Below are 139,618 nucleotides of genomic sequence, written 5' to 3' on the forward strand. Positions count from 1 at the left end.
CATTTGAACATTTCACCGTTCACTCCAAGCACTCTCTTCCGTTCCCTCCAGGCTCTTTCTTCTCCATACATTTGCACATTCCCCCGTTCACTCCAAGCTCTTTCTTCCGTTCCGTCCAGGCCCTTTCTCATCCGTACATTCGCACATTCCCCCGTTCGCTTAAAGCTCTCTTTTCCATTCCCTACAGGCTCTTTCTCCTCCATGGATTCGCTCATTCCCCTTTCACTCCAAACTCTCTCTTCCGTTCCCTCAAGGCTCTTTCTTCTCAGTACATTCGCACATTCCCTTGTTCGCTCCAAGCTCTCTCTTCTGTTCCCTCCAGGCTCTTTCTCGGCCGTGCATTTGCAGATTCCCCTGTTTGCTCCAAGCTCTTCAGTTCCCTCGAGGCTCTTTTTACACTGTGCATTCGCACATTCCGCCTTTCAATCCAAGCTCTCTCTTCCGTTCCCTCCAGGCTCTTTCTCCTCCGTACATTCACACATTACCCCGTTCGCTTCAAGCTCTCTTTTCCTTTCCCTCCAGGCTCTTTCTCCTCCATGGATTCGCTCATTCCCCTTTCACTCCAAGCTCTCTCTTCCGTTCCCTCTAGGCTCTTTCTCCTCCGTAAATTCACACATTCCCCTGTTCGCTCCAAGCTCTTCTGTTCTCTCTAGGCTCTTTCTCCATGCATTTGCACATTCCTCCATTTACTTCAAGCTCTCTCTTCCGTTCCCTCTAGGCTCTTACTTCTCCGTGCATTTGCACATTCCCCTCTTCGCTCCAAGCTCTTCCATTTCCTCCAGGCTCTTTCTCATCCGTACATTTGCACATTCCCCCGTTCGCTCCAAGCTCTCTCTTCCGTTCCCTCAAGGCTCTTTCTTCTCCGTGCATTTGCACATTCCCCTGTTCGATCCAAGCTCTCTCTTCTGTTCCCTCTAGGCTCTTTCTTCTCCGTACATTCGCACATTCCCCCGTTCACTCCAAGCTCTTTCTTCCATTCCCTCAAGGCTCTTTCTTCTCCGTGCATTTGCACATTCCCCTGTTCGCTTCAAGCTCTCTCTTCCATTCCCTCCAGGCTCTTTCTCCTCCATACATTCGCACATTCCCCCGTTCAATTCAAGCTCTCTCTTGCGTTCCCTCCAGGCTCTTTTTCTTGTGTGCATTCGCACATTCCCCCGTTCGCTTCAAGCTCTCTCTTCCGTTCCCTCCAGGCTCTTTTTCTTGTGTGCATTCGCACATTCCCCCGTTCACTCCAAGCTCTCTCTTCCGTTCCCTCAAGGCTCTTTCTTCTCCGTACATTCGCACATTCCCTTGTTCGCTCCAAGCTCTCTCTTCTGTTCCATCCAGCCTCTTTCTCCTCCGTACATTCGCACATTCCACCGTTCGCTTGAAGCTCTCTCTTCCGTTATCTCCAGGCTCTTTCTCCTCCGTACATTCGCACATTCCCCCGTTCGCTCCAAGCTATCTCTTCCATTCCCTCCAGGCTCTTTCTCCTCCATGAATTCGCTCATTCCCTTTTCGCTCCAAGCTCTCTTTTCCATTCCCTCCAGGCTCTTTCTCCTCCATACATTTGAACATTTCACCGTTCACTCCAAGCACTCTCTTCCGCTCCCTCCAGGCTCTTTCTCATCCGTTCATTCGCACATATCCCCGTTCGCATCAAGCTCTCTCTTCCGTTCCCTCCAGGCTCTTTCTCCTCCATGCATTCGCACATTCCCCTGTTCACTCCAAGCTCTCCCGTTCTCTCCAGGCTCTTTCTCCTCCTTACATTTGCACACTCCCCTTTCACTCCAAGCTCTTCCATTCCCTCCAGGCTCTTTCTCCTTCGTACATTCGTACATTCCCCCGTTCGCTTCAAGCTCTCTCTTCTGTTCCCTCCAGGCTCCTTCTCCCTGTATTAAGACATTCCCCCATTCGCTCCAAGATCTCTCTTCCGTTCCCTCCAGGCTCTTTCTCCTCCAGGCATTTGCACATTCCCCTGTTCGCTCCAAGCTCTTCCATTCCCTCCAGGCTCTTTCTCCTCCATACATTTGTACATTTCACCGTTCACTCCAAGCACTCTCTTCTGTTCCCTCCAGGCTCTTTCTCCTCCGTACATTCGCACATTCCCCCGTTCGCTTGAAGGTCTCTCTTCCGTTCTCTTCAGGCTCTTTCTCCTCCGTACATTCGCACATTCCCTTTTCGCTCCAAGCTCTCTCTTCCGTTCTCTCCAGGCTCTTTTTCCTCCATACATTTGAACATTTCACCGTTCACTCCAAGCACTCTCTTCCGTTCCCTCCAGGCTCTTTCTTCTCCATACATTTGCACATTCCCCCGTTCACTCCAAGCTCTTTCTTCCGTTCCGTCCAGTCCCTTTCTCATCCGTACATTCGCACATTCCCCCGTTCGCTTAAAGCTCTCTTTTCCATTCCCTCCAGGCTCTTTCTCCTCCATGGATTCGCTCATTCCCCTTTCACTCCAAGCTCTCTCTTCTGTTCCCTCCAGGCTCTTTCTCTTCCATACATTTGTACATTTCACGGTTCACAACAAGCACTCTCTTTCGTTCTCCCCAGGCTCTTTCTCCTCCTTACATTTGCACACTCCCCTTTCACTCCAAGCTCTTCCATTCCCTCCAGGCTCTTTCTCCTTCGTACATTCGTACATTCCCCCGTTCGCTTCAAGCTCTCTCTTCTGTTCCCTCCAGGCTCCTTCTCCCTGTATTAAGACATTCCCCCATTCGCTCCAAGATCTCTCTTCTGTTCCCTCCAGGCTCTTTCTCCTCCATGCATTTGCACATTCCCCTGTTCGCTCCAAGCTCTCTTTTCCTTTCCCTCCAGGCTCTTTCTCCTCCATGGATTCGCTCATTCCCCTTTCACTCCAAGCTCTCTCTTCTGTTCCCTCCAGGCTCTTTCTCTTCCATACATTTGTACATTTCACGGTTCACAACAAGCACTCTCTTCCTTTGCCTCCAGGCACTTTCTCCTCTGTACATTCGCACATTCCCCCGTTCGCTCCAAGCTCTCCCTTCCGTTTTCTCCAGGCTCTTTCTCCTCCGTGCATTCGCACATTCCCCTTTTCGCTCCAAGCTCTTCCGTTCTCTCCAGGCTCTTTCTACTCTGTACATTCGCACATTCCCCTGTTCGCTCCACGCTCTTCTATTCGCTCCAGTCTCTACCTCCTCCGTACATTCGCACATTCCCCCGTTCGCTCCAAGCTCTCTCTTCTGTTCCCTTCAGGCTTTTTCTCCTCCGTACATTTGCACATTCCCCCGTTCACTCCAAGCTCTCTCTTCTGTTCCCTCCAGGCTTTTCCTGCTCCATGCATTCGCACATTTCCCTGTTCGCTCCAAGCTCTTCCGTTCTCTCTAGGCTCTTTCTCCATGCATTTGCACATTCCCCCATTCATTTCAAGCTCAATCTTCCCTTCCCTCTTGGCTCTTTCTCTTCTGTGCAATCGAAAATTCCCCTATTCGCTCCAGGTTGTTAAGTTCTCTCCAGGCTCTTTCTCCTCCGTACATTTGCATATTCCTCTGTTCACTCCAAGCTCTCTCTTCCATTCCCTCCAGGCTCTTTCTCCTCCATGGATTCGCTCATTCCCCTTTCGCTCCAAGCTGTCTCTTCCGTTCCCTCCAGGCTCTTTCTCCTCAATGCATTCAAACATTCCCCTGTTCGCTCCAAGCTCTTCTGTTCTCTCTAGGCTCTTTCTCCATGCATTTGCACATTCCTCCGTTCACTTCAAGCTCTCTCTTCCGTTCCCTCTAGGCTCTTTATCTTCCGTAAATTCACACATTCCCCTGTACGCTCCAAGCTCTTCTGTTCTCTCTAGGCTCTTTCTCCATGCATTTGCACATTCCTCCATTTACTTCAAGCTCTCTCTTCCGTTCCCTCTAGGCTCTTTCTTCTCCGTGCATTTGCACATTCCCCTCTTCGCTCCAAGCTCTTCCATTTCCTCCAGGCTCTTTCTCATCCGTACATTTGCACATTCCCCCGTTCGCTCCAAGCTCTCTCTTCCGTTCCCTCAAGGCTCTTTCTTCTCTGTGCATTTGCACATTCCCCTGTTCGATCCAAGCTCTCTCTTCCGTTCCCTCTAGGCTCTTTCTTCTCCGTACATTCGCACATTCCCCCGTTCACTCCAAGCTCTTTCTTCCATTCCCTCCAGGCTCTTTCTCCTCCGTACATTCGCACATTCCCCTGTTCGCTCCAAGCTCTTCAGTTCTCTCCAGGCTCTATCTCCTCTGTACATTCGCACATTCCCCTGTTCGCTCCACGCTCTTCTATTCGCTCCAGTCTCTACCTCCTCCGTACATTCGCACATTCCCCCGTTCGCTCCAAGCTCTCTCTTCTGTTCCCTTCAGGCTTTTTCTCATCCGTACATTCGCACATTCCCCTTTCGCTCCAAGCTCTCTCTTCCGTTCCCTCCAGGCTCTTTTTCCTCCATACATTTGAACATTTCACCGTTCACTCCAAGCACTCTCTTCCGTTCCCTCCAGGCTCTTTCTTCTCCATACATTTGCACATTCCCCCGTTCACTCCAAGCTCTTTCTTCCGTTCCGTCCAGGCCCTTTCTCATCCGTACATTCGCACATTCCCCCGTTCGCTTAAAGCTCTCTTTTCCATTCCCTACAGGCTCTTTCTCCTCCATGGATTCGCTCATTCCCCTTTCACTCCAAACTCTCTCTTCCGTTCCCTCAAGGCTCTTTCTTCTCAGTACATTCGCACATTCCCTTGTTCGCTCCAAGCTCTCTCTTCTGTTCCCTCCAGGCTCTTTCTCCTCCATGGATTCGCTCATTCCCCTTTCACTCCAAGTTCTCTCTTCTGTTCCCTCCAGGCTCTTTCTCTTCCATACATTTGTACATTTCACGGTTCACAACAAGCACTCTCTTCCGTTGCCTCCAGGCACTTTCTCCTCTGTACATTCGCACATTCCCCCGTTCGCTCCAAGCTCTCCCTTCCGTTTTCTCCAGGCTCTTTCTCCTCCGTGCATTCGCACATTCCCCTTTTCGCTCCAAGCTCTTCCGTTCTCTCCAGGCTCTTTCTACTCTGTACATTCGCACATTCCCCTGTTCGCTCCACGCTCTTCTATTCGCTCCAGTCTCTACCTCCTCCGTACATTCGCACATTCCCCCGTTCGCTCCAAGCTCTCTCTTCTGTTCCCTTCAGGCTTTTTCTCCTCCGTACATTTGCACATTCCCCCGTTCACTCCAAGCTCTCTCTTCTGTTCCCTCCAGGCTTTTCCTGCTCCATGCATTCGCACATTTCCCTGTTCGCTCCAAGCTCTTCCGTTCTCTCTAGGCTCTTTCTCCATGCATTTGCACATTCCCCCATTCATTTCAAGCTCAATCTTCCCTTCCCTCTAGGCTCTTTCTCTTCTGTGCAATCGAAAATTCCCCTATTCGTTCCAGGTTGTTAAGTTCTCTCCAGGCTCTTTCTCCTCCGTACATTTGCATATTCCTCTGTTCACTCCAAGCTCTCTCTTCCATTCCCTCCAGGCTCTTTCTCCTCCATGGATTCGCTCATTCCCCTTTCGCTCCAAGCTGTCTCTTCCGTTCCCTCCAGGCTCTTTCTCCTCAATGCATTCAAACATTCCCCTGTTCGCTCCAAGCTCTTCTGTTCTCTCTAGGCTCTTTCTCCATGCATTTGCACATTCCTCCGTTCACTTCAAGCTCTCTCTTCCGTTCCCTCTAGGCTCTTTATCTTCCGTAAATTCACACATTCCCCTGTACGCTCCAAGCTCTTCTGTTCTCTCTAGGCTCTTTCTCCATGCATTTGCACATTCCTCCATTTACTTCAAGCTCTCTCTTCCGTTCCCTCTAGGCTCTTTCTTCTCCGTGCATTTGCACATTCCCCTCTTCGCTCCAAGCTCTTCCATTTCCTCCAGGCTCTTTCTCATCCGTACATTTGCACATTCCCCCGTTCGCTCCAAGCTCTCTCTTCCGTTCCCTCAAGGCTCTTTCTTCTCTGTGCATTTGCACATTCCCCTGTTCGATCCAAGCTCTCTCTTCCGTTCCCTCTAGGCTCTTTCTTCTCCGTACATTCGCACATTCCCCCGTTCACTCCAAGCTCTTTCTTCCATTCCCTCCAGGCTCTTTCTCCTCCGTACATTCGCACATTCCCCTGTTCTCTCCAAGCTCTTCAGTTCTCTCCAGGCTCTATCTCCTCTGTACATTCGCACATTCCCCTGTTCGCTCCACGCTCTTCTATTCGCTCCAGTCTCTACCTCCTCCGTACATTCGCACATTCCCCCGTTCGCTCCAAGCTCTCTCTTCTGTTCCCTTCAGGCTTTTTCTCATCCGTACATTCGCACATTCCCCTTTCGCTCCAAGCTCTCTCTTCCGTTCCCTCCAGGCTCTTTTTCCTCCATACATTTGAACATTTCACCGTTCACTCCAAGCACTCTCTTCCGTTCCCTCCAGGCTCTTTCTTCTCCATACATTTGCACATTCCCCCGTTCACTCCAAGCTCTTTCTTCCATTCCGTCCAGGCCCTTTCTCATCCGTACATTCGCACATTCCCCCGTTCGCTTAAAGCTCTCTTTTCCATTCCCTACAGGCTCTTTCTCCACCATGGATTCGCTCATTCCCCTTTCACTCCAAACTCTCTCTTCCGTTCCCTCAAGGCTCTTTCTTCTCAGTACATTCGCACATTCCCTTGTTCGCTCCAAGCTCTCTCTTCTGTTCCCTCCAGGCTCTTTCTCGGCCGTGCATTTGCAGATTCCCCTGTTTGCTCCAAGCTCTTCAGTTCCCTCGAGGCTCTTTTTACACTGTGCATTCGCACATTCCGCCTTTCAATCCAAGCTCTCTCTTCCGTTCCCTCCAGGCTCTTTCTCCTCCGTACATTCACACATTACCCCGTTCGCTTCAAGCTCTCTTTTCCTTTCCCTCCAGGCTCTTTCTCCTCCATGGATTCGCACATTCCCCTTTCACTCCAAGTTCTCTCTTCTGTTCCCTCCAGGCTCTTTCTCTTCCATACATTTGTACATTTCACGGTTCACAACAAGCACTCTCTTCCGTTGCCTCCAGGCACTTTCTCCTCTGTACATTCGCACATTCCCCCGTTCGCTCCAAGCTCTCCCTTCCGTTTTCTCCAGGCTCTTTCTCCTCCGTGCATTCGCACATTCCCCTTTTCGCTCCAAGCTCTTCCGTTCTCTCCAGGCTCTTTCTACTCTGTACATTCGCACATTCCCCTGTTCGCTCCACGCTCTTCTATTCGCTCCAGTCTCTACCTCCTCCGTACATTCGCACATTCCCCCGTTCGCTCCAAGCTCTCTCTTCTGTTCCCTTCAGGCTTTTTCTCCTCCGTACATTTGCACATTCCCCCGTTCACTCCAAGCTCTCTCTTCTGTTCCCTCCAGGCTTTTCCTGCTCCATGCATTCGCACATTTCCCTGTTCGCTCCAAGCTCTTCCGTTCTCTCTAGGCTCTTTCTCCATGCATTTGCACATTCCCCCGTTCATTTCAAGCTCAATCTTCCGTTCCCTCTAGGCTCTTTCTCTTCTGTGCAATCGAAAATTCCCCTATTCGCTCCAGGTTGTTAAGTTCTCTCCAGGCTCTTTCTCCTCCGTACATTTGCATATTCCTCTGTTCACTCCAAGCTCTCTCTTCCATTCCCTCCAGGCTCTTTCTCCTCCATGGATTCGCTCATTCCCCTTTCGCTCCAAGCTGTCTCTTCCGTTCCCTCCAGGCTCTTTCTCCTCAATGCATTCAAACATTCCCCTGTTCGCTCCAAGCTCTTCTGTTCTCTCTAGGCTCTTTCTCCATGCATATGCACATTCCTCCGTTCACTTCAAGCTCTCTCTTCCGTTCCCTCTAGGCTCTTTATCTTCCGTAAATTCACACATTCCCCTGTTCGCTCCAAGCTCTTCTGTTCTCTCTAGGCTCTTTCTCCATGCATTTGCACATTCCTCCATTTACTTCAAGCTCTCTCTTCCGTTCCCTCTAGGCTCTTTCTTCTCCGTGCATTTGCACATTCCCCTCTTCGCTCCAAGCTCTTCCATTTCCTCCAGGCTCTTTCTCATCCGTACATTTGCACATTCCCCCGTTCGCTCCAAGCTCTCTCTTCCGTTCCCTCAAGGCTCTTTCTTCTCCGTGCATTTGCACATTCCCCTGTTCGATCCAAGCTCTCTCTTCCGTTCCCTCTAGGCTCTTTCTTCTCCGTACATTCGCACATTCCCCCGTTCACTCCAAGCTCTTTCTTCCATTCCCTCCAGGCTCTTTCTCCTCCGTACATTCGCACATTCCCCTGTTCGCTCCAAGCTCTTCAGTTCTCTCCAGGCTCTATCTCCTCCGTACATTCGCACATTCCCCTGTTCGCTCCACGCTCTTCTATTCGCTCCAGTCTCTACCTCCTCCGTACATTCGCACATTCCCCCGTTCGCTCCAAGCTCTCTCTTCTGTTCCCTTCAGGCTTTTTCTCCTCCGTACATTTGCACATTCCTCCGTTCACTTCAAGCTCTCTCTTCCGTTCCCTCTAGGCTCTTTCTCCTCCGTACATTCGCACATTCCCCCGTTCGCTCTAAGCTTTTCCATTCCCTCCAGGCTCATTCTCCTCCATGAATTTGCACATTCCCCCGTTTGCTCCAAGCTCTCTCTTCCGTTCCCTCCAGGGTCTTTCTCCTCCGTGCATTCGCACATTCCCCTGTTCGCTCCAAGCTCTTCAGTTCTCTCCAGGCTCTATCTCCTCCGTACATTCGCACATTCCCCTGTTCGCTCCACGCTCTTCTATTCGCTCCAGTCTCTACCTCCTCCGTACATTCGCACATTCCCCTGTTCACTCCAAGCTCTCTCTTCTGTTCCCTCCAGGCTTTTCCTGCTCCATGCATTAGCACATTTCCCTGTTCGCTCCAAGCTCTTCCGTTCTCTCTAGGCTCTTTCTCCATGCATTTGCACATTCCCCCGTTCATTTCAAGCTCAATCTTCCGTTCCCTCTAGGCTCTTCTGTGCAATCGCAAATTCCCCTATTCGCTCCAGGCTGTTAAGTTCTCTCCAGGCTCTTTCTCCTCCGTACATTTGCATATTCCTCTGTTCACTCCAAGCTCTCTCTTCCATTCCCTCCAGGCTCTTCCTCCTCAATGCATTCACACATTCCCCTGTTCGCTCCAAGCTCTTCTGTTCTCTCTAGGCTCTTTCTCCATGCATTTGCACATTCCTCCGTTCACTTCAAGCTCTCTCTTCCGTTCCCTCTTGGCTCTTTCTCCTCCGTAAATTCACACATTCCCCTGTTCGCTCCAAGCTCTTCTGTTCTCTCTAGGCTCTTTCTCCATGCATTTGCACATTCCTCCATTTACTTCAAGCTCTCTCTTCCGTTCCCTCTAGGCTCTTACTTCTCCGTGCATTTGCACATTCCCCTCTTCGCTCCAAGCTCTTCCATTTCCTCCAGGCTCTTTCTCATCCGTACATTTGCACATTCCCCCGTTCGCTCCAAGCTCTCTCTTCCGTTCCCTCCAGGCTCTTTCTCCTCCATGCATTCACACATTCCCCTGTTCGCTCCAAGCTCTTCTGTTCTCTCTAGGCTCTTTCTCCATGCATTTGCACATTCCTCCATTTACTTCAAGCTCTCTCTTCCGTTCCCTCTAGGCTCTTTCTTCTCCGTGCATTTGCACATTCCCCTCTTCGCTCCAAGCTCTTCCATTCCCTCCAGGCTCTTTCTCCTCCATGAATTTGCACATTCCCCCATTCGCTCCAAGCTCTCTCTTCCGTTTCCTCCAGGGTCTTTCTCCTCCGTGCATTCGCACATTCCCCTGTTCGCTCCAAGCTCTTCAGTTCTTTCCAGGCTCTATGTCCTCCGTACATTCGCACATTCCCCCGTTCGCTCCAAGCTCTCTCTTCTGTTCCCTTCAGGCTTTTTCTCCTCCGTACATTTGCACATTCCCCCGTTCGCTCCAAGCTCTCTCTTCTGTTCCCTCCAGGCTTTTCCTGCTCCATGTATTCGCACATTTCCCTGTTCGCTCCAAGCTCTTCCGTTCTCTCTAGGCTCTTTCTCCATGCATTTGCACATTCCCCTGTTCATTTCAAGCTCAATCTTCCGTTCCCTCTAGGCTCTTTCTCTTCTGTGCAATCGAAAATTCCCCTATTCGCTCCAGGTTGTTAAGTTCTCTCCAGGCTCTTTCTCCTCCGTACATTTGCATATTCCTCTGTTCACTCCAAGCTCTCTCTTCCATTCCCTCCAGGCTCTTTCTCCTCCATGAATTTGCACATTCCCCCGTTCGCTCCAAGCTCTCTCGTCCGTTCCCTCCAGGCTCTTCCTCCTCCGTACATTTGCGCATTCCCCCGTTCGGTCCAAGCTCTCTCTTCCGTTCCCTCTAGGCTCTTTCTTCTCCGTGCATTTGCACATTCCCCTCTTCGCTCCAAGCTCTTCTGTTCTCTCTAGGCTCTTTCTCCATGCATTTGCACAATCCTCCATTTACTTCAAGCTCTCTCTTCCGTTCCCTCTAGGCTCTTTCTTCTCTGTGCATTTGCACATTCCCCTCTTCGCTCCAAGCTCTTCCATTCCCTCCAGGCTCTTTCTCCTCCATGAATTTGCACATTCCCCCATTCGCTCCAAGCTCTCTCTTCCGTTTCCTCCAGGGTGTTTCTCCTCCGTGCATTTGCACATTCCCCTTTTTGATCCAAGCTCTCTCTTCTGTTCCCTCCAGGCTCTTTCTCCTCCGTGGATTAGCTCATTCTTCTTTCACTCCAAGCTCTCTCTTCTGTTCCCTCCAAACTCTTTCTCCTCCGTACATTCGCACATTCCTCTGTTCGCTTCAAGCTCTCTCTTCCATTCCCTCCAGGCTCTTTCTCCTTTGTGCATTCACACATTCACCTGTTCGCTCCAAGCTCTTCTGTTCTCTCTAGGCTCTTTCTCCATTCATTTGCACAATCCTCTGTTCGCTAAAAGCTCTCTCTTCCATTCCCTCCAGGCTCTTTCTCCTCCGTACATTCGCACATTCCCCCATTCGCTCCAAGCTCTCTCTTCCGTTCCCTCCAGGCTCTTTCTCCGCCTTGTATTCACACATTCCCCCGTTCAGTGCAAACTCTCTCTTCCGTTCCCTCAAGGCTCTTTCTTCTCCGTACATTCGCACATTACCTTGTTCACTCCAAGCTCTCTCTTCTGTTCCCTCCAGGCTCTTTCTCGGCCGTGCATTTGCAGATTCCCCTGTTAGCTCCAAGCTCTTCAGTTCCCTCGAGGCTCTTTTTACACTGTGCATTCGCACATTCCCCCTTTCAATCGAAGCTCTCTCTTCCGTTCCCTCCAGGCTCTTTCTCCTCCATACATTTGTACATTTCACCGTTCACTCCAAGCACTCTCTTCTGTTCCCTCCAGGCTCTTTCTCCTCCGTACATTCGCACATTCCCCTGTTCACTCCAAGCTCTCCCGTTCTCTCCAGGCTCTTTCTCCTCCTTACATTTGCACACTCCCCTTTCACTCCAAGCTCTTCCATTCCCTCCAGGCTCTTTCTCCTTCGTACATTCGTACATTCCCCCGTTCGCTTCAAGCTCTCTCTTCTGTTGCCCCCAGGCTCCTTCTCCCTGTATTAAGACATTCCCCCATTCGCTCCAGGATCTCTCTTCCGTTCCCTCCAGGCTCTTTCTCCTCCGTGCATTTGCACATTCCCCTGTTTGCTCCAAGCTCTTCCATTCCCTCCAGGCTCTTTCTCCTCCATACACTTGTACATTTCACCGTTCACTCCAAGCACTCTCTTCTGTTCCCTACAGGCTCTTTCTCCTCCGTACATTCGCACATTCCCCCGTTCGCTTGAAGCTCTCTCTTCCGTTCTCTCCAGGCTCTTTCTCCTCCATCCATTCGCACAGTCCCCTGTTCGCTCCAAGCTCTCTCTTCCATTCCCTCCAGGCTCTTTCTCCTCCATGAATTAGCTCATTCCCCTTTCGCTCCAAGCTCTCTCTTCCGTTCCCTCCAGGCTCTTTTTCCTCCATACATTTGAACATTTCACCGTTCACTCCAAGCACTCTCTTCCGTTCCCTCCAGGCTCTTTCTCCTCCGTGCATTTGCACATTCCCCTGTTCACTCCAAGCTCTTCCATTCCCTCCAGGCTCTTTCTCCTTCGTACATTCATACATTCCCCCATTCGTTTCAAGATCTCTCTTCCGTTCCCTCCAGGCTCTTTCTCTTTTGTGCATTCGCACATTCCCCCGTTCACTCCAAGCTCTCTCTTCCGTTCTTTCCAGGCTCTTTCTCCTCCGTGCATTCGCACATTCCCTTGTTCGCTCCAAGCTCTCTCTTCTGTTCCCTCCAGGCTTTTTCTCCTCCATGCATTCGCACATTCCCCTGTTCGCAACAAGCTCTTCTGTTCTCTATAGGCTCTTTCTCCATGCATTTGCACATTCCCCCATTCAGTTCAAGCTCTCTCTTCCGTTCCCTCCAGGCTCTTTCTCCGCCTTGTATTCGCACATTCCCCCTTTCGCTGCAAACTCTCTCTTCCATTCTCTCCAGGCTCTTTCTCCTCCGTACATTTGCACATTCCCCCATTCGCTCCAAGCTTCTCTCTTCCAATTCCTCCAGGCTCTTTCTACTCCATACATTTGCACATTCCACCATTCACTCCAAGCTCTCTCTTCCGTTCCCTCCAGGCTCTTTCTCCTCCATACATTTGCACATTCCCCTGTTCGCTCCAAGCTCTTCCATTCCCTCCAGGCTCTTTCTCCTCTGCACATTCGCACAATCCCCTGTTCGCTCCAAGCTCTTCCATTCCCTCCAGGCTCTTTCTCGATGCATTTGCACATTCCCCCGTTCATTTCAAGCTCAATCTTCCATTCCCTCTAGGCTCTTCTGTGCAATCGCAAATTCCCCTATTCGCTCCAGGCTGTTAAGTTCTCTCCAGGCTCTTTCTCCTCCCTACATTTGCATATTCCTCTGTTCACTCCAAGCTCTCTCTTCCATTCCCTCCAGGCTCTTTCTCCTCCATGGATTCGCTCATTCCCCTTTCACTCCAAGCTGTCTCTTCCGTTCCCAGCAGGCTCTTTCTCCTCAATGCATTCACACATTCCCCTCTTCGCTACAAGCTCTTCTGTTCTCTCTAGGCTCTTTTTCCATGCATTTGCACATTCCTCCATTCACTTCAAGCTCTCTCTTCCATTCCCTCCAGGCTCTTTCTCCTCCATGGATTCGCTCATTCCCCTGTTCGCTCCAAGCTCTTCTGTTCTCTCTAGGCTCTTTCTCCATGCATTTGCACATTCCTCCGTTCACTTCAAGCTCTCTCTTCCGTTCCCTCAAGGCTCTTTCTCCTCCGTACATTCGCACATTCCCCCGTTCGCTCCAAGCTTTTCCATTCCCTCCAGGCTCATTCTCCTCCATGAATTTGCACATTCCCCCGTTTGCTCCAAGCTCTCTCTTCCGTTCCCTCCAGGGTCTTTCTCCTCCGTGCATTCGCACATTCCCCTGTTTGCTCCAAGCTCTTCAGTTCTCTCCAGGCTCTATCTCCTCTGTACATTCGCACATTCCCCTGTTCGCTCCATGCTCTTCTATTCGCTCCAGTCTCTACCTCCTCCGTACATTCGCACATTCCCCCGTTCGCTCCAAGCTCTCTCTTCTGTTCCCTTCAGGCTTTTTCTCCTCCATACATTTGCACATTCCCCCGTTCACTCCAAGCTCTCTCTTCTGTTCCCTCCAGGCTTTTCCTGCTCCATGCATTCGCACATTTCCCTGTTCGCTCCAAGCTCTTCCGTTCTCTCTAGGCTCTTTCTCCATGCATTTGCACATTCCCCTGTTCATTTCAAGCTCAATCTTCCGTTCCCTCTAGGCTCTTTCTCTTCTGTGCAATCGCAAATTCCCCTATTCGCTCTAGGTTGTTAAGTTCTCTCCAGGCTCTTTCTCCTCCGTACATTTGCATATTCCTCTGTTCACTCCAAGCTCTCTCTTCCATTCCCTCCAGGCTCTTTCTCCTCCATGGATTCGCTCATTCCCCTTTCACTCCAAGCTGTCTCTTCCGTTCCCTCCAGGCTCTTTCTCCTCAATGCATTCAAACATTCCCCTGTTCGCTCCAAGCTTTTCTGTTCTCTCTAGGCTCTTTCTCCATGCATTTGCACATTCCTCCGTTCACTTCAAGCTCTCTCTTCCGTTCCCTCTAGGCTCTTTATCTTCCGTAAATTCACACATTCCCCTGTTCGCTCCAAGCTCTTCTGTTCTCTCTAGGCTCTTTCTCCATGCATTTGCACATTCCTCCATTTACTTCAAGCTCTCTCTTCCGTTCCCTCTAGGCTCTTTCTTCTCCGTGCATTTGCACATTCCCCTCTTCGCTCCAAGCTCTTCCATTTCCTCCAGGCTCTTTCTCATCCGTACATTTGCACATTCCCCCGTTCGCTCCAAGCTCTCTCTTCCGTTCCCTCAAGGCTCTTTCTTCTCCGTGCATTTGCACATTCCCCTGTTCGATCCAAGCTCTCTCTTCCGTTCCCTCAAGGCTCTTTCTTCTCCGTACATTCGCACATTCCCCCGTTCACTCCAAGCTCTTTCTTCCATTCCCTCCAGGCTCTTTCTCCTCCGTACATTCGCACATTCCCCTGTTCGCTCCAAGCTCTTCAGTTCTCTCCAGGCTCTATCTCCTCCGTACATTCGCACATTCCCCTGTTCGCTCCACGCTCTTCTATTCGCTCCAGTCTCTACCTCCTCCGTACATTCGCACATTCCCCCATTCGCTCCAAGCTCTCTCTTCTGTTCCCTTCAGGCTTTTTCTGCTCCGTACATTTGCACATTCCCCCGTTCACTCCAAGCTCTCTCTTCTGTTCCCTCCAGGCTTTTCCTGCTCCATGCATTCGCACATTTCCCTGTTCGCTCCAAGCTCTTCCGTTCTCTCTAGGCTCTTTCTCCATGCATTTGCACATTCCCCCGTTCATTTCAAGCTCAATCTTCTGTTCCCTCTAGGCTCTTCTGTGCAATCGCAAATTCCCCTATTCGCTCCAGGCTGTTAAGTTCTCTCCAGGCTCTTTCTCCTCCGTACATTTGCATATTCCTCTGTTCACTCCAAGCTCTCTCTTCCATTCCCTCCAGGCTCTTTCTCCTCCATGGATTCGCTCATTCCCCTTTCACTCCAAGCTGTCTCTTCCGTTCCCTCCAGGCTCTTTCTCCTCAATGCATTCACACATTCCCCTGTTCGCTCCAAGCTCTTCTGTTCTCTCTAGGCTCTTTCTCCATGCATTTGCACAATCCTCCATTTACTTCAAGCTCTCTCTTCCGTTCCCTCTAGGCTCTTTCTCCTCCGTAAATTCACACATTCCCCTGTTCGCTCCAAGCTCTTCTGTTCTCTCTAGGCTCTTTCTCCATGCATTTGCACATTCCTCCATTTACTTCAAGCTCTCTCTTCCGTTCCCTCTAGGCTCTTTATCTTCCGTAAATTCACACATTCCCCTGTTCGCTCCAAGCTCTTCTGTTCTCTCTAGGCTCTTTCTCCATGCATTTGCACATTCCTCCATTTACTTCAAGCTCTCTCTTCCGTTCCCTCTAGGCTCTTTCTTCTCCGTGCATTTGCACATTCCCCTCTTCGCTCCAAGCTCTTCCATTTCCTCCAGGCTCTTTCTCATCCGTACATTTGCACATTCCCCCGTTCGCTCCAAGCTCTCTCTTCCGTTCCCTCAAGGCTCTTTCTTCTCCGTGCATTTGCACATTCCCCTGTTCGATCCAAGCTCTCTCTTCCGTTCCCTCTAGGCTCTTTCTTCTCCGTACATTCGCGCATTCCCCCGTTCACTCCAAGCTCTTTCTTCCATTCCCTCCAGGCTCTTTCTCCTCCGTACATTCGCACATTCCCCTGTTCGCTCCAAGCTCTTCAGTTCTCTCCAGGCTCTATCTCCTCCGTACATTCGCACATTCCCCTGTTCGCTCCACGCTCTTCTATTCGCTCCAGTCTCTACCTCCTCCGTACATTCGCTCATTCCCCTTTCGCTTCAAGCTCTCTCTTCCGTTCCCTCTAGGCTCTTTCTTCTCCGTACATTCGCACATTCCCCCGTTCACTCCAAGCTCTTTCTTCCATTCCCTCAAGGCTCTTTCTTCTCCGTGCATTTGCACATTCCCCTGTTCGCTTCAAGCTCTCTCTTCCATTCCCTCCAGGCTCTTTCTCCTCCATACATTCGCACATTCCCCCGTTCACTTCAAGCTCTCTCTTGCGTTCCCTCCAGGCTCTTTTTCTTGTGTGCATTCGCACATTCCCCCGTTCGCTTCAAGCTCTCTCTTCCGTTCCCTCCAGGCTGTTTTTCTTCTGTGCATTCGCACATTCCCCCGTTCGCTCCAAGCTCTCTCGTCCGTTCCCTCTAGGCTCTTTATCTTCCGTAAATTCACACATTCCCCTGTTCGCTCCAAGCTCTTCTGTTCTCTCTAGGCTCTTTCTCCATGCATTTGCACATTCCCCTGTTCATTTCAAGCTCAATCTTCCGTTCCCTCTAGGCTCTTTCTCTTCTGTGCAATCGAAAATTCCCCTATTCGCTCCAGGTTGTTAAGTTCTCTCCAGGCTCTTTCTCCTCCGTACATTTGCATATTCCTCTGTTCACTCCAAGCTCTCTCTTCCATTCCCTCCAGGCTCTTTCTCCTCCATGAATTTGCACATTCCCCCGTTCGCTCCAAGCTCTCTCGTCCGTTCTCTCCAGGCTCTTCCTCCTCCGTACATTTGCGCATTCCCCCGTTCGCTCCAAGCTCTCTCTTCCGTTCCCTCTAGGCTCTTTCTTCTCCGTGCAATTGCACATTCCCCTCTTCGCTCCAAGCTCTTCTGTTCTCTCTAGGCTCTTTCTCCATGCATTTGTACAATCCTCCATTTACTTCAAGCTCTCTCTTCCGTTCCCTCTAGGCTCTTTCTTCTCCGTGCATTTGCACATTCCCCCGTTCACTCCAAGCTCTTTCTTCCATTCCCTCAAGGCTCTTTCTCCTCCATGAATTTGCACATTCCCCCGTTCGCTCCAAGCTCTCTCTTCCGTTTCCTCCAGGGTGTTTCTCCTCCGTGCATTTGCACATTCCCCTTTTTGATCCAAGCTCTCTCTTCCGTTCCCTCCAGGCTCTTTCTCCTCCGTGGATTAGCTCATTCTTCTTTCACTCCAAGCTCTCTCTTCTGTTCCCTCCAAACTCTTTCTCCTCCGTATATTCGCACATTCCTCTGTTCGCTTCAAGCTCTCTCTTCCGTTCCCTCCAGGCTCTTTCTCCTCCGTGCATTCACAAATTCACCTGTTCGCTCCAAGCTCTTCTGTTCTCTCTAGGCTCTTTCTCCATTCATTTGCACATTCCCCTGTTCACTTCAAGCCCTCTCTTCTGTTCCCTCCAGGGTCTTTCTCCTCCGTGCATTCGCACATTCCCCTGTTCGCTCCAAGCTCTTCAGTTCTCTCCAGGCTCTATGTCCTCCGTACATTCGCACATTCCCCCGTTCGCTCCAAGCTCTCTCTTCTGTACCCTTCAGGCTCTTTCTTCTCCGTACATTTGCACATTCCCCCGTTCGCTCCAAGCTCTCTCTTCCGTTCCCTCAAGGCTCTTTCTTCTCCGTGCATTTGCACATTCCCCTGTTCGCTTCAAGCTCTCTCTTCCATTCCCTCCAGGCTCTTTCTCCTCCGTGGATTCGCTCATTCTTCTTTCACTCCAAGCTCTCTCTTCCGTTCCCTCCAGGCTCTTTCTCCTCCATACATTCGCACATTCCCCCGTTCGCTTCAAGCTCTCTCTTCCGTTCCCTCCAGGCTCTTTTTCTTGTGTGCATTCGCACATTCCCCCGTTCGCTCCAAGCTCTCTCTTCCGTTCCCTCCAGGGTCTTTCTCCTCCGTGCATTCGCTCATTCCCCTGTTCGCTCCAAGCTCTCTCTTCCGTTCCCTCCAGGCTTTTCCTGCTCCATGCATTCGCACATTCCCCCGTTCGCTCCAAGCTCTCTCTTCCGTTCCCTCCAGGCTCTTTCTCCTCCATGCATTCACACAATCCCCTGTTCGCTCCAAGCTCTTCTGTTCTCTCTAGGCTCTTTCTCCATGCATTTGCACATTCCTCCATTTACTTCAAGCTCTCTCTTCCGTTCCCTCTAGGCTCTTTCTTCTCCGTGCATTTGCACATTCCCCTCTTCGCTCCATGCTCTTCCATTCCCTCCAGGCTCTTTCTCCTCTATGAATTTGCACATTCCCCCTTCGCTCCAAGCTCTCTCTTCCGTTTCCTCCAGGGTCTTTCTCCTCCGTGCATTCGCACATTCCCCTGTTCGCTCCAAGCTCTTCAGTTCTCTCCAGGCTCTATGTCCTCCGTACATTCGCACATTCCCCCGTTCGCTCCAAGCTCTCTCTTCTGTTCCCTCCAGGCTTTTCCTGCTCCATGTATTCGCACATTTCCCTGTTCGCTCCAAGCTCTTCCGTTCTCTCTAGGCTCTTTCTCCATGCATTTGCACATTCCCCCGTTCATTTCAAGCTCAATCTTCCGTTCCCTCTAGGCTCTTTCTCTTCTGTGCAATCGAAAATTCCCCTATTCGCTCCAGGTTGTTAAGTTCTCTCCAGGCTCTTTCTCCTCCGTACATTTGCATATTCCTCTGTTCACTCCAAGCTCTCTCTTCCATTCCCTCCAGGCTCTTTCTCCTCCATGAATTTGCACATTCCCCCGTTCGCTCCAAGCTCTCTCGTCCGTTCCCTCCAGGCTCTTCCTCCTCCGTACATTTGCGCATTCCCCCGTTCGCTCCAAGCTCTCTCTTCTGTTCCCTCCAGGCTCTTTCTCCTCCATGAATTTGCACATTCCCCCGTTCGCTCCAAGCTCTTCTGTTCTCTCTAGGCTCTTTCTCCATGCATTTGCACATTCCTCCATTTACTTCAAGCTCTCTCTTCTGTTCCCTCTAGGCTCTTTCTTCTCCGTGCATTTGCACATTCCCCTCTTCGCTCCAAGCTCTTCTGTTCTCTCTAGGCTCTTTCTCCATGCATTTGCACATTCCTCCATTTACTTCAAGCTCTCTCTTCCGTTCCCTCTAGGCTCTTTCTTCTCTGTGCATTTGCACATTCCCCTCTTCGCTCCAAGCTCTTCCATTCCCTCCAGGCTCTTTCTCCTCCATGAATTTGCACATTCCCCCGTTTGCTCCAAGCTCTCTCTTCCGTTCCCTCCAGGCTCTTTCTCCTCCGTGGATTAGCTCATTCTTCTTTCACTCCAAGCTCTCTCTTCTGTTCCCTCCAAACTCTTTCTCCTCCGTACATTCACACATTCACCTGTTCGCTCCAAGCTCTTCTGTTCTCTTTTGGCTCTTTCTCCATTCATTTGCACATTCCCCTGTTCACTTCAAGCCCTCTCTTCTGTTCCCTCCAGGCTCTTTCTCCTCCCTACATTCGCACATTCCCCTTTTCGCTCCAAGCTCTTCCGTTCCCTCTAGGCTCTTTCTTCTCCGTACATTCGCACATTCCCCCGTTCACTCCAAGCTCTTTCTTCCATTCCCTCCATGCTCTTTCTTCTCCGTACATTTGCACATTCCCCCGTTCGCTCCAAGCTCTCTCTTCCGTTCCCTCAAGGCTCTTTCTTCTCCGTGCATTTGCACATTCCCCTGTTCGCTTCAAGCTCTCTCTTCCATTCCCTCCAGGTTCTTTCTCCTCCGTGGATTCGCTCATTCTTCTTTCACTCCAAGCTCTCTCTTCCGTTCCCTCCAGGCTCTTTCTCCTCCCTACATTCGCACATTCCCCTTTTCGCTCCAAGCTCTTCCGTTCCCTCTAGGCTCTTTCTTCTCCGTACATTCGCACATTCCCCCGTTCACTCCAAGCTCTCTCTTCCATTCCCTCCAGGCTCTTTCTCCTCCATACATTCGCACATTCCCCCGTTCGCTTCAAGCTCTCTCTTCCGTTCCCTCCAGGCTCTTTTTCTTGTGTGCATTCGCACATTCCCCCGTTCGCTCCAAGCTCTCTCTTCCGTTCCCTCCAGGGTCTTTCTCCTCCGTGCATTCGCACATTCCCCTGTTCGCTCCAAGCTCTCTCTTCCGTTCCCTCCAGGCTTTTCCTGCTCCATGCATTCGCACATTCCCCCGTTAGCTCCAAGCTCTCTCTTCCGTTCCCTCCAGGCTCTTTCTCCTCCATGCATTCCAACAATCCCCTGTTCGCTCCAAGCTCTTCTGTTATCTCTAGGCTCTTTCTCCATGCATTTGCACATTCCTCCATTTAGTTCAAGCTCTCTCTTCCGTTCCCTCTAGGCTCTTTCTTCTCCGTGCATTTGCACATTCCCCTCTTCGCTCCATGCTCTTCCATTCCCTCCAGGCTCTTTCTCCTCTATGAATTTGCACATTCCCCCTTCGCTCCAAGCTCTCTCTTCCGTTTCCTCCAGGGTCTTTCTCCTCCGTGCATTCGCACATTCCCCTGTTCGCTCCAAGCTCTTCAGTTCTCTCCAGGCTCTATGTCCTCCGTACATTCGCACATTCCCCCGTTCGCTCCAAGCTCTCTCTTCTGTTCCCTCCAGGCTTTTCCTGCTCCATGTATTCGCACATTTCCCTGTTCGCTCCAAGCTCTTCCGTTCTCTCTAGGCTCTTTCTCCATGCATTTGCACATTCCCCCGTTCATTTCAAGCTCAATCTTCCGTTCCCTCTAGGCTCTTTCTCTTCTGTGCAATCGAAAATTCCCCTATTCGCTCCAGGTTGTTAAGTTCTCTCCAGGCTCTTTCTCCTCCGTACATTTGCATATTCCTCTGTTCACTCCAAGCTCTCTCTTCCATTCCCTCCAGGCTCTTTCTCCTCCATGAATTTGCACATTCCCCCGTTCGCTCCAAGCTCTCTCGTCCGTTCCCTCCAGGCTCTTCCTCCTCCGTACATTTGCACATTCCCCCGTTCGCTCCAAGCTCTCTCTTCCGTTCCCTCCAGGCTCTTTCTCCTCCATGAATTTGCACATTCCCCCGTTCGCTCCAAGCTCTTCTGTTCTCTCTAGGCTCTTTCTCCATGCATTTGCACATTCCTCCATTTACTTCAAGCTCTCTCTTCTGTTCCCTCTAGGCTCTTTCTTCTCCGTGCATTTGCACATTCCCCTCTTCGCTCCAAGCTCTTCTGTTCTCTCTAGGCTCTTTCTCCATGCATTTGCACATTCCTCCATTTACTTCAAGCTCTCTCTTCCATTCCCTCTAGGCTCTTTCTTCTCTGTGCATTTGCACATTCCCCTCTTCGCTCCAAGCTCTTCCATTCCCTCCAGGCTCTATGTCCTCCGTACATTCGCACATTCCCCCGTTCGCTCCAAGCTCTCTCTTCTGTTCCCTCCAGGCTTTTCCTGCTCCATGTATTCGCACATTTCCCTGTTCGCTCCAAGCTCTTCCGTTCTCTCTAGGCTCTTTCTCCATGCATTTGCACATTCCCCCGTTCATTTCAAGCTCAATCTTCCGTTCCCTCTAGGCTCTTTCTCTTCTGTGCAATCGAAAATTCCCCTATTCGCTCCAGGTTGTTAAGTTCTCTCCAGGCTCTTTCTCCTCCGTACATTTGCATATTCCTCTGTTCACTCCAAGCTCTCTCTTCCATTCCCTCCAGGCTCTTTCTCCTCCATGAATTTGCACATTCCCCCGTTCCCTCCAAGCTCTCTCGTCCGTTCCCTCCAGGCTCTTCCTCCTCCGTACATTTGCGCATTCCCCCGTTCGCTCCAAGCTCTCTCTTCCGTTCCCTCCAGGCTCTTTCTCCTCCATGAATTTGCACATTCCCCCGTTCGCTCCAAGCTCTTCTGTTCTCTCTAGGCTCTTTCTCCATGCATTTGCACATTCCTCCATTTACTTCAAGCTCTCTCTTCTGTTCCCTCTAGGCTCTTTCTTCTCCGTGCATTTGCACATTCCCCTCTTCGCTCCAAGCTCTTCTGTTCTCTCTAGGCTCTTTCTCCATGCATTTGCACATTCCTCCATTTACTTCAAGCTCTCTCTTCCGTTCCCTCTAGGCTCTTTCTTCTCTGTGCATTTGCACATTCCCCTCTTCGCTCCAAGCTCTTCCATTCCCTCCAGGCTCTTTCTCCTCCATGAATTTGCACATTCCCCCGTTCGCTCCAAGCTCTCTCTTCCGTTTCCTCCAGGGTCTTTCTCCTCCGTACATTTGCACATTCCCCTTTTCGATCCAAGCTCTCTCTTCTGTTCCCTCCAGGCTCTTTCTCCTCCGTGGATTAGCTCATTCTTCTTTCACTCCAAGCTCTCTCTTCTGTTCCCTCCAAACTCTTTCTCCTCCGTACATTCACACATTCACCTGTTCGCTCCAAGCTCTTCTGTTCTCTTTTGGCTCTTTCTCCATTCATTTGCACATTCCCCTGTTCACTTCAAGCCCTCTCTTCTGTTCCCTCCAGGCTCTTTCTCCTCCCTACATTCGCACATTCCCCTTTTCGCTCCAAGCTCTTCCGTTCCCTCTAGGCTCTTTCTTCTCCGTACATTCGCACATTCCCCCGTTCACTCCAAGCTCTTTCTTCCATTCCCTCCATGCTCTTTCTTCTCCGTACATTTGCACATTCCCCCGTTCGCTCCAAGCTCTCTCTTCCGTTCCCTCAAGGCTCTTTCTTCTCCGTGCATTTGCACATTCCCCTGTTCGCTTCAAGCTCTCTCTTCCATTCCCTCCAGGTTCTTTCTCCTCCGTGGATTCGCTCATTCTTCTTTCACTCCAAGCTCTCTCTTCCGTTCCCTCCAGGCTCTTTCTCCTCCCTACATTCGCACATTCCCCTTTTCGCTCCAAGCTCTTCCGTTCCCTCTAGGCTCTTTCTTCTCCGTACATTCGCACATTCCCCCGTTCACTCCAAGCTCTCTCTTCCATTCCCTCCAGGCTCTTTCTCCTCCATACATTCGCACATTCCCCCGTTCGCTTCAAGCTCTCTCTTCCGTTCCCTCCAGGCTCTTTTTCTTGTGTGCATTCGCACATTCCCCCGTTCGCTCCAAGCTCTCTCTTCCGTTCCCTCCAGGGTCTTTCTCCTCTGTGCATTCGCACATTCCCCTGTTCGCTCCAAGCTCTCTCTTCCGTTCCCTCCAGGCTTTTCCTGCTCCATGCATTCGCACATTCCCCCGTTAGCTCCAAGCTCTCTCTTCCGTTCCCTCCAGGCTCTTTCTCCTCCATGCATTCACACAATCCCCTGTTCGCTCCAAGCTCTTCTGTTCTCTCTAGGCTCTTTCTCCATGCATTTGCACATTCCTCCATTTACTTCAAGCTCTCTCTTCCGTTCCCTCTAGGCTCTTTCTCCTCCATGAATTTGCACATTCCCCCGTTCGCTCCAAGCTCTCTCGTCCGTTCCCTCCAGGCTCTTCCTCCTCCGTACATTTGCGCATTCCCCGTTCGCTCCAAGCTCTCTCTTCCGTTCCCTCCAGGCTCTTTCTCCTCCATGAATTTGCACATTCCCCCGTTCGCTCCAAGCTCTTCTGTTCTCTCTAGGCTCTTTCTCCATGCATTTGCACATTCCTCCATTTACTTCAAGCTCTCTCTTCTGTTCCCTCTAGGCTCTTTCTTCTCCGTGCATTTGCACATTCCCCTCTTCGCTCCAAGCTCTTCTGTTCTCTCTAGGCTCTTTCTCCATGCATTTGCACATTCCTCCATTTACTTCAAGCTCTCTCTTCCGTTCCCTCTAGGCTCTTTCTTCTCTGTGCATTTGCACATTCCCCTCTTCGCTCCAAGCTCTTCCATTCCCTCCAGGCTCTTTCTCCTCCATGAATTTGCACATTCCCCCGTTCGCTCCAAGCTCTCTCTTCCGTTTCCTCCAGGGTCTTTCTCCTCCGTACATTTGCACATTCCCCTTTTCGATCCAAGCTCTCTCTTCTGTTCCCTCCAGGCTCTTTCTCCTCCGTGGATTAGCTCATTCTTCTTTCACTCCAAGCTCTCTCTTCTGTTCCCTCCAAACTCTTTCTCCTCCGTACATTCACACATTCACCTGTTCGCTCCAAGCTCTTCTGTTCTCTTTTGGCTCTTTCTCCATTCATTTGCACATTCCCCTGTTCACTTCAAGCCCTCTCTTCTGTTCCCTCCAGGCTCTTTCTCCTCCCTACATTCGCACATTCCCCTTTTCGCTCCAAGCTCTTCCGTTCCCTCCAGGCTCTATGTCCTCCGTACATTCGCACATTCCCCCGTTCACTCCAAGCTCTTTCTTCCATTCCCTCCATGCTCTTTCTTCTCCGTACATTTGCACATTCCCCCGTTCGCTCCAAGCTCTCTCTTCCGTTCCCTCAAGGCTCTTTCTTCTCCGTGCATTTGCACATTCCCCTGTTCGCTTCAAGCTCTCTCTTCCATTCCCTCCAGGTTATTTCTCCTCCGTGGATTCGCTCATTCTTCTTTCACTCCAAGCTCTCTCTTCCGTTCCCTCCAGGCTCTTTCTCCTCCCTACATTCGCACATTCCCCTTTTCGCTCCAAGCTCTTCCGTTCCCTCTAGGCTCTTTCTTCTCCGTACATTCGCACATTCCCCCGTTCACTCCAAGCTCTCTCTTCCATTCCCTCCAGGCTCTTTCTCCTCCATACATTCGCACATTCCCCCGTTCGCTTCAAGCTCTCTCTTCCGTTCCCTCCAGGCTCTTTTTCTTGTGTGCATTCGCACATTCCCCCGTTCGCTCCAAGCTCTCTCTTCCGTTCCCTCCAGGGTCTTTCTCCTCCGTGCATTCGCTCATTCCCCTGTTCGCTCCAAGCTCTCTCTTCCGTTCCCTCCAGGCTTTTCCTGCTCCATGCATTCGCACATTCCCCCGTTAGCTCCAAGCTCTCTCTTCCGTTCCCTCCAGGCTCTTTCTCCTCCATGCATTCACACAATCCCCTGTTCGCTCCAAGCTCTTCTGTTCTCTCTAGGCTCTTTCTCCATGCATTTGCACATTCCTCCATTTACTTCAAGCTCTCTCTTCCGTTCCCTCTAGGCTCTTTCTTCTCCGTGCATTTGCACATTCCCCTCTTCGCTCCATGCTCTTCCATTCCCTCCAGGCTCTTTCTCCTCTATGAATTTGCACATTCCCCCTTCGCTCCAAGCTCTCTCTTCCGTTTCCTCCAGGGTCTTTCTCCTCCGTGCATTCGCACATTCCCCTGTTCGCTCCAAGCTCTTCAGTTCTCTCCAGGCTCTATGTCCTCCGTACATTCGCACATTCCCCCGTTCGCTCCAAGCTCTCTCTTCTGTTCCCTCCAGGCTTTTCCTGCTCCATGTATTCGCACATTTCCCTGTTCGCTCCAAGCTCTTCCGTTCTCTCTAGGCTCTTTCTCCATGCATTTGCACATTCCCCCGTTCATTTCAAGCTCAATCTTCCGTTCCCTCTAGGCTCTTTCTCTTCTGTGCAATCGAAAATTCCCCTATTCGCTCCAGGTTGTTAAGTTCTCTCCAGGCTCTTTCTCCTCCGTACATTTGCATATTCCTCTGTTCACTCCAAGCTCTCTCTTCCATTCCCTCCAGGCTCTTTCTCCTCCATGAATTTGCACATTCCCCCGTTCGCTCCAAGCTCTCTCGTCCGTTCCCTCCAGGCTCTTCCTCCTCCGTACATTTGCGCATTCCCCCGTTCGCTCCAAGCTCTCTCTTCCGTTCCCTCCAGGCTCTTTCTCCTCCATGAATTTGCACATTCCCCCGTTCGCTCCAAGCTCTTCTGTTCTCTCTAGGCTCTTTCTCCATGCATTTGCACATTCCTCCATTTACTTCAAGCTCTCTCTTCTGTTCCCTCTAGGCTCTTTCTTCTCCGTGCATTTGCACATTCCCCTCTTCGCTCCAAGCTCTTCTGTTCTCTCTAGGCTCTTTCTCCATGCATTTGCACATTCCTCCATTTACTTCAAGCTCTCTCTTCCGTTCCCTCTAGGCTCTTTCTTCTCTGTGCATTTGCACATTCCCCTCTTCGCTCCAAGCTCTTCCATTCCCTCCAGGCTCTTTCTCCTCCATGAATTTGCACATTCCCCCGTTCGCTCCAAGCTCTCTCTTCCGTTTCCTCCAGGGTCTTTCTCCTCCGTACATTTGCACATTCCCCTTTTCGATCCAAGCTCTCTCTTCTGTTCCCTCCAGGCTCTTTCTCCTCCGTGGATTAGCTCATTCTTCTTTCACTCCAAGCTCTCTCTTCTGTTCCCTCCAAACTCTTTCTCCTCCGTACATTCACACATTCACCTGTTCGCTCCAAGCTCTTCTGTTCTCTTTTGGCTCTTTCTCCATTCATTTGCACATTCCCCTGTTCACTTCAAGCCCTCTCTTCTGTTCCCTCCAGGCTCTTTCTCCTCCCTACATTCGCACATTCCCCTTTTCGCTCCAAGCTCTTCCGTTCCCTCTAGGCTCTTTCTTCTCCGTACATTCGCACATTCCCCCGTTCACTCCAAGCTCTTTCTTCCATTCCCTCCATGCTCTTTCTTCTCCGTACATTTGCACATTCCCCCGTTCGCTCCAAGCTCTCTCTTCCGTTCCCTCAAGGCTCTTTCTTCTCCGTGCATTTGCACATTCCCCTGTTCGCTTCAAGCTCTCTCTTCCATTCCCTCCAGGTTCTTTCTCCTCCGTGGATTCGCTCATTCTTCTTTCACTCCAAGCTCTCTCTTCTGTTCCCTCCAGGCTCTTTCTCCTCCCTACATTCGCACATTCCCCTTTTCGCTCCAAGCTCTTCCGTTCCCTCTAGGCTCTTTCTTCTCCGTACATTCGCACATTCCCCCGTTCACTCCAAGCTCTCTCTTCCATTCCCTCCAGGCTCTTTCTCCTCCATACATTCGCACATTCCCCCGTTCGCTTCAAGCTCTCTCTTCCGTTCCCTCCAGGCTCTTTTTCTTGTGTGCATTCGCACATTCCCCCGTTCGCTCCAAGCTCTCTCTTCCGTTCCCTCCAGGGTCTTTCTCCTCCGTGCATTCGCACATTCCCCTGTTCGCTCCAAGCTCTCTCTTCCGTTCCCTCCAGGCTTTTCCTGCTCCATGCATTCGCACATTCCCCCGTTAGCTCCAAGCTCTCTCTTCCGTTCCCTCCAGGCTCTTTCTCCTCCATGCATTCACACAATCCCCTGTTCGCTCCAAGCTCTTCTGTTCTCTCTAGGCTCTTTCTCCATGCATTTGCACATTCCTCCATTTACTTCAAGCTCTCTCTTCCGTTCCCTCTAGGCTCTTTCTTCTCCGTGCATTTGCACATTCCCCTCTTCGCTCCATGCTCTTCCATTCCCTCCAAGCTCTTTCTCCTCTATGAATTTGCACATTCCCCCTTCGCTCCAAGCTCTCTCTTCCGTTTCCTCCAGGGTCTTTCTCCTCCGTGCATTCGCACATTCCCCTGTTCGCTCCAAGCTCTTCAGTTCTCTCCAGGCTCTATGTCCTCTGTACATTCGCACATTCCCCCGTTCGCTCCAAGCTCTCTCTTCTGTTCCCTCCAGGCTTTTCCTGCTCCATGTATTCGCACATTTCCCTGTTCGCTCCAAGCTCTTCCGTTCTCTCTAGGCTCTTTCTCCATGCATTTGCACATTCCCCCGTTCATTTCAAGCTCAATCTTCCGTTCCCTCTAGGCTCTTTCTCTTCTGTGCAATCGAAAATTCCCCTATTCGCTCCAGGTTGTTAAGTTCTCTCCAGGCTCTTTCTCCTCCGTACATTTGCATATTCCTCTGTTCACTCCAAGCTCTCTCTTCCATTCCCTCCAGGCTCTTTCTCCTCCATGAATTTGCACATTCCCCCGTTCGCTCCAAGCTCTCTCGTCCGTTCCCTCCAGGCTCTTCCTCCTCCGTACATTTGCGCATTCCCCCGTTCGCTCCAAGCTCTCTCTTCCGTTCCCTCCAGGCTCTTTCTCCTCCATGAATTTGCACATTCCCCCGTTCGCTCCAAGCTCTTCTGTTCTCTCTAGGCTCTTTCTCCATGCATTTGCACATTCCTCCATTTACTTCAAGCTCTCTCTTCTGTTCCCTCTAGGCTCTTTCTTCTCCGTGCATTTGCACATTTCCCTCTTCGCTCCAAGCTCTTCTGTTCTCTCTAGGCTCTTTCTCCATGCATTTGCACATTCCTCCATTTACTTCAAGCTCTCTCTTCCATTCCCTCTAGGCTCTTTCTTCTCTGTGCATTTGCACATTCCCCTCTTCGCTCCAAGCTCTCTCTTCCGTTTCCTCCAGGGTCTTTCTCCTCCGTACATTTGCACATTCCCCTTTTCGATCCAAGCTCTCTCTTCTGTTCCCTCCAGGCTCTTTCTCCTCCGTGGATTAGCTCATTCTTCTTTCACTCCAAGCTCTCTCTTCTGTTCCCTCCAAACTCTTTCTCTTCCGTACATTCACACATTCACCTGTTCGCTCCAAGCTCTTCTGTTCTCTCTTGGCTCTTTCTCCATTCATTTGCACATTCCCCTGTTCAGTTCAAGCCCTCTCTTCTGTTCCCTCCAGGCTCTTTCTCCTCCCTACATTCGCACATTCCCCTTTTCGCTCCAAGCTCTTCTGTTCCCTCTAGGCTCTTTCTTCTCCGTACATTCGCACATTCCACCGTTCACTCCAAGCTCTTTCTTCTGTTCCCTCCAGGCTTTTCCTGCTCCATGTATTCGCACATTTCCCTGTTCGCTCCAAGCTCTTCCGTTCTCTCTAGGCTCTTTCTCCATGCATTTGCACATTCCCCCGTTCATTTCAAGCTCAATCTTCCGTTCCCTCTAGGCTCTTTCTCTTCTGTGCAATCGAAAATTCCCCTATTCGCTCCAGGTTGTTAAGTTCTCTCCAGGCTCTTTCTCCTCCGTACATTTGCATATTCCTCTGTTCACTCCAAGCTCTCTCTTCCATTCCCTCCAGGCTCTTTCTCCTCCATGAATTTGCACATTCCCCCGTTCGCTCCAAGCTCTCTCGTCCGTTCCCTCCAGGCTCTTCCTCCTCCGTACATTTGCGCATTCCCCCGTTCGCTCCAAGCTCTCTCTTCCGTTCCCTCCAGGCTCTTTCTCCTCCATGAATTTGCACATTCCCCCGTTCGCTCCAAGCTCTTCTGTTCTCTCTAGGCTCTTTCTCCATGCATTTGCACATTCCTCCATTTACTTCAAGCTCTCTCTTCTGTTCCCTCTAGGCTCTTTCTTCTCCGTGCATTTGCACATTTCCCTCTTCGCTCCAAGCTCTTCTGTTCTCTCTAGGCTCTTTCTCCATGCATTTGCACATTCCTCCATTTACTTCAAGCTCTCTCTTCCATTCCCTCTAGGCTCTTTCTTCTCTGTGCATTTGCACATTCCCCTCTTCGCTCCAAGCTCTCTCTTCCGTTTCCTCCAGGGTCTTTCTCCTCCGTACATTTGCACATTCCCCTTTTCGATCCAAGCTCTCTCTTCTGTTCCCTCCAGGCTCTTTCTCCTCCGTGGATTAGCTCATTCTTCTTTCACTCCAAGCTCTCTCTTCTGTTCCCTCCAAACTCTTTCTCTTCCGTACATTCACACATTCACCTGTTCGCTCCAAGCTCTTCTGTTCTCTCTTGGCTCTTTCTCCATTCATTTGCACATTCCCCTGTTCAGTTCAAGCCCTCTCTTCTGTTCCCTCCAGGCTCTTTCTCCTCCCTACATTCGCACATTCCCCTTTTCGCTCCAAGCTCTTCTGTTCCCTCTAGGCTCTTTCTTCTCCGTACATTCGCACATTCCACCGTTCACTCCAAGCTCTTTCTTCCATTCCCTCCATGCTCTTTCTTCTCCGTACATTTGCACATTCCCCCGTTCGCTCCAAGCTCTCTCTTCCGTTCCCTCAAGGCTCTTTCTTCTCCGTGCATTTGCACATTCCCCTGTTCGCTTCAAGCTCTCTCTTCCATTCCCTCCAGGTTCTTTCTCCTCCGTGGATTCTCTCATTCTTCTTTCACTCCAAGCTCTCTCTTCCGTTCCCTCCAGGCTCTTTCTCCTCCATACATTCGCACATTCCCCCGTTCGCTTCAAGCTCTCCCTTCCGTTCCCTCCAGGCTCTTTTTCTTGTGTGCATTCGCACATTCCCCCATTCGCTCCAAGCTCTCTCTTCCGTTCCCTCCAGGGTCTTTCTCCTCCGTGCATTCGCACATTCCCCTGTTCGCTCCAAGCTCTCTCTTCCGTTCCCTCCAGGCTTTTCCTGCTCCATGCATTCGCACATTCCCCCGTTCGCTCCAAGCTCTCTCTTCCGTTCCCTCCAGGCTCTTTCTCCTCCATGCATTCACACATTCCCCTGTTCGCTCCAAGCTCTTCTGTTCTCTCTAGGCTCTTTCTCCATGCATTTGCACATTCCTCCATTTACTTCAAGCTCTCTCTTCCGTTCCCTCTAGGCTCTTTCTTCTCCGTGCATTTGCACATTCCCCTCTTCGCTCCAAGCTCTTCCATTCCCTCCAGGCTCTTTCTCCTCCATGAATTTGCACATTCCCCCGTTCGCTCCAAGCTCTCTCTTCCGTTTCCTCCAGGGTCTTTCTCCTCCGTGCATTCGCACATTCCCCTGTTCGCTCCAAGCTCTTCAGTTCTCTCCAGGCTCTATGTCCTCCGTACATTCGCACATTCCCCCGTTCGCTCCAAGCTCTCTCTTCTGTTCCCTCCAGGCTTTTCCTGCTCCATGTATTCGCACATTTCCCTGTTCGCTCCAAGCTCTTCCGTTCTCTCTAGGCTCTTTCTCCATGCATTTGCACATTCCCCCGTTCATTTCAAGCTCTCTCTTCCGTTCCCTCCAGGCTTTTCCTGCTCCATGCATTCGCACATTCCCCCGTTCGCTCCAAGCTCTCTCTTCCGTTCCCTCCAGGCTCTTTCTCCTCCATGCATTCACACATTCACCTGTTCGCTCCAAGCTCTTCTGTTCTCTCTTGGCTCTTTCTCCATTCATTTGCACATTCCCCTGTTCACTTCAAGCCCTCTCTTCTGTTCCCTCCAGGCTCTTTCTCCTCCCTACATTCGCACATTCCCCTTTTCGCTCCAAGCTCTTCTGTTCCCTCTAGGCTCTTTCTTCTCCGTACATTCGCACATTCCCCCGTTCACTCCAAGCTCTTTCTTCCATTCCCTCCATGCTCTTTCTTCTCCGTACATTTGCACATTCCCCCGTTCGCTCCAAGCTCTCTCTTCCGTTCCCTCAAGGCTCTTTCTTCTCCGTGCATTTGCACATTCCCCTGTTCGCTTCAAGCTCTCTCTTCCATTCCCTCCAGGTTCTTTCTCCTCCGTGGATTCTCTCATTCTTCTTTCACACCAAGCTCTCTCTTCCGTTCCCTCCAGGCTCTTTCTCCTCCATACATTCGCACATTCCCCCGTTCGCTTCAAGCTCTCCCTTCCGTTCCCTCCAGGCTCTTTTTCTTGTGTGCATTCGCACATTCCCCCATTCGCTCCAAGCTCTCTCTTCCGTTCCCTCCAGGGTCTTTCTCCTCCGTGCATTCGCACATTCCCCTGTTCGCTCCAAGCTCTCTCTTCCGTTCCCTCCAGGCTCTTTCTCCTCCATGCATTCACACATTCCCCTGTTCGCTCCAAGCTCTTCTGTTCTCTCTAGGCTCTTTCTCCATGCATTTGCACATTCCTCCATTTACTTCAAGCTCTCTCTTCCGTTCCCTCTAGGCTCTTTCTTCTCCGTGCATTTGCACATTCCCCTCTTCGCTCCAAGCTCTTCCATTCCCTCCAGGCTCTTTCTCCTCCATGAATTTGCACATTCCCCCGTTCGCTCCAAGCTCTCTCTTCCGTTTCCTCCAGGGTCTTTCTCCTCCGTGCATTCGCACATTCCCCTGTTCGCTCCAAGCTCTTCAGTTCTCTCCAGGCTCTATGTCCTCCGTACATTCGCACATTCCCCCGTTCGCTCCAAGCTCTCTCTTCTGTTCCCTCCAGGCTTTTCCTGCTCCATGTATTCGCACATTTCCCTGTTCGCTCCAAGCTCTTCCGTTCTCTCTAGGCTCTTTCTCCATGCATTTGCACATTCCCCCGTTCATTTCAAGCTCTCTCTTCCGTTCCCTCCAGGCTTTTCCTGCTCCATGCATTCGCACATTCCCCCGTTCGCTCCAAGCTCTCTCTTCCGTTCCCTCCAGGCTCTTTCTCCTCCATGCATTCACACATTCACCTGTTCGCTCCAAGCTCTTCTGTTCTCTCTTGGCTCTTTCTCCATTCATTTGCACATTCCCCTGTTCACTTCAAGCCCTCTCTTCTGTTCCCTCCAGGCTCTTTCTCCTCCCTACATTCGCACATTCCCCTTTTCGCTCCAAGCTCTTCTGTTCCCTCTAGGCTCTTTCTTCTCCGTACATTCGCACATTCCCCCGTTCACTCCAAGCTCTTTCTTCCATTCCCTCCATGCTCTTTCTTCTCCGTACATTTGCACATTCCCCCGTTCGCTCCAAGCTCTCTCTTCCGTTCCCTCCAGGCTCTTTCTCCTCCATGAATTTGCACATTCCCCCGTTCGCTCCAAGCTCTTCTGTTCTCTCTAGGCTCTTTCTCCATGCATTTGCACATTCCTCCATTTACTTCAAGCTCTCTCTTCTGTTCCCTCTAGGCTCTTTCTTCTCCGTGCATTTGCACATTTCCCTCTTCGCTCCAAGCTCTTCTGTTCTCTCTAGGCTCTTTCTCCATGCATTTGCACATTCCTCCATTTACTTCAAGCTCTCTCTTCCATTCCCTCTAGGCTCTTTCTTCTCTGTGCATTTGCACATTCCCCTCTTCGCTCCAAGCTCTCTCTTCCGTTTCCTCCAGGGTCTTTCTCCTCCGTACATTTGCACATTCCCCTTTTCGATCCAAGCTCTCTCTTCTGTTCCCTCCAGGCTCTTTCTCCTCCGTGGATTAGCTCATTCTTCTTTCACTCCAAGCTCTCTCTTCTGTTCCCTCCAAACTCTTTCTCTTCCGTACATTCACACATTCACCTGTTCGCTCCAAGCTCTTCTGTTCTCTCTTGGCTCTTTCTCCATTCATTTGCACATTCCCCTGTTCAGTTCAAGCCCTCTCTTCTGTTCCCTCCAGGCTCTTTCTCCTCCCTACATTCGCACATTCCCCTTTTCGCTCCAAGCTCTTCTGTTCCCTCTAGGCTCTTTCTTCTCCGTACATTCGCACATTCCACCGTTCACTCCAAGCTCTTTCTTCTGTTCCCTCCAGGCTTTTCCTGCTCCATGTATTCGCACATTTCCCTGTTCGCTCCAAGCTCTTCCGTTCTCTCTAGGCTCTTTCTCCATGCATTTGCACATTCCCCCGTTCATTTCAAGCTCAATCTTCCGTTCCCTCTAGGCTCTTTCTCTTCTGTGCAATCGAAAATTCCCCTATTCGCTCCAGGTTGTTAAGTTCTCTCCAGGCTCTTTCTCCTCCGTACATTTGCATATTCCTCTGTTCACTCCAAGCTCTCTCTTCCATTCCCTCCAGGCTCTTTCTCCTCCATGAATTTGCACATTCCCCCGTTCGCTCCAAGCTCTCTCGTCCGTTCCCTCCAGGCTCTTCCTCCTCCGTACATTTGCGCATTCCCCCGTTCGCTCCAAGCTCTCTCTTCCGTTCCCTCCAGGCTCTTTCTCCTCCATGAATTTGCACATTCCCCCGTTCGCTCCAAGCTCTTCTGTTCTCTCTAGGCTCTTTCTCCATGCATTTGCACATTCCTCCATTTACTTCAAGCTCTCTCTTCTGTTCCCTCTAGGCTCTTTCTTCTCCGTGCATTTGCACATTTCCCTCTTCGCTCCAAGCTCTTCTGTTCTCTCTAGGCTCTTTCTCCATGCATTTGCACATTCCTCCATTTACTTCAAGCTCTCTCTTCCATTCCCTCTAGGCTCTTTCTTCTCTGTGCATTTGCACATTCCCCTCTTCGCTCCAAGCTCTCTCTTCCGTTTCCTCCAGGGTCTTTCTCCTCCGTACATTTGCACATTCCCCTTTTCGATCCAAGCTCTCTCTTCTGTTCCCTCCAGGCTCTTTCTCCTCCGTGGATTAGCTCATTCTTCTTTCACTCCAAGCTCTCTCTTCTGTTCCCTCCAAACTCTTTCTCTTCCGTACATTCACACATTCACCTGTTCGCTCCAAGCTCTTCTGTTCTCTCTTGGCTCTTTCTCCATTCATTTGCACATTCCCCTGTTCAGTTCAAGCCCTCTCTTCTGTTCCCTCCAGGCTCTTTCTCCTCCCTACATTCGCACATTCCCCTTTTCGCTCCAAGCTCTTCTGTTCCCTCTAGGCTCTTTCTTCTCCGTACATTCGCACATTCCACCGTTCACTCCAAGCTCTTTCTTCCATTCCCTCCATGCTCTTTCTTCTCCGTACATTTGCACATTCCCCCGTTCGCTCCAAGCTCTCTCTTCCGTTCCCTCAAGGCTCTTTCTTCTCCGTGCATTTGCACATTCCCCTGTTCGCTTCAAGCTCTCTCTTCCATTCCCTCCAGGTTCTTTCTCCTCCGTGGATTCTCTCATTCTTCTTTCACTCCAAGCTCTCTCTTCCGTTCCCTCCAGGCTCTTTCTCCTCCATACATTCGCACATTCCCCCGTTCGCTTCAAGCTCTCCCTTCCGTTCCCTCCAGGCTCTTTTTCTTGTGTGCATTCGCACATTCCCCCATTCGCTCCAAGCTCTCTCTTCCGTTCCCTCCAGGGTCTTTCTCCTCCGTGCATTCGCACATTCCCCTGTTCGCTCCAAGCTCTCTCTTCCGTTCCCTCCAGGCTTTTCCTGCTCCATGCATTCGCACATTCCCCCGTTCGCTCCAAGCTCTCTCTTCCGTTCCCTCCAGGCTCTTTCTCCTCCATGCATTCACACATTCCCCTGTTCGCTCCAAGCTCTTCTGTTCTCTCTAGGCTCTTTCTCCATGCATTTGCACATTCCTCCATTTACTTCAAGCTCTCTCTTCCGTTCCCTCTAGGCTCTTTCTTCTCCGTGCATTTGCACATTCCCCTCTTCGCTCCAAGCTCTTCCATTCCCTCCAGGCTCTTTCTCCTCCATGAATTTGCACATTCCCCCGTTCGCTCCAAGCTCTCTCTTCCGTTTCCTCCAGGGTCTTTCTCCTCCGTGCATTCGCACATTCCCCTGTTCGCTCCAAGCTCTTCAGTTCTCTCCAGGCTCTATGTCCTCCGTACATTCGCACATTCCCCCGTTCGCTCCAAGCTCTCTCTTCTGTTCCCTCCAGGCTTTTCCTGCTCCATGTATTCGCACATTTCCCTGTTCGCTCCAAGCTCTTCCGTTCTCTCTAGGCTCTTTCTCCATGCATTTGCACATTCCCCCGTTCATTTCAAGCTCTCTCTTCCGTTCCCTCCAGGCTTTTCCTGCTCCATGCATTCGCACATTCCCCCGTTCGCTCCAAGCTCTCTCTTCCGTTCCCTCCAGGCTCTTTCTCCTCCATGCATTCACACATTCACCTGTTCGCTCCAAGCTCTTCTGTTCTCTCTTGGCTCTTTCTCCATTCATTTGCACATTCCCCTGTTCACTTCAAGCCCTCTCTTCTGTTCCCTCCAGGCTCTTTCTCCTCCCTACATTCGCACATTCCCCTTTTCGCTCCAAGCTCTTCTGTTCCCTCTAGGCTCTTTCTTCTCCGTACATTCGCACATTCCCCCGTTCACTCCAAGCTCTTTCTTCCATTCCCTCCATGCTCTTTCTTCTCCGTACATTTGCACATTCCCCCGTTCGCTCCAAGCTCTCTCTTCCGTTCCCTCAAGGCTCTTTCTTCTCCGTGCATTTGCACATTCCCCTGTTCGCTTCAAGCTCTCTCTTCCATTCCCTCCAGGTTCTTTCTCCTCCGTGGATTCTCTCATTCTTCTTTCACACCAAGCTCTCTCTTCCGTTCCCTCCAGGCTCTTTCTCCTCCATACATTCGCACATTCCCCCGTTCGCTTCAAGCTCTCCCTTCCGTTCCCTCCAGGCTCTTTTTCTTGTGTGCATTCGCACATTCCCCCATTCGCTCCAAGCTCTCTCTTCCGTTCCCTCCAGGGTCTTTCTCCTCCGTGCATTCGCACATTCCCCTGTTCGCTCCAAGCTCTCTCTTCCGTTCCCTCCAGGCTCTTTCTCCTCCATGCATTCACACATTCCCCTGTTCGCTCCAAGCTCTTCTGTTCTCTCTAGGCTCTTTCTCCATGCATTTGCACATTCCTCCATTTACTTCAAGCTCTCTCTTCCGTTCCCTCTAGGCTCTTTCTTCTCCGTGCATTTGCACATTCCCCTCTTCGCTCCAAGCTCTTCCATTCCCTCCAGGCTCTTTCTCCTCCATGAATTTGCACATTCCCCCGTTCGCTCCAAGCTCTCTCTTCCGTTTCCTCCAGGGTCTTTCTCCTCCGTGCATTCGCACATTCCCCTGTTCGCTCCAAGCTCTTCAGTTCTCTCCAGGCTCTATGTCCTCCGTACATTCGCACATTCCCCCGTTCGCTCCAAGCTCTCTCTTCTGTTCCCTCCAGGCTTTTCCTGCTCCATGTATTCGCACATTTCCCTGTTCGCTCCAAGCTCTTCCGTTCTCTCTAGGCTCTTTCTCCATGCATTTGCACATTCCCCCGTTCATTTCAAGCTCTCTCTTCCGTTCCCTCCAGGCTTTTCCTGCTCCATGCATTCGCACATTCCCCCGTTCGCTCCAAGCTCTCTCTTCCGTTCCCTCCAGGCTCTTTCTCCTCCATGCATTCACACATTCACCTGTTCGCTCCAAGCTCTTCTGTTCTCTCTTGGCTCTTTCTCCATTCATTTGCACATTCCCCTGTTCACTTCAAGCCCTCTCTTCTGTTCCCTCCAGGCTCTTTCTCCTCCCTACATTCGCACATTCCCCTTTTCGCTCCAAGCTCTTCTGTTCCCTCTAGGCTCTTTCTTCTCCGTACATTCGCACATTCCCCCGTTCACTCCAAGCTCTTTCTTCCATTCCCTCCATGCTCTTTCTTCTCCGTACATTTGCACATTCCCCCGTTTGCTCCAAGCTCTCTCTTCCGTTCCCTCAAGGCTCTTTCTTCTCCGTGCATTTGCACATTCCCCTGTTCGCTTCAAGCTCTCTCTTCCATTCCCTCCAGGTTCTTTCTCCTCCGTGGATTCTCTCATTCTTCTTTCACTCCAAGCTCTCTCTTCCGTTCCCTCCAGGCTCTTTCTCCTCCATACATTCGCACATTCCCCCGTTCGCTTCAAGCTCTCCCTTCCGTTCCCTCCAGGCTCTTTTTCTTGTGTGCATTCGCACATTCCCCCATTCGCTCCAAGCTCTCTCTTCCGTTCCCTCCAGGGTCTTTCTCCTCCGTGCATTCGCACATTCCCCTGTTCGCTCCAAGCTCTCTCTTCCGTTCCCTCCAGGCTCTTTCTCCTCCATGCATTCACACATTCCCCTGTTCGCTCCAAGCTCTTCTGTTCTCTCTAGGCTCTTTCTCCATGCATTTGCACATTCCTCCATTTACTTCAAGCTCTCTCTTCCGTTCCCTCTAGGCTCTTTCTTCTCCGTGCATTTGCACATTCCCCTCTTCGCTCCAAGCTCTTCCATTCCCTCCAGGCTCTTTCTCCTCCATGAATTTGCACATTCCCCCGTTCGCTCCAAGCTCTCTCTTCCGTTTCCTCCAGGGTCTTTCTCCTCCGTGCATTCGCACATTCCCCTGTTCGCTCCAAGCTCTTCAGTTCTCTCCAGGCTCTATGTCCTCCGTACATTCGCACATTCCCCCGTTCGCTCCAAGCTCTCTCTTCTGTTCCCTTCAGACTTTTTCTCCTCCGTACATTTGCACATTCCCCCGTTCGCTCCAAGCTCTCTCTTCTGTTCCCTCCAGGCTTTTCCTGCTCCATGTATTCGCACATTTCCCTGTTCGCTCCAAGCTCTTCCGTTCTCTCTAGGCTCTTTCTCCATGCATTTGCACATTCCCCCGTTCATTTCAAGCTCAATCTTCCGTTCCCTCTAGGCTCTTTCTCTTCTGTGCAATCGAAAATTCCCCTATTCGCTCCAGGTTGTTAAGTTCTCTCCAGGCTCTTTCTCCTCCGTACATTTGCATATTCCTCTGTTCACTCCAAGCTCTCTCTTCCATTCCCTCCAGGCTCTTTCTCCTCCATGAATTTGCACATTCCCCCGTTCGCTCCAAGCTCTCTCGTCCGTTCCCTCCAGGCTCTTCCTCCTCCGTACATTTGCGCATTCCCCCGTTCGCTCCAAGCTCTCTCTTCCGTTCCCTCCAGGCTCTTTCTTCTCTGTGCATTTTCACATTCCCCTCTTCGCTCCAAGCTCTTCCATTCCCTCCAGGCTCTTTCTCCTCCATGAATTTGCACATTCCCCCGTTCGCTCCAAGCTCTCTCTTCCGTTTCCTCCAGGTTCTTTCTCCTCCGTACATTCGCACATTCCCCCGTTCGCTCCAAGCTCTCTCTTCCATTCCCTCCAGGCTCTTCCTCCTCCATACATTCGCACATTCCTCTGTTCGCTTCAAGCTCTCTCTTCCGTTCCCTCCAGGCTCTTTCTCCTCCATGCATTCACACATTCCCCTGGTCGCTCCAAGCTCTTCTGTTCTCTCTAGGATCTTTCTCCATGCATTTGCACATTCCCCCATTCAGTTCAGGCTCTCTCTTCCGTTCCCTCTAGGCTCTTTCTCCTCCATGCATTTGCACATTCCCCTGTTCGCTCCAAGCTCTTCCATTCCCACCAGCCTCTTTCTCCTCCGTACATTCGCACATTCCTCCGTTCGCTCCAAGCTGTCTCTTCCGTTCCCTCAAGCCTCTTTCTTCTCCGTGCATTTGCACATTCCCCTGTTCGCTCCAAGCTCTTCCATTCCCTCCCGGCTCTTTCTCCTCCATGAATTTGCACATTCCCCCGTTCGCTCCAAGCTCTCTCTTCCGTTTCCTCCAGGGTCTTTCTCCTCCGTGCATTTGCACATTCCCCTTTTCGATCCAAGCTCTCTCTTCCGTTCCCTCCAGGCTCTTTCTCCTCCGTACATTCGCACATTCCTCTGTTCGCTTCAAGCTCTCTCTTCTGTTCCCTCCAGGCTCTTTCTCCTCCATGGATTCGCTCATTCCCCTTTCACTCCAAGCTCTTCTGTTCTCTCTAGGCTCTACCTCCTCCGTACATTCACACATTCCCCTGTTCGCTCCAAGCTCTTCCATTCCCTCCAGGCTCTTTCTCCTCCGTACATTCGCACATTCCCCTTTTCGCTCCAAGCTCTTCCGTTCCCTCCAGGTTCTTTCTCCTCCTTAGATTCGCACATTCCCCTGTTCGCTCCAAGCTCTTCCATTCCCTCCAGGTTCTTTCTCCTCCGTACATTCGCACATTCCCCCGTTCGCTCCAAGCTCTCTCTTCCATTCCCTCCAGGCTCTTCCTCCTCCATACATTTGCGCATTCCCCCGTTCGCTCCAAGCTCTCTCTTCCGTTCCCTCAAGGCTCTTTCTTCTCCGTGCATTTGCACATTCCCCTGTTCGCTTCAAGCTCTCTCTTCCATTCCCTCCAGGTTCTTTCTCCTCCGTGGATTCGCTCATTCTTCTTTCACTCCAAGCTCTCTCTTCCGTTCCCTCCAGGCTCTTTCTCCTCCATGCATTCACACTTTCCCCTGGTCGCTCCAAGCTCTTCTGTTCTCTCTAGGATCTTTCTCCATGCATTTGCACATTCCCCCATTCAGTTCAGGCTCTCTCTTCCGTTCCCTCTAGGCTCTTTCTCCTCCATGCATTTGCACATTCCCCTGTTCGCTCCAAGCTCTTCCATTCCCACCAGCCTCTTTCTCCTCCGTACATTCGCACATTCCTCCGTTCGCTCCAAGCTGTCTCTTCCGTTCCCTCAAGCCTCTTTCTTCTCCGTGCATTTGCACATTCCCCTGTTCGCTCCAAGCTCTTCCATTCCCTCCCGGCTCTTTCTCCTCCGTACATTCGCACATTCCCCCGTTCACTCCAAGCTCTCTCTTCCGTTCCCTCCAGGCTCTTTCTCCTCCGTGGATTAGCTCATTCTTCTTTCACTCCAAGCTCTCTCTTCCGTTCCCTCCAGGCTCTTTCTTCTCTGTACATTCACACATTCCCCCGTTCACTCCAAGCTCTTTCTTCCATTTCCTCCATGCTCTTTCTCATCCATACATTCGCACATTCCCCAGTTCGCTTCAAGCTCTCTCTTCCATTCCCTCCAGGCTCTTTCTCCTCCGTGGATTCGCTCATTCTTCTTTCACTCCAAGCTCTCTCTTCCGTTCCCTCCAGGCTCTTTCTCCTCCATACATTCGCACATTCCTCCATTTACTTCAAGCTCTCTCTTCCGTTCCCTCCAGGCTCTTTCTCCTCCATGCATTCACACATTCCCCTGGTCGCTCCAAGCTCTTCTGTTCTCTCTAGGATCTTTCTCCATGCATTTGCACATTCCCCCATTCAGTTCAAGCTCTCTCTTCCGTTCCCTCTAGGCTCTTTCTCCTCCATGCATTTGCACATTCCCCTGTTCGCTCCAAGCTCTTCCATTCCCACCAGCCTCTTTCTCCTCCGTACATTCGCACATTCCTCCGTTTGCTCCAAGCTGTCTCTTCCGTTCCCTCAAGGCTCTTTCTTCTCCGTGCATTTGCACATTCCCCTGTTCGCTCCAAGCTCTTCCATTCCCTCCCGGCTCTTTCTCCTCCGTACATTCGCACATTCCCCCGTTCACTCCAAGCTCTCTCTTCCGTTCCCTCCAGGCTCTTTCTCCTCCGTGGATTAGCTCATTCTTCTTTCACTCCAAGCTCTCTCTTCCGTTCCCTCCAGGCTCTTTCTTCTCTGTACATTCACACATTCCCACGTTCACTCCAAGCTCTTTCTTCCATTCCCTCCATGCTCTTTCTCATCCATACATTCGCACATTCCCCCGTTCGCTTCAAGCTCTCTCTTCCATTCCCTCCAGGCTCTTTCTCCTCCGTAGATTCGCTCATTCTTCTTTCACTCCAAGCTCTCTCTTCCGTTCCCTCCAGGCTCTTTCTCCTCCATACATTCGCACATTCCCCAGTTCGCTCCAAGCTCTCTCTTCCGTTCCCTCCAGGGTCTTTCTCCTCCGTGCATTCGCAAATTCCCCTGTTCGCTCCAAGCTCTTCAGTTCTCTCCAGGCTCTACCTCCTCCGTACATTTGCACATTCCCCCGTTCGCTCCAAGCTTTTCCATTCCCTCCAGGCTCTTTCTCCTCCATGAATTTGCACATTCCCCCATTCACTTCAAGCTCTCTCGTCCGTTCCCTCCAGGCTCTTCCTCCTCCGTACATTTGCGCATTCCCCCGTTCGCTCCAAGCTCTCTCTTCCGTTCCCTCCAGGCTCTTTCTCCTCCATGAATTTGCACATTCCCCCGTTCGCTCCAAGCTCTTCTGTTCTCTCTAGGCTCTTTCTCCATGCATTTGCACATTCCTCCATTTACTTCAAGCTCTCTCTTCTGTTCCCTCTAGGCTCTTTCTTCTCTGTGCATTTGCACATTTCCCTCTTCGCTCCAAGCTCTTCTGTTCTCTCTAGGCTCTTTCTCCATGCATTTGCACATTCCTCCATTTACTTCAAGCTCTCTCTTCCATTCCCTCTAGGCTCTTTCTTCTCTGTGCATTTGCACATTCCCCTCTTCGCTCCAAGCTCTTCCATTCCCTCCAGGCTCTTTCTCCTCCATGAATTTGCACATTCCCCCGTTCGCTCCAAGCTCTCTCTTCCGTTTCCTCCAGGGTCTTTCTCCTCCGTACATTTGCACATTCCCCTTTTCGATCCAAGCTCTCTCTTCTGTTCCCTCCAGGCTCTTTCTCCTCCGTGGATTAGCTCATTCTTCTTTCACTCCAAGCTCTCTCTTCTGTTCCCTCCAAACTCTTTCTCCTCCGTACATTCACACATTCACCTGTTCGCTCCAAGCTCTTCTGTTCTCTCTTGGCTCTTTCTCCATTCATTTGCACATTCCCCTGTTCACTTCAAGCCCTCTCTTCTGTTCCCTCCAGGCTCTTTCTCCTCCCTACATTCGCACATTCCCCTTTTCTCTCCAAGCTCTTCTGTTCCCTCTAGGCTCTTTCTTCTCCGTACATTCGCACATTCCCCCGTTCACTCCAAGCTCTTTCTTCCATTCCCTCCATGCTCTTTCTTCTCCGTACATTTGCACATTCCCCCGTTCGCTCCAAGCTCTCTCTTCCGTTCCCTCAAGGCTCTTTCTTCTCCGTGCATTTGCACATTCCCCTGTTCGCTTCAAGCTCTCTCTTCCATTCCCTCCAGGTTCTTTCTCCTCCGTGGATTCTCTCATTCTTCTTTCACTCCAAGCTCTCTCTTCCGTTCCCTCCAGGCTCTTTCTCCTCCATACATTCGCACATTCCCCCGTTCGCTTCAAGCTCTCCCTTCCGTTCCCTCCAGGCTCTTTTTCTTGTGTGCATTCGCACATTCCCCCATTCGCTCCAAGCTCTCTCTTCCGTTCCCTCCAGGGTCTTTCTCCTCCGTGCATTCGCACATTCCCCTGTTCGCTCCAAGCTCTCTCTTCCGTTCCCTCCAGGCTTTTCCTGCTCCATGCATTCGCACATTCCCCCGTTCGCTCCAAGCTCTCTCTTCCGTTCCCTCCAGGCTCTTTCTCCTCCATGCATTCACACATTCCCCTGTTCGCTCCAAGCTCTTCTGTTCTCTCTAGGCTCTTTCTCCATGCATTTGCACATTCCTCCATTTACTTCAAGCTCTCTCTTCCGTTCCCTCTAGGCTCTTTCTTCTCCGTGCATTTGCACATTCCCCTCTTCGCTCCAAGCTCTTCCATTCCCTCCAGGCTCTTTCTCCTCCATGAATTTGCACATTCCCCCGTTCGCTCCAAGCTCTCTCTTCCGTTTCCTCCAGGGTCTTTCTCCTCCGTGCATTCGCACATTCCCCTGTTCGCTCCAAGCTCTTCAGTTCTCTCCAGGCTCTATGTCCTCCGTACATTCGCACATTCCCCCGTTCACTCCAAGCTCTCTCTTCTGTTCCCTTCAGACTTTTTCTCCTCCGTACATTTGCACATTCCCCCGTTCGCTCCAAGCTCTCTCTTCTGTTCCCTCCAGGCTTTTCCTGCTCCATGTATTCGCACATTTCCCTGTTCGCTCCAAGCTCTTCCGTTCTCTCTAGGCTCTTTCTCCATGCATTTGCACATTCCCCCGTTCATTTCAAGCTCAATCTTCCGTTCCCTCTAGGCTCTTTCTCTTCTGTGCAATCAAAAATTCCCCTATTCGCTCCAGGTTGTTAAGTTCTCTCCAGGCTCTTTCTCCTCCGTACATTTGCATATTCCTCTGTTCACTCCAAGCTCTCTCTTCCATTCCCTCCAGGCTCTTTCTCCTCCATGAATTTGCACATTCCCCCGTTCGCTCCAAGCTCTCTCTTCCGTTCCCTCCAGGCTCTTTCTTCTCTGTGCATTTGCACATTCCCCTCTTCGCTCCAAGCTCTTCCATTCCCTCCAGGCTCTTTCTCCTCCATGAATTTGCACATTCCCCCGTTCGCTCCAAGCTCTCTCTTCCGTTTCCTCCAGGGTCTTTCTCCTCCGTGCATTTGCACATTCCCCTTTTCGATCCAAGCTCTCTCTTCCGTTCCCTCCAGGCTCTTTCTCCTCCGTACATTCGCACATTCCTCTGTTCGCTTCAAGCTCTCTCTTCTGTTCCCTCCAGGCTCTTTCTCCTCCATGGATTCGCTCATTCCCCTTTCACTCCAAGCTCTTCTGTTCTCTCTAGGCTCTACCTCCTCCGTACATTCACACATTCCCCTGTTCGCTCCAAGCTCTTCCATTCCCTCCAGGCTCTTTCTCCTCCGTACATTCGCACATTCCCCTTTTCGCTCCAAGCTCTTCCGTTCCCTCCAGGTTCTTTCTCCTCCTTAGATTCGCACATTCCCCTGTTCGCTCCAAGCTCTTCCATTCCCTCCAGGTTCTTTCTCCTCCGTACATTCGCACATTCCCCCGTTCGCTCCAAGCTCTCTCTTCCATTCCCTCCAGGCTCTTCCTCCTCCATACATTTGCGCATTCCCCAGTTCACTCCAAGCTCTCTCTTCCGTTCCCTCCAGGCTCTTTCTCCTCCATGCATTCACACATTCCCCTGGTCGCTCCAAGCTCTTCTGTTCTCTCTAGGATCTTTCTCCATGCATTTGCACATTCCCCCATTCAGTTCAGGCTCTCTCTTCCGTTCCCTCTAGGCTCTTTCTCCTCCATGCATTTGCACATTCCCCTGTTCGCTCCAAGCTCTTCCATTCCCACCAGCCTCTTTCTCCTCCGTACATTCGCACATTCCTCCGTTTGCTCCAAGCTGTCTCTTCCGTTCCCTCAAGGCTCTTTCTCCTCCGTGGATTAGCTCATTCTTCTTTCACTCCAAGCTCTCTCTTCCGTTCCCTCCAGGCTCTTTCTTCTCTGTACATTCACACATTCCCCCGTTCACTCCAAGCTCTTTCTTCCATTCCCTCCATGCTCTTTCTCATCCATACATTCGCACATTCCCCCGTTCGCTTCAAGCTCTCTCTTCCATTCCCTCCAGGCTCTTTCTCCTCCGTGGATTCGCTCATTCTTCTTTCACTCCAAGCTCTCTCTTCCGTTCCCTCCAGGCTCTTTCTCCTCCATACATTCGCACATTCCCCAGTTCGCTCCAAGCTCTCTCTTCCGTTCCCTCCAGGGTCTTTCTCCTCCGTGCATTCGCAAATTCCCCTGTTCGCTCCAAGCTCTTCAGTTCTCTCCAGGCTCTACCTCCTCCGTACATTTGCACATTCCCCCGTTCGCTCCAAGCTTTTCCATTCCCTCCAGGCTCTTTCTCCTCCATGAATTTGCACATTCCCCCATTCGCTCCAAGCTCTCTCTTCCGTTTCCTCCAGGCTCTTTCTCCTCCGTACATTCACACATTCCCCTGTTCGCAACAAGCTCTTCTGTTCTCTATAGGCTCTTTCTCCATGCATTTGCACATTCCCCCATTCACTTCAAGCTCTCTCTTCCGTTACCTCCAGGCTCTTTCTCCTCCGTGGATTCACACATTCTCCTTTCACTCCAAGCTCTCTCTTCCATTCCCTCCAGGCTCTTTCTCCTCCATGAATTTGCACATTCCCCCATTCGCTCCAAGCTCTCTCTTCCATTTCCTCCAGGCTCTTTCTCCCTGTATTCAGACATTCCCCCGTTCTCTCCAAGATCTCTCTTTCGTTCCCTCCATCCTCTTTCTCCTCCGTGCATTCACACATTCCCCTGTTCGCTCCAAGCTCTTCCGTTCTCTCCAGGCTCTTTCTACTCTGTACATTCGCACATTCCCCCTTTCAATCCAAGCTCTCTCTTCCGTTCCCTCCAGGCTCGTTCTCCTCCGTACATTCGTACATTCCTCCGTTCGCTTCAAGCTCTCACTTCTGTTCCCTCTAGGCTCTTTCTCCTCCGTGCATTTACATATTCCCCTGTTCGCTCCCACCTCTTCCATTCCCTCCAGGCTCTTTCTCCTTCGTACATTCGTACATTCCCCCATTCGCTTCAACATCTCTCTTCCGTTCCCTCCAGGCTCTTTCTCTTTTGTGCATTCGCACATTTCCCCGTTTGCTTCAAGCTCTCTCTTCCGTTCCCTCCAGGTTCTTTCTCCTCCGTGCATTCGCACATTCCCCTGTTTGCTCCAAGCTCTTCCGTTCCCTCCAGGCTCTTTCTCCTCCGTACATTTGCACATTCCCCAGTTCGCTCCAAGCTCTTCCATTCCCTCCAGGCTCTTTCTTCTCTGTGCATTTGCACATTCCCCTCTTCGCTCCAAGCTCTTCCATTCCCTCCAGGCTCTTTCTCCTCCATGAATTTGCACATTCCCCCGTTCGCTCCAAGCTCTCTCTTCCGTTTCCTCCAGGGTCTTTCTCCTCCGTGCATTTGCACATTCCCCTTTTTGATCCAAGCTCTCTTCCGTTCCCTCCAGGCTCTTTCTCCTCCGTACATTCGCACATTCCTCAGTTCACTTCAAGCTCTCTCTTCTGTTCCCTCCAGGTTCTTTCTCCTCCGTGCATTCGCACATTCCCCTGTTTGCTCCAAGCTCTTCCGTTCCCTCCAGGCTCTTTCTCCTCCGTACATTTGCACATTCCCCAGTTCGCTCCAAGCTCTTCCATTCCCTCCAGGCTCTTTCTTCTCTGTGCATTTGCACATTCCCCTCTTCGCTCCAAGCTCTTCCATTCCCTCCAGGCTCTTTCTCCTCCATGAATTTGCACATTCCCCCGTTCGCTCCAAGCTCTCTCTTCCGTTTCCTCCAGGGTCTTTCTCCTCCGTGCATTTGCACATTCCCCTTTTTGATCCAAGCTCTCTTCCGTTCCCTCCAGGCTTTTTCTCCTCCGTACATTCGCACATTCCTCTGTTCGCTTCAAGCTCTCTCTTCTGTTCCCTCCAGGCTCTTTCTCCTCCATGGATTCGCTCATTCCCCTTTCACTCCAAGCTCTCTCTTCCGTTCCCTCCAGGCTCTTTCTCCTCAGTGCATTCACACACTCCCCTGTTCGCTCCAAGCTCTTCTGTTCTCTCTAGGCTCTACATCCTCCGTACATTCACACATTCTCCGGTTCGCTCCAAGCTCTTCCATTCCCTCCAGGCTCTTTCTCCTCCGTACATTCGCACATTCCCGTTTTCGCTCCAAGCTCTTCCGTTCCCTCCAGGTTCTTTGTCCTCCTTAGATTCACACATTCCCCTGTTCGCTCCAAGCTCTTCCATTCCCTCCAGGTTCTTTCTCCTCCGTACATTCGCACATTCACCCGTTCGCTCCAAGCTCTCTCTTCCGTTCCCTCCAGGCTCTTCCTCCTCCATACATTTGCGCATTCCCCCGTTCACTCCAAGCTCTCTATTCCGTTCCCTCCAGGCTCTTTCTCCTCCATGCATTCACACATTCCCCTGGTCGCTCCAACCTCTTCTGTTCTCTCTAGGATCTTTCTCCATGCATTTGTACATTCCCCCATTCAGTTCAAGCTCTCTCTTCCGTTCCCTCTAGGCTCTTTCTCCTCCATGCATTTGCACATTCCCCTGTTCGCTCCAAGCTCTTCCATTCCCACCAGGCTCTTTCTCCTCCGTACATTCGCACATTCCCCTTTTCGCTGCAAGCTCTTCCGTTCCCTCCAGGCTCTTTCTCCTTCGTACATTCGCACATTCCTCCGTTCGCTCCAAGCTGTCTCTTCCGTTCCCTCAAGGCTCTTTCTTCTCCGTGCATTTGCACATTCCCCTGTTCGCTCCAAGCTCTTCCATTCCCTTCCGGCTCTTTCTCCTTCGTACATTCGCACATTCCCCCGTTCACTCCAAGCTCTCTCTTCCGTTCCCTCCAGGCTCTTTCTCCTCCGTGGATTAGCTCATTCTTCTTTCACTCCAAGCTCTCTCTTCCGTTCCCTCCAGGCTCTTTCTTCTCTGTACATTCACACATTCCCCCGTTCACTCCAAGCTCTTTCTTCCATTCCCTCCATGCTCTTTCTCATCCATACATTCGCACATTCCCCCGTTCGCTTCAAGCTCACTCTTCCATTCCCTCCAGGCTCTTTCTCCTCCGTGGATTCGCTCATTCTTCTTTCACTCCAAGCTCTCTCTTCCGTTCCCTCCAGGCTCTTTCTCCTCTGTGCATTCGCAAATTCCCCTGTTCGCTCCAAGCTCTTCAGTTCTCTCCAGGCTCTACCTCCTCCGTACATTTGCACATTCCCCCGTTCGCTCCAAGCTTTTCCATTCCCTCCAGGCTCTTTCTCCTCCATGAATTTGCACATTCCCCCATTCACTCCAAGCTCTCTCTTCCGTTTCCTCCAGGCTCTTTCTCCTCCGTACATTCGCACATTCCCTCGTTCGCTTCAAGCTCTCTCTTCCGTTCCCTCCAGGTTCTTTCTCCTCCGTGCATTCACACATTCCCCTGTTCGCAACAAGCTCTTCTGTTCTCTATAGGCTCTTTCTCCATGCATTTGCACATTCCCCCATTCACTTCAAGCTCTCTCTTCCGTTACCTCCAGGCTCTTTTTCCTCCGTGGATTCACACATTCTCCTTTCACTCCAAGCTCTCTCTTCCATTCCCTCCAGGCTCTTTCTCCCTGTATTCAGACATTCCCCCATTCGCTCCAAGCTCTCTCTTCCATTTCCTCCAGGCTCTTTCTCCCTGTATTCAGACATTCCCCCGTTCTCTGCAAGATCTCCCTTTCGTTCCCTCCATCCTCTTTCTCCTCCGTGCATTCACACATTCCCCTGTTCGCTCCAAGCTCTTCCGTTCTCTCCAGGCTCTTTCTACTCTGTACATTCGCACATTCCCCCTTTCAATCCAAGCTCTCTCTTCCGTTCCCTCCAGGCTCGTTCTCCTCCGTACATTCGTACATTCCTCCGTTCGCTTCAAGCTCTCACTTCTGTTCCCTCTAGGCTCTTTCTCCTCCGTGCATTTACATATTCCCCTGTTCGCTCCCACCTCTTCCATTCCCTCCAGGCTCTTTCTCCTTCGTACATTCGTACATTCCACCATTCGCTTCAAGATCTCTCTTCCGTTCCCTCCAGGCTCTTTCTCTTTTGTGCATTCGCACATTTCCCCGTTTGCTTCAAGCTCTCTCTTCCGTTCCCTCCAGGTTCTTTCTCCTCCATGCATTCGCACATTCCCCTGTTTGCTCCAAGCTCTTCCGTTCCCTCCAGGCTCTTTCTCCTCCGTACATTTGCACATTCCCCAGTTCGCTCCAAGCTCTTCCATTCCCTCCAGGCTCTTTCTCCTCCATACATTCGCACATTCACCTTTTCGCTCCAAGCTCTTCCGTTCCCTCAAGGCTCTTTCTCCTCCATGGATTTGCACATTCCCCATTTGCTCCTAGCTCTCTCTTCCATTCCCTGCAGGCTCTTTCTCCTCCATGAATTCGCTCATTCCCCTTTCGCTTCAAGCTCTCTCTTCCGTTCCCTCTAGGCTCTTTCTTCTCCGTACATTCGCACATTCCCCCGTTCACTCCAAGCTCTTTCTTCCATTCCCTCCATGCTCTTTCTCATCCGTACATTTGCACATTCCCCCGTTCGCTCCAAGCTCTCTCTTCCGTTCCCTCCAGGCTCTTTCTCCTCCTCATTCTTCTTTCACTCCAAGCTCTCTCTTCCGTTCCCTCCAGGCTCTTTCTCCTCCATACATTCGCACATTCCCCAGTTCGCTCGAAGCTCTCTCTTCCGTTCCATCCAGGGTCTTTCTCCTCCGTGCATTCGCAAATTCCCCTGTTCGCTCCAAGCTCTTCAGTTCTCTCCAGGCTCTACCTCCTCCGTACATTCGCACATTCCCCCGTTCGCTCCAAGCTCTCTCTTCCGTTTCCTCCAGGGTCTTTCTCCTCCGTGCCTTTGCACATTCCCCTTTTCGATCCAAGCTCTCTCTTCCGTTCCCTCCAGGCTCTTTCTCCTCCGTACATTCGCACATTCCTCTGTTCGCTTCAAGCTCTCTCTTCTGTTCCCTCCAGGCTCTTTCTCCTCCATGCATTCGCTCATTCCCCTTTCACTCCAAGCTCTCTCTTCCGTTCCCTCCAGGCTCTTTCTCCTCAGTGCATTCACACACTCCCCTGTTCGCTCCAAGCTCTTCTGTTCTCTCTAGGCTCTACCTCCTCCGTACATTCACACATTCCCCTGTTCGCTCCAAGCTCTTCCGTTCCCTCCAGGCTCTTTCTCCTCCGTACATTCGCACATTCCCCTTTTCGCTCCAAGCTCTTCCGTTCCCTCCAGGTTCTTTCTCCTCCTTAGATTCGCACATTCCCCTGTTCGCTCCAAGCTCTCTCTTCCGTTCCCTCCAGGCTCTTTCTCCTCCGTGGATTCGCTCATTCTTCTTTCACTCCAAGCTCTCTCTTCCGTTCCCTCCAGGCTCTTTCTCCTCCATACATTCGCGCATTCCCCAGTTCGCTCCAAGCTCTCTCTTCCGTTCCCTCCAGGCTCTTTCTCCTCCATGCATTCACACATTCCCCTGGTCGCTCCAAGCTCTTCTGTTCTCTCTAGGATCTTTCTCCATGCATTTGCACATTCCCCCATTCAGTTCAAGCTCTCTCTTCCGTTCCCTCTAGGCTCTTTCTCCTCCATGCATTTGCACATTCCCCTGTTCGCTCCAAGCTCTTCCATTCCCACCAGGCTCTTTCTCCTCCGTACATTCGCACATTCCCCTTTTCGCTGCAAGCTCTTCCGTTCCCTCCAGGCTCTTTCTCCTCCGTACATTCGCACATTCCTCCGTTCGCTCCAAGCTGTCTCTTCCGTTCCCTCAAGGCTCTTTCTTCTCCGTGCATTTGCACATTCCCCTGTTCGCTCCAAGCTCTTCCATTCCCTCCAGGCTCTTTCTTCTCTGTACATTCGCACATTCCCCAGTTCGCTCCAAGCTCTCTCTTCCGTTCCCTCCAGGGTATTTCTCCTCTGTGCATTCGCAAATTCCCCTGTTCGCTCCAAGCTCTTCAGTTCTCTCCAGGCTCTACCTCCTCCGTACATTTGCACATTCCCCCGTTCACTCCAAGCTTTTCCATTCCCTCCAGGCTCTTTCTCCTCCATGAATTTGCACATTCCCCCATTCGCTCCAAGCTCTCTCTTCCGTTTCCTCCAGGCTCTTTCTCCTCCGTACATTCGCACATTCCCTCGTTCGCTTCAAGCTCTCTCTTCCGTTCCCTCCAGGTTCTTTCTCCTCCGTGCATTCACACATTCCCCTGTTCGCAACAAGCTCTTCTGTTCTCTATAGGCTCTTTCTCCATGCATTTGCACATTCCCCCATTCACTTCAAGCTCTCTCTTCCGTTACCTCCAGGCTCTTTTTCCTCCGTGGATTCACACATTCTCCTTTCACTCCAAGCTCTCTCTTCCATTCCCTCCAGGCTCTTTCTCCCTGTATTCAGACATTCCCCCATTCGCTCCAAGCTCTCTCTTCCATTTCCTCCAGGCTCTTTCTCCCTGTATTCAGACATTCCCCCGTTCTCTCCAAGATCTCCCTTTCGTTCCCTCCATCCTCTTTCTCCTCCGTGCATTCACACATTCCCCTGTTCGCTCCAAGCTCTTCCGTTCTCTCCAGGCTCTTTCTACTCTGTACATTCGCACATTCCCCCTTTCAATCCAAGCTCTCTCTTCCGTTCCCTCCAGGCTCGTTCTCCTCCGTACATTTACATATTCCCCTGTTCGCTCCCACCTCTTCCATTCCCTCCAGGCTCTTTCTCCTTCGTACATTCGTACATTCCACCATTCGCTTCAAGATCTCTCTTCCGTTCCCTCTAGGCTCTTTCTCCTCCGTAAATTCACACATTCCCCTGTTCGCTCCAAGCTCTTCTGTTCTCTCTAGGCTCTTTCTCCATGCATTTGCACATTCCTCCATTTACTTCAAGCTCTCTCTTCCGTTCCCTCTAGGCTCTTTATCTTCCGTAAATTCACACATTCCCCTGTTCGCTCCAAGCTCTTCTGTTCTCTCTAGGCTCTTTCTCCATGCATTTGCACATTCCTCCATTTACTTCAAGCTCTCTCTTCCGTTCCCTCTAGGCTCTTTCTTCTCCGTGCATTTGCACATTCCCCTCTTCGCTCCAAGCTCTTCCATTTCCTCCAGGCTCTTTCTCATCCGTACATTTGCACATTCCCCCGTTCGCTCCAAGCTCTCTCTTCCGTTCCCTCAAGGCTCTTTCTTCTCCGTGCATTTGCACATTCCCCTGTTCGATCCAAGCTCTCTCTTCCGTTCCCTCTAGGCTCTTTCTTCTCTGTACATTCGCGCATTCCCCCGTTCACTCCAAGCTCTTTCTTCCATTCCCTCCAGGCTCTTTCTCCTCCGTACATTCGCACATTCCCCTGTTCGCTCCAAGCTCTTCAGTTCTCTCCAGGCTCTATCTCCTCCGTACATTCGCACATTCCCCTGTTCGCTCCACGCTCTTCTATTCGCTCCAGTCTCTACCTCCTCCGTACATTCGCACATTCCCCCGTTCGCTCCAAGCTCTCTCTTCTATTCCCTTCAGGCTTTTTCTCCTCCGTACATTTGCACATTCCCCCGTTCACTCCAAGCTCTCTCTTCTGTTCCCTCCAGGCTTTTCCTGGTCCATGCATTCGCACATTTCCCTGTTCGCTCCAAGCTCTTCCGTTCTCTCTAGGCTCTTTCTCCATGCATTTGCACATTCCCCCATTGATTTCAAGCTCAATCTTCTGTTCCCTCTAGGCTCTTCTGTGCAATCGCAAATTCCCCTATTCGCTCCAGGCTGTTAAGTTCTCTCCAGGCTCTTTCTCCTCCGTACATTTGCATATTCCTCTGTTCACTCCAAGCTCTCTCTTCCATTCCCTCCAGGCTCTTTCTCCTCCATGGATTCGCTCATTCCCCTTTCACTCCAAGCTGTCTCTTCCGTTCCCTCCAGGCTCTTTCTCCTCAATGCATTTACACATTCCCCTGTTCGCTCCAAGCTCTTCTGTTCTCTCTAGGCTCTTTCTCCATGCATTTGCACATTCCTCCATTTACTTCAAGCTCTCTCTTCCGTTCCCTCTAGGCTCTTTATCTTCCGTAAATTCACACATTCCCCTGTTCGCTCCAAGCTCTTCTGTTCTCTCTAGGCTCTTTCTCCATGCATTTGCACATTCCTCCATTTACTTCAAGCTCTCTCTTCCGTTCCCTCTAGGCTCTTTCTTCTCCGTGCATTTGCACATTCCCCTCTTCGCTCCAAGCTCTTCCATTTCCTCCAGGCTCTTTCTCATCCGTACATTTGCACATTCCCCCGTTCGCTCCAAGCTCTCTCTTCCGTTCCCTCAAGGCTCTTTCTTCTCCGTGCATTTGCACATTCCCCTGTTCGATCCAAGCTCTCTCTTCCGTTCCCTCTAGGCTCTTTCTTCTCTGTACATTCGCGCATTCCCCCGTTCACTCCAAGCTCTTTCTTCCATTCCCTCCAGGCTCTTTCTCCTCCGTACATTCGCACATTCCCCTGTTCGCTCCAAGCTCTTCAGTTCTCTCCAGGCTCTATCTCCTCCGTACATTCGCACATTCCCCTGTTCGCTCCACGCTCTTCTATTCGCTCCAGTCTCTACCTCCTCCGTACATTCGCACATTCCCCCGTTCGCTCCAAGCTCTCTCTTCTATTCCCTTCAGGCTTTTTCTCCTCCGTACATTTGCACATTCCCCCGTTCACTCCAAGCTCTCTCTTCTGTTCCCTCCAGGCTTTTCCTGGTCAATGCATTCGCACATTTCCCTGTTCGCTCCAAGCTCTTCCGTTCTCTCTAGGCTCTTTCTCCATGCATTTGCACATTCCCCCATTGATTTCAAGCTCAATCTTCTGTTCCCTCTAGGCTCTTCTGTGCAATCGCAAATTCCCCTATTCGCTCCAGGCTGTTAAGTTCTCTCCAGGCTCTTTCTCCTCCGTACATTTGCATATTCCTCTGTTCACTCCAAGCTCTCTCTTCCATTCCCTCCAGGCTCTTTCTCCTCCATGGATTCGCTCATTCCCCTTTCACTCCAAGCTGTCTCTTCCGTTCCCTCCAGGCTCTTTCTCCTCAATGCATTTACACATTCCCCTGTTCGCTCCAAGCTCTTCTGTTCTCTATAGGCTCTTTCTCCATGCATTTGCACATTCCCCCGTTCATTTCAAGCTCAATCTTCCGTTCCCTCTAGGCTCTTTCTCTTCTGTGCAATCGAAAATTCCCCTATTCGCTCCAGGTTGTTAAGTTCTCTCCAGGCTCTTTCTCCTCCGTACATTTGCATATTCCTCTGTTCACTCCAAGCTCTCTCTTCCATTCCCTCCAGGCTCTTTCTCCTCCATGAATTTGCACATTCCCCCGTTCGCTCCAAGCTCTCTCGTCCGTTCCCTCCAGGCTCTTCCTCCTCAGTACATTTGCGCATTCCCCCGTTCGCTCCAAGCTCTCTCTTCCGTTCCCTCCAGGCTCTTTCTTCTCTGTGCATTTGCACATTCCCCTCTTCGCTCCAAGCTCTTCCATTCCCTCCAGGCTCTTTCTCCTCCATGAATTTGCACATTCCCCCGTTCGCTCCAAGCTCTCTCTTCCGTTTCCTCCAGGGTCTTTCTCCTCCGTGCATTTGCACATTCCCCTTTTCGATCCAAGCTCTCTCTTCCGTTCCCTCCAGGCTCTTTCTCCTCCGTACATTCGCACATTCCTCTGTTCGCTTCAAGCTCTCTCTTCTGTTCCCTCCAGGCTCTTTCTCCTCCATGGATTCGCTCATTCCCCTTTCAATCCAAGCTCTTCTGTTCTCTCTAGGCTCTACCTCCTCCGTACATTCACACATTCCCCTGTTCGCTCCAAGCTCTTCCATTCCCTCCAGGCTCTTTCTCCTCCGTACATTCGCACATTCCCCTTTTCGCTCCAAGCTCTTCCGTTCCCTCCAGGTTCTTTCTCCTCCTTAGATTCGCACATTCCCCTGTTCGATCCAAGCTCTCTCTTCCGTTCCCTCTAGGCTCTTTCTTCTCTGTACATTCGCGCATTCCCCCGTTCACTCCAAGCTCTTTCTTCCATTCCCTCCAGGCTCTTTCTCCTCCGTACATTCGCACATTCCCCTGTTCGCTCCAAGCTCTTCAGTTCTCTCCAGGCTCTATCTCCTCCGTACATTCGCACATTCCCCTGTTCGCTCCACGCTCTTCTATTCGCTCCAGTCTCTACCTCCTCCGTACATTCGCACATTCCCCCGTTCGCTCCAAGCTCTCTCTTCTATTCCCTTCAGGCTTTTTCTCCTCCGTACATTTGCACATTCCCCCGTTCACTCCAAGCTCTCTCTTCTGTTCCCTCCAGGCTTTTCCTGGTCCATGCATTCGCACATTTCCCTGTTCGCTCCAAGCTCTTCCGTTCTCTCTAGGCTCTTTCTCCATGCATTTGCACATTCCCCCATTGATTTCAAGCTCAATCTTCTGTTCCCTCTAGGCTCTTCTGTGCAATCGCAAATTCCCCTATTCGCTCCAGGCTGTTAAGTTCTCTCCAGGCTCTTTCTCCTCCGTACATTTGCATATTCCTCTGTTCACTCCAAGCTCTCTCTTCCATTCCCTCCAGGCTCTTTCTCCTCCATGGATTCGCTCATTCCCCTTTCACTCCAAGCTGTCTCTTCCGTTCCCTCCAGGCTCTTTCTCCTCAATGCATTTACACATTCCCCTGTTCGCTCCAAGCTCTTCTGTTCTCTCTAGGCTCTTTCTCCATGCATTTGCACATTCCTCCATTTACTTCAAGCTCTCTCTTCCGTTCCCTCTAGGCTCTTTATCTTCCGTAAATTCACACATTCCCCTGTTCGCTCCAAGCTCTTCTGTTCTCTCTAGGCTCTTTCTCCATGCATTTGCACATTCCTCCATTTACTTCAAGCTCTCTCTTCCGTTCCCTCTAGGCTCTTTCTTCTCCGTGCATTTGCACATTCCCCTCTTCGCTCCAAGCTCTTCCATTTCCTCCAGGCTCTTTCTCATCCGTACATTTGCACATTCCCCCGTTCGCTCCAAGCTCTCTCTTCCGTTCCCTCAAGGCTCTTTCTTCTCCGTGCATTTGCACATTCCCCTGTTCGATCCAAGCTCTCTCTTCCGTTCCCTCTAGGCTCTTTCTTCTCTGTACATTCGCGCATTCCCCCGTTCACTCCAAGCTCTTTCTTCCATTCCCTCCAGGCTCTTTCTCCTCCGTACATTCGCACATTCCCCTGTTCGCTCCAAGCTCTTCAGTTCTCTCCAGGCTCTATCTCCTCCGTACATTCGCACATTCCCCTGTTCGCTCCACGCTCTTCTATTCGCTCCAGTCTCTACCTCCTCCGTACATTCGCACATTCCCCCGTTCGCTCCAAGCTCTCTCTTCTATTCCCTTCAGGCTTTTTCTCCTCCGTACATTTGCACATTCCCCCGTTCACTCCAAGCTCTCTCTTCTGTTCCCTCCAGGCTTTTCCTGGTCAATGCATTCGCACATTTCCCTGTTCGCTCCAAGCTCTTCCGTTCTCTCTAGGCTCTTTCTCCATGCATTTGCACATTCCCCCATTGATTTCAAGCTCAATCTTCTGTTCCCTCTAGGCTCTTCTGTGCAATCGCAAATTCCCCTATTCGCTCCAGGCTGTTAAGTTCTCTCCAGGCTCTTTCTCCTCCGTACATTTGCATATTCCTCTGTTCACTCCAAGCTCTCTCTTCCATTCCCTCCAGGCTCTTTCTCCTCCATGGATTCGCTCATTCCCCTTTCACTCCAAGCTGTCTCTTCCGTTCCCTCCAGGCTCTTTCTCCTCAATGCATTTACACATTCCCCTGTTCGCTCCAAGCTCTTCTGTTCTCTATAGGCTCTTTCTCCATGCATTTGCACATTCCCCCGTTCATTTCAAGCTCAATCTTCCGTTCCCTCTAGGCTCTTTCTCTTCTGTGCAATCGAAAATTCCCCTATTCGCTCCAGGTTGTTAAGTTCTCTCCAGGCTCTTTCTCCTCCGTACATTTGCATATTCCTCTGTTCACTCCAAGCTCTCTCTTCCATTCCCTCCAGGCTCTTTCTCCTCCATGAATTTGCACATTCCCCCGTTCGCTCCAAGCTCTCTCGTCCGTTCCCTCCAGGCTCTTCCTCCTCAGTACATTTGCGCATTCCCCCGTTCGCTCCAAGCTCTCTCTTCCGTTCCCTCCAGGCTCTTTCTTCTCTGTGCATTTGCACATTCCCCTCTTCGCTCCAAGCTCTTCCATTCCCTCCAGGCTCTTTCTCCTCCATGAATTTGCACATTCCCCCGTTCGCTCCAAGCTCTCTCTTCCGTTTCCTCCAGGGTCTTTCTCCTCCGTGCATTTGCACATTCCCCTTTTCGATCCAAGCTCTCTCTTCCGTTCCCTCCAGGCTCTTTCTCCTCCGTACATTCGCACATTCCTCTGTTCGCTTCAAGCTCTCTCTTCTGTTCCCTCCAGGCTCTTTCTCCTCCATGGATTCGCTCATTCCCCTTTCAATCCAAGCTCTTCTGTTCTCTCTAGGCTCTACCTCCTCCGTACATTCACACATTCCCCTGTTCGCTCCAAGCTCTTCCATTCCCTCCAGGCTCTTTCTCCTCCGTACATTCGCACATTCCCCTTTTCGCTCCAAGCTCTTCCGTTCCCTCCAGGTTCTTTCTCCTCCTTAGATTCGCACATTCCCCTGTTCGCTCCAAGCTCTTCCATTCCCTCCAGGTTCTTTCTCCTCCGTACATTCGCACATTCCCCCGTTCGCTCCAAGCTCTCTCTTCCATTCCCTCCAGGCTCTTCCTCCTCCATACATTTGCGCATTCCCCCGTTCACTCCAAGCTCTCTCTTCCGTTCCCTCCAGGGTCTTTCTCCTCCATGCATTCACACATTCCCCTGGTCGCTCCAAGCTCTTCTGTTCTCTCTAGGATCTTTCTCCATGCATTTGCACATTCCCCCATTCAGTTCAAGCTCTCTCTTCCGTTCCCTCTAGGCTCTTTCTCCTCCATGCATTTGCACATTCCCCTGTTCGCTCCAAGCTCTTCCATTCCCACCAGCCTCTTTCTCCTCCGTACATTCGCACATTCCTCCGTTCGCTCCAAGCTGTCTCTTCCGTTCCCTCAAGCCTTTTTCTTCTCCGTGCATTTGCACATTCCCCTGTTCGCTCCAAGCTCTTCCATTCCCTCCCGGCTCTTTCTCCTCCGTACATTCGCACATTCCCCCGTTCACTCCAAGCTCTTTCTTCCATTCCCTCCATGCTCTTTCTCATCCATACATTCGCACATTCCCCCGTTCGCTTCAAGCTCTCTCTTCCATTCCCTCCAGGCTCTTTCTCCTCCGTGGATTCGCTCATTCTTCTTTCACTCCAAGCTCTCTCTTCCGTTCCCTCCAGGCTCTTTCTCCTCCATACATTCGCACATTCCCCAGTTCGCTCCAAGCTCTCTCTTCCGTTCCCTCCAGGGTCTTTCTCCTCCGTGCATTCGCAAATTCCCCTGTTCGCTCCAAGCTCTTCAGTTCTCTCCAGGCTCTACCTCCTCCGTACATTTGCACATTCCCCCGTTCGCTCCAAGCTTTTCCATTCCCTCCAGGCTCTTTCTCCTCCATGAATTTGCACATTCCCCCATTCGCTCCAAGCTCTCTCTTCCGTTTCCTCCAGGCTCTTTCTCCTCCGTACATTCACACATTCCCCTGTTCGCAACAAGCTCTTCTGTTCTCTATAGGCTCTTTCTCCATGCATTTGCACATTCCCCCATTCACTTCAAGCTCTCTCTTCCGTTACCTCCAGGCTCTTTCTCCTCCGTGGATTCACACATTCTCCTTTCACTCCAAGCTCTCTCTTCCATTCCCTCCAGGCTCTTTCTCCTCCATGAATTTGCACATTCCCCCATTCGCTCCAAGCTCTCTCTTCCATTTCCTCCAGGCTCTTTCTCCCTGTATTCAGACATTCCCCCGTTCTCTCAAAGATCTCTCTTTCGTTCCCTCCATCCTCTTTCTCCTCCGTGCATTCACACATTCCCCTGTTCGCTCCAAGCACTTCCGTTCTCTCCAGGCTCTTTCTACTCTGTACATTCGCACATTCCCCCTTTCAATCCAAGCTCTCTCTTCCGTTCCCTCCAGGCTCGTTCTCCTCCGTACATTCGTACATTCCTCCGTTCGCTTCAAGCTCTCACTTCTGTTCCCTCTAGGCTCTTTCTCCTCCGTGCATTTACATATTCCCCTGTTCGCTCCCACCTCTTCCATTCCCTCCAGGCTCTTTCTCCTTCGTTCATTCGTACATTCCCCCATTCGCTTCAACATCTCTCTTCCGTTCCCTCCAGGCTCTTTCTCTTTTGTGCATTCGCACATTTCCCCGTTTGCTTCAAGCTCTCTCTTCCATTCCCTCCAGGTTCTTTCTCCTCCGTGCATTCGCACATTCCCCTGTTTGCTCCAAGCTCTTCCGTTCCCTCCAGGCTCTTTCTCCTCCGTACATTTGCACATTCCCCAGTTCGCTCCAAGCTCTTCCATTCCCTCCAGGCTCTTTCTTCTCTGTGCATTTGCACATTCCCCTCTTCGCTCCAAGCTCTTCCATTCCCTCCAGGCTCTTTCTCCTCCATGAATTTGCACATTCCCCCGTTCGCTCCAAGCTCTCTCTTCCGTTTCCTCCAGGGTCTTTCTCCTCCGTGCATTTGCACATTCCCCTTTTTGATCCAACCTCTCTCTTCCGTTCCCTCCAGGCTCTTTCTCCTCCGTACATTCGCACATTCCTCTGTTCGCTTCAAGCTCTCTCTTCTGTTCCCTCCAGGCTCTTTCTCCTCCATGGATTCGCTCATTCCCCTTTCACTCCAAGCTCTCTCTTCCGTTCCCTCCAGGCTCTTTCTCCTCAGTGCATTCACACACTCCCCTGTTCGCTCCAAGCTCTTCTGTTCTCTCTAGGCTCTACCTCCTCCATACATTCACACATTCCCCGGTTCGCTCCAAGCTCTTCCATTCCCTCCAGGCTCTTTCTCCTCCGTACATTCGCACATTCCCGTTTTCGCTCCAAGCTCTTCTGTTCCCTCCAGGTTCTTTCTCCTCCTTAGATTCGCACATTCCCCTGTTCGCTCCAAGCTCTTCCATTCCCTCCAGGTTCTTTCTCCTCCGTACATTCGCACATTCCCCCGTTCGCTCCAAGCTCTCTCTTCCATTCCCTCCAGGCTCTTTCTCCTCCATGCATTCACACATTCCCCTGGTCGCTCCAAGCCCTTCTGTTCTCTCTAGGATCTTTCTCCATGCATTTGCACATTCCCCCATTCAGTTCAAGCTCTCTCTTCCGTTCCCTCTAGGCTCTTTCTCCTCCATGCATTTGCACATTCCCCTGTTCGCTCAAAGCTCTTCCATTCCCACCAGGCTCTTTCTCCTCCGTACATTCGCACATTCCCCTTTTCGCTGCAAGCTCTTCCGTTCCCTCCAGGCTCTTTCTCCTTCGTACATTCGCACATTCCTCCGTTCGCTCCAAGCTGTCTCTTCCGTTCCCTCAAGGCTCTTTCTTCTCCGTGCATTTGCACATTCCCCCGTTCACTCCAAGCTCTTTCTTCCATTCCCTCCATGCTCTTTCTCATCCATACATTCGCACATTCCCCCGTTCGCTTCAAGCTCTCTCTTCCATTCCCTCCAGGCTCTTTCTCCTCCGTGGATTCGCTCATTCTTCTTTCACTCCAAGCTCTCTCTTCCGTTCCCTCCAGGCTCTTTCTCCTCCATACATTCGCACATTCCCCAGTTCGCTCCAAGCTCTCTCTTCCGTTCCCTCCAGGGTCTTTCTCCTCCGTGCATTCGCAAATTCCCCTGTTCGCTCCAAGCTCTTCAGTTCTCTCCAGGCTCTACCTCCTCCGTACATTTGCACATTCCCCCGTTCGCTCCAAGCTTTTCCATTCCCTCCAGGCTCTTTCTCCTCCATGAATTTGCACATTCCCCCATTCGCTCCAAGCTCTCTCTTCCGTTTCCTCCAGGCTCTTTCTACTCCGTACATTCACACATTCCCCTGTTCGCAACAAGCTCTTCTGTTCTCTATAGGCTCTTTCTCCATGCATTTGCACATTCCCCCATTCACTTCAAGCTCTCTCTTCCGTTACCTCCAGGCTCTTTCTCCTCCGTGGATTCACACATTCTCCTTTCACTCCAAGCTCTCTCTTCCATTCCCTCCAGGCTCTTTCTCCTCCATGAATTTGCACATTCCCCCATTCGCTCCAAGCTCTCTCTTCCATTTCCTCCAGGCTCTTTCTCCCTGTATTCAGACATTCCCCCGTTCTCTCAAAGATCTCTCTTTCGTTCCCTCCATCCTCTTTCTCCTCCGTGCATTCACACATTCCCCTGTTCGCTCCAAGCACTTCCGTTCTCTCCAGGCTCTTTCTACTCTGTACATTCGCACATTCCCCCTTTCAATCCAAGCTCTCTCTTCCGTTCCCTCCAGGCTCGTTCTCCTCCGTACATTCACACATTCCCCCGTTCACTCCAAGCTCTTTCTTCCATTCCCTCCATGCTCTTTCTCATCCATACATTCGCACATTCCCCCGTTCGCTTCAAGCTCTCTCTTCCATTCCCTCCAGGCTCTTTCTCCTCCGTGGATTCGCTCATTCTTCTTTCACTCCAAGCTCTCTCTTCCGTTCCCTCCAGGCTCTTTCTCCTCCATACATTCGCACATTCCCCAGTTCGCTCCAAGCTCTCTCTTCCGTTCCCTCCAGGGTCTTTCTCCTCCGTGCATTCGCAAATTCCCCTGTTCGCTCCAAGCTCTTCAGTTCTCTCCAGGCTCTACCTCCTCCGTACATTTGCACATTCCCCCGTTCGCTCCAAGCTTTTCCATTCCCTCCAGGCTCTTTCTCCTCCATGAATTTGCACATTCCCCCATTCGCTCCAAGCTCTCTCTTCCGTTTCCTCCAGGCTCTTTCTCCTCCGTACATTCACACATTCCCCTGTTCGCAACAAGCTCTTCTGTTCTCTATAGGCTCTTTCTCCATGCATTTGCACATTCCCCCATTCACTTCAAGCTCTCTCTTCCGTTACCTCCAGGCTCTTTCTCCTCCGTGGATTCACACATTCTCCTTTCACTCCAAGCTCTCTCTTCCATTCCCTCCAGGCTCTTTCTCCTCCATGAATTTGCACATTCCCCCATTCGCTCCAAGCTCTCTCTTCCATTTCCTCCAGGCTCTTTCTCCCTGTATTCAGACATTCCCCCGTTCTCTCAAAGATCTCTCTTTCGTTCCCTCCATCCTCTTTCTCCTCCGTGCATTCACACATTCCCCTGTTCGCTCCAAGCACTTCCGTTCTCTCCAGGCTCTTTCTACTCTGTACATTCGCACATTCCCCCTTTCAATCCAAGCTCTCTCTTCCGTTCCCTCCAGGCTCGTTCTCCTCCGTACATTCGTACATTCCTCCGTTCGCTTCAAGCTCTCACTTCTGTTCCCTCTAGGCTCTTTCTCCTCCGTGCATTTACATATTCCCCTGTTCGCTCCCACCTCTTCCATTCCCTCCAGGCTCTTTCTCCTTCGTTCATTCGTACATTCCCCCATTCGCTTCAACATCTCTCTTCCGTTCCCTCCAGGCTCTTTCTCTTTTGTGCATTCGCACATTTCCCCGTTTGCTTCAAGCTCTCTCTTCCATTCCCTCCAGGTTCTTTCTCCTCCGTGCATTCGCACATTCCCCTGTTTGCTCCAAGCTCTTCCGTTCCCTCCAGGCTCTTTCTCCTCCGTACATTTGCACATTCCCCAGTTCGCTCCAAGCTCTTCCATTCCCTCCAGGCTCTTTCTTCTCTGTGCATTTGCACATTCCCCTCTTCGCTCCAAGCTCTTCCATTCCCTCCAGGCTCTTTCTCCTCCATGAATTTGCACATTCCCCCGTTCGCTCCAAGCTCTCTCTTCCGTTTCCTCCAGGGTCTTTCTCCTCCGTGCATTTGCACATTCCCCTTTTTGATCCAACCTCTCTCTTCCGTTCCCTCCAGGCTCTTTCTCCTCCGTACATTCGCACATTCCTCTGTTCGCTTCAAGCTCTCTCTTCTGTTCCCTCCAGGCTCTTTCTCCTCCATGGATTCGCTCATTCCCCTTTCACTCCAAGCTCTCTCTTCCGTTCCCTCCAGGCTCTTTCTCCTCAGTGCATTCACACACTCCCCTGTTCGCTCCAAGCTCTTCTGTTCTCTCTAGGCTCTACCTCCTCCATACATTCACACATTCCCCGGTTCGCTCCAAGCTCTTCCATTCCCTCCAGGCTCTTTCTCCTCCGTACATTCGCACATTCCCGTTTTCGCTCCAAGCTCTTCTGTTCCCTCCAGGTTCTTTCTCCTCCTTAGATTCGCACATTCCCCTGTTCGCTCCAAGCTCTTCCATTCCCTCCAGGTTCTTTCTCCTCCGTACATTCGCACATTCCCCCGTTCGCTCCAAGCTCTCTCTTCCATTCCCTCCAGGCTCTTCCTCCTCGATACATTTGCGCATTCCCCCGTTCACTCCAAGCTCTCTATTCCGTTCCCTCCAGGCTCTTTCTCCTCCATGCATTCACACATTCCCCTGGTCGCTCCAAGCCCTTCTGTTCTCTCTAGGATCTTTCTCCATGCATTTGCACATTCCCCCATTCAGTTCAAGCTCTCTCTTCCGTTCCCTCTAGGCTCTTTCTCCTCCATGCATTTGCACATTCCCCTGTTCGCTCAAAGCTCTTCCATTCCCACCAGGCTCTTTCTCCTCCGTACATTCGCACATTCCCCTTTTCGCTGCAAGCTCTTCCGTTCCCTCCAGGCTCTTTCTCCTTCGTACATTCGCACATTCCTCCGTTCGCTCCAAGCTGTCTCTTCCGTTCCCTCAAGGCTCTTTCTTCTCCGTGCATTTGCACATTCCCCCGTTCACTCCAAGCTCTTTCTTCCATTCCCTCCATGCTCTTTCTCATCCATACATTCGCACATTCCCCCGTTCGCTTCAAGCTCTCTCTTCCATTCCCTCCAGGCTCTTTCTCCTCCGTGGATTCGCTCATTCTTCTTTCACTCCAAGCTCTCTCTTCCGTTCCCTCCAGGCTCTTTCTCCTCCATACATTCGCACATTCCCCAGTTCGCTCCAAGCTCTCTCTTCCGTTCCCTCCAGGGTCTTTCTCCTCCGTGCATTCGCAAATTCCCCTGTTCGCTCCAAGCTCTTCAGTTCTCTCCAGGCTCTACCTCCTCCGTACATTTGCACATTCCCCCGTTCGCTCCAAGCTTTTCCATTCCCTCCAGGCTCTTTCTCCTCCATGAATTTGCACATTCCCCCATTCGCTCCAAGCTCTCTCTTCCGTTTCCTCCAGGCTCTTTCTCCTCCGTACATTCACACATTCCCCTGTTCGCAACAAGCTCTTCTGTTCTCTATAGGCTCTTTCTCCATGCATTTGCACATTCCCCCATTCACTTCAAGCTCTCTCTTCCGTTACCTCCAGGCTCTTTCTCCTCCGTGGATTCACACATTCTCCTTTCACTCCAAGCTCTCTCTTCCATTCCCTCCAGGCTCTTTCTCCTCCATGAATTTGCACATTCCCCCATTCGCTCCAAGCTCTCTCTTCCATTTCCTCCAGGCTCTTTCTCCCTGTATTCAGACATTCCCCCGTTCTCTCAAAGATCTCTCTTTCGTTCCCTCCATCCTCTTTCTCCTCCGTGCATTCACACATTCCCCTGTTCGCTCCAAGCACTTCCGTTCTCTCCAGGCTCTTTCTACTCTGTACATTCGCACATTCCCCCTTTCAATCCAAGCTCTCTCTTCCGTTCCCTCCAGGCTCGTTCTCCTCCGTACATTCGTACATTCCTCCGTTCGCTTCAAGCTCTCACTTCTGTTCCCTCTAGGCTCTTTCTCCTCCGTGCATTTACATATTCCCCTGTTCGCTCCCACCTCTTCCATTCCCTCCAGGCTCTTTCTCCTTCGTTCATTCGTACATTCCCCCATTCGCTTCAACATCTCTCTTCCGTTCCCTCCAGGCTCTTTCTCTTTTGTGCATTCGCACATTTCCCCGTTTGCTTCAAGCTCTCTCTTCCATTCCCTCCAGGTTCTTTCTCCTCCGTGCATTCGCACATTCCCCTGTTTGCTCCAAGCTCTTCCGTTCCCTCCAGGCTCTTTCTCCTCCGTACATTTGCACATTCCCCAGTTCGCTCCAAGCTCTTCCATTCCCTCCAGGCTCTTTCTTCTCTGTGCATTTGCACATTCCCCTCTTCGCTCCAAGCTCTTCCATTCCCTCCAGGCTCTTTCTCCTCCATGAATTTGCACATTCCCCCGTTCGCTCCAAGCTCTCTCTTCCGTTTCCTCCAGGGTCTTTCTCCTCCGTGCATTTGCACATTCCCCTTTTTGATCCAACCTCTCTCTTCCGTTCCCTCCAGGCTCTTTCTCCTCCGTACATTCGCACATTCCTCTGTTCGCTTCAAGCTCTCTCTTCTGTTCCCTCCAGGCTCTTTCTCCTCCATGGATTCGCTCATTCCCCTTTCACTCCAAGCTCTCTCTTCCGTTCCCTCCAGGCTCTTTCTCCTCAGTGCATTCACACACTCCCCTGTTCGCTCCAAGCTCTTCTGTTCTCTCTAGGCTCTACCTCCTCCATACATTCACACATTCCCCGGTTCGCTCCAAGCTCTTCCATTCCCTCCAGGCTCTTTCTCCTCCGTACATTCGCACATTCCCGTTTTCGCTCCAAGCTCTTCTGTTCCCTCCAGGTTCTTTCTCCTCCTTAGATTCGCACATTCCCCTGTTCGCTCCAAGCTCTTCCATTCCCTCCAGGTTCTTTCTCCTCCGTACATTCGCACATTCCCCCGTTCGCTCCAAGCTCTCTCTTCCATTCCCTCCAGGCTCTTCCTCCTCGATACATTTGCGCATTCCCCCGTTCACTCCAAGCTCTCTATTCCGTTCCCTCCAGGCTCTTTCTCCTCCATGCATTCACACATTCCCCTGGTCGCTCCAAGCCCTTCTGTTCTCTCTAGGATCTTTCTCCATGCATTTGCACATTCCCCCATTCAGTTCAAGCTCTCTCTTCCGTTCCCTCTAGGCTCTTTCTCCTCCATGCATTTGCACATTCCCCTGTTCGCTCAAAGCTCTTCCATTCCCACCAGGCTCTTTCTCCTCCGTACATTCGCACATTCCCCTTTTCGCTGCAAGCTCTTCCGTTCCCTCCAGGCTCTTTCTCCTTCGTACATTCGCACATTCCTCCGTTCGCTCCAAGCTGTCTCTTCCGTTCCCTCAAGGCTCTTTCTTCTCCGTGCATTTGCACATTCCCCTGTTCGCTCCAAGCTCTTCCATTCCCTCCCGGCTCTTTCTCCTCCGTACATTCGCACATTCCCCCGTTCACTCCAAGCTCTCTCTTCCGTTCCCTCCAGGCTCTTTCTCCTCCGTGGATTAGCTCATTCTTCTTTCACTCCAAGCTCTCTCTTCCGTTCCCTCCAGGCTCTTTCTTCTCTGTACATTCACACATTCCCCCGTTCACTCCAAGCTCTTTCTTCCATTCCCTCCATGCTCTTTCTCATCCATACATTCGCACATTCCCCCGTTCGCTTCAAGCTCTCTCTTCCATTCCCTCCAGGCTCTTTCTCCTCCGTGGATTCGCTCATTCTTCTTTCACTCCAAGCTCTCTCTTCCGTTCCCTCCAGGCTCTTTCTCCTCCATACATTCGCACATTCCCCAGTTCGCTCCAAGCTCTCTCTTCCGTTCCCTCCAGGGTCTTTCTCCTCCGTGCATTCGCAAATTCCCCTGTTCGCTCCAAGCTCTTCAGTTCTCTCCAGGCTCTACCTCCTCCGTACATTTGCACATTCCCCCGTTCGCTCCAAGCTTTTCCATTCCCTCCAGGATCTTTCTCCTCCATGAATTTGCACATTCCCCCATTCGCTCCAAGCTCTCTCTTCCGTTTCCTCCAGGCTCTTTCTCCTCCGTACATTCGCACATTCCCTCGTTCGCTTCAAGCTCTCTCTTCCGTTCCCTCCAGGCTCTTTCTCCTCCGTACATTTGCACATTCCCCCGTTCGCTCCAAGCTTTTCCATTCCCTCCAGGCTCTTTCTCCTCCATGAATTTGCACATTCCCCCATTCGCTCCAAGCTCTCTCTTCCGTTTCCTCCAGGCTCTTTCTCCTCCGTACATTCGCACATTCCCTCGTTCGATTCAAGCTCTCTCTTCCGTTCCCTCCAGGTTCTTTCTCCTCCGTGCATTCACACCTTCCCCTGTTCGCAACAAGCTCTTCTGTTCTCTCTAGGATCTTTCTCCATGCATTTGCACATTCCCCCATTCAGTTCAAGCTCTCTCTTCCGTTCCCTCTAGGCTCTTTCACCTCCATGCATTTGCACATTCCCCTGTTCGCTCAAAGCTCTTCCATTCCCACCAGGCTCTTTCTCCTCCGTACATTCGCACATTCCCCTTTTCGCTGCAAGCTCTTCCGTTCCCTCCAGGCTCTTTCTCCTTCGTACATTCGCACATTCCTCCGTTCGCTCCAAGCTGTCTCTTCCGTTCCCTCAAGGCTCTTTCTTCTCCGTGCATTTGCACATTCCCCTGTTCGCTCCAAGCTCTTCCATTCCCTCCCGGCTCTTTCTCCTCCGTACATTCGCACATTCCCCCGTTCACTCCAAGCTCTCTCTTCCGTTCCCTCCAGGCTCTTTCTCCTCCGTGGATTAGCTCATTCTTCTTTCACTCCAAGCTCTCTCTTCCGTTCCCTCCAGGCTCTTTCTTCTCTGTACATTCACACATTCCCCCGTTCACTCCAAGCTCTTTCTTCCATTCCCTCCATGCTCTTTCTCATCCATACATTCGCACATTCCCCCGTTCGCTTCAAGCTCTCTCTTCCATTCCCTCCAGGCTCTTTCTCCTCCGTGGATTCGCTCATTCTTCTTTCACTCCAAGCTCTCTCTTCCGTTCCCTCCAGGCTCTTTCTCCTCCATACATTCGCACATTCCCCAGTTCGCTCCAAGCTCTCTCTTCCGTTCCCTCCAGGGTCTTTCTCCTCCGTGCATTCGCAAATTCCCCTGTTCGCTCCAAGCTCTTCAGTTCTCTCCAGGCTCTACCTCCTCCGTACATTTGCACATTCCCCCGTTCGCTCCAAGCTTTTCCATTCCCTCCAGGCTCTTTCTCCTCCATGAATTTGCACATTCCCCCATTCGCTCCAAGCTCTCTCTTCCGTTTCCTCCAGGCTCTTTCTCCTCCGTACATTCGCACATTCCCTCGTTCGCTTCAAGCTCTCTCTTCCGTTTCCTCCAGGCTCTTTCTCCTCCGTACATTTGCACATTCCCCCGTTCGCTCCAAGCTTTTCCATTCCCTCCAGGCTCTTTCTCCTCCATGAATTTGCACATTCCCCCATTCGCTCCAAGCTCTCTCTTCCGTTTCCTCCAGGCTCTTTCTCCTCCGTACATTCGCACATTCCCTCGTTCGCTTCAAGCTCTCTCTTCCGTTCCCTCCAGGTTCTTTCTCCTCCGTGCATTCACACATTCCCCTGTTCGCAACCAGCTCTTCTGTTCTCTATAGGCTCTTTCTCCATGCATTTGCACATTCCCCCATTCACTTCAAGCTCTCTCTTCCGTTACCTCCAGGCTCTTTTTCCTCCGTGGATTCACACATTCTCCTTTCACTCCAAGCTCTCTCTTCCATTCCCTCCAGGCTCTTTCTCCCTGTATTCAGACATTCCCCCATTCGCTCCAAGCTCTCTCTTCCATTTCCTCCAGGCTCTTTCTCCCTGTATTCAGACATTCCCCCGTTCTCTCCAAGATCTCCCTTTCGTTCCCTCCATCCTCTTTCTCCTCCGTGCATTCACACATTCCCCTGTTCGCTCCAAGCTCTTCCGTTCTCTCCAGGCTCTTTCTACTCTGTACATTCGCACATTCCCCCTTTCAATCCAAGCTCTCTCTTCCGTTCCCTCCAGGTTCGTTCTCCTCCGTACATTCGTACATTCGTACATTCCTCCGTTCGCTTCAAGCTCTCACTTCTGTTCCCTCTAGGCTCTTTCTCCTCCGTGCATTTACATATTCCCCTGTTCGCTCCCACCTCTTCCATTCCCTCCAGGCTCTTTCTCCTTCGTACATTCGTACATTCCCCCATTCGCTTCAAGATCTCTCTTCCGTTCCCTCCAGGCTCTTTCTCTTTTGTGCATTCGCACATTCCCCCGTTCACTCCAAGCTCTTTCTTCCATTCCCTCCATGCTCTTTCTCCTCCATGAATTCGCTCATTCCCCTTTCGCTTCAAGCTCTCTCTTCCGTTCCCTCTAGGCTCTTTCTCCTCCATGAATTCGCTCATTCCCCTTTCGCTTCAAGCTCTCTCTTCCGTTCCCTCTAGGCTCTTTCTTCTCCGTACATTCGCACATTCCCCCGTTCGCTCCAAGCTCTCTCTTCCGTTCCCTCAAGGCTCTTTCTTCTCTGTACATTCACACATTCCCCCGTTCACTCCAAGCTGTCTCTTCCGTTCCCTCAAGGCTCTTTCTTCTCCGTGCATTTGCACATTCCCCTGTTCGCTCCAAGCTCTTCCATTCCCTCCATGCTCTTTCTCCTCCATGAATTCGCTCATTCCCCTTTCGCTTCAAGCTCTCTCTTCCGTTCCCTCTAGGCTCTTTCTCCTCCATGAATTCGCTCATTCCCCTTTCGCTTCAAGCTCTCTCTTCCGTTCCCTCTAGGCTCTTTCTTCTCCGTACATTCGCACATTCCCCTTTTCGCTGCAAGCTCTTCCGTTCCCTCCAGGCTCTTTCTCCTTCGTACATTCGCACATTCCTCCGTTCGCTCCAAGCTGTCTCTTCCGTTCCCTCAAGGCTCTTTCTTCTCCGTGCATTTGCACATTCCCCTGTTCGCTCCAAGCTCTTCCATTCCCTCCCGGCTCTTTCTCCTCCGTACATTCGCACATTCCCCCGTTCACTCCAAGCTCTCTCTTCCGTTCCCTCCAGGCTCTTTCTCCTCCGTGGATTAGCTCATTCTTCTTTCACTCCAAGCTCTCTCTTCCGTTCCCTCCAGGCTCTTTCTTCTCTGTACATTCACACATTCCCCCGTTCACTCCAAGCTCTTTCTTCCATTCCCTCCATGCTCTTTCTCATCCATACATTCGCACATTCCCCCGTTCGCTTCAAGCTCTCTCTTCCATTCCCTCCAGGCTCTTTCTCCTCCGTGGATTCGCTCATTCTTCTTTCACTCCAAGCTCTCTCTTCCGTTCCCTCCAGGCTCTTTCTCCTCCATACATTCGCACATTCCCCAGTTCGCTCCAAGCTCTCTCTTCCGTTCCCTCCAGGGTCTTTCTCCTCCGTGCATTCGCAAATTCCCCTGTTCGCTCCAAGCTCTTCAGTTCTCTCCAGGCTCTACCTCCTCCGTACATTTGCACATTCCCCCGTTCGCTCCAAGCTTTTCCATTCCCTCCAGGCTCTTTCTCCTCCATGAATTTGCACATTCCCCCATTCGCTCCAAGCTCTCTTTTCCGTTTCCTCCAGGCTCTTTCTCCTCCGTACATTCGCACATTCCCTCGTTCGCTTCAAGCTCTCTCTTCCGTTTCCTCCAGGCTCTTTCTCCTCCGTACATTTGCACATTCCCCCGTTCGCTCCAAGCTTTTCCATTCCCTCCAGGCTCTTTCTCCTCCATGAATTTGCACATTCCCCCATTCGCTCCAAGCTCTCTCTTCCGTTTCCTCCAGGCTCTTTCTCCTCCGTACATTCGCACATTCCCTCGTTCGCTTCAAGCTCTCTCTTCCGTTCCCTCCAGGTTCTTTCTCCTCCGTGCATTCACACATTCCCCTGTTCGCAACCAGCTCTTCTGTTCTCTATAGGCTCTTTCTCCATGCATTTGCACATTCCCCCATTCACTTCAAGCTCTCTCTTCCGTTACCTCCAGGCTCTTTTTCCTCCGTGGATTCACACATTCTCCTTTCACTCCAAGCTCTCTCTTCCATTCCCTCCAGGCTCTTTCTCCCTGTATTCAGACATTCCCCCATTCGCTCCAAGCTCTCTCTTCCATTTCCTCCAGGCTCTTTCTCCCTGTATTCAGACATTCCCCCGTTCTCTCCAAGATCTCCCTTTCGTTCCCTCCATCCTCTTTCTCCTCCGTGCATTCACACATTCCCCAGTTCGCTCCAAGCTCTCTCTTCCGTTCCCTCCAGGGTCTTTCTCCTCCGTGCATTCGCAAATTCCCCTGTTCGCTCCAAGCTCTTCAGTTCTCTCCAGGCTCTATCTCCTCCGTACATTTGCACATTCCCCCGTTCGCTCCAAGCTTTTCCATTCCCTCCAGGCTCTTTCTCCTCCATGAATTTGCACATTCCCCCATTCGCTCCAAGCTCTCTCTTCCGTTTCCTCCAGGCTCTTTCTCCTCCGTACATTCGCACATTCCCTCGTTCGCTTCAAGCTCTCTCTTCCGTTTCCTCCAGGCTCTTTCTCCTCCGTACATTTGCACATTCCCCCGTTCGCTCCAAGCTTTTCCATTCCCTCCAGGCTCTTTCTCCTCCATGAATTTGCACATTCCCCCATTCGCTCCAAGCTCTCTCTTCCGTTTCCTCCAGGCTCTTTCTCCTCCGTACATTCGCACATTCCCTCGTTCGCTTCAAGCTCTCTCTTCCGTTCCCTCCAGGTTCTTTCTCCTCCGTGCATTCACACATTCCCCTGTTCGCAACCAGCTCTTCTGTTCTCTATAGGCTCTTTCTCCATGCATTTGCACATTCCCCCATTCACTTCAAGCTCTCTCTTCCGTTACCTCCAGGCTCTTTTTCCTCTGTGGATTCACACATTCTCCTTTCACTCCAAGCTCTCTCTTCCATTCCCTCCAGGCTCTTTCTCCCTGTATTCAGACATTCCCCCATTCGCTCCAAGCTCTCTCTTCCATTTCCTCCAGGCTCTTTCTCCCTGTATTCAGACATTCCCCCGTTCTCTCCAAGATCTCCCTTTCGTTCCCTCCATCCTCTTTCTCCTCCGTGCATTCACACATTCCCCTGTTCGCTCCAAGCTCTTCCGTTCTCTCCAGGCTCTTTCTACTCTGTACATTCGCACATTCCCCCTTTCAATCCAAGCTCTCTCTTCCGTTCCCTCCAGGTTCGTTCTCCTCCGTACATTTGTACATTCGTACATTCCTCCGTTCGCTTCAAGCTCTCACTTCTGTTCCCTCTAGGCTCTTTCTCCTCCGTGCATTTACATATTCCCCTGTTCGCTCCCACCTCTTCCATTCCCTCCAGGCTCTTTCTCCTTCGTACATTCGTACATTCCCCCATTCGCTTCAAGATCTCTCTTCCGTTCCCTCCAGGCTCTTTCTCTTTTGTGCATTCGCACATTCCCCCGTTCACTCCAAGCTCTTTCTTCCATTCCCTCCATGCTCTTTCTCCTCCATGAATTCGCTCATTCCCCTTTCGCTTCAAACTCTCTCTTCCGTTCCCTCTAGGCTCTTTCTCCTCCATGAATTCGCTCATTCCCCTTTCGCTTCAAGCTCTCTCTTCCGTTCCCTCTAGGCTCTTTCTTCTCCGTACATTCGCACATTCCCCCGTTCGCTCCAAGCTCTCTCTTCCGTTCCCTCAAGGCTCTTTCTTCTCTGTACATTCACACATTCCCCCGTTCACTCCAAGCTCTTTCTTCCATTCCCTCCATGCTCTTTCTCATCCATACATTCGCACATTCCCCCGTTCGCTTCAAGCTCTCTCTTCCATTCCCTCCAGGCTCTTTCTCCTCCTCATTCTTCTTTCACTCCAAGCTCTCTCTTCCGTTCCCTCCAGGCTCTTTCTCCTCCATACATTCGCACATTCCCCAGTTCGCACGAAGCTCTCTCTTCCGTTCCATCCAGGGTCTTTCTCCTCCGTGCATTCGCAAATTCCCCTGTTTGCGCCAAGCTCTTCAGTTCTCTCCAGGCTCTACCTCCTCCGTGCCTTTGCACATTCCCCCGTTCGCTCCAAGCTCTCTCTTCCGTTCCCTCCAGGCTCTTTCTCCTCCGTACATTCGCACATTCCTCTGTTCGCTTCAAGCTCTCTCTTCTGTTCCCTCCAGGCTCTTTCTCCTCCATGGATTCGCTCATTCCCCTTTCACTCCAAGCTCTCTCTTCCGTTCCCTCCAGGCTCTTTCTCCTCAGTGCATTCACACACTCCCCTGTTCGCTCCAAGCTCTTCTGTTCTCTCTAGGCTCTACCTCCTCCGTACATTCACACATTCCCCTGTTCGCTCCAAGCTCTTCCATTCCCTCCAGGCTCTTTCTCCTCCGTACATTCGCACATTCCCCTTTTCGCTCCAATCTCTTCCGTTCCCTCCAGGTTCTTTCTCCTCCTTAGATTCGCACATTCCCCTGTTCGCTCCAAGCTCTTCCATTCCCTCCAGGTTCTTTCTCCTCCATACATTCGCACATTCCCCCGTTCGCTCCAAGCTCTCTCTTCCGTTCCCTCCAGGCTCTTCCTCCTCCATACATTTGCGCATTCCCCCGTTCACTCCAAGCTCTCTCTTCCGTTCCCTCCAGGCTCTTTCTCCTCCATGCATTCACACATTCCCCTGGTCGCTCCTAGCTCTTCTGTTCTCTCTAGGATCTTTCTCCATGCATTTGCACATTCCCCCATTCAGTTCAAGCTCTCTCTTCCGTTCCCTCTAGGCTCTTTCTCCTCCATGCATTTGCACATTCCCCTGTTCGCTCCAAGCTCTTCCATTCCCACCAGGCTCTTTCTCCTCCGTACATTCGCACATTCCCCTTTTCGCTGCAAGCTCTTCCGTTCCCTCCAGGCTCTTTCTCCTCCGTACATTCGCACATTCCTCCGTTCGCTCCAAGCTGTCTCTTCCGTTCCCTCAAGGCTCTTTCTTCTCCGTGCATTTGCACATTCCCCTGTTCGCTCCAAGCTCTTCCATTCCCTCCCGGCTCTTTCTCCTCCGTACATTCGCACATTCCCCCATTCACTCCAAGCTCTCTATTCCGTTCCCTCCAGGCTCGTTCTCCTCCGTACATTCGTACATTCCTCCGTTCGCTTCAAGCTCTCACTTCTGTTCCCTCTAGGCTCTTTCTCCTCCGTGCATTCGCACATTCCACTGTTTGCTCCAAGCTCTTCCGTTCCCTCCAGGCTCTTTCTCCTCCGTACATTTGCACATTCCCCAGTTCGCTCCAAGCTCTACCATTCCCTCCAGGCTCTTTCTCCTCCATACATTCGCACATTCACCTTTTCGCTCCAAGCTCTTCCGTTCCCTCAAGGCTCTTTCTCCTCCATGGATTTGCACATTCCCCATTTGCTCCTAGCTCTCTCTTCCATTCCCTGCAGGCTCTTTCTCCTCCATGAATTCGCTCATTCCCCTTTCGCTTCAAGCTCTCTCTTCCGTTCCCTCAAGGCTCTTTCTTCTCTGTACATTCACACATTCCCCAGTTCACTGCAAGCTCTCTCTTCCATTCCCTCCAGGCTCTTTCTCCTCCTCATTCTTCTTTCACTCCAAGCTCTCTCTTCCGTTCCCTCCAGGCTCTTTCTCCTCCATACATTCGCACATTCCCCAGTTCGCTCGAAGCTCTCTCTTCCGTTCCATCCAGGGTCTTTCTCCTCCGTGCATTCGCAAATTCCCCTGTTCGCTCCAAGCTCTTCAGTTCTCTCCAGGCTCTACCTCCTCCGTACATTTGCACATTCCCCCGTTCGCTCCAAGCTTTTCCATTCCCTCCAGGCTCTTTCTCCTCCATGAATTTGCACATTCCCCCATTCACTCCAAGCTCTCTCTTCCGTTTCCTCCAGGCTCTTTCTCCTCCGTACATTCGCACATTCCCTCGTTTGCTTCAAGCTCTCTCTTCCGTTCCCTCCAGGTTCTTTCTCCTTCGTGCATTCACACATTCCCCCATTCGCTCCAAGCTCTCTCTTCCGTTTCCTCCAGGCTCTTTCTCCTCCGTACATTCGCACATTCCCTCGTTTGCTTCAAGCTCTCTCTTCCGTTCCCTCTAGGCTCTTTCTTCTCTGTACATTCACACATTCCCCCGTTCACTGCAAGCTCTTTCTTCCATTCCCTCCATGCTCTTTCTCATCCGTACATTTGCACATTCCCCCGTTCGCTCCAAGCTCTCTCTTCCGTTCCCTCAAGGCTCTTTCTTCTCTGTACATTCACACATTCCCCCGTTCACTCCAAGCTCTTTCTTCCATTCCCTCCATGCTCTTTCTCATCCATACATTCGCACATTCCCCCGTTCGCTTCAAGCTCTCTCTTCCATTCCCTCCAGGCTCTTTCTCCTCCTCATTCTTCTTTCACTCCAAGCTCTCTCTTCCGTTCCCTCCAGGCTCTTTCTCCTCCATACATTCGCACATTCCCCAGTTCGCTCGAAGCTCTCTCTTCCGTTCCATCCAGGGTCTTTCTCCTCCGTGCATTCGCAAATTCCCCTGTTTGCTCCAAGCTCTTCAGTTCTCTCCAGGCTCTACCTCCTCCGTACATTCGCACATTCCCCCGTTCGCTCCAAGCTCTCTCTTCCGTTTCCTCCAGGGTCTTTCTCCTCCGTGCCTTTGCACATTCCCCCGTTCGCTCCAAGCTCTTCCATTCCCTCCAGGCTCTTTCTTCTCTGTGCATTTGCACATTCCCCTCTTCGCTCCAAGCTCTTCCATTCCCTCCAGGCTCTTTCTCCTCCATGAATTTGCACATTCCCCCGTTCGCTCCAAGCTCTCTCTTCCGTTTCCTCCAGGGTCTTTCTCCTCCGTGCATTTGCACATTCCCCTTTTTGATCCAACCTCTCTCTTCCGTTCCCTCCAGGCTCTTTCTCCTCCGTACATTCGCACATTCCTCTGTTCGCTTCAAGCTCTCTCTTCTGTTCCCTCCAGGCTCTTTCTCCTCCATGGATTCGCTCATTCCCCTTTCACTCCAAGCTCTCTCTTCCGTTCCCTCCAGGCTCTTTCTCCTCAGTGCATTCACACACTCCCCTGTTCGCTCCAAGCTCTTCTGTTCTCTCTAGGCTCTACCTCCTCCATACATTCACACATTCCCCGGTTCGCTCCAAGCTCTTCCATTCCCTCCAGGCTCTTTCTCCTCCGTACATTCGCACATTCCCGTTTTCGCTCCAAGCTCTTCTGTTCCCTCCAGGTTCTTTCTCCTCCTTAGATTCGCACATTCCCCTGTTCGCTCCAAGCTCTTCCATTCCCTCCAGGTTCTTTCTCCTCCGTACATTCGCACATTCCCCCGTTCGCTCCAAGCTCTCTCTTCCATTCCCTCCAGGCTCTTCCTCCTCGATACATTTGCGCATTCCCCCGTTCACTCCAAGCTCTCTATTCCGTTCCCTCCAGGCTCTTTCTCCTCCATGCATTCACACATTCCCCTGGTCGCTCCAAGCCCTTCTGTTCTCTCTAGGATCTTTCTCCATGCATTTGCACATTCCCCCATTCAGTTCAAGCTCTCTCTTCCGTTCCCTCTAGGCTCTTTCTCCTCCATGCATTTGCACATTCCCCTGTTCGCTCAAAGCTCTTCCATTCCCACCAGGCTCTTTCTCCTCCGTACATTCGCACATTCCCCTTTTCGCTGCAAGCTCTTCCGTTCCCTCCAGGCTCTTTCTCCTTCGTACATTCGCACATTCCTCCGTTCGCTCCAAGCTGTCTCTTCCGTTCCCTCAAGGCTCTTTCTTCTCCGTGCATTTGCACATTCCCCCGTTCACTCCAAGCTCTTTCTTCCATTCCCTCCATGCTCTTTCTCATCCATACATTCGCACATTCCCCCGTTCGCTTCAAGCTCTCTCTTCCATTCCCTCCAGGCTCTTTCTCCTCCGTGGATTCGCTCATTCTTCTTTCACTCCAAGCTCTCTCTTCCGTTCCCTCCAGGCTCTTTCTCCTCCATACATTCGCACATTCCCCAGTTCGCTCCAAGCTCTCTCTTCCGTTCCCTCCAGGGTCTTTCTCCTCCGTGCATTCGCAAATTCCCCTGTTCGCTCCAAGCTCTTCAGTTCTCTCCAGGCTCTACCTCCTCCGTACATTTGCACATTCCCCCGTTCGCTCCAAGCTTTTCCATTCCCTCCAGGCTCTTTCTCCTCCATGAATTTGCACATTCCCCCATTCGCTCCAAGCTCTCTCTTCCGTTTCCTCCAGGCTCTTTCTCCTCCGTACATTCACACATTCCCCTGTTCGCAACAAGCTCTTCTGTTCTCTATAGGCTCTTTCTCCATGCATTTGCACATTCCCCCATTCACTTCAAGCTCTCTCTTCCGTTACCTCCAGGCTCTTTCTCCTCCGTGGATTCACACATTCTCCTTTCACTCCAAGCTCTCTCTTCCATTCCCTCCAGGCTCTTTCTCCTCCATGAATTTGCACATTCCCCCATTCGCTCCAAGCTCTCTCTTCCATTTCCTCCAGGCTCTTTCTCCCTGTATTCAGACATTCCCCCGTTCTCTCAAAGATCTCTCTTTCGTTCCCTCCATCCTCTTTCTCCTCCGTGCATTCACACATTCCCCTGTTCGCTCCAAGCACTTCCGTTCTCTCCAGGCTCTTTCTACTCTGTACATTCGCACATTCCCCCTTTCAATCCAAGCTCTCTCTTCCGTTCCCTCCAGGCTCGTTCTCCTCCGTACATTCGTACATTCCTCCGTTCGCTTCAAGCTCTCACTTCTGTTCCCTCTAGGCTCTTTCTCCTCCGTGCATTTACATATTCCCCTGTTCGCTCCCACCTCTTCCATTCCCTCCAGGCTCTTTCTCCTTCGTTCATTCGTACATTCCCCCATTCGCTTCAACATCTCTCTTCCGTTCCCTCCAGGCTCTTTCTCTTTTGTGCATTCGCACATTTCCCCGTTTGCTTCAAGCTCTCTCTTCCATTCCCTCCAGGTTCTTTCTCCTCCGTGCATTCGCACATTCCCCTGTTTGCTCCAAGCTCTTCCGTTCCCTCCAGGCTCTTTCTCCTCCGTACATTTGCACATTCCCCAGTTCGCTCCAAGCTCTTCCATTCCCTCCAGGCTCTTTCTTCTCTGTGCATTTGCACATTCCCCTCTTCGCTCCAAGCTCTTCCATTCCCTCCAGGCTCTTTCTCCTCCATGAATTTGCACATTCCCCCGTTCGCTCCAAGCTCTCTCTTCCGTTTCCTCCAGGGTCTTTCTCCTCCGTGCATTTGCACATTCCCCTTTTTGATCCAACCTCTCTCTTCCGTTCCCTCCAGGCTCTTTCTCCTCCGTACATTCGCACATTCCTCTGTTCGCTTCAAGCTCTCTCTTCTGTTCCCTCCAGGCTCTTTCTCCTCCATGGATTCGCTCATTCCCCTTTCACTCCAAGCTCTCTCTTCCGTTCCCTCCAGGCTCTTTCTCCTCAGTGCATTCACACACTCCCCTGTTCGCTCCAAGCTCTTCTGTTCTCTCTAGGCTCTACCTCCTCCATACATTCACACATTCCCCGGTTCGCTCCAAGCTCTTCCATTCCCTCCAGGCTCTTTCTCCTCCGTACATTCGCACATTCCCGTTTTCGCTCCAAGCTCTTCTGTTCCCTCCAGGTTCTTTCTCCTCCTTAGATTCGCACATTCCCCTGTTCGCTCCAAGCTCTTCCATTCCCTCCAGGTTCTTTCTCCTCCGTACATTCGCACATTCCCCCGTTCGCTCCAAGCTCTCTCTTCCATTCCCTCCAGGCTCTTCCTCCTCGATACATTTGCGCATTCCCCCGTTCACTCCAAGCTCTCTATTCCGTTCCCTCCAGGCTCTTTCTCCTCCATGCATTCACACATTCCCCTGGTCGCTCCAAGCCCTTCTGTTCTCTCTAGGATCTTTCTCCATGCATTTGCACATTCCCCCATTCAGTTCAAGCTCTCTCTTCCGTTCCCTCTAGGCTCTTTCTCCTCCATGCATTTGCACATTCCCCTGTTCGCTCAAAGCTCTTCCATTCCCACCAGGCTCTTTCTCCTCCGTACATTCGCACATTCCCCTTTTCGCTGCAAGCTCTTCCGTTCCCTCCAGGCTCTTTCTCCTTCGTACATTCGCACATTCCTCCGTTCGCTCCAAGCTGTCTCTTCCGTTCCCTCAAGGCTCTTTCTTCTCCGTGCATTTGCACATTCCCCTGTTCGCTCCAAGCTCTTCCATTCCCTCCCGGCTCTTTCTCCTCCGTACATTCGCACATTCCCCCGTTCACTCCAAGCTCTCTCTTCCGTTCCCTCCAGGCTCTTTCTCCTCCGTGGATTAGCTCATTCTTCTTTCACTCCAAGCTCTCTCTTCCGTTCCCTCCAGGCTCTTTCTTCTCTGTACATTCACACATTCCCCCGTTCACTCCAAGCTCTTTCTTCCATTCCCTCCATGCTCTTTCTCATCCATACATTCGCACATTCCCCCGTTCGCTTCAAGCTCTCTCTTCCATTCCCTCCAGGCTCTTTCTCCTCCGTGGATTCGCTCATTCTTCTTTCACTCCAAGCTCTCTCTTCCGTTCCCTCCAGGCTCTTTCTCCTCCATACATTCGCACATTCCCCAGTTCGCTCCAAGCTCTCTCTTCCGTTCCCTCCAGGGTCTTTCTCCTCCGTGCATTCGCAAATTCCCCTGTTCGCTCCAAGCTCTTCAGTTCTCTCCAGGCTCTACCTCCTCCGTACATTTGCACATTCCCCCGTTCGCTCCAAGCTTTTCCATTCCCTCCAGGATCTTTCTCCTCCATGAATTTGCACATTCCCCCATTCGCTCCAAGCTCTCTCTTCCGTTTCCTCCAGGCTCTTTCTCCTCCGTACATTCGCACATTCCCTCGTTCGCTTCAAGCTCTCTCTTCCGTTCCCTCCAGGCTCTTTCTCCTCCGTACATTTGCACATTCCCCCGTTCGCTCCAAGCTTTTCCATTCCCTCCAGGCTCTTTCTCCTCCATGAATTTGCACATTCCCCCATTCGCTCCAAGCTCTCTCTTCCGTTTCCTCCAGGCTCTTTCTCCTCCGTACATTCGCACATTCCCTCGTTCGATTCAAGCTCTCTCTTCCGTTCCCTCCAGGTTCTTTCTCCTCCGTGCATTCACACCTTCCCCTGTTCGCAACAAGCTCTTCTGTTCTCTCTAGGATCTTTCTCCATGCATTTGCACATTCCCCCATTCAGTTCAAGCTCTCTCTTCCGTTCCCTCTAGGCTCTTTCACCTCCATGCATTTGCACATTCCCCTGTTCGCTCAAAGCTCTTCCATTCCCACCAGGCTCTTTCTCCTCCGTACATTCGCACATTCCCCTTTTCGCTGCAAGCTCTTCCGTTCCCTCCAGGCTCTTTCTCCTTCGTACATTCGCACATTCCTCCGTTCGCTCCAAGCTGTCTCTTCCGTTCCCTCAAGGCTCTTTCTTCTCCGTGCATTTGCACATTCCCCTGTTCGCTCCAAGCTCTTCCATTCCCTCCCGGCTCTTTCTCCTCCGTACATTCGCACATTCCCCCGTTCACTCCAAGCTCTCTCTTCCGTTCCCTCCAGGCTCTTTCTCCTCCGTGGATTAGCTCATTCTTCTTTCACTCCAAGCTCTCTCTTCCGTTCCCTCCAGGCTCTTTCTTCTCTGTACATTCACACATTCCCCCGTTCACTCCAAGCTCTTTCTTCCATTCCCTCCATGCTCTTTCTCATCCATACATTCGCACATTCCCCCGTTCGCTTCAAGCTCTCTCTTCCATTCCCTCCAGGCTCTTTCTCCTCCGTGGATTCGCTCATTCTTCTTTCACTCCAAGCTCTCTCTTCCGTTCCCTCCAGGCTCTTTCTCCTCCATACATTCGCACATTCCCCAGTTCGCTCCAAGCTCTCTCTTCCGTTCCCTCCAGGGTCTTTCTCCTCCGTGCATTCGCAAATTCCCCTGTTCGCTCCAAGCTCTTCAGTTCTCTCCAGGCTCTACCTCCTCCGTACATTTGCACATTCCCCCGTTCGCTCCAAGCTTTTCCATTCCCTCCAGGCTCTTTCTCCTCCATGAATTTGCACATTCCCCCATTCGCTCCAAGCTCTCTTTTCCGTTTCCTCCAGGCTCTTTCTCCTCCGTACATTCGCACATTCCCTCGTTCGCTTCAAGCTCTCTCTTCCGTTTCCTCCAGGCTCTTTCTCCTCCGTACATTTGCACATTCCCCCGTTCGCTCCAAGCTTTTCCATTCCCTCCAGGCTCTTTCTCCTCCATGAATTTGCACATTCCCCCATTCGCTCCAAGCTCTCTCTTCCGTTTCCTCCAGGCTCTTTCTCCTCCGTACATTCGCACATTCCCTCGTTCGCTTCAAGCTCTCTCTTCCGTTCCCTCCAGGTTCTTTCTCCTCCGTGCATTCACACATTCCCCTGTTCGCAACCAGCTCTTCTGTTCTCTATAGGCTCTTTCTCCATGCATTTGCACATTCCCCCATTCACTTCAAGCTCTCTCTTCCGTTACCTCCAGGCTCTTTTTCCTCCGTGGATTCACACATTCTCCTTTCACTCCAAGCTCTCTCTTCCATTCCCTCCAGGCTCTTTCTCCCTGTATTCAGACATTCCCCCATTCGCTCCAAGCTCTCTCTTCCATTTCCTCCAGGCTCTTTCTCCCTGTATTCAGACATTCCCCCGTTCTCTCCAAGATCTCCCTTTCGTTCCCTCCATCCTCTTTCTCCTCCGTGCATTCACACATTCCCCTGTTTGCTCCAAGCTCTTCCGTTCTCTCCAGGCTCTTTCTACTCTGTACATTCGCACATTCCCCCTTTCAATCCAAGCTCTCTCTTCCGTTCCCTCCAGGTTCGTTCTCCTCCGTACATTCGTACATTCGTACATTCCTCCGTTCGCTTCAAGCTCTCACTTCTGTTCCCTCTAGGCTCTTTCTCCTCCGTGCATTTACATATTCCCCTGTTCGCTCCCACCTCTTCCATTCCCTCCAGGCTCTTTCTCCTTCGTACATTCGTACATTCCCCCATTCGCTTCAAGATCTCTCTTACGTTCCCTCCAGGCTCTTTCTCTTTTGTGCATTCGCACATTCCCCCGTTCACTCCAAGCTCTTTCTTCCATTCCCTCCATGCTCTTTCTCCTCCATGAATTCGCTCATTCCCCTTTCGCTTCAAGCTCTCTCTTCCGTTCCCTCTAGGCTCTTTCTCCTCCATGAATTCGCTCATTCCCCTTTCGCTTCAAGCTCTCTCTTCCGTTCCCTCTAGGCTCTTTCTTCTCCGTACATTCGCACATTCCCCCGTTCGCTCCAAGCTCTCTCTTCCGTTCCCTCAAGGCTCTTTCTTCTCTGTACATTCACACATTCCCCCGTTCACTCCAAGCTGTCTCTTCCGTTCCCTCAAGGCTCTTTCTTCTCCGTGCATTTGCACATTCCCCTGTTCGCTCCAAGCTCTTCCATTCCCTCCATGCTCTTTCTCCTCCATGAATTCGCTCATTCCCCTTTCGCTTCAAGCTCTCTCTTCCGTTCCCTCTAGGCTCTTTCTCCTCCATGAATTCGCTCATTCCCCTTTCGCTTCAAGCTCTCTCTTCCGTTCCCTCTAGGCTCTTTCTTCTCCGTACATTCGCACATTCCCCTTTTCGCTGCAAGCTCTTCCGTTCCCTCCAGGCTCTTTCTCCTTCGTACATTCGCACATTCCTCCGTTCGCTCCAAGCTGTCTCTTCCGTTCCCTCAAGGCTCTTTCTTCTCCGTGCATTTGCACATTCCCCTGTTCGCTCCAAGCTCTTCCATTCCCTCCCGGCTCTTTCTCCTCCGTACATTCGCACATTCCCCCGTTCACTCCAAGCTCTCTCTTCCGTTCCCTCCAGGCTCTTTCTCCTCCGTGGATTAGCTCATTCTTCTTTCACTCCAAGCTCTCTCTTCCGTTCCCTCCAGGCTCTTTCTTCTCTGTACATTCACACATTCCCCCGTTCACTCCAAGCTCTTTCTTCCATTCCCTCCATGCTCTTTCTCATCCATACATTCGCACATTCCCCCGTTCGCTTCAAGCTCTCTCTTCCATTCCCTCCAGGCTCTTTCTCCTCCGTGGATTCGCTCATTCTTCTTTCACTCCAAGCTCTCTCTTCCGTTCCCTCCAGGCTCTTTCTCCTCCATACATTCGCACATTCCCCAGTTCGCTCCAAGCTCTCTCTTCCGTTCCCTCCAGGGTCTTTCTCCTCCGTGCATTCGCAAATTCCCCTGTTCGCTCCAAGCTCTTCAGTTCTCTCCAGGCTCTATCTCCTCCGTACATTTGCACATTCCCCCGTTCGCTCCAAGCTTTTCCATTCCCTCCAGGCTCTTTCTCCTCCATGAATTTGCACATTCCCCCATTCGCTCCAAGCTCTCTCTTCCGTTTCCTCCAGGCTCTTTCTCCTCCGTACATTCGCACATTCCCTCGTTCGCTTCAAGCTCTCTCTTCCGTTTCCTCCAGGCTCTTTCTCCTCCGTACATTTGCACATTCCCCCGTTCGCTCCAAGCTTTTCCATTCCCTCCAGGCTCTTTCTCCTCCATGAATTTGCACATTCCCCCATTCGCTCCAAGCTCTCTCTTCCGTTTCCTCCAGGCTCTTTCTCCTCCGTACATTCGCACATTCCCTCGTTCGCTTCAAGCTCTCTCTTCCGTTCCCTCCAGGTTCTTTCTCCTCCGTGCATTCACACATTCCCCTGTTCGCAACCAGCTCTTCTGTTCTCTATAGGCTCTTTCTCCATGCATTTGCACATTCCCCCATTCACTTCAAGATCTCCCTTTCGTTACCTCCAGGCTCTTTTTCCTCCGTGCATTCACACATTCCCCTGTTCGCTCCAAGCTCTTCCGTTCTCTCCAGGCTCTTTCTACTCTGTACATTCGCACATTCCCCCTTTCAATCCAAGCTCTCTCTTCCGTTCCCTCCAGGTTCGTTCTCCTCCGTACATTCGTACATTCGTACATTCCTCCGTTCGCTTCAAGCTCTCACTTCTGTTCCCTCTAGGCTCTTTCTCCTCCGTGCATTTACATATTCCCCTGTTCGCTCCCACCTCTTCCATTCCCTCCAGGCTCTTTCTCCTTCGTACATTCGTACATTCCCCCATTCGCTTCAAGATCTCTCTTCCGTTCCCTCCAGGCTCTTTCTCTTTTGTGCATTCGCACATTCCCCCGTTCACTCCAAGCTCTTTCTTCCATTCCCTCCATGCTCTTTCTCCTCCATGAATTCGCTCATTCCCCTTTCGCTTCAAGCTCTCTCTTCCGTTCCCTCTAGGCTCTTTCTCCTCCATGAATTCGCTCATTCCCCTTTCGCTTCAAGCTCTCTCTTCCGTTCCCTCTAGGCTCTTTCTTCTCCGTACATTCGCACATTCCCCCGTTCGCTCCAAGCTCTCTCTTCCGTTCCCTCAAGGCTCTTTCTTCTCTGTACATTCACACATTCCCCCGTTCACTCCAAGCTCTTTCTTCCATTCCCTCCATGCTCTTTCTCATCCATACATTCGCACATTCCCCCGTTCGCTTCAAGCTCTCTCTTCCATTCCCTCCAGGCTCTTTCTCCTCCTCATTCTTCTTTCACTCCAAGCTCTCTCTTCCGTTCCCTCCAGGCTCTTTCTCCTCCATACATTCGCACATTCCCCAGTTCGCACGAAGCTCTCTCTTCCGTTCCATCCAGGGTCTTTCTCCTCCGTGCATTCGCAAATTCCCCTGTTTGCGCCAAGCTCTTCAGTTCTCTCCAGGCTCTACCTCCTCCGTGCCTTTGCACATTCCCCCGTTCGCTCCAAGCTCTCTCTTCCGTTCCCTCCAGGCTCTTTCTCCTCCGTACATTCGCACATTCCTCTGTTCGCTTCAAGCTCTCTCTTCTGTTCCCTCCAGGCTCTTTCTCCTCCATGGATTCGCTCATTCCCCTTTCACTCCAAGCTCTCTCTTCCGTTCCCTCCAGGCTCTTTCTCCTCAGTGCATTCACACACTCCCCTGTTCGCTCCAAGCTCTTCTGTTCTCTCTAGGCTCTACCTCCTCCGTACATTCACACATTCCCCTGTTCGCTCCAAGCTCTTCCATTCCCTCCAGGCTCTTTCTCCTCCGTACATTCGCACATTCCCCTTTTCGCTCCAATCTCTTCCGTTCCCTCCAGGTTCTTTCTCCTCCTTAGATTCGCACATTCCCCTGTTCGCTCCAAGCTCTTCCATTCCCTCCAGGTTCTTTCTCCTCCATACATTCGCACATTCCCCCGTTCGCTCCAAGCTCTCTCTTCCGTTCCCTCCAGGCTCTTCCTCCTCCATACATTTGCGCATTCCCCCGTTCACTCCAAGCTCTCTCTTCCGTTCCCTCCAGGCTCTTTCTCCTCCATGCATTCACACATTCCCCTGGTCGCTCCAAGCTCTTCTGTTCTCTCTAGGATCTTTCTCCATGCATTTGCACATTCCCCCATTCAGTTCAAGCTCTCTCTTCCGTTCCCTCTAGGCTCTTTCTCCTCCATGCATTTGCACATTCCCCTGTTCGCTCCAAGCTCTTCCATTCCCACCAGGCTCTTTCTCCTCCGTACATTCGCACATTCCCCTTTTCACTGCAAGCTCTTCCGTTCCCTCCAGGCTCTTTCTCCTCCGTACATTCGCACATTCCTCCGTTCGCTCCAAGCTGTCTCTTCCGTTCCCTCAAGGCTCTTTCTTCTCCGTGCATTTGCACATTCCCCTGTTCGCTCCAAGCTCTTCCATTCCCTCCAGGCTCTTTCTTCTCTGTACATTCACACATTCCCCCGTTCACTCCACGCTCTTTCTTCCATTCCCTCCATGCTCTTTCTCATCCGTACATTCGCACATTCCCCCGTTCGCTTCAAGCTCTCTCTTCTGTTCCCTCCAGGCTCTTTCTCCTCCGTGGATTCGCTCATTCTTCTTTCACTCCAAGCTCTCTCTTCCGTTCCCTCCAGGCTCTTTCTCCTCCATACATTCGCACATTCCCCAGTTCGCTCCAAGCTCTCTCTTCCGTTCCCTCCAGGGTCTTTCTCCTCCGTGCATTCGCAAATTCCCCTGTTCGCTCCAAGCTCTTCAGTTCTCTCCAGGCTCTACCTCCTCCGTACATTTGCACATTCCCCCGTTCGCTCCAAGGTTTTCCATTCCCTCCAGGCTCTTTCTCCTCCATGAATTTGCACATTCCCCCATTCGCTCCAAGCTCTCTCTTCCGTTTCCTCCAGGCTCTTTATCCTCCGTACATTCGCCCATTCCCTCGTTCTCTTCAAGCTCTCTCTTCCGTTCCCTCCAGGTTCTTTCTCCTCCGTGCATTCACACATTCCCCTGTTCGCAACAAGCTCTTCTGTTCTCTATAGGCTCTTTCTCCATGCATTTGCACATTCCCCCATTCACTTCAAGCTCTCTCTTCCGTTACCTCCAGGCTCTTTTTCCTCCGTGGATTCACACATTCTCCTTTCACTCCAAGCTCTCTCTTCCATTTCCTCCAGGCTCTTTCTCCCTTTATTCAGACATTCCCCCGTTCTCTCCAAGATCTCTCTTTCGTTCCCTCCATCCTCTTTCTCCTCCGTGCATTCACACATTCCCCTGTTCGCTCCAAGCTCTTCCGTTCTCTCCAGGCTCTTTCTACGGTGTACATTCGCACATTCCCCCTTTCAATCCAAGCTCTCTCTTCCGTTCCCTCCAGGCTCGTTCTCCTCCGTACATTCGTACATTCCTCCGTTCCCTTCAAGCTCTTACTTCTGTTCCCTCTAGGCTCTTTCTCCTCCGTGCATTTACATATTCCCCTGTTCGCTCCCACCTCTTCCATTCCCTCCAGGCTCTTTCTCCTTCGTACATTCGTACATTCCCCCATTCGCTTCAAGATCTCTCTTCCGTTCCCTCCAGGCTCTTTCTCTTTTGTGCATTCGCACATTTCCCCATTTGCTTCAAGCTCTCTCTTCCGTTCCCTCCAGGTTCTTTCTCCTCCGTGCATTCGCACATTCCCCTGTTTGCTCCAAGCACTTCCGTTCCCTCCAGGCTCTTTCTCCTCCGTACATTTGCACATTCCCCAGTTCGCTCCAAGCTCTTCCATTCCCTCCAGGCTCTTTCTCCTCCATACATTCGCACATTCACCTTTTCGCTCCAAGCTCTTCAGTTCCCTCAAGGCTCTTTCTCCTCCATGGATTTGCACATTCCCCATTTGCTCCTAGCTCTCTCTTCCATTCCCTGCAGGCTCTTTCTCCTCCATGAATTCGCTCATTCCCCTTTCGCTTCAAGCTCTCTCTTCCGTTCCCTCTAGGCTCTTTCTTCTCCGTACATTCTCACATTCCCCCGTTCACTCCAAGCTCTTTCTTCCATTCCCTCCATGCTCTTTCTCATCCGTACATTTGCACATTCCCCCGTTCGCTCCAAGCTCTCTCTTCCGTTCCCTCAAGGCTCTTTCTTCTCTGTACATTCACACATTCCCCCGTTCACTCCAAGCTCTTTCTTCCATTCCCTCCATGCTCTTTCTCATCCATACATTCGCACATTCCCCCGTTCGCTTCAAGCTCTCTCTTCCATTCCCTCCAGGCTCTTTCTCCTCCTCATTCTTCTTTCACTCCAAGCTCTCTCTTCCATTCCCTCCAGGCTCTTTCTCCTCCATACATTCGCACATTCCCCAGTTCGCTCGAAGCTCTCTCTTCCGTTCCATCCAGGGTCTTTCTCCTCCGTGCATTCGCAAATTCCCCTGTTCGCTCCAAGCTCTTCAGTTCTCTCCAGGCTCTACCTCCTCCGTACATTCGCACATTCCCCCGTTCGCTCCAAGCTTTTCCATTCCCTCCAGGCTCTTTCTCCTCCATGAATTTGCACATTCCCCCATTCGCTCCAAGCTCTTCTGTTCTCTCTAGGCTCTTTCTTCATGCATTTGCACATTCCTCCGTTCACTTCAAGCTCTCTCTTCCGTTCCCTCTAGGCTCTTTCTCCTCCGTACATTCGTACATTCCCCCGTTCGCTTCAAGCTCTCTCTTCTGTTCCCTCTAGGCTCTTTCTCCTCCGTACATTCGTACATTCCCCTGTTCGCTTCAAGCTCTTCAATTCTCTCCAGGCTCTTTCTCCTTCGTACATTCGTACATTCCCCCATTCGGTTCAAGATCTCTCTTCCGTTCCCTCCAGGCTCTTTCTCTTTTGTGCATTCGCACATACCCCTGTTCGCTCTAAGCTCTTCCATTCCCTCCAGGCTCTTTCTCCTCCGTACATTTGCACATTCCTCTGTTCGCTTCAAGCTCTCTCTTCTGTTCCCTCCAGGCTCTTTCTCCGCTGTGCATTTGCACATTCCCCCGTTGGCTCCAAGCTCTTCAGTTTCCTCCAGGCTCTTTTTACGCTGTGCATTCGCACATTCCCACTTTCACTCCAAGCTCTCTCTTCTGTTCCCTCCAGGCTTTTTCTCCTCCATGCATTCGCACATTCCCCTGTTCGCAACAAGCTCTTCTGTTCTCTATAGGCTCTTTCTCCATGCATTTGCACATTCCCCCATTCACTTCAAGCTCTCTCTTCCGTTCCCTCCAGGCTCTTTCTCCTCCGTACATTCGCACATTCAGCCATTCGCTTCAAGCTCTCTCCTCCATTCCCTCCAGGCTCTTTCTCCTCCATACATTCGTACATTTCACCGTTCACTCCAAGCACTCTCTTCTGTTCCCTCAAGGCTCTTTCTTCTCAGTACATTCGCACATTCCCTTGTTCGGTCCAAGCTCTCTCTTCCGTTCCCTGCAGGCTCTTTCTCCGCCTTGTTTTCGCACATTCCCCCGTTCACTGCAAACTCTCTCTTCCGTTCCCTCAAGGCTCTTTCTTCTCAGTACATTCGCACATTCCCCTGTTTGCTCCAAGATATTCCATTCCCTCCAGGCTCTTTCTCCTCCGTACATTTGCACATTCCCCCGTTCGCTTGAAGCTCTCTCTTCCGTTCCCTCCAGGCTCTTTCTCCTCCCTGGATTCGCACATTCCCCTGTTCGCTCCAAGCTCTTCCATTCTCTCCAGGCTCTTTCTAGTCCGTACATTCGCACATTCCCCTGTTCGCTCCAAGCTATTCCATTCCCTCAAGGCTCTTTCTTCTCCGTACATTCGCACATTCCCTTGTTCGCTCCAAGCTCTCTCTTCCGTTCCCTCCAGGCTCTTTCTCCACCCTGGATTCGCACATTCCTCTGTTCGCTTCAAGCTCTCTCTTCCGTTCCCTCCAGCCTCTTTCTCCTCCGTGCATTTGCACATTCCCCTGTTCGCTCCAAGCTCTCTCTTCTGTTCCCTCCAGGCTCTTTCTCGGCCGTGCATTTGCACATTCCCCTGTTCGCTCCAAGCTCTTCAGTTCCCTTGAGGCTCTTTTTACACTGTGCATTCGCACATTCCCCCGTTCGCTCCAAGCTCTCTCTTCCATTCCCTCCAGGCTCATTCTCCTCCATGAATTCGCTCATTCCCCTTTCGCTCCAAGCTCTCTCTTCCATTCCCTCCAGGCTCTTTCTCCTCCATATATTTGAACATTTCACCGTTCACTCCAAGCACTCTCTACCGTTCCCTCCAAGCTCTTTCTCCTCCGTGCATTCGCACATTCCTCCATTCGCTCCAAGCTCTCTCTTCGTTCCTCCAGGCTCTTTCTCCTCCGTGCATTCGCACATTCACCTGTTCGCTCCAAGCTCTTCCGTTCTCTCCAGGATCTTTCTGCTCCGTACATTCGCACATTCCCCTGTTCGCTACAAGCTCTTCCATTCCCTCCAGGCTCTTTCTCCTCCGTACATTCGCACATTCCCCCATTCGCTTCAAGCACTCTCTTCCATTCCCCCCAGGCTCTTTCTCCTCCATACATTTGTACATTTCACCGTTCACTCCAAGCACTCTCTTCTGTTCCCTCCAGGCTTTTTCTCCTCCGTACATTCGCACATTCCCCCGTTCGCTTGAAGCTCTCTCTTCCGTTCCCTCCAGGCTCTTTCTCCTCCCTGGATTCGCACATTCCTCTGTTCGCTTCAAGCTCTCTCTTCCGTTCCCTCCAGGCTCTTTCTCCTCCGTACATTCTCACATTCCCCCATTCGCTCCAAGCTCTCTCTTCCGTTCCCTCCAGGCTCTTTCTCCGCCTTGTATTCGCACATTCCCCCGTTCGCTGCAAACTCTCTCTTCCGTTCCCTCAAGGCTCTTTCTTCTCCGTACATTCGCACATTCCCTTGTTCGCTCCAAGCTCTCTCTTCCGTTCTCTTCAGGCTCTTTCTCCTCCGTACATTCGCACATTCCCCTTTCGCTCCAAGCTCTCTCTTCCGTTCTCTCCAGGCTCTTTTTCCTCCATACATTTGAACATTTCACCGTTCACTCCAAGCACTCTCTTCCGTTCCCTCCAGGCTCTTTCTTCTCCATACATTTGCACATTCCCCCGTTCACTCCAAGCTCTTTCTTCCGTTCCGTCCAGGCCCTTTCTCATCCGTACATTCGCACATTCCCCCGTTCGCTTAAAGCTCTCTTTTCCATTCCCTCCAGGCTCTTTCTCCTCCATGGATTTGCACATTCCCCCATTCGCTCCAAGCTCTCTCTTCCGTTTCCTCAAGGCTCTTTCTTCTCAGTACATTCGCACATTCCCTTGTTCGCTCCAAGCTCTCTCTTCTGTTCCCTCCAGGCTCTTTCTCGGCCGTGCATTTGCAGATTCCCCTGTTTGCTCCAAGCTCTTCAGTTCCCTCGAGGCTCTTTTTACACTGTGCATTCGCACATTCCCCCTTTCAATCCAAGCTCTCTCTTCCGTTCCCTCCAGGCTCTTTCTCCTCCGTACATTCACACATTACCCCGTTCGCTTCAAGCTCTCTTTTCCTTTCCCTCCAGGCTCTTTCTCCTCCATGGATTCGCTCATTCCCCTTTCACTCCAAGCTCTCTCTTCTGTTCCCTCCAGGCTCTTTCTCTTCCATACATTTGTACATTTCACGGTTCACAACAAGCACTCTCTTCCTTTGCCTCCAGGCACTTTCTCCTCTGTACATTCGCACATTCCCCCGTTCGCTCCAAGCTCTCCCTTCCGTTTTCTCCAGGCTCTTTCTCCTCCGTGCATTCGCACATTCCCCTTTTCGCTCCAAGCTCTTCCGTTCTCTCCAGGCTCTTTCTACTCTGTACATTCGCACATTCCCCTGTTCGCTCCACGCTCTTCTATTCGCTCCAGTCTCTACCTCCTCCGTACATTCGCACATTCCCCCGTTCGCTCCAAGCTCTCTCTTCTGTTCCCTTCAGGCTTTTTCTCCTCCGTACATTTGCACATTCCCCCGTTCACTCCAAGCTCTCTCTTCTGTTCCCTCCAGGCTTTTCCTGCTCCATGCATTCGCACATTTCCCTTTTCGCTCCAAACTCTTCCGTTCTCTCTAGGCTCTTTCTCCATGCATTTGCACATTCCCCCGTTCATTTCAAGCTCAATCTTCCATTCCCTCTAGGCTCTTTCGCTTCTGTGCAATCGAAAATTCCCCTATTCGCTCCAGGTTGTTAAGTTCTCTCCAGGCTCTTTCTCCTCCGTACATTTGCATATTCCTCTGTTCACTCCAAGCTCTCTCTTCCATTCCCTCCAGGCTCTTTCTCCTCCATGGATTCGCTCATTCCCCTTTCACTCCAAGCTCTCTCTTCTGTTCCCTCCAGGCTCTTTCTCTTCCATACATTTGTACATTTCACGGTTCACAACAAGCACTCTCTTTCGTTCTCCCCAGGCTCTTTCTCCTCCTTACATTTGCACACTCCCCTTTCACTCCAAGCTCTTCCATTCCCTCCAGGCTCTTTCTCCTTCGTACATTCGTACATTCCCCCGTTCGCTTCAAGCTCTCTCTTCTGTTCCCTCCAGGCTCCTTCTCCCTGTATTAAGACATTCCCCCATTCGCTCCAAGATCTCTCTTCTGTTCCCTCCAGGCTCTTTCTCCTCCATGCATTTGCACATTCCCCTGTTCGCTCCAAGCTCTTCCATTCCCTCCAGGCTCTTTCTCCTCCATACATTTGTACATTTCACCGTTCACTCCAAGCACTCTCTTCTGTTCCCTCCAGGCTCTTTCTCCTCCGTACATTCGCACATTCCCCCGTTCGCTTCAAGGTCTCTCTTCTGTTCTCTTCAGGCTCTTTCTCCTCCGTACATTCGCACATTCCCCTTTCGCTCCAAGCTCTCTCTTCTGTTCCCTCCAGGCTCTTTTTCCTCCATACATTTGAACATTTCACCGTTCACTCCAAGCACTCTCTTCCGTTCCCTCCAGGCTCTTTCTTCTCCATACATTTGCACATTCCCCCGTTCACTCCAAGCTCTTTCTTCCGTTTCGGCCAGGCCCTTTCTCATCCGTACATTCGCACATTCCCCCGTTCGCTTAAAGCTCTCTTTTCCATTCCCTACAGGCTCTTTCTCCTCCATGGATTCGCTCATTCCCCATTCACTCCAAACTCTCTCTTCCGTTCCCTCAAAGCTCTTTCTTCTCAGTACATTCGCACATTCCCTTGTTCGCTCCAAGCTCTCTCTTCTGTTCCCTCCAGGCTCTTTCTCGGCCGTGCATTTGCAGATTCCCCTGTTTGCTCCAAGCTCTTCAGTTCCCTCGAGGCTCTTTTTACACTGTGCATTCGCACATTCCCCCTTTCAATCCAAGCTCTCTCTTCCGTTCCCTCCAGGCTCTTTCTCCTCCGTACATTCACACATTACCCCGTTCGCTTCAACCTCTCTTTTCCTTTCCCTCCAGGCTCTTTCTCCTCCATGGATTCGCTCATTCCCCTTTCACTCCAAGCTCTCTCTTCTGTTCCCTCCAGGCTCTTTCTCTTCCATACATTTGTACATTTCACGGTTCACAACAAGCACTCTCTTCCTTTGCCTCCAGGCACTTTCTCCTCTGTACATTCGCACATTCCCCCATTCGCTCCAAGCTCTCCCTTCCGTTTTCTCCAGGCTCTTTCTCCTCCGTGCATTCGCACATTCCCCTTTTCGCTCCAAGCTCTTCCGTTCTCTCCAGGCTCTTTCTACTCTGTACATTCGCACATTCCCCTGTTCGCTCCACGCTCTTCTATTCGCTCCAGTCTCTACCTCCTCCGTACATTCGCACATTCCCCCGTTCGCTCCAAGCTCTCTCTTCTGTTCCCTTCAGGCTTTTTCTCCTCCGTACATTTGCACATTCCCCCGTTCACTCCAAGCTCTCTCTTCTGTTCCCTCCAGGCTTTTCCTGCTCCATGCATTCGCACATTTCCCTTTTCGCTCCAAGCTCTTCCGTTCTCTCTTGGCTCTTTCTCCATGCATTTGCACATTCCCTCGTTCATTTCAAGCTCAATCTTCCGTTCCCTCTAGGCTCTTTCTCTTCTGTGCAATCGAAAATTCCCCTATTCGCTCCAGGTTGTTAAGTTCTCTCCAGGCTCTTTCTCCTCCGTACATTTGCATATTCCTCTGTTCACTCCAAGCTCTCTCTTCCATTCCCTCCAGGCTCTTTCTCCTCCATGAATTCGCTCATTCCCCTTTCACTCCAAGCTGTCTCTTCCGTTCCCTCCAGGCTCTTTCTCCTCAATGCATTCAAACATTCCCCTGTTCGCTCCAAGCTCTTCTGTTCTCTCTAGGCTCTTTCTCCATGCATTTGCACATTCCTCCGTTCACTTCAAGCTCTCTCTTCCGTTCCCTCTAGGCTCTTTATCTTCCGTAAATTCACACATTCCCCTGTTCGCTCCAAGCTCTTCTGTTCTCTCTAGGCTCTTTCTCCATGCATTTGCACATTCCTCCATTTACTTCAAGCTCTCTCTTCCGTTCCCTCTAGGCTGTTTCTTCTCCGTGCATTTGCACATTCCCCTCTTCGCTCCAAGCTCTACCATTTCCTCCAGGCTCTTTCTCATCCGTACATTTGCACATTCCCCCGTTCGCTCCAAGCTCTCTCTTCCGTTCCCTCTAGGCTCTTTCTTCTCCGTACATTCGCACATTCCCCCGTTCACTCCAAGCTCTTTCTTCCATTCCCTCCAGGCTCTTTCTCCTCCGTACATTCGCACATTCCCCTGTTCGCTCCAAGCTCTTCAGTTCTCTCCAGGCTCTATCTCCTCCGTACATTCGCACATTCCCCTGTTCGCTCCACGCTCTTCTATTCGCTCCAGTCTCTACCTCCTCCGTACATTCGCACATTCCCCCGTTCGCTCCAAGCTCTCTCTTCTGTTCCCTTCAGGCTTTTTCTCCTCCGTACATTTGCACATTCCTCCGTTCACTTCAAGCTCTCTCTTCCGTTCCCTCTAGGCTCTTTCTCCTCCGTACATTCGCACATTCCCCCGTTCGCTCTAAGCTTTTCCATTCCCTCCAGGCTCATTCTCCTCCATGAATTTGCACATTCCCCCGTTTGCTCCAAGCTCTCTCTTCCGTTCCCTCCAGGGTCTTTCTCCTCCGTGCATTCGCACATTCCCCTGTTCGCTCCAAGCTCTTCAGTTCTCTCCAGGCTCTATCTCCTCCGTACATTCGCACATTCCCCTGTTCGCTCCACGCTCTTCTATTCGCTCCAGTCTCTACCTCCTCCGTACATTCGCACATTCCCCCGTTCACTCCAAGCTCTCTCTTCTGTTCCCTCCAGGCTTTTCCTGCTCCATGCATTAGCACATTTCCCTGTTCGCTCCAAGCTCTTCCGTTCTCTCTAGGCTCTTTCTCCATGCATTTGCACATTCCCCCGTTCATTTCAAGTTCAATCTTCCATTCCCTCTAGGCTCTTCTGTGCAATCGCAAATTCCCCTATTCGCTCCAGGCTGTTAAGTTCTCTCCAGGCTCTTTCTCCTCCGTACATTTGCATATTCCTCTGTTCACTCCAAGCTCTCTCTTCCATTCCCTCCAGGCTCTTTCTCCTCCATAGATTCGCTCATTCCCCTTTCACTCCAAGCTGTCTCTTCCGTTCCCTCCAGGCTCTTTCTCCTCAATGCATTCACACATTCCCCTGTTCGCTCCAAGCTCTTCTGTTCTCTCTAGGCTCTTTCTCCATGCATTTGCACATTCCTCCGTTCACTTCAAGCTCTCTCTTCCGTTCCCTCTAGGCTCTTTCTCCTCCGTAAATTCACACATTCCCCTGTTCGCTCCAAGCTCTTCTGTTCTCTCTAGGCTCTTTCTCCATGCATTTGCACATTCCTCCATTTACTTCAAGCTCTCTCTTCCGTTCCCTCTAGGCTCTTACTTCTCCGTGCATTTGCACATTCCCCTCTTCGCTCCAAGCTCTTCCATTTCCTCCAGGCTCTTTCTCATCCGTACATTTGCACATTCCCCCGTTCGCTCCAAGCTCTCTCTTCCGTTCCCTCAAGGCTCTTTCTTCTCCGTGCATTTGCACATTCCCCTGTTCGATCCAAGCTCTCTCTTCCGTTCCCTCTAGGCTCTTTCTTCTCCGTACATTCGCACATTCCCCCGTTCACTCCAAGCTCTTTCTTCCATTCCCTCAAGGCTCTTTCTTCTCCGTGCATTTGCACATTCCCCTGTTCGCTTCAAGCTCTCTCTTCCATTCCCTCCAGGCTCTTTCTCCTCCGTGGATTCGCTCATTCTTCTTTCACTCCAAGCTCTCTCTTCCGTTCCCTCCAGGCTCTTTCTCCTCCATACATTCGCACATTCCCCCGTTCACTTCAAGCTCTCTCTTGCGTTCCCTCCAGGCTCTTTTTCTTGTGTGCATTCGCACATTCCCCCGTTCGCTTCAAGCTCTCTCTTCCGTTCCCTCCAGGCTCTTTTTCTTGTGTGCATTCGCACATTCCCCCGTTCGCTCCAAGCTCTCTCTTCCGTTCCCTCCAGGCTCTTTCTCCTCCATGCATTCACACATTCCCCTGTTCGCTCCAAGCTCTTCTGTTCTCTCTAGGCTCTTTCTCCATGCATTTGCACATTCCTCCATTTACTTCAAGCTCTCTCTTCCGTTCCCTCTAGGCTCTTTCTTCTCCGTGCATTTGCACATTCCCCTCTTCGCTCCAAGCTCTTCCATTCCCTCCAGGCTCTTTCTCCTCCATGAATTTGCACATTCCCCCATTCGCTCCAAGCTCTCTCTTCCGTTTCCTCCAGGGTCTTTCTCCTCCGTGCATTCGCACATTCCCCTGTTCGCTCCAAGCTCTTCAGTTCTCTCCAGGCTCTATGTCCTCCGTACATTCGCACATTCCCCCGTTCGCTCCAAGCTCTCTCTTCTGTTCCCTTCAGGCTTTTTCTCCTCCGTACATTTGCACATTCCCCCGTTCGCTCCAAGCTCTCTCTTCTGTTCCCTCCAGGCTTTTCCTGCTCCATGTATTCGCACATTTCCCTGTTCGCTCCAAGCTCTTCCGTTCTCTCTAGGCTCTTTCTCCATGCATTTGCACATTCCCCTGTTCATTTCAAGCTCAATCTTCCGTTCCCTCTAGGCTCTTTCTCTTCTGTGCAATCGAAAATTCCCCTATTCGCTCCAGGTTGTTCAGTTCTCTCCAGGCTCTTTCTCCTCCGTACATTTGCATATTCCTCTGTTCGCTTCAAGCTCTCTCTTCCATTCCCTCCAGGCTCTTTCTCCTCCGTGGATTCGCTCATTCTTCTTTCACTCCAAGCTCTCTCTTCCATTCCCTCCAGGCTCTTTCTCCTCCATGAATTTGCACATTCCCCCGTTCGCTCCAAGCTCTCTCGTCCGTTCCCTCCAGGCTCTTCCTCCTCCGTACATTTGCGCATTCCCCCGTTCGCTCCAAGCTCTCTCTTCCGTTCCCTCTAGGCTCTTTCTTCTCCGTGCATTTGCACATTCCCCTCTTCGCTCCAAGCTCTTCTGTTCTCTCTAGGCTCTTTCTCCATGCATTTGCACAATCCTCCATTTACTTCAAGCTCTCTCTTCCGTTCCCTCTAGGCTCTTTCTTCTCTGTGCATTTGCACATTCCCCTCTTCGCTCCAAGCTCTTCCATTCCCTCCAGGCTCTTTCTCCTCCATGGATTCGCTCATTCCCCTTTCACTCTAAGCTCTCTCTTCCGTTCCCTCCAGGCTCTTTCTCCTCAATGCATTCACACATTCCCCTGTTCGCTCCAAGCTCTTCTGTTCTCTCTAGGCTCTTTCTCCATGCATTTGCACATTCCTCCGTTCACTTCAAGCTCTCTCTTCTGTTCCCTCCAGGCTCTTTCTCCTCCGTACATTCGCACATTCCCCTGTTCACTCCAAGCTCTCCCGTTCTCTCCAGGCTCTTTCTCCTCCTTACATTTGCACACTCCCCTTTCACTCCAAGCTCTTCCATTCCCTCCAGGCTCTTTCTCCTTCGTACATTCGTACATTCCCCCGTTCGCTTCAAGCTCTCTCTTCTGTTGCCTCCAGGCTCCTTCTCCCTGTATTAAGACATTCCCCCATTCGCTCCAGGATCTCTCTTCCGTTCCCTCCAGGCTCTTTCTCCTCCGTGCATTTGCACATTCCCCTGTTTGCTCCAAGCTCTTCCATTCCCTCCAGGCTCTTTCTCCTCCATACATTTGTACATTTCACCGTTCACTCCAAGCACTCTCTTCTGTTCCCTACAGGCTCTTTCTCCTCCGTACATTCGCACATTCCCCCGTTCGCTTGAAGCTCTCTCTTCCGTTCTCTCCAGGCTCTTTCTCCTCCGTACATTCGCACAGTCCCCTGTTCGCTCCAAGCTCTCTCTTCCATTCCCTCCAGGCTCTTTCTCCTCCATGAATTAGCTCATTCCCCTTTCGCTCCAAGCTCTCTCTTCCGTTCCCTCCAGGCTCCCTTTTCCTCCATACATTTGAACATTTCACCATTCACTCCAAGCACTCTCTTCCGTTCCCTCCAGGCTCTTTCTCCTTTGTGCATTTGCACATTCCCCTGTTCACTCCAAGCTCTTCCATTCCCTCCAGGCTCTTTCTCCTTCGTACATTCATACATTCCCCCATTCGTTTCAAGATCTCTCTTCCGTTCCCTCCAGGCTCTTTCTCTTTTGTGCATTCGCACATTCCCCCGTTCACTCCAAGCTCTCTCTTCCGTTCTTTCCAGGCTCTTTCTCCTCCGTGCATTCGCACATTCCCTTGTTCGCTCCAAGCTCTCTCTTCTGTTCCCTCCAGGCTTTTTCTCCTCCAAGCATTCGCACATTCCCCTGTTCGCAACAAGCTCTTCTGTTCTCTGTAGGCTCTTTCTCCATGCATTTGCACATTCCCCCATTCAGTTCAAGCTCTCTCTTCCGTTCCCTCCAGGCTCTTTCTCCACCTTGTATTCGCACATTCCCCCTTTCGCTGCAAACTCTCTCTTCCATTCTCTCCAGGCTCTTTCTCCTCCGTACATTTGCACATTCCCCCATTCGCTCCAAGCTTCTCTCTTCCAATTCCTCCAGGCTCTTTCTACTCCATACATTTGCACATTCCACCATTCACTCCAAGCTCTCTCTTCCGTTCCCTCCAGGCTCTTTCTCCTCCGTGCATTCGCACATTCCCCTGTTCGCTCCAAGCTCTTCCGTACTCTCCAGGCTCTTTCTCCTCCATACATTTGCACATTCCCCTGTTCGCTCCAAGCTCTTCCATTCCCTCCAGGCTCTTTCTCCTCTGCACATTCTCACAATCCCCTGTTCGCTCCAAGCTCTTCCATTCCCTCCAGGCTCTTTCTCGATGCATTTGCACATTCCCCCGTTCATTTCAAGCTCAATCTTCCATTCCCTCTAGGCTCTTCTGTGCAATCGCAAATTCCCCTATTCGCTCCAGGCTGTTAAGTTCTCTCCAGGCTCTTTCTCCTCCCTACATTTGCATATTCCTCTGTTCACTCCAAGCTCTCTCTTCCATTCCCTCCAGGCTCTTTCTCCTCCATGGATTCGCTCATTCCCCTTTCACTCCAAGCTGTCTCTTCCGTTCCCAGCAGGCTCTTTCTCCTCAATGCATTCACACATTCCCCTCTTCGCTACAAGCTCTTCTGTTCTCTCTAGGCTCTTTCTCCATGCATTTGCACATTCCTCCGTTCACTTCAAGCTCTCTCTTCCATTCCCTCCAGGCTCTTTCTCCTCCATGGATTCGCTCATTCCCCTTTCAATCCAAGCTCTCTCTTCCGTTCCCTCCAGGTTCGTTCTCCTCCGTACATTCGTACATTCGTACATTCCTCCGTTCGCTTCAAGCTCTCACTTCTGTTCCCTCTAGGCTCTTTCTCCTCCGTGCATTTACATATTCCCCTGTTCGCTCCCACCTCTTCCATTCCCTCCAGGCTCTTTCTCCTTCGTACATTCGTACATTCCCCCATTCGCTTCAAGATCTCTCTTCCGTTCCCTCCAGGCTCTTTCTCTTTTGTGCATTCGCACATTCCCCCGTTCACTCCAAGCTCTTTCTTCCATTCCCTCCATGCTCTTTCTCCTCCATGAATTCGCTCATTCCCCTTTCGCTTCAAGCTCTCTCTTCCGTTCCCTCTAGGCTCTTTCTCCTCCATGAATTCGCTCATTCCCCTTTCGCTTCAAGCTCTCTCTTCCGTTCCCTCTAGGCTCTTTCTTCTCCGTACATTCGCACATTCCCCCGTTCGCTCCAAGCTCTCTCTTCCGTTCCCTCAAGGCTCTTTCTTCTCTGTACATTCACACATTCCCCCGTTCACTCCAAGCTCTTTCTTCCATTCCCTCCATGCTCTTTCTCATCCATACATTCGCACATTCCCCCGTTCGCTTCAAGCTCTCTCTTCCATTCCCTCCAGGCTCTTTCTCCTCCTCATTCTTCTTTCACTCCAAGCTCTCTCTTCCGTTCCCTCCAGGCTCTTTCTCCTCCATACATTCGCACATTCCCCAGTTCGCACGAAGCTCTCTCTTCCGTTCCATCCAGGGTCTTTCTCCTCCGTGCATTCGCAAATTCCCCTGTTTGCGCCAAGCTCTTCAGTTCTCTCCAGGCTCTACCTCCTCCGTACATTCGCACATTCCCCCGTTCGCTCCAAGCTCTCTCTTCCGTTCCCTCCAGGCTCTTTCTCCTCCGTACATTCGCACATTCCTCTGTTCGCTTCAAGCTCTCTCTTCTGTTCCCTCCAGGCTCTTTCTCCTCCATGGATTCGCTCATTCCCCTTTCACTCCAAGCTCTCTCTTCCGTTCCCTCCAGGCTCTTTCTCCTCAGTGCATTCACACACTCCCCTGTTCGCTCCAAGCTCTTCTGTTCTCTCTAGGCTCTACCTCCTCCGTACATTCACACATTCCCCTGTTCGCTCCAAGCTCTTCCATTCCCTCCAGGCTCTTTCTCCTCCGTACATTCGCACATTCCCCTTTTCGCTCCAAGCTCTCTCTTCCGTTCCCTCCAGGCTCTTCCTCCTCCATACATTTGCGCATTCCCCCGTTCACTCCAAGCTCTCTCTTCCGTTCCCTCCAGGCTCTTTCTCCTCCATGCATTCACACATTCCCCTGGTCGCTCCAAGCTCTTCTGTTCTCTCTAGGATCTTTCTCCATGCATTTGCACATTCCCCCATTCAGTTCAAGCTCTCTCTTCCGTTCCCTCTAGGCTCTTTCTCCTCCATGCATTTGCACATTCCCCTGTTCGCTCCAAGCTCTTCCATTCCCACCAGGCTCTTTCTCCTCCGTACATTCGCACATTCCCCTTTTCGCTGCAAGCTCTTCCGTTCCCTCCAGGCTCTTTCTCCTCCGTACATTCGCACATTCCTCCGTTCGCTCCAAGCTGTCTCTTCCATTCCCTCAAGGCTCTTTCTTCTCCGTGCATTTGCACATTCCCCTGTTCGCTCCAAGCTCTTCCATTCCCTCCCGGCTCTTTCTCCTCCGTACATTCGCACATTCCCCCGTTCACTCCAAGCTCTCTATTCCGTTCCCTCCAGGCTCGTTCTCCTCCGTACATTCGTACATTCCTCCGTTCGCTTCAAGCTCTCACTTCTGTTCCCTCTAGGCTCTTTCTCCTCCGTGCATTCGCACATTCCCCTGTTTGCTCCAAGCTCTTCCGTTCCCTCCAGGCTCTTTCTCCTCCGTACATTTGCACATTCCCCAGTTCGCTCCAAGCTCTTCCATTCCCTCCAGGCTCTTTCTCCTCCATACATTCGCACATTCACCTTTTCGCTCCAAGCTCTTCCGTTCCCTCAAGGCTCTTTCTCCTCCATGGATTTGCACATTCCCCATTTGCTCCTAGCTCTCTCTTCCATTCCCTGCAGGCTCTTTCTCCTCCATGAATTCGCTCATTCCCCTTTCGCTTCAAGCTCTCTCTTCCGTTCCCTCTAGGCTCTTTCTTCTCCGTACATTCGCACATTCCCCCGTTCACTCCAAGCTCTTTCTTCCATTCCCTCCATGCTCTTTCTCATCCATACATTTGAACATTCCCCCGTTCGCTCCAAGCTCTCTCTTCCGTTCCCTCAAGGCTCTTTCTTCTCTGTACATTCACACATTCCCCCGTTCACTCCAAGCTCTTTCTTCCATTCCCTCCATGCTCTTTCTCATCCATACATTCGCACATTCCCCCGTTCGCTTCAAGCTCTCTCTTCCATTCCCTCCAGGCTCTTTCTCCTCCTCATTCTTCTTTCACTCCAAGCTCTCTCTTCCGTTCCCTCCAGGCTCTTTCTCCTCCATACATTCGCACATTCCCCAGTTCGCTCGAAGCTCTCTCTTCCGTTCCATCCAGGGTCTTTCTCCTCCGTGCATTCGCAAATTCCCCTGTTCGCTCCAAGCTCTTCAGTTCTCTCCAGGCTCTACCTCCTCCGTACATTTGCACATTCCCCCGTTCGCTCCAAGCTTTTCCATTCCCTCCAGGCTCTTTCTCCTCCATGAATTTGCACATTCCCCCATTCGCTCCAAGCTCTCTCTTCCGTTTCCTCCAGGCTCTTTCTCCTCCGTACATTCGCACATTCCCTCGTTCGCTTCAAGCTCTCTCTTCCGTTCCCTCCAGGTTCTTTCTCCTTCGTGCATTCACACATTCCCCTGTTCGCAACAAGCTCTTCTGTTCTCTATAGGCTCTTTCTCCATGCATTTGCACATTCCCCCATTCAGTTCAAGCTCTCTCTTCCATTCCCTCCAGGCTCTTTCTCCTCCATGAATTTGCACATTCCCCCATTCGCTCCAAGCTCTCTCTTCCATTTCCTCCAGGCTCTTTCTCCCTGTATTCAGACATTCCCCCGTTCTCTCCAAGATCTCTCTTTCGTTCCCTCCATCCTCTTTCTCCTCCGTGCATTCACACATTCCCCTGTTCGCTCCAAGCTCTTCCGTTCTCTCCAGGCTCTTTCTACTCTGTACATTCGCACATTCACCCTTTCAATCCAAGCTCTCTCTTCCGTTCCCTCCAGGCTCGTTCTCCTCCGTACATTCGTACATTCCTCCGTTCGCTTCAAGCTCTCACTTCTGTTCCCTCTAGGCTCTTTCTCCTCCGTGCATTTACATATTCCCCTGTTCGCTCCCACCTCTTCCATTCCCTCCAGGCTCTTTCTCCTTCGTACATTCGTACATTCCCCCATTCGCTTCAAGATCTCTCTTCCGTTCCCTCCAGGCTCTTTCTCTATTGTGCATTCACACATTTCCCCGTTTGCTTCAAGCTCTCTCTTCCGTTCCCTCCAGGTTCTTTCTCCTCCATGCATTCGCACATTCCCCTGTTTGCTCCAAGCTCTTCCGTTCCCTCCAGGCTCTTTCTCCTCCGTACATTTGCACATTCCCCAGTTCGCTCCAAGCTCTTCCATTCCCTCCAGGCTCTTTCTCCTCCATACATTCGCACATTCACCTTTTCGCTCCAAGCTCTTCCGTTCCCTCAAGGCTCTTTCTCCTCCATGGATTTGCACATTCCCCATTTGCTCCTAGCTCTCTCTTCCATTCCCTGCAGGCTCTTTCTCCTCCATGAATTCGCTCATTCCCCTTTCGCTTCAAGCTCTCTCTTCCGTTCCCTCTAGGCTCTTTCTTCTCCGTACATTCGCACATTCCCCCGTTCACTCCAAGCTCTTTCTTCCATTCCCTCCATGCTCTTTCTCATCCGTACATTTGCACATTCCCCCGTTCGCTCCAAGCTCTCTCTTCCGTTCCCTCAAGGCTCTTTCTTCTCTGTACATTCACACATTCCCCCGTTCACTCCAAGCTCTTTCTTCCATTCCCTCCATGCTCTTTCTCATCAATACATTCGCACATTCCCCCGTTCGCTTCAAGCTCTCTCTTCCATTCCCTCCAGGCTCTTTCTCCTCCTCATTCTTCTTTCACTCCAAGCTCTCTCTTCCGTTCCCTCCAGGCTCTTTCTCCTCCATACATTCGCACATTCCCCAGTTCGCTCGAAGCTCTCTCTTCCGTTCCATCCAGGGTCTTTCTCCTCCGTGCATTCGCAAATTCCCCTGTTCGCTCCAAGCTCTTCAGTTCTCTCCAGGCTCTACCTCCTCCATACATTCGCACATTCCCCCGTTCGCTCCAAGCTCTCTCTTCCGTTTCCTCCAGGGTCTTTCTCCTCCGTGCCTTTGCACATTCCCCTTTTCGATCCAAGCTCTCTCTTCCGTTCCCTCCAGGCTCTTTCTCCTCCGTACATTCGCACATTCCTCTGTTCGCTTCAAGCTCTCTCTTCTGTTCCCTCCAGGCTCCTTCTCCTCCATGGATTCGCTCATTCCCCTTTCACTCCAAGCTCTCTCTTCCGTTCCCTCCAGGCTCTTTCTCCTCAGTGCATTCACACACTCCCCTGTTCGCTCCAAGCTCTTCTGTTCTCTCTAGGCTCTACCTCCTCCGTACATTCACACATTCCCCTGTTCGCTCCAAACTCTTCCGTTCCCTCCAGGCTCTTTCTCCTCCGTACATTCGCACATTCCCCTTTTCGCTCCAAGCTCTTCCGTTCCCTCCAGGTTCTTTCTCCTCCTTAGATTCGCACATTCCCCTGTTCGCTCCAAGCTCTTCCATTCCCTCCAGGTTCTTTCTCCTCCGTACATTCGCACATTCCCCCGTTCGCTCCAAGCTCTCTCTTCCGTTCCCTCCAGGCTCTTCCTCCTCCATACATTTGCGCATTCCCCCGTTCACTCCAAGCTCTCTATTCCGTTCCCTCCAGGCTCTTTCTCCTCCATGCATTCACACATTCCCCTGGTTGCTCCAAGCTCTTCTGTTCTCTCTAGGATCTTTCTCCATGCATTTGCACATTCCCCCATTCAGTTCAAGCTCTCTCTTCCGTTCCCTCTAGGCTCTTTCTCCTCCATGCATTTGCACATTCCCCTGTTCGCTCCAAGCTCTTCCATTCCCACCAGGCTCTTTCTCCTCCGTACATTTGCACATTCCCCTTTTCGATGCAAGCTCTTCCGTTCCCTCCAGGCTCTTTCTCCTTTGTACATTCGCACATTCCTCCGTTCGCTCCAAGCTGTCTCTTCCGTTCCCTCAAGGCTCTTTCTTCTCCGTGCATTTGCACATTCCCCTGTTCGCTCCAAGCTCTTCCATTCCCTCCAGGCTCTTTCTTCTCTGTACATTCACACATTCCCCCGTTCACTCCAAGCTCTTTCTTCCATTCCCTCCATGCTCTTTCTCATCCATACATTCGCACATTCCCCCGTTCGCTTCAAGCTCTCTCTTCCATTCCCTCCAGGCTCTTTCTCCTCTGTGGATTCGCTCATTCTTCTTTCACTCCAAGCTCTCTCTTCCGTTCCCTCCAGGCTCTTTCTCCTCCATACATTCGCACATTCCCCAGTTCGCTCCAAGCTCTCTCTTCCGTTCCCTCCAGGGTCTTTCTCCTCCGTGCATTCGCAAATTCCCCTGTTCGCTCCAAGCTCTTCAGTTCTCTCCAGGCTCTACCTCCTCCGTACATTTGCACATTCCCCCGTTCGCTCCAAGGTTTTCCATTCCCTCCAGGCTCTTTCTCCTCCATGAATTTGCACATTCCCCCATTCGCTCCAAGCTCTCTCTTCCGTTTCCTCCAGGCTCTTTCTCCTCCGTACATTCGCACATTCCCTCGTTCTCTTCAAGCCCTCTCTTCCGTTCCCTCCAGGTTCTTTCTCCTCCGTGCATTCGCACATTCCCCTGTTTGCTCCAAGCACTTCCGTTCCCTCCAGGCTCTTTCTCCTCCGTACATTTGCACATTCCCCAGTTCGCTCCGAGCTCTTCCATTCCCTCCAGGCTCTTTCTCCTCCATACATTCGCACATTCACCTTTTCGCTCCAAGCTCTTCCGTTCCCTCAAGGCTCTTTCTCCTCCATGGATTTGCACATTCCCCATTTGCTCCTAGCTCTCTCTTCCATTCCCTGCAGGCTCTTTCTCCTCCATGAATTCGCTCATTCCCCTTTCGCTTCAAGCTCTCTCTTCCGTTCCCTCTAGGCTCTTTCTTCTCCGTACATTCTCACATTCCCCCGTTCACTCCAAGCTCTTTCTTCCATTCCCTCCATGCTCTTTCTCATCCGTACATTTGCACATTCCCCCGTTCGCTCCAAGCTCTCTCTTCCGTTCCCTCAAGGCTCTTTCTTCTCTGTACATTCACACATTCCCCCGTTCACTCCAAGCTCTTTCTTCCATTCCCTCCATGCTCTTTCTCATCCATACATTCGCACATTCCCCCGTTCGCTTCAAGCTCTCTCTTCCATTCCCTCCAGGCTCTTTCTCCTCCTCATTCTTCTTTCACTCCAAGCTCTCTCTTCCGTTCCCTCCAGGCTCTTTCTCCTCCATACATTCGCACATTCCCCAGTTCGCTCGAAGCTCTCTCTTCCGTTCCATCCAGGGTCTTTCTCCTCCGTGCATTCGCAAATTCCCCTGTTCGCTCCAAGCTCTTCAGTTCTCTCCAGGCTCTACCTCCTCCGTACATTCGCACATTCCCCCGTTCGCTCCAAGCTTTTCCATTCCCTCCAGGCTCTTTCTCCTCCATGAATTTGCACATTCCCCCATTCGCTCCAAGCTCTTCTGTTCTCTCTAGGCTCTTTCTTCATGCATTTGCACATTCCTCCGTTCACTTCAAGCTCTCTCTTCCGTTCCCTCTAGGCTCTTTCTCCTCCGTACATTCGTACATTCCCCCGTTCGCTTCAAGCTCTCTCTTCTGTTCCCTCTAGGCTCTTTCTCCTCCGTACATTCGTACATTCCCCTGTTCGCTTCAAGCTCTTCAATTCTCTCCAGGCTCTTTCTCCTTCGTACATTCGTACATTCCCCCATTCGGTTCAAGATCTCTCTTCCGTTCCCTCCAGGCTCTTTCTCTTTTGTGCATTCGCACATACCCCTGTTCTCTCTAAGCTCTTCCATTCCCTCCAGGCTCTTTCTCCTCCGTACATTTGCACATTCCTCTGTTCGCTTCAAGCTCTCTCTTCTGTTCCCTCCAGGCTCTTTCTCCGCTGTGCATTTGCACATTCCCCCGTTGGCTCCAAGCTCTTCAGTTTCCTCGAGGCTCTTTTTACGCTGTGCATTCGCACATTCCCACTTTCACTCCAAGCTCTCTCTTCTGTTCCCTCCAGGCTTTTTCTCCTCCATGCATTCGCACATTCCCCTGTTCGCAACAAGCTCTTCTGTTCTCTATAGGCTCTTTCTCCATGCATTTGCACATTCCCCCATTCACTTCAAGCTCTCTCTTTTGTTCCCTCCAGGCTCTTTCTCCTCCGTACATTCGCACATTCAGCCATTCGCTTCAAGCTCTCTCCTCCATTCCCTCCAGGCTCTTTCTCCTCCATACATTTGTACATTTCACCGTTCACTCCAAGCACTCTCTTCTGTTCCCTCAAGGCTCTTTCTTCTCAGTACATTCGCATATTCCCTTGTTCGGTCCAAGCTCTCTCTTCCGTTCCCTCCAGGCTCTTTCTCCGCCTTGTATTCGCACATTCCCCCGTTCACTGCAAACTCTCTCTTCCGTTCCCTCAAGGCTCTTTCTTCTCAGTACATTCGCACATTCCCCTGTTTGCTCCAAGATATTCCATTCCCTCCAGGCTCTTTCTCCTCCGTACATTTGCACATTCCCCCGTTCGCTTGAAGCTCTCTCTTCCGTTCCCTCCAGGCTCTTTCTCCTCCCTGGATTCGCACATTCCCCTGTTCGCTCCAAGCTCTTCCATTCTCTCCAGGCTCTTTCTAGTCCGTACATTCGCACATTCCCCTGTTCGCTCCAAGCTATTCCATTCCCTCAAGGCTCTATGTCCTCCGTGCATTTGCACATTCCCCTGTTCGCTCCAAGCTCTCTCTTCTGTTCCCTCCAGGCTCTTTCTCGGCCGTGCATTTGCACATTCCCCTGTTCGCTCCAAGCTCTTCAGTTCCCTTGAGGCTCTTTTTACACTGTGCATTCGCACATTCCCCCGTTCGCTCCAAGCTCTCTCTTCCATTCCCTCCAGGCTCATTCTCCTCCATGAATTCGCTCATTCCCCTTTCGCTCCAAGCTCTCTCTTCCATTCCCTCCAGGCTCTTTCTCCTCCATATATTTGAACATTTCACCGTTCACTCCAAGCACTCTCTACTGTTCCCTCCAAGCTCTTTCTCCTCCGTGCATTCGCACATTCCTCCATTCGCTCCAAGCTCTCTCTTCGTTCCTCCAGGCTCTTTCTCCTCCGTGCATTCGCACATTCACCTGTTCGCTCCAAGCTCTTCCGTTCTCTCCAGGATCTTTCTGCTCCGTACATTCGCACATTCCCCTGTTCGCTACAAGCTCTTCCATTCCCTCCAGGCTCTTTCTCCTCCGTACATTCGCACATTCCCCCATTCGCTTCAAGCACTCTCTTCCATTCCCTCCAGGCTCTTTCTCCTCCATACATTTGTACATTTCACCGTTCACTCCAAGCACTCTCTTCTGTTCCCTCCAGGCTTTTTCTCCTCCGTACATTCGCACATTCCCCCGTTCGGTTGAAGCTCTCTCTTCCGTTCTCTCCAGGCTCTTTCTACTCCGTACATTCGCACGTTCCCCTGTTCGCTCCAAGCTATTCCATTCCCTCCAGGCTCTTTCTCCTCCATACATTTGCACATACCCCCGTATGCTTGAAACTCTCTCTTCCGTTCCCTCCAGGCTCTTTCTCCTCCCTGGATTCGCACATTCCTCTGTTCGCTTCAAGCTCTCTCTTCCGTTCCCTCCAGGCTCTTTCTCCTCCGTACATTCGCACAATCCTCTGTTCGCTAAAAGCTCTCTCTTCTGTTCCCTCCAGGCTCTTTCTCCTCCGTACATTCTCACATTCCCCCATTCGCTCCAAGCTCTCTCTTCCGTTCCCTCCAGGCTCTTTCTCCGCCTTGAATTCGCACATTCCCCCGTTCGCTGCAAACTCTCTCTTCCGTTCCCTCAAGGCTCTTTCTTCTCCGTACATTCGCACATTCCCTTGTTCGCTCCAAGCTCTCTCTTCTGTTCCATCCAGCCTCTTTCTCCTCCGTACATTCGCACATTCCACCGTTCGCTTGAAGCTCTCTCTTCCGTTATCTCCAGGCTCTTTCTCCTCCGTACATTCGCACATTCCCCCGTTCGCTCCAAGCTCTCTCTTCCATTCCCTCCAGGCTCTTTCTCCTCCATGAATTCGCTCATTCCCTTTTCGCTCCAAGCTCTCTTTTCCATTCCCTCCAGGCTCTTTCTCCTCCATACATTTGAACATTTCACCGTTCACTCCAAGCACTCTCTTCCGCTCCCTCCAGGCTCTTTCTCATCCGTTCATTCGCACATTCCCCCGTTCGCATCAAGCTCTCTCTTCCGTTCCCTCCAGGCTCTTTCTCCTCCATGCATTCGCACATTCCCCTGTTCACTCCAAGCTCTCCCGTTCTCTCCAGGCTCTTTCTCCTCCTTACATTTGCACACTCCCCTTTCACTCCAAGCTCTTCCATTCCCTCCAGGCTCTTTCTCCTTCGTACATTCGTACATTCCCCCGTTCGCTTCAAGCTCTCTCTTCTGTTCCCTCCAGGCTCCTTCTCCCTGTATTAAGACATTCCCCCATTCGCTCCAAGATCTCTCTTCCGTTCCCTCCAGGCTCTTTCTCCTCCAGGCATTTGCACATTTCCCTGTTCGCTCCAAGCTCTTCCATTCCCTCCAGGCTCTTTCTCCTCCATACATTTGTACATTTCACCGTTCACTCCAAGCACTCTCTTCTGTTCCCTCCAGGCTCTTTCTCCTCCGTACATTCGCACATTCCCCCGTTCGCTCCAAGCTCTCTCTTCCGTTCCCTCAAGGCTCTTTCTTCTCCGTGCATTTGCACATTCCCCTGTTCGATCCAAGCTCTCTCTTCCGTTCCCTCTAGGCTCTTTCTTCTCCGTACATTTGCACATTCCCCCGTTCACTCCAAGCTCTTTCTTCCATTCCCTCCAGGCTCTTTCTCCTCCGTACATTCGCACATTCCCCTGTTCGCTCCAAGCTCTTCAGTTCTCTCCAGGCTCTATCTCCTCCGTACATTCGCACATTCCCCTGTTCGCTCCACGCTCTTCTATTCGCTCCAGTCTCTACCTCCTCCGTACATTCGCACATTCCCCCGTTCGCTCCAAGCTCTCTCTTCTGTTCCCTTCAGGCTTTTTCTCCTCCGTACATTTGCACATTCCTCCGTTCACTTCAAGCTCTCTCTTCCGTTCCCTCTAGGCTCTTTCTCCTCCGTACATTCGCACATTCCCCCGTTCGCTCTAAGCTTTTCCATTCCCTCCAGGCTCATTCTCCTCCATGAATTTGCACATTCCCCCGTTTGCTCCAAGCTCTCTCTTCCGTTCCCTCCAGGGTCTTTCTCCTCCGTGCATTCGCACATTCCCCTGTTCGCTCCAAGCTCTTCAGTTCTCTCCAGGCTCTATCTCCTCCGTACATTCGCACATTCCCCTGTTCGCTCCACGCTCTTCTATTCGCTCCAGTCTCTACCTCCTCCGTACATTCGCACATTCCCCCGTTCACTCCAAGCTCTCTCTTCTGTTCCCTCCAGGCTTTTCCTGCTCCATGCATTAGCACATTTCCCTGTTCGCTCCAAGCTCTTCCGTTCTCTCTAGGCTCTTTCTCCATGCATTTGCACATTCCCCCGTTCATTTCAAGCTCAATCTTCCATTCCCTCTAGGCTCTTCTGTGCAATCGCAAATTCCCCTATTCGCTCCAGGCTGTTAAGTTCTCTCCAGGCTCTTTCTCCTCCGTACATTTGCATATTCCTCTGTTCACTCCAAGCTCTCTCTTCCATTCCCTCCAGGCTCTTTCTCCTCCATGGATTCGCTCATTCCCCTTTCACTCCAAGCTGTCTCTTCCGTTCCCTCCAGGCTCTTTCTCCTCAATGCATTCACACATTCCCCTGTTCGCTCCAAGCTCTTCTGTTCTCTCTAGGCTCTTTCTCCATGCATTTGCACATTCCTCCGTTCACTTCAAGCTCTCTCTTCCGTTCCCTCTAGGCTCTTTCTCCTCCGTAAATTCACACATTCCCCCGTTCACTCCAAGCTCTTTCTTCCATTCCCTCCATGCTCTTTCTCATCCATACATTCGCACATTCCCCCGTTCGCTTCAAGCTCTCTCTTCCATTCCCTCCAGGCTCTTTCTCCTCCTCATTCTTCTTTCACTCCAAGCTCTCTCTTCCGTTCCCTCCAAGCTCTTTCTTCCATTCCCTCAAGGCTCTTTCTTCTCCGTGCATTTGCACATTCCCCTGTTCGCTTCAAGCTCTCTCTTCCATTCCCTCCAGGCTCTTTCTCCTCCGTGGATTCGCTCATTCTTCTTTCACTCCAAGCTCTCTCTTCCGTTCCCTCCAGGCTCTTTCTCCTCCATACATTCGTACATTCCCCCGTTCACTTCAAGCTCTCTCTTGCGTTCCCTCCAGGCTCTTTTTCTTGTGTGCATTCGCACATTCCCCCGTTCGCTTCAAGCTCTCTCTTCCGTTCCCTCCAGGCTCTTTTTCTTGTGTGCATTCGCACATTCCCCCGTTCGCTCCAAGCTCTCTCTTCCGTTCCCTCCAGGCTCTTTCTCCTCCATGCATTCACACATTCCCCTGTTCGCTCCAAGCTCTTCTGTTCTCTCTAGGCTCTTTCTCCATGCATTTGCACATTCCTCCATTTACTTCAAGCTCTCTCTTCCGTTCCCTCTAGGCTCTTTCTTCTCCGTGCATTTGCACATTCCCCTCTTCGCTCCAAGCTCTTCCATTCCCTCCAGGCTCTTTCTCCTCCATGAATTTGCACATTCCCCCATTCGCTCCAAGCTCTCTCTTCCGTTTCCTCCAGGGTCTTTCTCCTCCGTGCATTCGCACATTCCCCTGTTCGCTCCAAGCTCTTCAGTTCTCTCCAGGCTCTATGTCCTCCGTACATTCGCACATTCCCCCGTTCGCTCCAAGCTCTCTCTTCTGTTCCCTTCAGGCTTTTTCTCCTCCGTACATTTGCACATTCCCCCGTTCGCTCCAAGCTCTCTCTTCTGTTCCCTCCAGGCTTTTCCTGCTCCATGTATTCGCACATTTCCCTGTTCGCTCCAAGCTCTTCCGTTCTCTCTAGGCTCTTTCTCCATGCATTTGCACATTCCCCTGTTCATTTCAAGCTCAATCTTCCGTTCCCTCCAGGCTCTTTCTCCTCCGTGGATTCGCTCATTCTTCTTTCACTCCAAGCTCTCTCTTCCATTCCCTCCAGACTCTTTCTCCTCCATGAATTTGCACATTCCCCCGTTCGCTCCAAGCTCTCTCGTCCGTTCCCTCCAGGCTCTTCCTCCTCCGTACATTTGCGCATTCCCCCGTTCGCTCCAAGCTCTCTCTTCCGTTCCCTCTAGGCTCTTTCTTCTCCGTGCATTTGCACATTCCCCTCTTCGCTCCAAGCTCTTCTGTTCTCTCTAGGCTCTTTCTCCATGCATTTGCACAATCCTCCATTTACTTCAAGCTCTCTCTTCCGTTCCCTCTAGGCTCTTTCTTCTCTGTGCATTTGCACATTCCCCTCTTCGCTCCAAGCTCTTCCATTCCCCCCAGGCTCTTTCTCCTCCATGGATTCGCTCATTCCCCTTTCACTCTAAGCTCTCTCTTCCGTTCCCTCCAGGCTCTTTCTCCTCAATGCATTCACACATTCCCCTGTTCGCTCCAAGCTCTTCTGTTCTCTCTAGGCTCTTTCTCCATGCATTTGCACATTCCTCCGTTCACTTCAAGCTCTCTCTTCTGTTCCCTCCAGGCTCTTTCTCCTCCGTACATTCGCACATTCCCCTGTTCACTCCAAGCTCTCCCGTTCTCTCCAGGCTCTTTCTCCTCCTTACATTTGCACACTCCCCTTTCACTCCAAGCTCTTCCATTCCCTCCAGGCTCTTTCTCCTTCGTACATTCGTACATTCCCCCGTTCGCTTCAAGCTCTCTCTTCTGTTGCCTCCAGGCTCCTTCTCCCTGTATTAAGACATTCCCCCATTCGCTCCAGGATCTCTCTTCCGTTCCCTCCAGGCTCTTTCTCCTCCGTGCATTTGCACATTCCCCTGTTTGCTCCAAGCTCTTCCATTCCCTCCAGGCTCTTTCTCCTCCATACATTTGTACATTTCACCGTTCACTCCAAGCACTCTCTTCTGTTCCCTACAGGCTCTTTCTCCTCCGTACATTCGCACATTCCCCCGTTCGCTTGAAGCTCTCTCTTCCGTTCTCTCCAGGCTCTTTCTCCTCCGTACATTCGCACAGTCCCCTGTTCGCTCCAAGCTCTCTCTTCCATTCCCTCCAGGCTCTTTCTCCTCCATGAATTAGCTCATTCCCCTTTCGCTCCAAGCTCTCTCTTCCGTTCCCTCCAGGCTCTTTTTCCTCCATACATTTGAACATTTCACCATTCACTCCAAGCACTCTCTTCCGTTCCCTCCAGGCTCTTTCTCCTCCGTGCATTTGCACATTCCCCTGTTCACTCCAAGCTCTTCCATTCCCTCCAGGCTCTTTCTCCTTCGTACATTCATACATTCCCCCATTCGTTTCAAGATCTCTCTTCCGTTCCCTCCAGGCTCTTTCTCTTTTGTGCTTTCGCACATTCCCTTGTTCGCTCCAAGCTCTCTCTTCTGTTCCCTCCAGGCTTTTTCTCCTCCATGCATTCGCACATTCCCCTGTTCGCAACAAGCTCTTCTGTTCTCTATAGGCTCTTTCTCCATGCATTTGCACATTCCCCCATTCAGTTCAAGCTCTCTCTTCCGTTCCCTCCAGGCTCTTTCTCCGCCTTGTATTCGCACATTCCCCCTTTCGCTGCAAACTCTCTCTTCCATTCTCTCCAGGCTCTTTCTCCTCCGTACATTTGCACATTCCCCCATTCGCTCCAAGCTTCTCTCTTCCAATTCCTCCAGGCTCTTTCTACTCCATACATTTGCACATTCCACCATTCACTCCAAGCTCTCTCTTCCGTTCCCTCCAGGCTCTTTCTCCTCCGTGCATTCGCACATTCCCCTGTTCGCTCCAAGCTCTTCCGTACTCTCCAGGCTCTTTCTCCTCCATACATTTGCACATTCCCCTGTTCGCTCCAAGCTCTTCCATTCCCTCCAGGCTCTTTCTCCTCTGCACATTCGCACAATCCCCTGTTCGCTCCAAGCTCTTCCATTCCCTCCAGGCTCTTTCTCGATGCATTTGCACATTCCCCCGTTCATTTCAAGCTCAATCTTCCATTCCCTCTAGGCTCTTCTGTGCAATCGCAAATTCCCCTATTCGCTCCAGGCTGTTAAGTTCTCTCCAGGCTCTTTCTCCTCCCTACATTTGCATATTCCTCTGTTCACTCCAAGCTCTCTCTTCCATTCCCTCCAGGCTCTTTCTCCTCCATGGATTCGCTCATTCCCCTTTCACTCCAAGCTGTCTCTTCCGTTCCCAGCAGGCTCTTTCTCCTCAATGCATTCACACATTCCCCTCTTCGCTACAAGCTCTTCTGTTCTCTCTAGGCTCTTTCTCCATGCATTTGCACATTCCTCCGTTCACTTCAAGCTCTCTCTTCCATTCCCTCCAGGCTCTTTCTCCTCCATGGATTCGCTCATTCCCCTTTCAATCCAAGCTCTCTCTTCCGTTCCCTCCAGGTTCGTTCTCCTCCGTGCATTCGTACATTCGTACATTCCTCCGTTCGCTTCAAGCTCTCACTTCTGTTCCCTCTAGGCTCTTTCTCCTCCGTGCATTTACATATTCCCCTGTTCGCTCCCACCTCTTCCATTCCCTCCAGGCTCTTTCTCCTTCGTACAGTCGTACATTCCCCCATTCGCTTCAAGATCTCTCTTCCGTTCCCTCCAGGCTCTTTCTCTTTTGTGCATTCGCACATTCCCCCGTTCACTCCAAGCTCTTTCTTCCATTCCCTCCATGCTCTTTCTCCTCCATGAATTCGCTCATTCCCCTTTCGCTTCAAGCTCTCTCTTCCGTTCCCTCTAGGCTCTTTCTTCTCCGTACATTCGCACATTCCCCCGTTCACTCCAAGCTCTTTCTTCCATTCCCTCCATGCTCTTTCTCATCCGTACATTTGCACATTCCCCCGTTCGCTCCAAGCTCTCTCTTCCGTTCCCTCAAGGCTCTTTCTTCTCTGTACATTCACACATTCCCCCGTTCACTCCAAGCTCTTTCTTCCATTCCCTCCATGCTCTTTCTCATCCATACATTCGCACATTCCCCCGTTCGCTTCAAGCTCTCTCTTCCATTCCCTCCAGGCTCTTTCTCCTCCTCATTCTTCTTTCACTCCAAGCTCTCTCTTCCGTTCCCTCCAGGCTCTTTCTCCTCCATACATTCGCACATTCCCCAGTTCGCTCGAAGCTCTCTCTTCCGTTCCATCCAGGGTCTTTCTCCTCCGTGCATTCGCAAATTCCCCTGTTCGCTCCAAGCTCTTCAGTTCTCTCCAGGCTCTACCTCCTCCGTACATTCGCACATTCCCCCGTTCGCTCCAAGCTCTCTCTTCCGTTTCCTCCAGGGTCTTTCTCCTCCGTGCCTTTGCACATTCCCCTTTTCGATCCAAGCTCTCTCTTCCGTTCCCTCCAGGCTCTTTCTCCTCCGTACATTCGCACATTCCTCTGTTCGCTTCAAGCTCTCTCTTCTGTTCCCTCCAGGCTCCTTCTCCTCCATGGATTCGCTCATTCCCCTTTCACTCCAAGCTCTCTCTTCCGTTCCCTCCAGGCTCTTTCTCCTCAGTGCATTCACACACTCCCCTGTTCGCTCCAAGCTCTTCTGTTCTCTCTAGGCTCTACCTCCTCCATACATTCACACATTCCCCTGTTCGCTCCAAACTCTTCCGTTCCCTCCAGGCTCTTTCTCCTCCGTACATTCGCACATTCCCCTTTTCGCTCCAAGCTCTTCCGTTCCCTCCAGGTTCTTTCTCCTCCTTAGATTCGCACATTCCCCTGTTCGCTCCAAGCTCTTCCATTCCCTCCAGGTTCTTTCTCCTCCGTACATTCGCACATTCCCCCGTTCGCTCCAAGCTCTCTCTTCCGTTCCCTCCAGGCTCTTCCTCCTCCATACATTTGCGCATTCCCCCGTTCACTCCAAGCTCTCTATTCCGTTCCCTCCAGGCTCTTTCTCCTCCATGCATTCACACATTCCCCTGGTTGCTCCAAGCTCTTCTGTTCTCTCTAGGATCTTTCTCCATGCATTTGCACATTCCCCCATTCAGTTCAAGCTCTCTCTTCCGTTCCCTCTAGGCTCTTTCTCCTCCATGCATTTGCACATTCCCCTGTTCGCTCCAAGCTCTTCCATTCCCACCAGGCTCTTTCTCCTCCGTACATTCGCACATTCCCCTTTTCGATGCAAGCTCTTCCGTTCCCTCCAGGCTCTTTCTCCTCCGTACATTCGCACATTCCTCCGTTCGCTCCAAGCTGTCTCTTCCGTTCCCTCAAGGCTCTTTCTTCTCCGTGCATTTGCACATTCCCCTGTTCGCTCCAAGCTCTTCCATTCCCTCCAGGCTCTTTCTTCTCTGTACATTCACACATTCCCCCGTTCACTCCAAGCTCTTTCTTCCATTCCCTCCATGCTCTTTCTCATCCATACATTCGCACATTCCCCCGTTCGCTTCAAGCTCTCTCTTCCATTCCCTCCAGGCTCTTTCTCCTCCGTGGATTCGCTCATTCTTCTTTCACTCCAAGCTCTCTCTTCCGTTCCCTCCAGGCTCTTTCTCCTCCATACATTCGCACATTCCCCAGTTCGCTCCAAGCTCTCTCTTCCGTTCCCTCCAGGGTCTTTCTCCTCCGTGCATTCGCAAATTCCCCTGTTCGCTCCAAGCTCTTCAGTTCTCTCCAGGCTCTACCTCCTCCGTACATTTGCACATTCCCCCGTTCGCTCCAAGGTTTTCCATTCCCTCCAGGCTCTTTCTCCTCCATGAATTTGCACATTCCCCCATTCGCTCCAAGCTCTCTCTTCCGTTTCCTCCAGGCTCTTTCTCCTCCGTACATTCGCACATTCCCTCGTTCTCTTCAAGCCCTCTCTTCCGTTCCCTCCAGGTTCTTTCTCCTCCGTGCATTCGCACATTCCCCTGTTTGCTCCAAGCACTTCCGTTCCCTCCAGGCTCTTTCTCCTCCGTACATTTGCACATTCCCCAGTTCGCTCCGAGCTCTTCCATTCCCTCCAGGCTCTTTCTCCTCCATACATTCGCACATTCACCTTTTCGCTCCAAGCTCTTCCGTTCCCTCAAGGCTCTTTCTCCTCCATGGATTTGCACATTCCCCATTTGCTCCTAGCTCTCTCTTCCATTCCCTGCAGGCTCTTTCTCCTCCATGAATTCGCTCATTCCCCTTTCGCTTCAAGCTCTCTCTTCCGTTCCCTCTAGGCTCTTTCTTCTCCGTACATTCTCACATTCCCCCGTTCACTCCAAGCTCTTTCTTCCATTCCCTCCATGCTCTTTCTCATCCGTACATTTGCACATTCCCCCGTTCGCTCCAAGCTCTCTCTTCCGTTCCCTCAAGGCTCTTTCTTCTCTGTACATTCACACATTCCCCCGTTCACTCCAAGCTCTTTCTTCCATTCCCTCCATGCTCTTTCTCATCCATACATTCGCACATTCCCCCGTTCGCTTCAAGCTCTCTCTTCCATTCCCTCCAGGCTCTTTCTCCTCCTCATTCTTCTTTCACTCCAAGCTCTCTCTTCCGTTCCCTCCAGGCTCTTTCTCCTCCATACATTCGCACATTCCCCAGTTCGCTCGAAGCTCTCTCTTCCGTTCCATCCAGGGTCTTTCTCCTCCGTGCATTCGCAAATTCCCCTGTTCGCTCCAAGCTCTTCAGTTCTCTCCAGGCTCTACCTCCTCCGTACATTCGCACATTCCCCCGTTCGCTCCAAGCTTTTCCATTCCCTCCAGGCTCTTTCTCCTCCATGAATTTGCACATTCCCCCATTCGCACCAAGCTCTTCTGTTCTCTCTAGGCTCTTTCTTCATGCATTTGCACATTCCTCCGTTCACTTCAAGCTCTCTCTTCCGTTCCCTCTAGGCTCTTTCTCCTCCGTAAATTCACACATTCCCCCGTTCACTCCAAGCTCTTTCTTCCATTCCCTCCATGCTCTTTCTCATCCATACATTCGCACATTCCCCCGTTCGCTTCAAGCTCTCTCTTCCATTCCCTCCAGGCTCTTTCTCCTCCTCATTCTTCTTTCACTCCAAGCTCTCTCTTCCGTTCCCTCCAAGCTCTTTCTTCCATTCCCTCAAGGCTCTTTCTTCTCCGTGCATTTGCACATTCCCCTGTTCGCTTCAAGCTCTCTCTTCCATTCCCTCCAGGCTCTTTCTCCTCCGTGGATTCGCTCATTCTTCTTTCACTCCAAGCTCTCTCTTCCGTTCCCTCCAGGCTCTTTCTCCTCCATACATTCGTACATTCCCCCGTTCACTTCAAGCTCTCTCTTGCGTTCCCTCCAGGCTCTTTTTCTTGTGTGCATTCGCACATTCCCCCGTTCGCTTCAAGCTCTCTCTTCCGTTCCCTCCAGGCTCTTTTTCTTGTGTGCATTCGCACATTCCCCCGTTCGCTCCAAGCTCTCTCTTCCGTTCCCTCCAGGCTCTTTCTCCTCCATGCATTCACACATTCCCCTGTTCGCTCCAAGCTCTTCTGTTCTCTCTAGGCTCTTTCTCCATGCATTTGCACATTCCTCCATTTACTTCAAGCTCTCTCTTCCGTTCCCTCTAGGCTCTTTCTTCTCCGTGCATTTGCACATTCCCCTCTTCGCTCCAAGCTCTTCCATTCCCTCCAGGCTCTTTCTCCTCCATGAATTTGCACATTCCCCCATTCGCTCCAAGCTCTCTCTTCCGTTTCCTCCAGGGTCTTTCTCCTCCGTGCATTCGCACATTCCCCTGTTCGCTCCAAGCTCTTCAGTTCTCTCCAGGCTCTATGTCCTCCGTACATTCGCACATTCCCCCGTTCGCTCCAAGCTCTCTCTTCTGTTCCCTTCAGGCTTTTTCTCCTCCGTACATTTGCACATTCCCCCGTTCGCTCCAAGCTCTCTCTTCTGTTCCCTCCAGGCTTTTCCTGCTCCATGTATTCGCACATTTCCCTGTTCGCTCCAAGCTCTTCCGTTCTCTCTAGGCTCTTTCTCCATGCATTTGCACATTCCCCTGTTCATTTCAAGCTCAATCTTCCGTTCCCTCCAGGCTCTTTCTCCTCCGTGGATTCGCTCATTCTTCTTTCACTCCAAGCTCTCTCTTCCATTCCCTCCAGACTCTTTCTCCTCCATGAATTTGCACATTCCCCCGTTCGCTCCAAGCTCTCTCGTCCGTTCCCTCCAGGCTCTTCCTCCTCCGTACATTTGCGCATTCCCCCGTTCGCTCCAAGCTCTCTCTTCCGTTCCCTCTAGGCTCTTTCTTCTCCGTGCATTTGCACATTCCCCTCTTCGCTCCAAGCTCTTCTGTTCTCTCTAGGCTCTTTCTCCATGCATTTGCACAATCCTCCATTTACTTCAAGCTCTCTCTTCCGTTCCCTCTAGGCTCTTTCTTCTCTGTGCATTTGCACATTCCCCTCTTCGCTCCAAGCTCTTCCATTCCCCCCAGGCTCTTTCTCCTCCATGGATTCGCTCATTCCCCTTTCACTCTAAGCTCTCTCTTCCGTTCCCTCCAGGCTCTTTCTCCTCAATGCATTCACACATTCCCCTGTTCGCTCCAAGCTCTTCTGTTCTCTCTAGGCTCTTTCTCCATGCATTTGCACATTCCTCCGTTCACTTCAAGCTCTCTCTTCTGTTCCCTCCAGGCTCTTTCTCCTCCGTACATTCGCACATTCCCCTGTTCACTCCAAGCTCTCCCGTTCTCTCCAGGCTCTTTCTCCTCCTTACATTTGCACACTCCCCTTTCACTCCAAGCTCTTCCATTCCCTCCAGGCTCTTTCTCCTTCGTACATTCGTACATTCCCCCGTTCGCTTCAAGCTCTCTCTTCTGTTGCCTCCAGGCTCCTTCTCCCTGTATTAAGACATTCCCCCATTCGCTCCAGGATCTCTCTTCCGTTCCCTCCAGGCTCTTTCTCCTCCGTGCATTTGCACATTCCCCTGTTTGCTCCAAGCTCTTCCATTCCCTCCAGGCTCTTTCTCCTCCATACATTTGTACATTTCACCGTTCACTCCAAGCACTCTCTTCTGTTCCCTACAGGCTCTTTCTCCTCCGTACATTCGCACATTCCCCCGTTCGCTTGAAGCTCTCTCTTCCGTTCTCTCCAGGCTCTTTCTCCTCCGTACATTCGCACAGTCCCCTGTTCGCTCCAAGCTCTCTCTTCCATTCCCTCCAGGCTCTTTCTCCTCCATGAATTAGCTCATTCCCCTTTCGCTCCAAGCTCTCTCTTCCGTTCCCTCCAGGCTCTTTTTCCTCCATACATTTGAACATTTCACCATTCACTCCAAGCACTCTCTTCCGTTCCCTCCAGGCTCTTTCTCCTCCGTGCATTTGCACATTCCCCTGTTCACTCCAAGCTCTTCCATTCCCTCCAGGCTCTTTCTCCTTCGTACATTCATACATTCCCCCATTCGTTTCAAGATCTCTCTTCCGTTCCCTCCAGGCTCTTTCTCTTTTGTGCTTTCGCACATTCCCTTGTTCGCTCCAAGCTCTCTCTTCTGTTCCCTCCAGGCTTTTTCTCCTCCATGCATTCGCACATTCCCCTGTTCGCAACAAGCTCTTCTGTTCTCTATAGGCTCTTTCTCCATGCATTTGCACATTCCCCCATTCAGTTCAAGCTCTCTCTTCCGTTCCCTCCAGGCTCTTTCTCCGCCTTGTATTCGCACATTCCCCCTTTCGCTGCAAACTCTCTCTTCCATTCTCTCCAGGCTCTTTCTCCTCCGTACATTTGCACATTCCCCCATTCGCTCCAAGCTTCTCTCTTCCAATTCCTCCAGGCTCTTTCTACTCCATACATTTGCACATTCCACCATTCACTCCAAGCTCTCTCTTCCGTTCCCTCCAGGCTCTTTCTCCTCCGTGCATTCGCACATTCCCCTGTTCGCTCCAAGCTCTTCCGTACTCTCCAGGCTCTTTCTCCTCCATACATTTGCACATTCCCCTGTTCGCTCCAAGCTCTTCCATTCCCTCCAGGCTCTTTCTCCTCTGCACATTCGCACAATCCCCTGTTCGCTCCAAGCTCTTCCATTCCCTCCAGGCTCTTTCTCGATGCATTTGCACATTCCCCCGTTCATTTCAAGCTCAATCTTCCATTCCCTCTAGGCTCTTCTGTGCAATCGCAAATTCCCCTATTCGCTCCAGGCTGTTAAGTTCTCTCCAGGCTCTTTCTCCTCCCTACATTTGCATATTCCTCTGTTCACTCCAAGCTCTCTCTTCCATTCCCTCCAGGCTCTTTCTCCTCCATGGATTCGCTCATTCCCCTTTCACTCCAAGCTGTCTCTTCCGTTCCCAGCAGGCTCTTTCTCCTCAATGCATTCACACATTCCCCTCTTCGCTACAAGCTCTTCTGTTCTCTCTAGGCTCTTTCTCCATGCATTTGCACATTCCTCCGTTCACTTCAAGCTCTCTCTTCCATTCCCTCCAGGCTCTTTCTCCTCCATGGATTCGCTCATTCCCCTTTCAATCCAAGCTCTCTCTTCCGTTCCCTCCAGGTTCGTTCTCCTCCGTGCATTCGTACATTCGTACATTCCTCCGTTCGCTTCAAGCTCTCACTTCTGTTCCCTCTAGGCTCTTTCTCCTCCGTGCATTTACATATTCCCCTGTTCGCTCCCACCTCTTCCATTCCCTCCAGGCTCTTTCTCCTTCGTACAGTCGTACATTCCCCCATTCGCTTCAAGATCTCTCTTCCGTTCCCTCCAGGCTCTTTCTCTTTTGTGCATTCGCACATTCCCCCGTTCACTCCAAGCTCTTTCTTCCATTCCCTCCATGCTCTTTCTCCTCCATGAATTCGCTCATTCCCCTTTCGCTTCAAGCTCTCTCTTCCGTTCCCTCTAGGCTCTTTCTTCTCCGTACATTCGCACATTCCCCCGTTCACTCCAAGCTCTTTCTTCCATTCCCTCCATGCTCTTTCTCATCCGTACATTTGCACATTCCCCCGTTCGCTCCAAGCTCTCTCTTCCGTTCCCTCAAGGCTCTTTCTTCTCTGTACATTCACACATTCCCCCGTTCACTCCAAGCTCTTTCTTCCATTCCCTCCATGCTCTTTCTCATCCATACATTCGCACATTCCCCCGTTCGCTTCAAGCTCTCTCTTCCATTCCCTCCAGGCTCTTTCTCCTCCTCATTCTTCTTTCACTCCAAGCTCTCTCTTCCGTTCCCTCCAGGCTCTTTCTCCTCCATACATTCGCACATTCCCCAGTTCGCTCGAAGCTCTCTCTTCCGTTCCATCCAGGGTCTTTCTCCTCCGTGCATTCGCAAATTCCCCTGTTCGCTCCAAGCTCTTCAGTTCTCTCCAGGCTCTACCTCCTCCGTACATTCGCACATTCCCCCGTTCGCTCCAAGCTCTCTCTTCCGTTTCCTCCAGGGTCTTTCTCCTCCGTGCCTTTGCACATTCCCCTTTTCGATCCAAGCTCTCTCTTCCGTTCCCTCCAGGCTCTTTCTCCTCCGTACATTCGCACATTCCTCTGTTCGCTTCAAGCTCTCTCTTCTGTTCCCTCCAGGCTCCTTCTCCTCCATGGATTCGCTCATTCCCCTTTCACTCCAAGCTCTCTCTTCCGTTCCCTCCAGGCTCTTTCTCCTCAGTGCATTCACACACTCCCCTGTTCGCTCCAAGCTCTTCTGTTCTCTCTAGGCTCTACCTCCTCCATACATTCACACATTCCCCTGTTCGCTCCAAACTCTTCCGTTCCCTCCAGGCTCTTTCTCCTCCGTACATTCGCACATTCCCCTTTTCGCTCCAAGCTCTTCCGTTCCCTCCAGGTTCTTTCTCCTCCTTAGATTCGCACATTCCCCTGTTCGCTCCAAGCTCTTCCATTCCCTCCAGGTTCTTTCTCCTCCGTACATTCGCACATTCCCCCGTTCGCTCCAAGCTCTCTCTTCCGTTCCCTCCAGGCTCTTCCTCCTCCATACATTTGCGCATTCCCCCGTTCACTCCAAGCTCTCTATTCCGTTCCCTCCAGGCTCTTTCTCCTCCATGCATTCACACATTCCCCTGGTTGCTCCAAGCTCTTCTGTTCTCTCTAGGATCTTTCTCCATGCATTTGCACATTCCCCCATTCAGTTCAAGCTCTCTCTTCCGTTCCCTCTAGGCTCTTTCTCCTCCATGCATTTGCACATTCCCCTGTTCGCTCCAAGCTCTTCCATTCCCACCAGGCTCTTTCTCCTCCGTACATTCGCACATTCCCCTTTTCGATGCAAGCTCTTCCGTTCCCTCCAGGCTCTTTCTCCTCCGTACATTCGCACATTCCTCCGTTCGCTCCAAGCTGTCTCTTCCGTTCCCTCAAGGCTCTTTCTTCTCCGTGCATTTGCACATTCCCCTGTTCGCTCCAAGCTCTTCCATTCCCTCCAGGCTCTTTCTTCTCTGTACATTCACACATTCCCCCGTTCACTCCAAGCTCTTTCTTCCATTCCCTCCATGCTCTTTCTCATCCATACATTCGCACATTCCCCCGTTCGCTTCAAGCTCTCTCTTCCATTCCCTCCAGGCTCTTTCTCCTCCGTGGATTCGCTCATTCTTCTTTCACTCCAAGCTCTCTCTTCCGTTCCCTCCAGGCTCTTTCTCCTCCATACATTCGCACATTCCCCAGTTCGCTCCAAGCTCTCTCTTCCGTTCCCTCCAGGGTCTTTCTCCTCCGTGCATTCGCAAATTCCCCTGTTCGCTCCAAGCTCTTCAGTTCTCTCCAGGCTCTACCTCCTCCGTACATTTGCACATTCCCCCGTTCGCTCCAAGGTTTTCCATTCCCTCCAGGCTCTTTCTCCTCCATGAATTTGCACATTCCCCCATTCGCTCCAAGCTCTCTCTTCCGTTTCCTCCAGGCTCTTTCTCCTCCGTACATTCGCACATTCCCTCGTTCTCTTCAAGCCCTCTCTTCCGTTCCCTCCAGGTTCTTTCTCCTCCGTGCATTCGCACATTCCCCTGTTTGCTCCAAGCACTTCCGTTCCCTCCAGGCTCTTTCTCCTCCGTACATTTGCACATTCCCCAGTTCGCTCCGAGCTCTTCCATTCCCTCCAGGCTCTTTCTCCTCCATACATTCGCACATTCACCTTTTCGCTCCAAGCTCTTCCGTTCCCTCAAGGCTCTTTCTCCTCCATGGATTTGCACATTCCCCATTTGCTCCTAGCTCTCTCTTCCATTCCCTGCAGGCTCTTTCTCCTCCATGAATTCGCTCATTCCCCTTTCGCTTCAAGCTCTCTCTTCCGTTCCCTCTAGGCTCTTTCTTCTCCGTACATTCTCACATTCCCCCGTTCACTCCAAGCTCTTTCTTCCATTCCCTCCATGCTCTTTCTCATCCGTACATTTGCACATTCCCCCGTTCGCTCCAAGCTCTCTCTTCCGTTCCCTCAAGGCTCTTTCTTCTCTGTACATTCACACATTCCCCCGTTCACTCCAAGCTCTTTCTTCCATTCCCTCCATGCTCTTTCTCATCCATACATTCGCACATTCCCCCGTTCGCTTCAAGCTCTCTCTTCCATTCCCTCCAGGCTCTTTCTCCTCCTCATTCTTCTTTCACTCCAAGCTCTCTCTTCCGTTCCCTCCAGGCTCTTTCTCCTCCATACATTCGCACATTCCCCAGTTCGCTCGAAGCTCTCTCTTCCGTTCCATCCAGGGTCTTTCTCCTCCGTGCATTCGCAAATTCCCCTGTTCGCTCCAAGCTCTTCAGTTCTCTCCAGGCTCTACCTCCTCCGTACATTCGCACATTCCCCCGTTCGCTCCAAGCTTTTCCATTCCCTCCAGGCTCTTTCTCCTCCATGAATTTGCACATTCCCCCATTCGCACCAAGCTCTTCTGTTCTCTCTAGGCTCTTTCTTCATGCATTTGCACATTCCTCCGTTCACTTCAAGCTCTCTCTTCCGTTCCCTCTAGGCTCTTTCTCCTCCGTACATTCGTACATTCCCCCGTTCGCTTCAAGCTCTCTCTTCTGTTCCCTCTAGGCTCTTTCTCCTCCGTACATTCGTACATTCCCCTGTTCGCTTCAAGCTCTTCAATTCTCTCCAGGCTCTTTCTCCTTCGTACATTCGTACATTCCCCCATTCGGTTCAAGATCTCTCTTCCGTTCCCTCCAGGCTCTTTCTCTTTTGTGCATTCGCACATACCCCTGTTCTCTCTAAGCTCTTCCATTCCCTCCAGGCTCTTTCTCCTCCGTACATTTGCACATTCCTCTGTTCGCTTCAAGCTCTCTCTTCTGTTCCCTCCAGGCTCTTTCTCCGCTGTGCATTTGCACATTCCCCCGTTGGCTCCAAGCTCTTCAGTTTCCTCGAGGCTCTTTTTACGCTGTGCATTCGCACATTCCCACTTTCACTCCAAGCTCTCTCTTCTGTTCCCTCCAGGCTTTTTCTCCTCCATGCATTCGCACATTCCCCTGTTCGCAACAAGCTCTTCTGTTCTCTATAGGCTCTTTCTCCATGCATTTGCACATTCCCCCATTCACTTCAAGCTCTCTCTTTTGTTCCCTCCAGGCTCTTTCTCCTCCGTACATTCGCACATTCAGCCATTCGCTTCAAGCTCTCTCCTCCATTCCCTCCAGGCTCTTTCTCCTCCATACATTTGTACATTTCACCGTTCACTCCAAGCACTCTCTTCTGTTCCCTCAAGGCTCTTTCTTCTCAGTACATTCGCATATTCCCTTGTTCGGTCCAAGCTCTCTCTTCCGTTCCCTCCAGGCTCTTTCTCCGCCTTGTATTCGCACATTCCCCCGTTCACTGCAAACTCTCTCTTCCGTTCCCTCAAGGCTCTTTCTTCTCAGTACATTCGCACATTCCCCTGTTTGCTCCAAGATATTCCATTCCCTCCAGGCTCTTTCTCCTCCGTACATTTGCACATTCCCCCGTTCGCTTGAAGCTCTCTCTTCCGTTCCCTCCAGGCTCTTTCTCCTCCCTGGATTCGCACATTCCCCTGTTCGCTCCAAGCTCTTCCATTCTCTCCAGGCTCTTTCTAGTCCGTACATTCGCACATTCCCCTGTTCGCTCCAAGCTATTCCATTCCCTCAAGGCTCTATGTCCTCCGTGCATTTGCACATTCCCCTGTTCGCTCCAAGCTCTCTCTTCTGTTCCCTCCAGGCTCTTTCTCGGCCGTGCATTTGCACATTCCCCTGTTCGCTCCAAGCTCTTCAGTTCCCTTGAGGCTCTTTTTACACTGTGCATTCGCACATTCCCCCGTTCGCTCCAAGCTCTCTCTTCCATTCCCTCCAGGCTCATTCTCCTCCATGAATTCGCTCATTCCCCTTTCGCTCCAAGCTCTCTCTTCCATTCCCTCCAGGCTCTTTCTCCTCCATATATTTGAACATTTCACCGTTCACTCCAAGCACTCTCTACCGTTCCCTCCAAGCTCTTTCTCCTCCGTGCATTCGCACATTCCTCCATTCGCTCCAAGCTCTCTCTTCGTTCCTCCAGGCTCTTTCTCCTCCGTGCATTCGCACATTCACCTGTTCGCTCCAAGCTCTTCCGTTCTCTCCAGGATCTTTCTGCTCCGTACATTCGCACATTCCCCTGTTCGCTACAAGCTCTTCCATTCCCTCCAGGCTCTTTCTCCTCCGTACATTCGCACATTCCCCCATTCGCTTCAAGCACTCTCTTCCATTCCCTCCAGGCTCTTTCTCCTCCATACATTTGTACATTTCACCGTTCACTCCAAGCACTCTCTTCTGTTCCCTCCAGGCTTTTTCTCCTCCGTACATTCGCACATTCCCCCGTTCGGTTGAAGCTCTCTCTTCCGTTCTCTCCAGGCTCTTTCTACTCCGTACATTCGCACGTTCCCCTGTTCGCTCCAAGCTATTCCATTCCCTCCAGGCTCTTTCTCCTCCATACATTTGCACATACCCCCGTATGCTTGAAACTCTCTCTTCCGTTCCCTCCAGGCTCTTTCTCCTCCCTGGATTCGCACATTCCTCTGTTCGCTTCAAGCTCTCTCTTCCGTTCCCTCCAGGCTCTTTCTCCTCCGTACATTCGCACAATCCTCTGTTCGCTAAAAGCTCTCTCTTCTGTTCCCTCCAGGCTCTTTCTCCTCCGTACATTCTCACATTCCCCCATTCGCTCCAAGCTCTCTCTTCCGTTCCCTCCAGGCTCTTTCTCCGCCTTGAATTCGCACATTCCCCCGTTCGCTGCAAACTCTCTCTTCCGTTCCCTCAAGGCTCTTTCTTCTCCGTACATTCGCACATTCCCTTGTTCGCTCCAAGCTCTCTCTTCTGTTCCATCCAGCCTCTTTCTCCTCCGTACATTCGCACATTCCACCGTTCGCTTGAAGCTCTCTCTTCCGTTATCTCCAGGCTCTTTCTCCTCCGTACATTCGCACATTCCCCCGTTCGCTCCAAGCTCTCTCTTCCATTCCCTCCAGGCTCTTTCTCCTCCATGAATTCGCTCATTCCCTTTTCGCTCCAAGCTCTCTTTTCCATTCCCTCCAGGCTCTTTCTCCTCCATACATTTGAACATTTCACCGTTCACTCCAAGCACTCTCTTCCGCTCCCTCCAGGCTCTTTCTCATCCGTTCATTCGCACATTCCCCCGTTCGCATCAAGCTCTCTCTTCCGTTCCCTCCAGGCTCTTTCTCCTCCATGCATTCGCACATTCCCCTGTTCACTCCAAGCTCTCCCGTTCTCTCCAGGCTCTTTCTCCTCCTTACATTTGCACACTCCCCTTTCACTCCAAGCTCTTCCATTCCCTCCAGGCTCTTTCTCCTTCGTACATTCGTACATTCCCCCGTTCGCTTCAAGCTCTCTCTTCTGTTCCCTCCAGGCTCCTTCTCCCTGTATTAAGACATTCCCCCATTCGCTCCAAGATCTCTCTTCCGTTCCCTCCAGGCTCTTTCTCCTCCAGGCATTTGCACATTTCCCTGTTCGCTCCAAGCTCTTCCATTCCCTCCAGGCTCTTTCTCCTCCATACATTTGTACATTTCACCGTTCACTCCAAGCACTCTCTTCTGTTCCCTCCAGGCTCTTTCTCCTCCGTACATTCGCACATTCCCCCGTTCGCTCCAAGCTCTCTCTTCCGTTCCCTCAAGGCTCTTTCTTCTCCGTGCATTTGCACATTCCCCTGTTCGATCCAAGCTCTCTCTTCCGTTCCCTCTAGGCTCTTTCTTCTCCGTACATTTGCACATTCCCCCGTTCACTCCAAGCTCTTTCTTCCATTCCCTCCAGGCTCTTTCTCCTCCGTACATTCGCACATTCCCCTGTTCACTCCAAGCTCTTCAGTTCTCTCCAGGCTCTATCTCCTCCGTACATTCGCACATTCCCCTGTTCGCTCCACGCTCTTCTATTCGCTCCAGTCTCTACCTCCTCCGTACATTCGCACATTCCCCCGTTCGCTCCAAGCTCTCTCTTCTGTTCCCTTCAGGCTTTTTCTCCTCCGTACATTTGCACATTCCTCCGTTCACTTCAAGCTCTCTCTTCCGTTCCCTCTAGGCTCTTTCTCCTCCGTACATTCGCACATTCCCCCGTTCGCTCTAAGCTTTTCCATTCCCTCCAGGCTCATTCTCCTCCATGAATTTGCACATTCCCCCGTTTGCTCCAAGCTCTCTCTTCCGTTCCCTCCAGGGTCTTTCTCCTCCGTGCATTCGCACATTCCCCTGTTCGCTCCAAGCTCTTCAGTTCTCTCCAGGCTCTATCTCCTCCGTACATTCGCACATTCCCCTGTTCGCTCCACGCTCTTCTATTCGCTCCAGTCTCTACCTCCTCCGTACATTCGCACATTCCCCCGTTCACTCCAAGCTCTCTCTTCTGTTCCCTCCAGGCTTTTCCTGCTCCATGCATTAGCACATTTCCCTGTTCGCTCCAAGCTCTTCCGTTCTCTCTAGGCTCTTTCTCCATGCATTTGCACATTCCCCCGTTCATTTCAAGCTCAATCTTCCATTCCCTCTAGGCTCTTTCTCTTCTGTGCAATCGCAAATTCCCCTATTCGCTCCAGGCTGTTAAGTTCTCTCCAGGCTCTTTCTCCTCCGTACATTTGCATATTCCTCTGTTCACTCCAAGCTCTCTCTTCCATTCCCTCCAGGCTCTTTCTCCTCCATGGATTCGCTCATTCCCCTTTCACTCCAAGCTGTCTCTTCCGTTCCCTCCAGGCTCTTTCTCCTCAATGCATTCACACATTCCCCTGTTCGCTCCAAGCTCTTCTGTTCTCTCTAGGCTCTTTCTCCATGCATTTGCACATTCCTCCGTTCACTTCAAGCTCTCTCTTCCGTTCCCTCTAGGCTCTTTCTCCTCCGTAAATTCACACATTCCCCCGTTCACTCCAAGCTCTTTCTTCCATTCCCTCCATGCTCTTTCTCATCCATACATTCGCACATTCCCCCGTTCGCTTCAAGCTCTCTCTTCCATTCCCTCCAGGCTCTTTCTCCTCCTCATTCTTCTTTCACTCCAAGCTCTCTCTTCCGTTCCCTCCAAGCTCTTTCTTCCATTCCCTCAAGGCTCTTTCTTCTCCGTGCATTTGCACATTCCCCTGTTCGCTTCAAGCTCTCTCTTCCATTCCCTCCAGGCTCTTTCTCCTCCGTGGATTCGCTCATTCTTCTTTCACTCCAAGCTCTCTCTTCCGTTCCCTCCAGGCTCTTTCTCCTCCATACATTCGCACATTCCCCCGTTCACTTCAAGCTCTCTCTTGCGTTCCCTCCAGGCTCTTTTTCTTGTGTGCATTCGCACATTCCCCCGTTCGCTTCAAGCTCTCTCTTCCGTTCCCTCCAGGCTCTTTTTCTTGTGTGCATTCGCACATTCCCCCGTTCGCTCCAAGCTCTCTCTTCCGTTCCCTCCAGGCTCTTTCTCCTCCATGCATTCACACATTCCCATGTTCGCTCCAAGCTCTTCTGTTCTCTCTAGGCTCTTTCTCCATGCATTTGCACATTCCTCCATTTACTTCAAGCTCTCTCTTCCGTTCCCTCTAGGCTCTTTCTTCTCCGTGCATTTGCACATTCCCCTCTTCGTTCCAAGCTCTTCCATTCCCTCCAGGCTCTTTCTCCTCCATGAATTTGCACATTCCCCCATTCGCTCCAAGCTCTCTCTTCCGTTTCCTCCAGGGTCTTTCTCCTCCGTGCATTCGCACATTCCCCTGTTCGCTCCAAGCTCTTCAGTTCTCTCCAGGCTCTATGTCCTCCGTACATTCGCACATTCCCCCGTTCGCTCCAAGCTCTCTCTTCTGTTCCCTTCAGGCTTTTTCTCCTCCGTACATTTGCACATTCCCCCGTTCGCTCCAAGCTCTCTCTTCTGTTCCCTCCAGGCTTTTCCTGCTCCATGTATTCGCACATTTCCCTGTTCGCTCCAAGCTCTTCCGTTCTCTCTAGGCTCTTTCTCCATGCATTTGCACATTCCCCTGTTCATTTCAAGCTCAATCTTCCGTTCCCTCTAGGCTCTTTCTCTTCTGTGCAATCGAAAATTCCCCTATTCGCTCCAGGTTGTTAAGTTCTCTCCAGGCTCTTTCTCCTCCGTACATTTGCATATTCCTCTGTTCGCTTCAAGCTCTCTCTTCCATTCCCTCCAGGCTCTTTCTCCTCCGTGGATTCGCTCATTCTTCTTTCACTCCAAGCTCTCTCTTCCATTCCCTCCAGGCTCTTTCTCCTCCATGAATTTGCACATTCCCCCGTTCGCTCCAAGCTCTCTCGTCCGTTCCCTCCAGGCTCTTCCTCCTCCGTACATTTGCGCATTCCCCCGTTCGCTCCAAGCTCTTCTATTCGCTCCAGTCTCTACCTCCTCCGTACATTCGCACATTCCCCCGTTCGCTCCAAGCTCTCTCTTCTGTTCCCTTCAGGCTTTTTCTCCTCCGTACATTTGCACATTCCTCCGTTCACTTCAAGCTCTCTCTTCCGTTCCCTCTAGGCTCTTTCTCCTCCGTACATTCGCACATTCCCCCGTTCGCTCTAAGCTTTTCCATTCCCTCCAGGCTCATTCTCCTCCATGAATTTGCACATTCCCCCGTTTGCTCCAAGCTCTCTCTTCCGTTCCCTCCAGGGTCTTTCTCCTCCGTGCATTCGCACATTCCCCTGTTCGCTCCAAGCTCTTCAGTTCTCTCCAGGCTCTATCTCCTCCGTACATTCGCACATTCCCCTGTTCGCTCCACGCTCTTCTATTCGCTCCAGTCTCTACCTCCTCCGTACATTCGCACATTCCCCCGTTCACTCCAAGCTCTCTCTTCTGTTCCCTCCAGGCTTTTCCTGCTCCATGCATTAGCACATTTCCCTGTTCGCTCCAAGCTCTTCCGTTCTCTCTAGGCTCTTTCTCCATGCATTTGCACATTCCCCCGTTTATTTCAAGCTCAATCTTCCATTCCCTCTAGGCTCTTCTGTGCAATCGCAAATTCCCCTATTCGCTCCAGGCTGTTAAGTTCTCTCCAGGCTCTTTCTCCTCCGTACATTTGCATATTCCTCTGTTCACTCCAAGCTCTCTCTTCCATTCCCTCCAGGCTCTTTCTCCTCCATGGATTCGCTCATTCCCCTTTCACTCCAAGCTGTCTCTTCCGTTCCCTCCAGGCTCTTTCTCCTCAATGCATTCACACATTCCCCTGTTCGCTCCAAGCTCTTCTGTTCTCTCTAGGCTCTTTCTCCATGCATTTGCACATTCCTCCGTTCACTTCAAGCTCTCTCTTCCGTTCCCTCTAGGCTCTTTCTCCTCCGTAAATTCACACATTCCCCCGTTCACTCCAAGCTCTTTCTTCCATTCCCTCCATGCTCTTTCTCATCCATACATTTGCACATTCCCCCGTTTGCTCCAAGCTCTCTCTTCCGTTCCCTCCAGGGTCTTTCTCCTCCGTGCATTCGCACATTCCCCTGTTCGCTCCAAGCTCTTCAGTTCTCTCCAGGCTCTATCTCCTCCGTACATTCGCACATTCCCCTGTTCGCTCCACCCTCTTCTATTCGCTCCAGTCTCTACCTCCTCCGTACATTCGCACATTCCCCCGTTCACTCCAAGCTCTCTCTTCTGTTCCCTCCAGGCTTTTCCTGCTCCATGCATTAGCACATTTCCCTGTTCGCTCCAAGCTCTTCCGTTCTCTCTAGGCTCTTTCTCCATGCATTTGCACATTCCCCCGTTCATTTCAAGCTCAATCTTCCATTCCCTCTAGGCTCTTTCTCTTCTGTGCAATCGCAAATTCCCCTATTCGCTCCAGGCTGTTAAGTTCTCTCCAGGCTCTTTCTCCTCCGTACATTTGCATATTCCTCTGTTCACTCCAAGCTCTCTCTTCCATTCCCTCCAGGCTCTTTCTCCTCCATGGATTCGCTCATTCCCCTTTCACTCCAAGCTGTCTCTTCCGTTCCCTCCAGGCTCTTTCTCCTCAATGCATTCACACATTCCCCTGTTCGCTCCAAGCTCTTCTGTTCTCTCTAGGCTCTTTCTCCATGCATTTGCACATTCCTCCGTTCACTTCAAGCTCTCTCTTCCGTTCCCTCTAGGCTCTTTCTCCTCCGTAAATTCACACATTCCCCCGTTCACTCCAAGCTCTTTCTTCCATTCCCTCCATGCTCTTTCTCATCCATACATTCGCACATTCCCCCGTTCGCTTCAAGCTCTCTCTTCCATTCCCTCCAGGCTCTTTCTCCTCCTCATTCTTCTTTCACTCCAAGCTCTCTCTTCCGTTCCCTCCAAGCTCTTTCTTCCATTCCCTCAAGGCTCTTTCTTCTCCGTGCATTTGCACATTCCCCTGTTCGCTTCAAGCTCTCTCTTCCATTCCCTCCAGGCTCTTTCTCCTCCGTGGATTCGCTCATTCTTCTTTCACTCCAAGCTCTCTCTTCCGTTCCCTCCAGGCTCTTTCTCCTCCATACATTCGCACATTCCCCCGTTCACTTCAAGCTCTCTCTTGCGTTCCCTCCAGGCTCTTTTTCTTGTGTGCATTCGCACATTCCCCCGTTCGCTTCAAGCTCTCTCTTCCGTTCCCTCCAGGCTCTTTTTCTTGTGTGCATTCGCACATTCCCCCGTTCGCTCCAAGCTCTCTCTTCCGTTCCCTCCAGGCTCTTTCTCCTCCATGCATTCACACATTCCCCTGTTCGCTCCAAGCTCTTCTGTTCTCTCTAGGCTCTTTCTCCATGCATTTGCACATTCCTCCATTTACTTCAAGCTCTCTCTTCCGTTCCCTCTAGGCTCTTTCTTCTCCGTGCATTTGCACATTCCCCTCTTCGCTCCAAGCTCTTCCATTCCCTCCAGGCTCTTTCTCCTCCATGAATTTGCACATTCCCCCATTCGCTCCAAGCTCTCTCTTCCGTTTCCTCCAGGGTCTTTCTCCTCCGTGCATTCGCACATTCCCCTGTTCGCTCCAAGCTCTTCAGTTCTCTCCAGGCTCTATGTCTTCCGTACATTCGCACATTCCCCCGTTCGCTCCAAGCTCTCTCTTCTGTTCCCTTCAGGCTTTTTCTCCTCCGTACATTTGCACATTCCCCCGTTCGCTCCAAGCTCTCTCTTCTGTTCCCTCCAGGCTTTTCCTGCTCCATGTATTCGCACATTTCCCTGTTCGCTCCAAGCTCTTCCGTTCTCTCTAGGCTCTTTCTCCATGCATTTGCACATTCCCCTGTTCATTTCAAGCTCAATCTTCCGTTCCCTCTAGGCTCTTTCTCTTCTGTGCAATCGAAAATTCCCCTATACGCTCCAGGTTGTTAAGTTCTCTCCAGGCTCTTTCTCCTCCGTACATTTGCATATTCCTCTGTTCGCTTCAAGCTCTCTCTTCCATTCCCTCCAGGCTCTTTCTCCTCCGTGGATTCGCTCATTCTTCTTTCACTCCAAGCTCTCTCTTCCATTCCCTCCAGGCTCTTTCTCCTCCATGAATTTGCACATTCCCCCGTTCGCTCCAAGCTCTCTCGTCCGTTCCCTCCAGGCTCTTCCTCCTCCGTACATTTGCGCATTCCCCCGTTCGCTCCAAGCTCTTCTATTCGCTCCAGTCTCTACCTCCTCCGTACATTCGCACATTCCCCCGTTCGCTCCAAGCTCTCTCTTCTGTTCCCTTCAGGCTTTTTCTCCTCCGTACATTTGCACATTCCTCCGTTCACTTCAAGCTCTCTCTTCCGTTCCCTCTAGGCTCTTTCTCCTCCGTACATTCGCACATTCCCCCGTTCGCTCTAAGCTTTTCCATTCCCTCCAGGCTCATTCTCCTCCATGAATTTGCACATTCCCCCGTTTGCTCCAAGCTCTCTCTTCCGTTCCCTCCAGGGTCTTTCTCCTCCGTGCATTCGCACATTCCCCTGTTCGCTCCAAGCTCTTCAGTTCTCTCCAGGCTCTATCTCCTCCGTACATTCGCACATTCCCCTGTTCGCTCCACGCTCTTCTATTCGCTCCAGTCTCTACCTCCTCCGTACATTCGCACATTCCCCCGTTCACTCCAAGCTCTCTCTTCTGTTCCCTCCAGGCTTTTCCTGCTCCATGCATTAGCACATTTCCCTGTTCGCTCCAAGCTCTTCCGTTCTCTCTAGGCTCTTTCTCCATGCATTTGCACATTCCCCCGTTTATTTCAAGCTCAATCTTCCATTCCCTCTAGGCTCTTCTGTGCAATCGCAAATTCCCCTATTCGCTCCAGGCTGTTAAGTTCTCTCCAGGCTCTTTCTCCTCCGTACATTTGCATATTCCTCTGTTCACTCCAAGCTCTCTCTTCCATTCCCTCCAGGCTCTTTCTCCTCCATGGATTCGCTCATTCCCCTTTCACTCCAAGCTGTCTCTTCCGTTCCCTCCAGGCTCTTTCTCCTCAATGCATTCACACATTCCCCTGTTCGCTCCAAGCTCTTCTGTTCTCTCTAGGCTCTTTCTCCATGCATTTGCACATTCCTCCGTTCACTTCAAGCTCTCTCTTCCGTTCCCTCTAGGCTCTTTCTCCTCCGTAAATTCACACATTCCCCCGTTCACTCCAAGCTCTTTCTTCCATTCCCTCCATGCTCTTTCTCATCCATACATTCGCACATTCCCCCGTTCGCTTCAAGCTCTCTCTTCCATTCCCTCCAGGCTCTTTCTCCTCCTCATTCTTCTTTCCCTCCAAGCTCTCTCTTCCGTTCCCTCCAGGCTCTTTCTCCTCCATACATTCGTACATTCCCCCGTTCACTTCAAGCTCTCTCTTGCGTTCCCTCCAGGCTCTTTTTCTTGTGTGCATTCGCACATTCCCCCGTTCGCTTCAAGCTCTCTCTTCCGTTCCCTCCAGGCTCTTTTTCTTGTGTGCATTCGCACATTCCCCCGTTCGCTCCAAGCTCTCTCTTCCGTTCCCTCCAGGCTCTTTCTCCTCCATGCATTCACACATTCCCCTGTTCGCTCCAAGCTCTTCTGTTCTCTCTAGGCTCTTTCTCCATGCATTTGCACATTCCTCCATTTACTTCAAGCTCTCTCTTCCGTTCCCTCTAGGCTCTTTCTTCTCCGTGCATTTGCACATTCCCCTCTTCGCTCCAAGCTCTTCCATTCCCTCCAGGCTCTTTCTCCTCCATGAATTTGCACATTCCCCCATTCGCTCCAAGCTCTCTCTTCCGTTTCCTCCAGGGTCTTTCTCCTCCGTGCATTCGCACATTCCCCTGTTCGCTCCAAGCTCTTCAGTTCTCTCCAGGCTCTATGTCCTCCGTACATTCGCACATTCCCCCGTTCGCTCCAAGCTCTCTCTTCTGTTCCCTCCAGGCTTTTCCTGCTCCATGTATTCGCACATTTCCCTGTTCGCTCCAAGCTCTTCCGTTCTCTCTAGGCTCTTTCTCCATGCATTTGCACATTCCCCTGTTCATTTCAAGCTCAATCTTCCGTTCCCTCTAGGCTCTTTCTCTTCTGTGCAATCGAAAATTCCCCTATTCGCTCCAGGTTGTTAAGTTCTCTCCAGGCTCTTTCTCCTCCGTACATTTGCATATTCCTCTGTTCGCTTCAAGCTCTCTCTTCCATTCCCTCCAGGCTCTTTCTCCTCCGTGGATTCGCTCATTCTTCTTTCACTCCAAGCTCTCTCTTCCATTCCCTCCAGACTCTTTCTCCTCCATGAATTTGCACATTCCCCCGTTCGCTCCAAGCTCTCTCGTCCGTTCCCTCCAGGCTCTTCCTCCTCCGTACATTTGCGCATTCCCCCGTTCGCTCCAAGCTCTCTCTTCCGTTCCCTCTAGGCTCTTTCTTCTCCGTGCATTTGCACATTCCCCTCTTCGCTCCAAGCTCTTCTGTTCTCTCTAGGCTCTTTCTCCATGCATTTGCACAATCCTCCATTTACTTCAAGCTCTCTCTTCCGTTCCCTCTAGGCTCTTTCTTCTCTGTGCATTTGCACATTCCCCTCTTCGCTCCAAGCTCTTCCATTCCGTCCAGGCTCTTTCTCCTCCATGGATTCGCTCATTCCCCTTTCACTCTAAGCTCTCTCTTCCGTTCCCTCCAGGCTCTTTCTCCTCAATGCATTCACACATTCCCCTGCTCGCTCCAAGCTCTTCTGTTCTCTCTAGGCTCTTTCTCCATGCATTTGCACATTCCTCCGTTCACTTCAAGCTCTCTCTTCTGTTCCCTCCAGGCTCTTTCTCCTCCGTGCATTCGCACATTCCCCTGTTCACTCCAAGCTCTCCCGTTCTCTCCAGGCTCTTTCTCCTCCTTACATTTGCACACTCCCCTTTCACTCCAAGCTCTTCCATTCCCTCCAGGCTCTTTCTCCTTCGTACATTCGTACATTCCCCCGTTCGCTTCAAGCTCTCTCTTCTGTTGCCTCCAGGCTCCTTCTCCCTGTATTAAGACATTCCCCCATTCGCTCCAGGATCTCTCTTCCGTTCCCTCCAGGCTCTTTCTCCTCCATGCATTTGCACATTCCCCTGTTTGCTCCAAGCTCTTCCATTCCCTCCAGGCTCTTTCTCCTCCATACATTTGTACATTTCACCGTTCACTCCAAGCACTCTCTTCTGTTCCCTACAGGCTCTTTCTCCTCCGTACATTCGCACATTCCCCCGTTCGCTTGAAGCTCTCTCTTCCGTTCTCTCCAGGCTCTTTCTCCTCCGTACATTCGCACAGTCCCCTGTTCGCTCCAAGCTCTCTCTTCCATTCCCTCCAGGCTCTTTCTCCTCCATGAATTAGCTCATTCCCCTTTCGCTCCAAGCTCTCTCTTCCGTTCCCTCCAGGCTCTTTTTCCTCCATACATTTGAACATTTCACCATTCACTCCAAGCACTCTCTTCCGTTCCCTCCAGGCTCTTTCTCCTCCGTGCATTTGCACATTCCCCTGTTCACTCCAAGCTCTTCCATTCCCTCCAGGCTCTTTCTCCTTCGTACATTCATACATTCCCCCATTCGTTTCAAGATCTCTCTTCCGTTCCCTCCAGGCTCTTTCTCTTTTGTGCATTCGCACATTCCCCCGTTCACTCCAAGCTCTCTCTTCCGTTCTTTCCAGGCTCTTTCTCCTCCGTGCATTCGCACATTCCCTTGTTCGCTCCAAGCTCTCTCTTCTGTTCCCTCCAGGCTTTTTCTCCTCCATGCATTCGCACATTCCCCTGTTCGCAACAAGCTCTTCTGTTCTCTATAGGCTCTTTCTCCATGCATTTGCACATTCCCCCATTCAGTTCAAGCTCTCTCTTCCGTTCCCTCCAGGCTCTTTCTCCGCCTTGTATTCGCACATTCCCCCTTTCGCTGCAAACTCTCTCTTCCATTCTCTCCAGGCTCTTTCTCCTCCGTACATTTGCACATTCCCCCATTCGCTCCAAGCTTCTCTCTTCCAATTCCTCCAGGCTCTTTCTACTCCATACATTTGCACATTCCACCATTCACTCCAAGCTCTCTCTTCCGTTCCCTCCAGGCTCTTTCTCCTCCGTGCATTCGCACATTCCCCTGTTCGCTCCAAGCTCTTCCGTACTCTCCAGGCTCTTTCTCCTCCATACATTTGCACATTCCCCTGTTCGCTCCAAGCTCTTCCATTCCCTCCAGGCTCTTTCACCTATGCACATTCGCACAATCCCCTGTTCGCTCCAAGCTCTTCCATTCCCTCCAGGCTCTTTCTCGATGCATTTGCACATTCCCCCGTTCATTTCAAGCTCAATCTTCCATTCCCTCTAGGCTCTTCTGTGCAATCGCAAATTCCCCTATTCGCTCCAGGCTGTTAAGTTCTCTCCAGGCTCTTTCTCCTCCCTACATTTGCATATTCCTCTGTTCACTCCAAGCTCTCTCTTCCATTCCCTCCAGGCTCTTTCTCCTCCATGGATTCGCTCATTCCCCTTTCACTCCAAGCTGTCTCTTCCGTTCCCAGCAGGCTCTTTCTCCTCAATGCATTCACACATTCCCCTCTTCGCTACAAGCTCTTCTGTTCTCTCTAGGCTCTTTCTCCATGCATTTGCACATTCCTCCGTTCACTTCAAGCTCTCTCTTCCATTCCCTCCAGGCTCTTTCTCCTCCATGGATTCGCTCATTCCCCTTTCAATCCAAGCTCTCTCTTCCGTTCCCTCCAGGTTCGTTCTCCTCCGTACATTCGTACATTCGTACATTCCTCCGTTCGCTTCAAGCTCTCACTTCTGTTCCCTCTAGGCTCTTTCTCCTCCGTGCATTTACATATTCCCCTGTTCGCTCCCACCTCTTCCATTCCCTCCAGGCTCTTTCTCCTTCGTACATTCGTACATTCCCCCATTCGCTTCAAGATCTCTCTTCCGTTCCCTCCAGGCTCTTTCTCTTTTGTGCATTCGCACATTCCCCCGTTCACTCCAAGCTCTTTCTTCCATTCCCTCCATGCTCTTTCTCCTCCATGAATTCGCTCATTCCCCTTTCGCTTCAAGCTCTCTCTTCCGTTCCCTCTAGGCTCTTTCTCCTCCATGAATTCGCTCATTCCCCTTTCGCTTCAAGCTCTCTCTTCCGTTCCCTCTAGGCTCTTTCTTCTCCGTACATTCGCACATTCCCCCTTTCGCTTCAAGCTCTCTCTTCCGTTCCCTCCATGCTCTTTCTCATCCATACATTCGCATATTCCCCCGTTCGCTTCAAGCTCTCTCTTCCATTCCCTCCAGGCTCTTTCTCCTCCTCATTCTTCTTTCACTCCAAGCTCTCTCTTCCGTTCCCTCCAGGCTCTTTCTCCTCCATACATTCGCACATTCCCCAGTTCGCACGAAGCTCTCTCTTCCGTTCCATCCAGGGTCTTTCTCCTCCGTGCATTCGCAAATTCCCCTGTTTGCGCCAAGCTCTTCAGTTCTCTCCAGGCTCTACCTCCTCCGTACATTCGCACATTCCCCCGTTCGCTCCAAGCTCTCTCTTCCGTTCCCTCCAGGCTCTTTCTCCTCCGTACATTCGCACATTCCTCTGTTCGCTTCAAGCTCTCTCTTCTGTTCCCTCCAGGCTCTTTCTCCTCCATGGATTCGCTCATTCCCCTTTCACTCCAAGCTCTCTCTTCCGTTCCCTCCAGGCTCTTTCTCCTCAGTGCATTCACACACTCCCCTGTTCGCTCCAAGCTCTTCTGTTCTCTCTAGGCTCTACCTCCTCCGTACATTCACACATTCCCCTGTTCGCTCCAAGCTCTCTCTTCCGTTCCCTCCAGGCTCTTCCTCCTCCATACATTTGCGCATTCCCCCGTTCACTCCAAGCTCTCTCTTCCGTTCCCTCCAGGCTCTTTCTCCTCCATGCATTCACACATTCCCCTGGTCGCTCCAAGCTCTTCTGTTCTCTCTAGGATCTTTCTCCATGCATTTGCAGATTCCCCCATTCAGTTCAAGCTCTCTCTTCCGTTCCCTCTAGGCTCTTTCTCCTCCATGCATTTGCACATTCCCCTGTTCGCTCCAAGCTCTTCCATTCCCACAAGGCTCTTTCTCCTCCGTACATTCGCACATTCCCCTTTTCGCTGCAAGCTCTTCCGTTCCCTCCAGGCTCTTTCTCCTCCGTACATTCGCACATTCCTCCGTTCGCTCCAAGCTGTCTCTTCCATTCCCTCAAGGCTCTTTCTTCTCCGTGCATTTGCACATTCCCCTGTTCGCTCCAATCTCTTCCATTCCCTCCCGGCTCTTTCTCCTCCGTACATTCGCACATTCCCCCGTTCACTCCAAGCTCTCTCTTCCATTCCCTCCAGGCTCTTTCTCCTCCATGGATTCGCTCATTCCCCTTTCACTCCAAGCTGTCTCTTCCGTTCCCAGCAGGCTCTTTCTCCTCAATGCATTCACACATTCCCCTCTTCGCTACAAGCTCTTCTGTTCTCTCTAGGCTCTTTCTCCATGCATTTGCACATTCCTCCGTTCACTTCAAGCTCTCTCTTCCATTCCCTCCAGGCTCTTTCTCCTCCATGGATTCGCTCATTCCCCTTTCAATCCAAGCTCTCTCTTCCGTTCCCTCCAGGTTCGTTCTCCTCCGTACATTCGTACATTCGTACATTCCTCCGTTCGCTTCAAGCTCTCACTTCTGTTCCCTCTAGGCTCTTTCTCCTCCGTGCATTTACATATTCCCCTGTTCGCTCCCACCTCTTCCATTCCCTCCAGGCTCTTTCTCCTTCGTACATTCGTACATTCCCCCATTCGCTTCAAGATCTCTCTTCCGTTCCCTCCAGGCTCTTTCTCTTTTGTGCATTCGCACATTCCCCCGTTCACTCCAAGCTCTTTCTTCCATTCCCTCCATGCTCTTTCTCCTCCATGAATTCGCTCATTCCCCTTTCGCTTCAAGCTCTCTCTTCCGTTCCCTCTAGGCTCTTTCTCCTCCATGAATTCGCTCATTCCCCTTTCGGTTCAAGCTCTCTCTTCCGTTCCCTCTAGGCTCTTTCTTCTCCGTACATTCGCACATTCCCCCGTTCGCTCCAAGCTCTCTCTTCCGTTCCCTCAAGGCTCTTTCTTCTCTGTACATTCACACATTCCCCCGTTCACTCCAAGCTCTTTCTTCCATTCCCTCCATGCTCTTTCTCATCCATACATTCGCACATTCCCCCGTTCGCTTCAAGCTCTCTCTTCCATTCCCTCCAGGCTCTTTCTCCTCCTCATTCTTCTTTCACTCCAAGCTCTCTCTTCCGTTCCCTCCAGGCTCTTTCTCCTCCATACATTCGCACATTCCCCAGTTCGCACGAAGCTCTCTCTTCCGTTCCATCCAGGGTCTTTCTCCTCCGTGCATTCGCAAATTCCCCTGTTTGCGCCAAGCTCTTCAGTTCTCTCCAGGCTCTAACTCCTCCGTACATTTGCACATTCCCCCGTTCGCTCCAAGCTCTCTCTTCCGTTCCCTCCAGGCTCTTTCTCCTCCGTACATTCGCACATTCCTCTGTTCGCTTCAAGCTCTCTCTTCTGTTCCCTCCAGGCTCTTTCTCCTCCATGGATTCGCTCATTCCCCTTTCACTCCAAGCTCTCTCTTCCGTTCCCTCCAGGCTCTTTCTCCTCAGTGCATTCACACACTCCCCTGTTTGCTCCAAGCTCTTCTGTTCTCTCTAGGCTCTACCTCCTCCGTACATTCACACATTCCCCTGTTCGCTCCAAGCTCTTCCATTCCCTCCAGGCTCTTTCTCCTCCGTACATTCGCACATTCCCCTTTTCGCTCCAAGCTCTCTCTTCCGTTCCCTCCAGGCTCTTCCTCCTCCATACATTTGCGCATTCCCCCGTTCACTCCAAGCTGTCTCTTCCGTTCCCAGCAGGCTCTTTCTCCTCAATGCATTCACACATTCCCCTCTTCGCTACAAGCTCTTCTGTTCTCTCTAGGCTCTTTCTCCATGCATTTGCACATTCCTCCGTTCACTTCAAGCTCTCTCTTCCATTCCCTCCAGGCTCTTTCTCCTCCATGGATTCGCTCATTCCCCTTTCAATCCAAGCTCTCTCTTCCGTTCCCTCCAGGTTCGTTCTCCTCCGTACATTCGTACATTCGTACATTCCTCCGTTCGCTTCAAGCTCTCACTTCTGTTCCCTCTAGGCTCTTTCTCCTCCGTGCATTTACATATTCCCCTGTTCGCTCCCACCTCTTCCATTCCCTCCAGGCTCTTTCTCCTTCGTACATTCGTACATTCCCCCATTCGCTTCAAGATCTCTCTTCCGTTCCCTCCAGGCTCTTTCTCTTTTGTGCATTCGCACATTCCCCCGTTCACTCCAAGCTCTTTCTTCCATTCCCTCCATGCTCTTTCTCCTCCATGAATTCGCTCATTCCCCTTTCGCTTCAAGCTCTCTCTTCCGTTCCCTCTAGGCTCTTTCTCCTCCATGAATTCGCTCATTCCCCTTTCGCTTCAAGCTCTCTCTTCCGTTCCCTCTAGGCTCTTTCTTCTCCGTACATTCGCACATTCCCCCGTTCGCTCCAAGCTCTCTCTTCCGTTCCCTCAAGGCTCTTTCTTCTCTGTACATTCACACATTCCCCCGTTCACTCCAAGCTCTTTCTTCCATTCCCTCCATGCTCTTTCTCATCCATACATTCGCACATTCCCCCGTTCGCTTCAAGCTCTCTCTTCCATTCCCTCCAGGCTCTTTCTCCTCCTCATTCTTCTTTCACTCCAAGCTCTCTCTTCCGTTCCCTCCAGGCTCTTTCTCCTC

The sequence above is a fragment of the Vipera berus genome (genome assembly GCF_964194415.1).
Source record: "Vipera berus genome assembly, chromosome: W".
Taxonomy (NCBI): Eukaryota; Metazoa; Chordata; class Lepidosauria; order Squamata; family Viperidae; genus Vipera; species Vipera berus.